The 144,179-nt window shown below is 39.1% G+C and overlaps 1 protein-coding gene across 1 annotated transcript; it reads right to left on the bottom strand.

Annotated features, from left to right (window-relative positions):
• Positions 1–33,051: 33,051 nt before the first annotated feature.
• On the bottom strand, positions 33,052–125,650 carry LOC149170158 (uncharacterized). Its single transcript, XM_089428920.1, is given in 20 exon segments — positions 33,052–33,617; positions 33,989–34,309; positions 34,592–35,247; positions 35,250–35,328; positions 35,330–35,436; positions 35,998–36,172; positions 36,300–36,490; positions 36,766–36,907; positions 37,101–37,152; positions 37,326–37,453; positions 37,588–37,721; positions 37,828–37,958; positions 52,681–52,769; positions 52,927–52,983; positions 53,109–53,192; positions 53,343–53,432; positions 53,620–53,669; positions 53,837–53,944; positions 54,024–54,333; positions 125,072–125,650. Coding segments are annotated over 20 exon segments (3,285 nt in total). The 5' UTR covers positions 125,140–125,650; the 3' UTR covers positions 33,052–33,304.
• Between the last annotated feature and the right edge of the window lie 18,529 nt (positions 125,651–144,179).

Raw genomic sequence — 144,179 nt, 5'->3', positions numbered from 1 at the left:
AACATTTTGTCAAAAATCTAGTGAGAAATTTCCTCACCCCACAGGCAAACCCTAACACAACTTTCCTTCAAAAAACTCGGCCCTCTGACCCTCTGTGTTAGCCTGTACGCTGCACTACGCAGTCTACTTGACGTCAAGCCTTCGTCTAGTATCTGATGAAGTCGTTTTGCCTTCTGTTGGTTGAAAAATGCTTCTCCGACACTCTGGGACTCCTTCTCAGCATCTGGAACTAAAGACATATTTCCCTCTCAAAAAATCGAATGTGCCTCTAGAAGCCACTGCGTAGTCCCTGCATCAACTTCTCTGTGGCTCTTCTGCCTTTGAAAATGCACTCGCTGGATCTGGAATACTTCTTACAACTTCATTGTCTCTGCCCCTCACACATTGCTTCGATATCTAGCTCTCGCTAGTAACTAATTGTTTCTACTCTGGAAATCAATCTGCCATGAAATCGAACTTCTAGTGCTCTCCAATATGTCTTCCCCATCACCACATCGACCTCCTCTTATAATCCTATATTGGAGCACCAACTCCCATGATTAAAACATAATCGATGGCCAGGATTATCTCTAAATCGACTTGTGTGAATTTCTGGACAATTCTCGCCTTATCTCAATTAATAACAATTAATTAACCATATTCCCTAAGTTTAGACTTAAGAAATATTTAAAAAATGGTTAATAATCTAATTGAGACACTTCTAGGAAGAATTTCCATAAACGATTTTTGGGTTTTGGAGATCTCATGTATTCTATCCTCTCCACCAAATTTCATGGCTAGAACACATCTAATGCTACAAAAACTAGCAGGATCATCATTTTTAAGTTGGTGATCGAGTTTTGTTAACCTATTTTTGTTGGTTAACAGGGGAAGGTAAGAAGCTCAAGCCAATCTGGTATGGCCCATTTACTATTTTGGAGAAGATTGGCAGTAATGCTTTCCGGTTAGATCTACCACTAGATATGCAAGCTTATTCAGTTGTGAACGCGTAGAATTTGAAATTGTATAAGCCACCAATGACCATAGATCAAGTTGAGAATGTCCAATTTCCTTCCATTGGTGATTTTTCTCCCAAGTATCTAGATAAGTCGCAGGAAGGTGTCATTCTAGATAGTAAGACGAGGACTTAACATTTTGGGTATGTGGAATATCTTCGAGTAGGTCTTAAGGGAATTCATTTGAGTAAGGCGTGTTGGATTGAGACAGGGAAAGTGAGGGAGTAATACCCTCACCTATTTATTGAGTAGTTTACATTTTGGTGGTCCAAAAGCTTCCTAGTGGGGAGGATTGATCCAGGAGGATTCAGGATGGCCTAGAATTAAAAGTCTTCAAAGTTTGATGGAAATACCGTCAACTCAAAGAGACCGATGAGACGATTCCAACGCAACTTGAATCGCGTCAAACTAATTATGTATGAAGAAGTTATCGCAGTTTGAGGTTTTGCAACAACAGGGAAAAAGTCAACCTACCATGACATGTGGCAGCCTCTCAGGTTGACATGTGGCAGGACCAATGGACGACATGGGCAGTGATTAAAGGTCAACACATGGCATCATATGACTGGGTGTCCGGGCACAATTTCCAAGTAAGTGAACGAATATGGTAATGACACATCGCCTAACTAGAAGGCACCATGTGGCACCACCAAATGGAAAAATATGGATTACCCCAACAGATTGGCATCGACGAGATTTGAAGCCATAACTTCCAACAAATCAACCAAGTGCTCCACCAATGGACCACAAAATGATCATTGAAAATGGACAGGGGGACCATCTATACAAATTTTATTATATCCACATACAAAATAAAAGATGGAAGTCGTGAGCCTAACCCCGCAACCTCCATGTGATCGCCAACAATGATTGGTTAACAAACAAGTCTTGCGTGGATGGATAAATGACAACGAGGATGTGGTTATAGATTGGTTTTACATAGTATATAATCCCACTAGTGGTTATGTTATGGTTAAAGTGTTAGATGGTTTATCGGCCAACATATGATTCAACCACATGTTGAGTTATGGCTTAGGGTGGTACATTAGACACCGTTGAATTTAGGATATGGATATGGTTGTCCGCCCAGGAATTAACAATATGCTAAATTTGGTTATAATATAGTCCACCACATTGTTATTTTTATTTATAACATGATTATAACAATGGACAATATATAGTGTATGGTTATAACCAAAATCTTTAATACATGTTATTAGTCCCTGCCTGGGACTAATAGCGATCGATTCAGCGTTGACCGTGTTAGTGTCGGTCTTGAAAGCCCTCCATCAGTGATCAAAGCTCTTTGCATTTGCATTAGTAGGTGTCTCATCAGTGTCAAAGTTTGCATCCCGTTAGGCATGCCATAACCCTGATGGAGGAGCTGGTCTATTCATACCCCTCTTGGCTTTGCTGGATCAGGTCATATCAGTCATTGAAGTTTGTCAAGCTGCTCTTGTTTGGTCTTAATGTCAAAATTCTAGGTCTAGGGTTCTTGGTCAATTGTCTTAGCAAGGTCATGTCTCTGAAAGTCCTTGAGTGACCAGCAAGCCAGAGGGAGGATGTTAAACATGTTCCTTTGAAATGTTCATCATGTACAGTTCATTTTTAACCTTGGATTTAAAAACCCTGTTTTTAAAGCCAAGTCATGATAATTTTTGTAAAAAGAATAAATTTCCAAAATGTTTTCAAAAAGGCAGCAACAACCCTGGTCCCCTTGCCACAGTCCTTCAGATGATCTACCTGCAAAAAGAATCAGGTCGAAGCACTCAAAAAGTCAACTTCAGGATAAAGGAAATTAAGAAAATCAGTGTTTTAAGAAAGTGTCAAAATAGACTTTATAAAGTGGGTTTTTGGATGAAATTTTTTTTCAAATGAGATTATAAAAGGTAAAGTTCCCTCCTTTCACTCTCATTGTGCATTTCAAGCTTGCAAGAGAGAGTGTGAGAGAGTGATAGGCGAAGGAGGCGAAATTGCACAGTTTCGGGCAATTTGCAGGTGCGCGACCCGTCCAGGCTGGTGCGCGACCTGTTGGGCGGTGCGCGACCCATCCAGCGCACTCTGGCAGTGTAAATTCATAATGGGCGCGACCCGTTGGGCTATGCGCAACCTGTTGGGGAGCGTGCGCGACCCGTTCACCTGTCTGCCACCAAACTTCAATCAAATTCCTTCATTCCTCTTCGAATTTTCTCAATCGGTCGAGGTAGGCTCTTAATGCATGGATGTTGATATTGGTAGTGAAAATATGGATGTATGCTATGATTTCATCTTCTAAATTTGCAAATGAATGGATTAATATGGCTGTTTGCTAATGTTTGTAAAATGCTAGGGTTTTGTGACTGTTTCAAGTGTTTTTGTCCCATTTGGTCCCTTCCCTCTTTTCCTCTTTCATGCATAGTCATGCTTGCATCTCTGTCCCACATTATTTGTATATAAAATGTTGACTTTTTCCCCCATCCCTAAGCTATAAACCCTACCCCTCTCAACAAGCACACAAAACCCTAATTCCCTCTACCATACACATGCAAAAAGATAAAACAAAAAGAAAAGATACATTTGTAAATAAAGAAAGAGTCATGTGAAAATAAATGCTCCTGTATATCTAGAGGCATGTACATAACCCATATATACCCTTGATATCCCCTTATACATGAAAACCTTCCCTCTATGTGAAAACAATGTGCATGTACTCCTTAAGAACAAAAAGAGCAAAAATTTGCTTTATGACACACATGAACTCCTATAAGCAAATTTGGTGTATGGTGTCCCTATGTCCCTATTGATACATATATGCCCCTTCCATGTTCATTATCATACATGTTTTTATCCCATATGAGATGTTCTTTGCAAATGATTTCCCAATGTTAAAATGTGTTCCTATATGCATGACAATTTGTAAAGTTTCCCTTGAAAATTCCCTGTTATTTTCATATATTCCCATTCCTCGTTAAGAAATTCCCTCCCCTAACATTCCCCTCATGTTTTTTCCCCTTGAAACAACATAGAGTTCAGTACTTTTGCAGGCAGAGGCAGCAGTTCAATTTGTCCTTCAGCTTGCCCACCTTGCTCCAAAACCATGTCAGATACCGAGACTTATGAGCAAGGTGATGACCATTCATCATCTACAGAAATTGAGGAACACAGGAGGCCTCGTAGAGGGGGTAAGGGAGGTCATCATAAGAGGGAGGAGCCTACTTCTTTGGCAGAGTTACAGGCTTGTCCTTTGGCACTGAATTGTTTCCGGTACATATCATGCTATCAGTTTTGTGAGAGGCTCTCTCAGATTCAGCATCATAGAGAGTTGGCCCGCTTGTTTGTCTTACACCTCCATGATGGACATGTCACTCTTGCAGGGGTGAATTTCATATTGACACCCGAGGTGATCTCAGAGGCTACAGGGATACCAAATGTGGGTGAGGTGTGGCCTAAGCGCAGATTACTTGATTTTGTTCACTTTGAGCCTTATGTCCGGCCATCATTTGTGAAACTGTTGACAGGTGTTTTCCCATTCAGATTTCTTCGGAGTGAGTATGCTCCCCTCATGAGACTTATCATGCATTATTTTACATGTGAGGGCAGATTTTCACAGGTGTATTCATATCACATTCGCCTGTTGATGCATTTCACCCGGGTGAGGATGATGAACCTCCCGATCTTCCTGTTTCAGAACATTCAGAGGATGGTACCCATGTTGCAGAGGAAGACCCCGGCCCAGCAGTACAGGAGCCTTTGTCACTATGGTTTGATCCAGCTTATAGTCTCTTATCAGTTGACTCAGCAGGGTATCTCATGGGAGGAGTTCATCTCCTGTGAGTTTTTCACAGTGCCACCTCAGCCACATCAGGAGGCTATTCATGAGGAGGGAGGACCATCTCAGCAGCCTGATGCTCCCATCACCCGACATGACAGCTCCACTCCTATGGTCACCTATCAGAAAGGCCCAAGGGCCTTATTTGCAGCAGCTAGGCGAGTACTATCTCCACAACAGGTGGAAGGGGTCTCGCCTTCATCTTCAGAGCAGCGAGTGTTATCTCCACAGCAGGTGGAAGGGGCCTCAATTTCTTCACCAGCACAGGTATTGCAGAGGGGCAAAGAGCCCATGGTTCATGAGGATCCGGTGATTGATCTTGAGGTCAGTTCTCCGAGCCAAGAGGCAAAGGAGATCATTCAGCAGCTCCGGGCCGAGAATGATGTTTTGCAGCGGAGACTTGAGGGTGCCATATGGACCATCACATATCTAGAGCAACGGAATACACAGCTGGAGGAGGAGAAGGCACTTGATGATATTTGGAGGATTCGTAGTGACCGAGTCCTAAACCGTAGGAGGCTCGGTGACCCATTGCTTGTTGACCGGGAGTCATTGCTTATTCATGAGAATACCCACTTGGAGAGGCTATTGGCTAAGGCCAACCAAGACAAAAGGCTGCTAAGGAACATGAAAAAGCATTATTGGGCTAGGATGCACGTTTGTAAAGCAAAGATGAAAATGTTCCAAAGAAGGTTGACCGAGGCTCTTAAGAGGAAGAAGAAGACCAATCCCCTCCGCATCTTGGCCGAGGCTTCTCTCACTCATCATGACACTCACTAGCATCTTCACAGCACCAAGCACAACAAATTTTGGGAGTTTTGGCTCATTTTTGGCATTTTTGGGCAATTTACAGGTTTTGGCTTCTCAACGGGTCTCACCCCCGGTGAGACCCTTTGTCATCGTAGCTCCGTTTTGCAAAAACTCAGCATTTTTGGATTTTTCATGCAAAGTTACATATTCCCATCCATTACCTTGAGTTTTCATGGAGTTTTGGGCCTCCAAAAGGTCAAAATACAGCCAAATTTTGACTTTCTACCCCTTTTTTGAGCTGCAAAAGTAGTCTTGGGATAATTGACTTTTGACTAGGAAAATGACCTCCAAATCCAAAAATTCTAGTTAGGTTGGAAAGTAGACTCAGAGACCTTTCCAACGAGCTATCCTGCACCTGATTCTGACACCGAGAAGGCCTCCAAACAGGGCTCCAAAGTGCGCGACCCGTTGAGGAATTTGTGCCAGATTTGACCAGTTCAGCCCAGAATTTGCAGTTTAGCTCCAGTTTGACTTGCTGAGGTCGATGGTGGTCCTTTTGACTGTACTTGTGGCACTTTTTGGATACTTTTACTCTTGTTTTACTCTTCTAGAAGTTTCTCTCATGTAAAGGGGTAAAATTGACTGTATGAACTGGTTTCCAAGTTTTTAGAGGCAAGTTGTTTTGACTGCCTATTTTGTAGTGCTTAGTTTAGAAGTTTTTCAAACAGCTCCTAGGATAGTGAGATCGACCCATGGAGGCAGGGAAAGCGGTTAGATCATCTATATTATGTACTTTCATGCTCATTTTCATGGTTGGACTCTTGAGGGAGGAGCTATCATTGTATATTTCACTTGTATCTCTGCAATTTTTGGCTAAGGAAGACCAGGGTTTTGCAGTCATCTTTGGGATTCATGTGGACTCAGGTGTTGATGGTGTGTTTCTTCATGTTATTGTAAGCTTTGTTATGTGATTCATTTCCTTTCTATACTGCTGCATATTAAACAAATGAAGTGATAAAGTCAGAATTCATGCTTGCCATGCTCTACTTTTAAATTTGTTTAATTTCTATGTTTTCTGCTGTCTAAAGAGAATTCAAATCCATTGTTTGCTCTCTTTAGCCTTCTTTTCTTCCTTCCTAATCATCCACTTCAGCTAAAGACATCAGTACAGGTTCCTACCTTGCCCCAAAGACCCCCCTGCAGAAACTATGTCCAATCCCCGCACCCTAAATTGCAGCTCCTCAATTTGCCACCAAAAACCCAAAAAACCCCCAAATCAACCTTCAAATCAGTTTACTAGCCTAATATCAGTGTTACCTTGATTGGTCATCTCTTCCTATTGAAAATTTACCGAGATTGACCGGAGAGAGCCTTCTCCTGCCCCGTAGGGCTAGCTACGAGGCTGAATGGTTTGATGTAGCTTTGAGATTTTCCTTTTCAGCCTGAGGTGAAATTTCAAGTGCTAACATACTGGCGACCATACTGGGGAGAACATCTAATCCTTTGCTCATTGAACGTGTTATTTCATAAGTCTTAGACGGAGCCTGAAGTTACGCCAGGTAGCCTTCGAAAACGCTCTTGTTTTACATCAGCGCAAGTAGATAAACGCTGCTTCAGTCAATCTCCGTGAGCTTGTGAGCATAGCGCTTCTTTGACATCTTATCCCCTTGTATTTGTTAACTCTTAGCCGTGGATGATAGGTTGAGAGTTTTCACAGGCTGAATGCTTTTTCTTTCCTGGTTATTCTGAGAAAACAAGCTGGCTACAGATTCTAGACCCATTTTCAGATCTCATTCATGCCCAGCTATTTTTTATTATCTTGAAGATTTGGATTTTGACGAAAGCTTTGAGTTGTCTCTGTTCAAAACTAAATCTGAAAGTGCACTTGCAACTCTAGTTCCTAATCCTGATTTTGCAGCTGCTATTGAATTTGAGAGGCATAACAAATTAGTTGAAAACTTCATTTTGAGGAATCTCCAGACACGTGTACAAGCTACTACTCTTGCTGATTTCCTTGAAAATATCTCTGGTCATATTGGTTCTTCTATCACGGCGCATGAACAGACAAATCCTCCTTTTATTGTTATCTCTCCCATAGTTACTCATCCTCCATCTACAGTTGTTTCGCCTTCAGCATCACATACTGCTTCTCCTCCTCTTACTCCTCATACCGCTACACCTACTCCGCCTGCTACTCCAAGACCTACCTTACCTAGAAAAATGGCAGCCCGGTTTGCCCCACTTGCATTGCCTGCTAATCTTCATGATATGCCTGCTGATTACCAAAGTAAAATCCCCATGTTTGATGGCACTCCACAAAGTATTACAGCTCAGCAACATATCGATAAAATGTCTACTTTCTTTGATCTATATGAGTTAGATGAAGAAGATGTTACCATGCGGTTGTTCGAGCAAACATTTGCCGGAGAAGTAAGAAAATGGTTCAGAGGGTTAACAGCTAACAGCATTGCTACCTTGGAAGCACTTCAGAATCAATTCTTAGATCGGTGGGAAATCAGAAAGGATCCGCTTCAAATCAATGCCGAATACAACAACCTCAAGCGTAATCCGGGTGAGTCTGTTCAAGATTATATAATCAGATTCAATACAGTTTATAATGCTATTCCCGATGATTTGAGGCCATCTAGAAAATCAGCACTTCTCAAATTCCCGGATGGTTTTGATCCGGAGATGGCTTATTCACTGAGAGACCGAGATCCCCCTACCTTGGAGGATATGCAGAAAATTGATGTCAGCGTTGAGGCAAATTTGAATGATAAAAGAGCACGAATGAAGGCAGAAAAGTGCGTCACCATCAAGGAGGAGGCATCCACATCAAATCAGGTTCTTCAGCAGGTTGAACAGGTGAAGAGGTTACTTGAAAGGGTCACAATTGACAAACCGGAACCGCAGATTCGTAACCCAAATTTCAGAGGTCAACAGCAACAATATAGGATCAAGCAGCGTGAAACAAAGGCACAAGACACAGCAGTTCAGCAGCAAATGAAACCACCTTTTCAGCAGAATTTTGTTAATCAAGAATCTGAAGATGAGGGTTATAATGTTGGCGAGGAAAATCATTTCTTTACCCCTGATGATATGCCTACATATATCACGGAAGAAGATGAGTTGGTGAGTAATTTCGTCTTTCCACAAGATGAGCATTATATTTTGTCAAATGATATGATACTTGAAGAAGAATCTGAAGAATATCAAAGAGGGTATTTGAATGCATTATCAGCTCAGCAAGGACAGCAAAGGAAATTAAGAAGCTGGGCTATTCCTATAAATCTCGTGCAGAAAAAGAAAGACATTGCAGCACAGAATGATTCGGTGTTTTCAAAAGGTAAAGATATAGCCGGTCCATCATCAACTCAAACATCATCGGCAGCTAAAGTAGATCAGCCATCGAATGCACCAAAGGATAAAGCTGAGAAGAGAGATAATCCGGCAAAGGAAGGTGAGAAGTTTCCAGTTTTCAGTTTGGAGAATGAAATTGCAAAGGTGAAGATACCTATTCCTTTAACGGAGGTTATGAAGAACGCTACTTACCGAGGCCAAATTTCCAAATTGCTGAATTTTGACCCAATGCTAGACATGGTGAATGTACAATATGATCAGCCGGAGTTAATCTTTGGGCCAGATTTGAATGGTGAGTCTCCCGAGAGTGACATTCCTCCATTTTATATTAGTTTGCTATTGCATGAGTTTGTGCTGCACAATGCTATGTTTGACTCGGGAGCTTCACATAATTTGATGCCGAAAACAATCATGAAGAAGCTGGGGCTTGACATCACAAGGAAGTACCATGATTTGTATTCGTTTGATTCTAGCCGGGTAAGATGCATTGGTTTGATCAAAGACTTAGTGGTGAGTCTAGATCAAATTCCAGCGAAGAATGTTTTAATGGATGTGGTGGTGGCGGACATTCCTCCACGATTTGGCATGTTGTTGTCGAGGTCATGGGGAGCCAAACTCAAAGGTACGATTCAGCTTGATTTTTCATATGCTTCAATTCCAGTTTTCGGTCAAATGAGGAAGTTATATCGGGAACAGAAGATGAAATACATGATCACTAGTAAGGAAAAGCCCGTGAATCATCCTGTAAATTATGTACAAACAGATTTAGAATCTTTTGTTTTGTTTGCGGAAAATTTCAATGAGGTAGATAGTCAGTTAGTTCAAGTAGAAGATATACCAGACATTTCAGAAAATTTCAGGGATGTTTTGAGAAAGGAAAGTGAAGAAAGTTCTGCTGTCATAAGGCCAATTGCAGAAATAAATGGGCAGCAAACAGAACATGAAACAAAATCAGACTTTCAGCACCTAGAAGAAGATGAAGAGGGTCTTTGGACAATGGATTTTGATGGTGCAATGGGAAGCGATGGTGCTGGTATAGGTGTGTGGATCCGAAGCCCATTCTCAGCCCAAGATCAAGTTCCAAGCAAGGTACGAGTATGTTCTTATAAATTGGCTTTTGATGTTTCGAATAATGAGGCAGAATATGAAGCTCTTATTGCTGGTTTGAAAATCCTTCTGAAGTTAAAGGCAAAGAAAATAGCAGTATATGGTGACTCCGAACTAGTTATCAAGCAAGTGAAAGGTGAATTTCAGGCCAAACATCCTCGCATGAGAGCTTATAGAAATGCTGTTTTAGATATCTTGAAAAGATTTTCTGAACATACTTTGACATGTGTGCCCCGGATTCAAAATGGTGTTGCGGATGCATTGGCTAAGGCGGCAAGTAATCTGAAAATACCCATGAATTCCAGCAATAAGTTTGAGATATATGTGAAGCATCGTCCTACAGTTCCAGATAACCAAAGGTGTTGGCAAGTGTTCCAAGATGACGAAGAAATTGAAGATTTTCTGCAAGTTAAGGGTAAGTTTGAAGACATCTCAATAGATACGGAAGCTGAAGGAGTGAATCAGATGGATGTATTGCAGCTCAAAGACAATCACATTCCAAAAGGATTGATTCCTTTAGAGGAATTGTTTGATCAGGATGATGTGGCCCGCAAGCCAACTTTGAGGCCAACAGACGAAGGAGTTGAAGATGTGAACCTTGGGACAGCTGCAAATCCAAAAATGGTGAAGCTTTCAAAAGCATTGTCGCCTAAGGTAAAGCAAGAGTATATCAGATTATTGTCTCTGTATTCTAATGTTTTTGCATGGGATTATTCAGATTTGAAAACTTATGACACAAGCATTATTCAACATACCATCCCCATAAAGCCAAATCAAAAGCCTTTCCGGCAAAAGTTGAGAAGAATTAATCCTAAATTGCTGCCATTAATTGAGAAGGAAGTCAACAGGTTGTATAAGTCCGGGATCATAGTGCCAATCCGGTTTTCCGATTGGATCTCAAACTTCGTGCCCGTGAGGAAGAAAACCGGTGAGATTCGCTTGTGTATAGACTTTAGAAATCTGAACAAAGTGTCATTAAAGGACAATTATCCGCTGCCCAAGATGGATCACATATTGCAGCGGGTTCTGAGGGCATCTAGAATGTCATTGCTTGATGGTTACTCCGGATATAATCAGATTTTAGTGCACGAAGATGACCGTGACAAGACAGCATTTACTACTCCATGGGGTACATTTCATTATGCCAAGATGTCGTTTGGATTGAAGAATGCGGGTGCCACATTTCAGCGGGCAATGGACATGGCCTTTGCAAATGAGAAGGATGTCTTTTTAGTAGTTTATCTTGATGATTTGACCGTGTTTTCGAAATCAGATGAAGAGCATTTGTTTCATTTGACTAAGGTGTTTGAAAAATGCAGAAAATATGGCATCTCATTGAATCCGAAGAAAAGTCTTTTTGCTATGAGTGAAGGCAAGCTGCTAGGCCATATCATTTCTAAAGATGGCATTCGTATAGACCCTGCACGAGTGGAAGCAATTCAGCAATTGGAGCAGCCTCGTAGCAAGAAATAAATTCAGTCCTTTAATGGTAAGTTGAATTTTCTGTGTCGTTTCATTCCCAATCTTGTTGAACATCTCAGAGAGATAACCAATATGCTCAAGAAGGACAGTGAACTAAGATGGACCGAAGAGGCGGTAAAATCTTTTAATTTGATAAAGGTAATCTTATCTTCAGCCCCAACTTTGATTAGCCCGGATTATACTCAGGATTTTATCTTGTTTTCATTCGCCTCTGAGCATACCTTGGCGGCCGTGTTAATGCAAAAGAGAGATGGAGTTGAGAGGCCCATAGCTTTTTTCAGCCGCATCATAAGAGACGGAGCGCTGAATTATAATATCATTGAGAAGCAAGCATTGGCCCTGATCAAAGCATTGAAAGATTTCCGAGTTTACATATTGAATTCTCATGTATTAGCATATGTCCCTAATGCAGCTGTGAAGGATGTTTTAGTACAAAAGGAACCGGAAGGAAGAAGGGGTAAGTGGATTGCTGCACTCTTAGAATATGATGTTGAAATTAAGCCTACCAAGTTGATTAAAGGCCAAGGCTTAGCTAAGTTGATGGCTGAAGCGAACCTTCATGTCCTTGATATAAATTTGATTGCTGCCTTGTCCGATGAAGATGAAGAAAATTCAGTTCTACAGGTGTCCGATATCTTTGTGTCTTCCCCTTGGTATGCTGATATAGTTTATGTGCTTCAAAACTTATCTGCACCTCCTAGAATGCCTAGAAACAAAGCTAGAACATTGAAGCTAAAGGCTGCCAAATTTTGCATTATCAAATCTGCACTTTATTGGAAGGATCCCGGTGGCATCTTGCTGAACTGTTTGGTCGAAGAGGAAGCAAAAACAACAGTAGATGACTTCCATAAAGGTGACTGTGGGGGTCACTTATTTTGGAAAACCACGGCTAATAAGATTTTGAGAGCCGGTTTCTATTGGCCTTCTTTATTTTCTGATGTGTATAAAGCGGTAAAGAGCTGTCATGAATGTCAAATTTTTCAAGGAAAACAGAAATTACAGCCCTTGCCTCTCAAACCGGTGGAAATCAGTGCACCATTTCAGCAATGGGGCTTGGATTTTATTGGCGAAATCCACCCTGCATCTTCCGGGCAGCATCGATGGATCTTGACAGCTACAGATTACTTCACAAAATGGATTGAAGCCATTCCCACCCGGCAGGCCACAGATTTGGTAATTATTTCCTTTCTTGAAAATAATATCTTGTCACGTTTTGGCTGTCCACGAAAGTTGATTACTGATAATGCAGATGCATTCAAATCAAAGAAGTTGGTTGATTTTTGCTTTAAATATAACATCAGTTTGGGGAATTCAACCGCTTATCATCCGCAAGGTAATGGGCTGGCCGAATCTTCGAACAAATCCCTTGTGAATATTATCAAGAAATTGCTGGAAATAAACAAGAAGAGCTGGCATAAGAAGTTAATAAATGCACTATGGGCTGATCGGGTAAGTCAAAAGAAGTCAATTGGTATGTCACCTTTTGAAATTGTTTACGGAGTAGATGCAGTGTTTCCTACTTCACTTAGTGTCCCAGTAGCCAAGTTGTTTCAAGAAGCTAGTGGTGAAGAGGATCCTATGCAACGACGGATCAGTCAAATGATTCATTTGCAGCAGACACGAGAAGAAGTTCACCAGAATTCCCTTAAGTTGCAGGAGCGCATAAAGAGAATCTATGACAAAAAGGCCAAGGCAGATGAGTTTCATATTGATGATGTTGTGTTACGGTGGGATGCCCGCAATGAGGATAAAGGGAAGCATGGAAAATTTGATAACTTATGGAAGGGTCCTTATAAAATTGCAGCATACCGTGGTCCAAATGCTTTCCTTCTCAAAGAAATGAACGGAGATGAATGTCTTAGAGGGTCGGTGAATGGCCGGCTGCTCAAAAGGTATCATGCTTGAGCATTTTCTGCTCTAATCACTCTCATTGTAAATACCATGTCATTTTCTTTCTGCAGCAAGTGTGAAGCTGATTTCCATCTTCAGTTTGGGGCCCGCGGTGAAGGCTATAATTCTGAAAATGGTAATTAGTTGGTGTGAGTTTTACAAGTTGTTTCATGTCAGTTCATTTTCTGTATAGAGTTAGTGAGTTAGTGTCCAAGATAGTTTTGAATTTCAGTCAATTGTCTAAGTCAAATAAAGTTGTTTTCAAGATTGGTCACATGTGAATAAGTTGACTCCATCGCCCAATGGTTGCAAGCACTGGTCTGCTCTCCCAGATGTCTAAGGTTCTTGGTACCTCCACGGAGCTACCATCCCCATTGGAGCCAATGTTAGTGTCGGTCTTGAAAGCCCTCCATCAGTGATCAAAGCTCTTTGCATTTGCATTAGTAGGTGTCTCATCAGTGTCAAAGTTTGCATCCCGTTAGGCATGCCATAACCCTGATGGAGGAGCTGGTCTATTCATACCCCTCTTGGCTTTGCTGGATCAGGTCATATCAGTCATTGAAGTTTGTCAAGCTGCTCTTGTTTGGTCTTAATGTCAAAATTCTAGGTCTAGGGTTCTTGGTTAGTTGTCTTAGCAAGGTCATGTCTCTGAAAGTCCTTGAGTGACCAGCAAGCCAGAGGGAGGATGTTAAACATGTTCCTTTGAAATTTTCATCATGTACAGTTCATTTTTAACCTTGGATTTAAAAACCCTGTTTTTAAAGCCAAGGTCATGATAATTTTTGTAAAAAGAATAAATTTCCAAAATGTTTTCAAAAAGGCAGCAACAACCCTGGTCCCCTTGCCACAGTCCTTCAGATGATCTACCTGCAAAAAGAATCAGGTCGAAGCACTCAAAAAGTCAACTTCAGGATAAAGGAAATCAAGAAAATCAGTGTTTTAAGAAAGTGTCAAAATAGACTTTATAAAGTGGGTTTTTGGATGAAATTTTTTTTCAAATGAGATTATAAAAGGTAAAGTTCCCTCCTTTCACTCTCATTGTGCATTTCAAGCTTGCAAGAGAGAGTGTGAGAGAGTGATAGGCGAAGGAGGCGAAATTGCACAGTTTCGGGCAGTTTTGCAGGTGCGCGACCTGTTGGGCGGTGCGCGACCCGTCCAGTGCACTCTGGCAGTGTAAATTCATAACGGGCGCAACCCGTTGGGCTGTGCGCGACCCGTTGGGGAGCGTGCGCGACCCGTTCACCTGTCTGCCACCAAACTTCAATCAAATTCCTTCATTCCTCTTCGAATTTTCTCAATCGGTCGAGGTAGGCTCTTAATGCATGGATGTTGATATTGGTAGTGAAAATATGGATGTATGCTATGATTTCATCTTCTAAATTTGCAAATGAATGGATTAATATGGCTGTTTGCTAATGTTTGTAAAATGCTAGGGTTTTGTGACTGTTTCAAGTGTTTTTGTCCCATTTGGTCCCTTCCCTCTTTTCCTCTTTCATGCATAGTCATGCTTGCATCTCTGTCCCACATTATTTGTATATAAAATGTTGACTTTTTCCCCCATCCCTAAGCTATAAACCCTACCCCTCTCAACAAGCACACAAAACCCTAATTCCCTCTACCATACACATGCAAAAAGATAAAACAAAAAGAAAAGATACATTTGTAAATAAAGAAACAGTCATGTGAAAATAAATGATGCTGTATATCTAGAGGCATGTACATAACCCCTATATACCCTTGATATCCCCTTATACATGAAAACCTTCCCTCTATGTGAAAACAATGTGCATGTACTCCTTAAGAACAAAAAGAGCAAAAATTTGCCTTATGACACACATGAACTCCTATAAGCAAATTTGGTGTATGGTGTCCCTATGTCCCTATTGATACATATATGCCCCTTCCATGTTCATTATCATACATGTTTTTATCCCATATGAGATGTTCTTTGCAAATGATTTCCCAATGTTAAAATGTGTTCCTACATGCATGACAATTTGTAAAGTTTCCCTTGAAAATTCCCTGTTATTTTCATATATTCCCATTCCTCGTTAAGAAATTCCCTCCCCTAACATTCCCCTCATGTTTTCTCCCCTTGAAACAGCATAGAGTTCAGTACTTTTGCAGGCAGAGGCAGCAGTTCAATTTGTCCTTCAGTTTGCCCACCTTGCTCCAAAACCATGTCAGATACCAAGACTTATGAGCAAGGTGATGACCATTCATCATCTACAGAAATTGAGGAACACAGGAGGCCTCGTAGAGGGGGTAAGGGAGGTCATCATAAGAGGGAGGAGCCTACTTCTTTGGCAGAGTTACAGGCTTGTCCTTTGGCACTGAATTGTTTCTGGTACATGTCATGCTATCAGTTTTGTGAGAGGCTCTCTCAGATTCAGCATCATAGAGAGCTGGCCCGCTTGTTTGTCTTACACCTCCATGATGGACATGTCACTCTTGCAGGGGTGAATTTCATATTGACACCCGAGGTGATCTCAGAGGCTACAGGGATACCAAATGTGGGTGAGGTGTGGCCTAAGCGCAGATTACTTGATTTTGTTCACTTTGAGCCTTATGTCCGGCCATCATTTGTGAAACTGTTGATAGGTGTTTTCCCATTCAGATTTCTTCGGAGTGAGTATGCTCCCCTCATGAGACTTATCATGCATTATTTTACATGTGAGGGCAGATTTTCACAGGTGTATTCATATCACATTCGCCTATTGATGCATTTCACCCGGGTGAGGATGATGAACCTCCCGATATTCCTGTTTCAAAACATTCAGAGGATGGTACCCATGTTGCAGAGGAAGACCCCGGCCCAGCAGTACAGGAGCCTTTGTCACTATGGTTTGATCCAGCTTATAGTCTCTTATCAATTGACTCAGCAGGGTATCTCATGGGAGGAGTTCATCCCCCGTGAGTTTTTCATAGTGCCACCTCAGCCACATCAGGAGGCTATTCATGAGGAGGGAGGACCATCTCAGCAGCCTGATGCTCCCATCACCCGACATGACAGCTCCACTCCTATGGTCACCTATCAGAAAGGCCCAAGGGCCTTATTTGCAGCAGTTAGGCGAGTACTATCTCCACAGCAGGTGGAAGGGGTCTCGCCTTCATCTTCAGAGCAGCGAGTGTTATCTCAACAGCAGGTGGAAGGGGCCTTGCTTTCTTCGCCAGCACAGGTATTGCAGAGGGGCAAAGAGCCCATGGTTCATGAGGATCCGGTGATTGATCTTGAGGTCAGTTCTCCGAGCCAAGAGGCAAAGGAGATCATTCAGCAGCTCCAGGCTGAGAATGATGTTTTGCAGCGGAGACTTGAGGGTGCCCAATGGACCATCACATATCTAGAGCAGCGGAATACACAGCTGGAGGAGGAGAAGGCACTTGATGAGATTTGGAGGATTCGTAGTGACCGAGTCCTAAACCGTAGGAGCCCCGGTGACCCATTGCCTGTTGACCGGGAGTCATTGCTTATTCAGGAGAATTCCCACTTGGAGAGGCTGTTGGCTAAGGCCAACCAAGACAAAAGGCTGCTAAGGAACATGAAAAACCATTATTGGGCTAGGATGCACATTTGTAAAGCAAAGATGAAAATGTTCCAAAGAAGGTTGACCGAGGCTCTTAAGAGGAAGAAGAAGACCAATCCCCTCCGCATCTTGGCCGAGGCTTCTCTCACTCATCATGACACTCACTAACCTCTTCACAGCACCAAGCACAACAAATTTTGGGAGTTTTGGCTCATTTTTGGCATTTTTGGGCAATTTACAGGTTTTGGCTTCTCAACGGGTCTCACCCCCGGTGAGACCCTTTGTCATCGTAGCTCCGTTTTGCAAAAACTCAGCATTTTTGGATTTTTCATGCAAAGTTACATATGCCCATCCATTACCTTGAGTTTTCATGGAGTTTTGGGCCTCCAAAAGGTCAAAATACAGCCAAATTTTGACTTTCTGCCCCTTTTTTGAGCTGCAGAAGTAGTCTTGGTATAATTGACTTTTGACTTGGAAAATGACCTCCAAATCCAAAACTTCTGGTTGGGTTGGAAAGTAGACTCAGAGACCTTTCCAACGAGATATTCTGCACCTGATTCTGACACCGGGAAGGCCTCCAAACAGGGCTCCAAAGTGCGCGACCCGTTGAGGATGATGTGCGCGACCCGTTGAGGAATTTGTGCCGGATTTGACCAGTTCAGCCCAGAATTTGCAGTTTAGCTCCAGTTTGACTTGCTGAGGTCGATGGTGGTCCTTTTGACTGTACTTGTGGCACTTTTTGGATACTTTTACTCTTGTTTTACTCTTCTAGAAGTTTCTCTCATGTAAAGGGGTAAAATTGACTGTATGAACTGGTTTCCAAGTTTTTAGAGGCAAGTTGTTTTGACTGTCTATTTTGTAGTGCTTAGTTTAGAAGTTGTTCAAACAGCTCCTAGGATAGTGAGCTCGACCCATGGAAGCAGGGAAAGAGGTTAGATCATCTATATTATGTACTTTCATGCTCATTTTCATGGTTGGACTCTTGAGGGAGGAGCTGTCATTGTATATTTCACTTGTATCTCTGCAATTTTTGGCTAAGGAAGACCAGGGTTTTGCAGTCATCTTTGGGATTCATGTGGACTCAGGTGTTGATGGTGTGTTTCTTCATGTTATTGTAAGCTTTTTTATGTGATTCATTTCCTTTCTATACTGCTGCATTTTAAACAAATGAAGTGATAAAGTCAGAATTCATGCTTGTCATGCTCTACTTTTAAATTTGTTTAATTTCTATGTTTTCTGTTGTCTAAAGAGAATTCAAATCCATTGTTTGCTCTCTTTAGCCTTCTTTTCTTCCTTCCTAATCATCCACTTCAGCTAAAGACATCAGTACAGGTTCCTACCTTGCCCCAAAGACCCCCCTGCAGAAACTGTGTCCAATCCCCGCACCCTAAATTGCAGCTCCTCAATTTGCCACCAAAAACCCAAAAAACCCCCAAATCAACCTTCAAATCAGTTTACTAGCCTAATATCAGTGTTACCTTGATTGGTCATCTCTTCCTATTGAAAATTTACCGAGATTGACCGGAGAGAGCCTTCTCCTGCCCCGTAGGGCTAGCTACGAGGCTGAATGGTTTGATGTAGCTTTGAGATTTGCCTTTTCAGCCTGAGGTGAAATTTCAAGTGCTAACAGACCGGGTATTAATCCTGTGTTTGACCAAGAATGTTGATGTGCATCACGATTTTAACCTAAGTTTTCTTATTAACAAATAATATAAAAGTTATTATCTAATTTCTGATTGGGCAACAAAGTTGAGGGTCTTATTGTCGGCTTCGCAGGTTTCAAGACATTCCGAGCTGAACATTTTAAGCACAGGTTAGTTTGTCCTAAGTTTTTGGTACGTGTTCTGAGTGTCCTGCATGCAGGACAGATGTTTGCATATGGTTCAACTGGGCCAGAGGTTTGGAGATTGTTGAGGTATGCAGGGGCGTCGACGGTGGTCTGGAAATGGTTTGTCTGAGTAAGTTTGAGGAGCAGAGGAGCAGAGCAGAGAGTGGCGAGCTGCAGCAGCACGATCTGTGAAGGGGGGAGCTTCAGGTTTACAGCTTGTAAGTCCCATTTTACAATGACGATTGCAGTTGTTTTTGTTCATGGGATTTCTTTGGTTTCGCTTCGGCCAGTTTTTGCGCAGCTAGTTCAATGTGCTTCACAGAGCCCTGCCGCAAAGCGCAGTTGATTCAGTTAACCATGAACCCCAATGAACTAGCTTATAGTATTCTCTCTTTCTTCCTATTCTTCCTTTCTTCCCTCCCGCTACGCCCGCATAGAAGGATGGCTGGTTGCCTAATCCTGACCGTGTACCCTTTCCCGTTCCTAGGGCATTTTCTTTAGGGGGGCGAACCAGAATATTGCCGTATGAATACGAAGGAATTAAAATAGATTTATACTAATTTATAATCTTAAACTACTAACAAATGCTAAATTTTTTACCCAAAATTCAGCATTGCAGCTCAAAGCATTCCGCGGACTTAGATTTACCCTCGAGCATCCTACAATGGCGTTATATTAGAGGAATTCGTTCCTTGCAACTCAAAGCATTCCCGGGACTTGAGATTTACCCTCGAGCCTTCTAAAATGGAGTTATATTAGAAGAATTTGTTTCAGTTCAACATAGAGCTATTGCCACCATGAAAGCATTCACCGGACTTAGATTTACCCTCGAGCTTCTAAAATGGCGTTATATTAGAGGAATTTGTTCCTTGCAACTCAAAGCATTCCCCCGACTTGAGATTTACCCTCGAGCCTTCAACATTGGAGTTATATTAGAGGAATTTGTTTCTACTCCTACATAGAGCTAATGCGCCCCATGAAATTCTATGGCCAAAGCCGCAAGGACAGACTTGAATGTTGTTACTTAATCTATGAAACGATTGAATCAAAAAAGCGCAGCCGCATTGAGGACCAAACCAGAGGGACATCGGGCTAATCGGTAGTAGTTGATCTATAGGTAGTCTATAGTGGGCCGATTTCTCTGGGTAAGACCCGAAGGAGAGAAAGGAGCCTGGCCGAAGGAAAGGAAGGAGCTTGGGTTTTGATCGGACCCAACGCTGACCCCAGCCGATCTTTATTAACCCCAGACCCCAGCTTAGCTTTATGAACTTCCTCTTCTATGGAGCCGATCTATGGAGCTGGCTTTATATCTCCCCCGCCCCAGCTTAGCTTTATGAACTTCCTCTTCTATGGAGCCGATCTATGGAGCTGGCTTTATATCTCCCCCAGAACTAAACTCTCCGGGGAAGGCCAAGGCGTTAAGGAGCGATGTGCCGAACGCGAGGGGGGAAATCCCAAACATGCCAGGCGTTGCAGCTCGAGAATCTTCAGCCGACTCCCTGCCGTCCCTACTGAGAAAGCGGGTGCGAATGACTGTCTTAACCAGACAGTGGAGGATTAACTAGTACTACGTGATTTCTTAACCTCAAAGAGCATATCCAACCCTTTTCCAGCAAGCAGGCAGGATGCACTCCCACGTCTGTCTTTCCTGCTTTACATACTGACAGCCGGGATGCATGCTTACTATTCAAAGTTCAGGTCAGGGCATCCTATTAGCCGATATTTCAGTGCTACCCATTTCATAGTGACTGACACGCATGCATTTTCGTGTCCAGACAGGCAGCTGTCTAAGAGCGAGTTAAGTTCAGGGTTAACCTGGGTTCAGGGTTAAGCCTTGTAATGTTGGACATTCAAAAGAGACAGAGGTAAAGACGTAAAGACGTTGGGTATGCATGAAGGACGATAGGCAGGCAGCTGGTAAAGTTGTGGGCTCCACGATAGTCTACATGTTTGAAATATGTTTTTGTATTATACCTTTATTTTTGCATGTGTGACAAGTGTCTATTTAAAAGCTTTGTATTTAACTTGTTTAAAAGTTGTGTCTTTACTTTGTTATGGTTTACCTTGTTACAATACAGTTTGTCTTTGCTTTTATACCTGCATTGGACAATTTCGATCTTTAGACAGTATTGTATCACCAGAATTATCCTGATTCTTTCATTCAGAAGACTTTGACCACCAACTCTACCGTAGGTAAGGAACCCAATGGCATCTTGTTATCTATCACTCTGTATGGTGTAGACAATGTCTTGGGCAACAAGTGACTTTTCTAGCTCTCTGAATCCATTTGTTGTGTTGGCTTAATTGTTATGGTAGCATAAGGTGGTTCCTTGTGTATTTATTTTCAATAACTTTCCCTCAAATCAACATTCTTTCATCCATTTTTTTTCATTGCTATACATGTCTTCGGTATTTGATTCCAACCAATTGAAAAATATTATTTGAACTCAAGCCACTTTCTTGATTGTTTATGAACAGTCTGAGAATGAGTGTTTTGTGTGCTAATCATCTTAGAATATGAATGCGTATGATAGCTGCGTTAGTGAATTCTATAGTTGTCACTCCTGTGCTTAAAGGGGTCAGTGAGTTTTTGAATATCCAATTCAGTCTCGCCTATCGTCTAAGATAAGAGGAGCTTTGTTGGCAAGAGAAAGGGGACCGTAATCCATTTATGAGCGATCGATTGCCCGCCGCAGCCGGCCATATGGAGAGTCTGATTGATGCTTCTCTCCAGGCTGAAGGAGGGAAGGAAGAACGAACTCTTCAATCGGCTCTTCCTTTTTTCATTAATACCTCTTCCTCTGCTTTAGGCCATCTGTAGGGGTCATTTCAACATCCATTCATAGCCTCACTAGCTATGCCATTTTCTCTATTTTATTTGTTTATATCATGCCTCAGCAGCCCATTTTATCTTTCAGAAACCCCGTTACTACCTTCAAGGAGTTCTTTTTTCAAATGTTATTTATATTACTGCCACCGAATTTCCATTCTCACTCTTCCTTGTGAAATATGTTTCAAATTTTCTAGTCATCATGATTTTATCTATGCCAATTACTACCTAACTACCTACCATTTCTGCTCATGTCTTGAAGGCTTTGGCCTGCTCTTTAATCTCTATTTCTGCCTCTTTCACCGGAAATGAGGCCTTCTTCGCCCATAAACCCTAACAGGGATTGTTCCTCTCATATGAGAGGGTGGCAGAGTCTCAACCTTCTTCACCCATAAACCCTGAATCACTTTGAAACCAAATAACATATTACCCTAGGATTTAATTTAAAAAATGAGTGTATCTCTTCATATATATATAGGTGAGAAATTTACTGTTCTGTCTGATGCCCTTGCCCAACGATAGTGTTCAAGGAGAATAATGATGAAACTCGGCACGAAGAAGCATTTGCTCATCTAAAATTTCATGATTTGGTTTCAAATTATGGCTATCTAGATTAGCAGAACAACTAATTATACATACAGTGACTCGCAATATCTCTGCTATGAAGAAATTGTAAAGATATTCATACAAAGTTGTGCACTAAAGATAATATAAAGACCAATGTCAATATACATAGAATATGAGGTCTGAATCCATTTGTTGTGTTGGTTTAATTGTTATGGTAGCATAAGGTGGTTCCTTGTGTATTTATTTTCAATAACTTTCCCTTAAATCAACATTCTTTCCTCCATTTTTTTCATTGTTATACATATCTTCGGTATTTGATTCCAACCAATTGAAAACTATTATTTGAACTCAAGCCACTTTCTTGATTGTTTATGAACAGTCTGAGAATGAGTGTTTTGTGTGCTAATCATCTTAGAATATGTGCACATTTGAAAATAGGTGGCAGCATACATCCACTAGCGACACACCCCTCACACTAGAATACTGCCACTCCAAATGGAGAGGGCTTCCAACTATGACCAGAGTCGGTTTTCCTATAGTTGTTAGGTAAATATTATTGTACAGGTTTGTCTATAAACCCCTTTGAGCTTCTTAATTTTCCTATGCTTCGTATTATTTTTGGCCTTATCTTGGCCATGTGTAGGGGTCATTTCAACATCCATTCATAGCCTCACTAGCTATGCCATTTTCTCTCTTTTATTCGTTTATATCATGCCTCAGCAGCCCATTTTATCTTTCAGAAACCCCGTTACTACCTTCAAGGAGTTCTTTTTTCAAATGTTATTAATATTACTGCCACCGAATTTTCATTCTCACTGGTTACCATGCCAAACCACCACTCTTATGATTACGACTGTGTGCTATTACTGTTACTGTGATTTCTATGTCCACAAGTATACAAAGGCATTCAATAAATCCATGGAAATAATTTTACAGCCATAGAAACATTAAGAATTCTTGTATAAGATTAGGATAGAGCTATAAATTATTCACTGCTATAGCTCCAATTGATAGGAACGGATTCAGATTTCAAGAATGAATCTGCTGGTGTACACAAACAGAGGAGAAATGTGGAGAAATTCTCAAGATCGCTTCTCCAGAGGAGAATATATATAGAGAGGGGGGTAAACATAACGAATGAATTAAGAGGGCTTCCAACTGTGACCAGAGTCGGTTTTCCTACAGTTGTTAGGTAAATATTCTTGTACAGGTTTGTCTATAAACCCCTTTGAGCTTCTTAATTGTCCTATGCTTCGTATTATTTTTGGCCTTATCTTGGCCATGTGTAGGGGTCATCTCAACATCCATTCATAGCCTCACTAGCTATGCCATTTTCTCTCTTTTATTTGTTTATATCATGCCTCAGCAGCCCATTTTATCTTTCAGGAACCCCGTTACTACCTTCAAGAAGTTCTTTTTTCAAATGTTATTTATATTACTACCACCGAATTTTCATTCTCACTCTTCCTTGTGAAATATGTTTCAAATTTTCTAGTCATCATGATTTTGTCCAACTATCAAGCTCCTTGTAAGTAGTATGATGCCCGATCAAGGGATCCTATGCGTCGTGCTGAAATCAGTGACTCACAAGAGAGGGTGGTTAGAGAAACTACCCTCCTGATGCTACTCTCGGCATCATTATGCAATTGCTGACATGGAAGGTTAGTTCTGCAACTTGCGTTAAGGTTTTGTATTCAAACACTTTCCTTCACTGTGAGTTCAACACTAGAGGTTGCCATTTAGTCGCTACACCACGATGAGTTTTGCTATTCCGAAATTTGTTCAACCCTTCAGTTCTTCCATGTTTATTGCTTGGACATTTAACGGAATTGAAGGCACTGACTGCAGGTCCATCAACCGCACAGGCTTTCTGGGGAATCTTACAGTCAAACTCCCTCAAGTTCTGTTGTTAATTCCAGGATGGTCTTTGCCTCTCCATGAGCGGACACACTACCTTCTTTTTAGTTAAAGTCTTCGGTGGTTGTGTTCAGGATGACTGCAGTACACTGACACCCTTTGCTACATGCAGACCAACACGGCGACGTGAGGTCCGACATAAGTAAGCGGGGCTTTTTGTTTACAAAACTAACTCTAGCAAATGTTTTTTTTAGTTGCATGCCTAGAACAAACTAACTGATTCCACCAATGTGGTGAATATTTTTCTGCTGGTAAATTTCCTGACTGGTTCTTAGGCAAGTTTTCTAATCTTCTCGAGGGCCTCTCATGCTTATACAAAGTGCTTGTTTCCTCCAGGTGCTACTTTCGACCTGTTTTCAGTAGTCCGAGAAATTTAGAGTTTAATAACTTATTCGAGGGTTGTTCAGACTCGTAAATTTCCATGATATCTTATTGTTGTTTTATGTCAGGACCTATGACGCTTCAAGTCGATTGATGTTTTTAAAAGGAGTTTTTGACAACATTGCCTTCTCTATATCATTTTCTGTATGTACTCAATAGTTCTTTTCTTGGCACTGCAATTTTCGGTGTGCTTTTATATGGTTTCATTTTATGACAATATTTTTGAATGTGTGTAGTTTGCCCTCACTCGTGAGTCATTACCAATAACAAAGGGTCCTAGCAATGCGGTTTATTCTGGCCCCACTTGCAAACAGGATGAACTTCTAACCGTAAATGTGGAATGACTGATAGGAATTGTTGTTGCTCATGCAACAGATGCAGCAAGAAGTGCTTCTGACACAGTCCAGTCAACAAACTGGCCCCATAGCTATTTTGTTACAATGTAATATTGACTTATATGAATTACTAATTTTCCAGTCAAGATTGAACAGAATGTTCCTAAATGATTTTGTGCATTTCTGTTAAGTTCATAATAATATTTGCATCCACTATTCCAAGTTTTGCAATTCGTTGCAGACCCCGGCAGGGACTACCGCCACCGCAGTGGCTCCTTGTTTCCATATAATATGCCAACGAACGAGGATGCAATCTCCGTGACTTTGACCCCGAGGTGCGGACACTCCTTGCCTATATGTAAAATAAATTGCCACTGCACCATACAAGTGTGGTTGTGTAGAAAGGCTAAGCTCTTATCATTTTGTAGCGTGATTACCATTGTTTATGTGACAAATCATAGAATTTTTCCCCTTTTGAAGAATTTAGAAAGAGAGTTGTTGCAAGGTTTCTTAGAGTCTTTTGTAAAACTGCATACTAGACAGCAAGCTTTTGGAAATTGGAAATTTGATATAATTTGAGTTATTTTGCATCATAATTGAAGAAGTCACTCCATTGATAGCAGCGTGGAGACATAGCCCACAGTAGGTGAACTCCATTATCAATCTCGTTTGTATTTTTTTATGTTATCTGCAGTTGTTTATTTGTGTTATCATATTTTTAATATGTTTTTTGTCAAGCATGGTATTTCACATTCCATTTAAGCCTCATAAATCATAGGCTTGCAATAAAAGATATTGATCAATCTTGGTCGATTGGAATGAAATCATCAATTTCTTTTCTACAACTGAAGTCAAATACATAACAACAACAAATTGTTGTACCCAAATTCTTTGGATGAAACAAAATTTACATGACATCAAAGTGGAATATAATCAGTGCATTGTTATTTTCTGCGAGAACATTAGTGCAACCAATATCTCAAAAAATCATGTCATGCACTCAAGAACAAAGCATATCCCAATCATGTATCAATTCCGCAAAGAAAAAACTCAAGGGGAGCGCAAACTCAACGGGAGCACCTTTTTCCATCGATGTCAAAGGCGGAGAGAATGCAAACATGGGGAGCGACTGACAAAAAGTATGAAGAGAATGCATATAGGAGGAGTCGAAAGAATCAAATTATTGTCATCAACAACAAAGGGAGGAGATTGTTGAAAATGGTTGTTATTAAATTGCATAGTCAAATAGCATATTCTAAGACCATTCCAATGATATATGGCACTCCCTTTAATTCCATAGCAATAAGGAGATATGAAATACTTTATCATTATGACCCAACTAAAATACAAGTAGGCCCCATTTGGATATTGTATATTTGAAGGAATTTTTACTCCAATTCCCTAGCTCAAAATGGGAGCATAAGATATATGGTTGGAAAGTTATTCTGAGACCCTTCCAATGGTATATGGTGTGTCTTCTAACTCCTCATGATTGAAGAGAAATGAATTTTTGAATATTCACTATACATTATGTTGGTTGCACTAGTCGACCTAGCCAATGGACAAGTCAACCAAATGCAACATCCAAATGCACCATAAATAGGCGTGAGAAGGAACATTTATAATCATTTGAATCAAACATTATGTTTTGTGTTTAGGAGAGAGGAAAAGGTTTGAATTTCATGCCTCATGAACCTAGAAGAAGTGAAGTCAACCTAAATTGAAATAACTTTCTATAAAATGGTTTTGACACATCTTTTAAGGGTTTTTGGCATTGTTCATGGGAAGGGTTTTTCGTTTGTTTGAGGTCTATTTTTCAAGGCAATGTATTTTTGTTTTGAGGCTGAGTTTCAGCGTTGAGTCCTACTATTTATAGATCTAGTCTAGGACTAGTTTGAAAGCCAAGTCATGCTGCCTTGAAGGCCAAGTTCAGGTCTAATTTGAAGTCCAAGTTTTGGTGTATTGAAAGCTAAGTTTGAGTTGGAACTTGCAATTAATGTAAGTTGCTTCTTACTAAGGATTGGTGTCCTCATCTTCTTGACAAGTTGGAGCCTGCGATTTTTGTAAGTTGGTGTTTACAAAGGATTAGTGTTCTCACAAAAGATTGTAATAAATTAAAGATTGTTCTTCAAAGTTTGATTTGCACTTTAATATTTTATGTTCGTACATTGTGGAATATTGATTCTGTGATGTGAATTGAGTTTCAAGATTAATTAAGTGAAAAAATTCAAAAGTAATGAAATATTGATTCATCCCTCCTCCCAGTATTTCGAACTAGATTCTACCCCACACATGAAGAATTCGAAAAAATAGATTAAAATGCAATTAAAAAATGAAGAATGTAAGAATTTGATGGATGCTATCATATTACAACTTCAAAAGTTGAAGGAAGACGAGATTCAAGAATATCAATAGGAAATAGTTGAAGAAGTTGAGCTCCAACTTGAGGATGTACATGCCAAATATGATGGCATTATCTCCACGTCTAAAGTAATCAAAGACCAAGCAAAAAGAATAGATGATTCCATTGTCTATAAAAAGAAGAATGAAGAAATGGTTATTCAAAATAAAGAAAAAATAATGAAGGTGAAATGATATCGACGGCCTCATTTCCAAGAAAACAAGAAGATCAACATCGAAATTACCAAGGAAGAACTTGGAATAATCAACAACATTTATAGAATGGGGCATCACAAAACCAACCATTATTTGATAAGATATTATTAGATACAAGAAATTACAACAATTTGGAAAGGTTATAACAACAACACATGGAATCAAAAGAAAGAAAATTATGCAACCACAAATTATCAAGGATTAAGACCCAAAAGAATTGAGTCTAAAGGGATTGATTATCAAGAGTGAAACAAAAAAGCAAAAATATAAGAAAATCCTATTACTTGATTTCATCACATGCAAAGCCCTTGATTGTGAAGCTTTGAGGACAACTTTCTAGAGGGTACTATGATATGGCCCAATGGGGGCATATATGGGTTGAAATGTATATATAAAAGTGAATAAAGTGACCACATGTGCAATTTATGAATACGCGTGTATATAGTTCATGTAGTCATTACGGAAAAAGTTAATTTGGATGCATAAATGTATTGAGATTTTTGGAGGAAGATTTATTTGAGTTACAAGATAACTTACTTATCTATTTGTGAATTGTGTTCCACAATCACATTTGGCATATATGGTATGCACTCTAGTTCTTGTGTTATCTTAAATATTTGTTACATAACAAAAAAACTAATATATTGTCAATGCATGAGATGCTTGGCAAGCCCTTTCCCTAAAATGTCAATGGGCAAAGCTTGCACACTACCCAACCATCGTTTTGTGACAAATAACACTAAATACACTAAATTAAAGTCTTAAACAAATAACTTCTTAAAATATTCCATGTTACATGTATCATTGACCAAAAATCCAAATTCATTATCAACTTATCATGAGTCAATAAAATCGACCAATTGAGAAAAACCAAAAATGGCAATATCATTCCAAATCATTGGCACTCTACGAAAATGTGTAAATTACCAAACAAATACTCTCCATTAACTAGTAAAAGCTCAAAATACTAATGAACTAGGCGTAAACTAAAACATGATTGTTTTATATAGAACCATAGTTGAATGAGTGGGAAGAGTCAGCTTTCAAACCCACATTCACTTTGGCCATTTAGGTTCAGAACGACATTCACTTTGTCCATTAACTTGTTGGATTGTTAAAATATATAACCCTGGAAAGACCTTCGTGCATATGACCATCTAAATAGGAAAATGTTGACGCAAGAAGCAGCAAGGGACTTTGTCAAATGAGAAAGGTATAAATTACAAAAATGTGATCCCATACTCACCCTTTCACAAAACCAACCATTTGTGAGACAATGATGAACTGAAAACAACCAATGACACATAAATTTCATTAAGTGTAGGTAAGGGCAGTGATGTATTGTATTGCATCCACACTCCAATCCTACATTGTTTAGAAGATGATAACCCAATGTCAAAAGTCTCGGATTAACCACAAGCCTCATGAAACTCCTCAGATCAATTGAAACAAGTAACTGCAGAACCACTCCGCCAAAAACGAATAAGGTTTGTACTATTAACTGAAGGAACACTTCTGTAGAAAACAAAACAATTTATATCGTCCCAAACAATGTTTTTAAAACCGGAACCAGTGACCGGACCAGTCCACCTAATGAACCGGTTTACCGACCGGAACCGGTCAAACCAGGACTGGTTAGGTCTAAACAAACCGGTTTTAGAAAAATACATTAAATAATTAATTTTTAATGAAACAAAACTATTTTTAAGATTTTAAACCGTGATTCCAAGCCAATGGAGACAATTTGTTTGGTTTTCAATTTTATTGCCATAAAAAAACCCGTTATCTTGCACTAAATCACCACGATGAAAAGATATGGTTGTTCATTAATAATGAAAAATGGTTCACCTGCCTCCACCATGTTTGGCTCTTTGAGATCATCAAAGATAGACCCTACAATGCTTTCTTTGTGCTTCATGAGATGGTCTTTGACGCTAATTGGAAATGGAGTAATTGAGTATGCCAGTTAGACATTTCTCTATTAAACTCTCAATATCCATGTCAGAGATAGGATCTCCACAAACAAACCAATAATACAAATGCCATCTATGCCTTACAAATTTGTACACATCATGTAAACTAAACCTCAAATCCACCTTTATATATGGACAAGTGGGTCAACATGTTTTTCTTTCAAGCTCTTCATGGTCTCAAGTTAAACTGCTTCTGGTTATATGGATAGGTTGGCTCAAATTTAAAACTCTATTTTAAATCAATTTAATCTTCAGTCTATATGTCTTCTCAATCATTCCCGCATCTTGTCTTAGGTCAGCCCTTAAACACGAAAGAAGGCTGGGAATATATATATCACCATAACCACAAAAATGTTCCAAAATCATGCACCCTCTCTAATTCCGCTGCCAGGAACAGGACTGAGCATACAGTATCTATACAAGGGTTGATTATTCCTTTTCCTTCAATATTGAGCTTACTTTTTACTGTAACCAAAGTGTGAGCAATAAGAGGTGAGGTGTTCCCTTAGACAGGCTCAAATTATTCCTTGTTACATTCTGAAGGGTGACTGCGACCATTGTTTCTAGTCTTTTGGCTGCTAGGCCCAAGGATGATCTAGACATGAAATCAGGTTCAACCAGTATTCTTTCTAAACTAGAGAACACATTCTGCTGGAGCGCTCTTTCTGCTGATACATTTTGCTACTTGACTGCTGTTACATGTTCACTGGAGATTATTTCTAGTCTTTTCGCTGTTTGGCCGAAGGATGATCTAAGCATGAAATCATGTTCAACCAGAATTCATTTATAATCTGAAAACAAACATTGTACTGGAGTGTTCTTTCTGTTGATACATTTGCTACTTGAATTTTGTTAAATGATTCCTGGAGATATACTTCACTACTGGAAACAGTGTTAAATCTGCAGGCTGTCTGAGATGTTGAAACAGGACCAGACACAGTGCACTTACAGCCCTTAAATTGTGAATTCTCCAAACTTACCATCCTCAACCGGTTGGAATTCAATGTGCCCTACAGGCTACCAATACCATAGTGGAACAACGGACATGAAATCAGTACATTGTCTATGTTTTTGTACAGTCCAACATGCCTTAAAAAAACTTGTAATGAAGAATCCTCTGCTACCGAGTAACATAACCATAATGCAAATTTCAACCATAGAGTGACACAATTTTAGTTTCCATAGCAAACTTTCTTCACACCACATGCCTTCACCTTGGTCAAGGATCTTCTTGTTAGTAAAATCTGTACTAGGTAGAATGACTGATAGCTGTGCTACATCTCAGAATGCCATGTATTAAGTTACAATCAAAAAAGTGTCAAAATCCTCATCCTCTTGGCCGTCATGCTCTTCATTACATGAGGGAACAATAACACCTAAAAGGTTTTCATCTTCAGGGTTCTTCTACAAAATATACCCTCTCTAAATCATCAAAAGAATCATTACTAAATTCAGAAACTTGGAAGGGAATATGATTTACCAAACCCTTGCCTTCATGCAAGTGTATCTCATCATCACAATGTGCTTCATTTGAGACATGATGACATGCATACTATTTAATAGAAACATGGGGTGCTACAACAAGGCCTTCGTCACACATTTCTTCCATGGATCTGAAATCTCATGCATATATGGTTCAAATGATGAGAGAGAATGCTGGTCATCCTCATACAATTCATTTCCAAGCTTCCAATCATGTCAGAGATAGGATCCCCACAAACAAACCAGCAATACAAATGGTGGAGGCTGGCATGGCAGGTAACCAGCCGCTTTAGGACTGAACCAGCCGGTTTGATTACAAACCGGTCAGTTCTGTCCTAAACCGGCTGGTTAGGACCGGTTAGGGCCAAAACTTCGCCACATTGCCTTCCTGGCCAGAGTTTTCAGCCGGTTCCAACTGGTGGCCTTGCTGACCGGCCGGTTAGACTAGTAACCGGTTAGTTAGGCCGGTTTCAAAAACACTGGTCCCAAGCATGACAGGTATACGTATGCAGATAGAGAATAAGATTTGTACAGTTATGCAGAAAAGAAACAGCTGCGAAAAATCAAAACTATTTATGTTGTGACCAGTTAACCATAACACGGCTATAATTGTGCTTCAAAATATCAAGCTGTCCTGTCAAACAAATGAAATTAGGTGATCGAACTTGTGTATTATAAACTCACTGCTTTGCAAAAACAATGGCATCTGACTAAAGAACGATAAGCAAACATTGAAACGAAAATCAGTCAACTTGTATGTCAATGTGTCTTTTATTGCAAGATGTAGAATCTACAAAGGCATTTCAGAGTCTTCCAGAGATTTTTGTGCACACTGAAGGCCACAAGTGAATATCGAGAAAAAAAAGGAGTAATGATAATATGTACAAGAGAAAGAGAAGGTAATCATTCTTGACGGGCAAAAAATAGAGATCTCTTTTTTAGGTAGTGGGTTTTTTGTCAAGTGGGTGTAGCTTGGGTGGTAGGGAGCAGCCCCTATTATTCTCCCTTCTCCCCAACCAGGTTCCAGTGCCACCGAGATTTACATGCTCACTCCTAGGAAGTAATTTCTACATGAAAGATAACAAGTTCACCTAGACACAGGTGGGTTTTCTGTGGATATAGCTAATATCGATCTCCGGTACAGTAAATGACATGAGTAAAAAAAAAAGTATTGGGCTTTAAAACTTGGAAAAAGAATTATAGGGGTGATTAAAGCTCTTTATTCTCTTCAGAGAAAGTGTAAGAAGATGCATTTATGGTTTTTGAAAATCCAAGAAGTTTTTGTTCTGGACTTGGGTAAAGCCGATATTTTTATACAGAAGCCTAATTTGAGGGCCAGGCAAGGACATTTTCAAGAGGATTGGGAAAAAATTGAATCAATCCATAAAAAATCGGCAGTGAGATTAGACACACCCTACCCAATCCTTTTAGACAAAACAGATATGCTTCCTTTGGAAGAAAAAACACTTTGTCACTGTATCCATATATAGGAAAAATGAAGACTAGGAATGGAGCAAAAATGCTTGTGCAAGCCCATATCTGGCTTTCAAAGGAAATTTATATGTAAGGTAAGGACAAATTCACATAACCTGGGACTCGAAACATGAAGATTGAAATGAAGGGGAAAAGGAGAACACAAAATTAACTGTGATAAACAAGCAATCAAAAACAAAACTCAATGCCTCAGATATAAACAAATCAGACTTGAGCATTCAATGCATCAATTTCATCCCAGGGAGTCGAATGCATTGCTGCAGATAAGAAATGGTTTACTAAATTGATCAACTTGTTAAAAAATACCATTAGTAGGCTTTGTTGAAAACAAATCTTTAATATGCAAAATTTGCATTTTGTATATTCTATACAATAAATATTGAATCATAATTTCTTTATCCTTTATGACATCCCATACTTCCTGTTTGGATCTTCAGAACACAATAACGAAAATTTCATTATTACAATTAATAGTAGCAGTGGTAGCATATTCAGCAGCAAATCCTGTGAGAGACATTCCCAAGCTCCATGTGAGGAGTTATATGATGTCACAAACAACTAAGATAACAATTTTTTAATAGGGTTCATTCATGTGTAAATGTTTATTGAATTTTATTCTATACTATTTAGTATTCACTTCTCCACATTGTATTTCCTTGAGCACAATGGCATCGTAGGATAATGGATATTTCAACCTCTTGCATGAAAGCTGTTTTGAGCTGGGAAACAATATATAAAATTAATTAGTTTTGATAGCCCAAAACAATAATAGAATGGAATAGACCAATATCTTCAGCCACAAAAAATACTAGTAGTAATTATTTGAAATGCAGAATGTAACCTATTCTGCAGAATGCAACTGATTCTACAAAATGCATTTCAAATCCATATATTGCCTAAAAGAAGTATGATGCAGATAGTATCTACATCCAACCAATGTTGTATGAGAAGTTTGTGGTGCAATTTCATGCATGTATGACAAACATCAAATCTCCAACAACCAATATCTCAGCAGGTTGTGGATTGGTATACACGTATGAAACTATTGAGTTGCATGTGCCTGCTGGCCTGTGAAGGCCCAATACAAGAATATTGTCATCTCGCAAAACATCTAAGAAGAGCTCCATGAATGTTCTCCCTGCATAACCTTTTGGAATTGGATGCTGGTCAAGTTTCTCCAGAAAAGATTGATTGTTTTCAGTACTCATTACATTTACTCCACCTGATAAGAACTTCTTCACTATGCTAAGTGTATTACGATTGAAAAATGTCGCATATCTGCAAAAAAATCAACACTTCCAAACACTCATAATCGATATTAACATGAAAAACTGCAAGGTCGTCTTTATAGAAGAAATATGTGGAAAAGAATAAACACTATATAAACACTGCACCAATTCACATTCAGCAAAATCTAGTGAGTTAATTATTGCTGCGGATGAATTCAAGGATCTCCATTTCCCACCAAAGAAAAATGACTAGCTTTCTTTGTAGGGATCAAACTAATCCAGTTTACTTCACAATGTATGTGATGAAGGATAGTGTTCAAAATAGAATAAAATCAGACTAACAAGCAACCAAAAGACTGCTGAGTATAGGTCGCCACAAAATTTTAATTATAAATATAAATTCAAGGTAATGAAACTTACAGTAAAAAGTTGAGTGCAGCAGGACTAAAACCCTTTCCTTCAATATATGAAGGTGAAAACATGTAGTCAGCATCCCGATTCCTAGCATATATCTCAGAATCAAACCTCCCCTTGCTCATATGAAATTTAGGCCTCAAGTTATGAATCTGAGCTTCCTGTTGTAGCTCAACAACAATTCGGTCCCTTGTTGGATGAAGTAGGCGTTCAACAGTTGCAGCTATGAGAATGTTGTTGATATCATAAGAAGCTACCGCTGTAGCAGATGATTCATTTGCATCAATAGTTTCTTCCCCTCGGCACCGTTGTGCCAATATGATCACTCTTTCTGCAGAAACAAAGTCAAACCAATTAAAACTGCAAAATGTCTGAGAAACAGTCATAAAGAAAATGTGAAAGTCAAATAGAAAGCTTCTCCCCTAAGCAGATATTAATACATACCAAAACAAAATACCTTCAAACAACTTCAAGACAACTTTTTAAAAAATATTTCTGATTTGCACAAATTGTAAGAACCTCTACTGGATCTCAGATAAATCAAATAAAGAAATACTAGATATTGAGTTATCAAATGTATAGCAAGAGCAGTAAAAGCAGAAAAGATACATGCCTGCTTGCATTACTCCAGCGCGTAACAGATCTAGCTCATACAAAGGTGATCCTTTTATAAAATAGACGTCTTCAAACATTCCAACACAACCCCAGTCAGAAGAACCTAGTTCATGAGGATGCAAAATAACTACTGGTGGATTTGGCAGACTTGGCATTCTAAGATGGCTTATGAGATAGAAAATATTAACCGGCCACTTTCCCTGGATGCATAACAAAATATGTGGTGCATTCAAATTGACTACTAACATAGTTCTGTTAGACAAATTTTCCATTATGACATTTGCATTTCTTTCCAACACTGGAGGTTCAGGTTTCTCCCACTTCTGTGGTGGCGGCCAGCTCATTGCAATATCTATCGCTTCCTCGAGTGAAAATATGTGCTTCTTTGTTCCAACAGGAATATCTGTGTCAATGAGAGAGCTATCCAATGACTGACTTTGATCATGACTGGCTGAAATAATGTTCTGTATTTTACTCTGATGTCCACTCCTGTATCCAGAACTTATAAGTGATCCAGAACCCCCAGAACTAGATTTCCCCGTAGAATGATCACTGGAGATGGAGAAATCAGTTTCGTTGGTGTCCAAGGATCTTGTAATTTGAATAAGTCTGCGTTTCTTAACTTCCTCTAACAGTTCACTATCTTGTATTAAGACGAAAGCTTCTGCATCGAGCAAAGGAAAGAAACTTGTCTACCAAATTTGGAAACCTCCTCTGCAGCCCAAAGATCTTAAACCAACATCCGAAGATGAAATCTGCCGCCCTCTTGACATATCCTCCTTTAAAATGTCAAGGCCAAAAAGAATAACTTGATGCTTTCGGTAAATGACCTCTGCAACCTTTACAAAAGAATAAACCAATTAGACGAATTTTAACTTTTTATTCATTGTATACCTAGAAAGCTAATTCCATCCCTTAATTCAGTACAACACAAGAGAGATCATGTAGACGACATTGAATTTAACATGTAAAACCCAATATATGAATGATGAGCATCAAAAGCTCAGTCCAGCTGTTTTGTTTTCTTACTGTTCAGTCATCTTTCTAAGATAACGGGGACCAAATAAGAACAATTACATCAACTACAGAGTTAGTGAGAATGAAAAAGGTCTGCTAGGTTCAAATCACACCCCAAACAATCATCCCTATCTTTTTCCAAAAATATGCATAATCTATTGAAAATGCAATCAAGAGAAAGGAATTAAATATACATCAATCATTTCAACCTAAATTACAAATGTGAAAAAGAACAGACAAATGTTTTCTTCGTCTAATTTACTCCACCACTATTGCATGGATCCAAATCTAGAACAACTGTCTTGCTTGATTGCTAAATATTTTATTTTCTTTGTGCTTCTAGCTATAAAACGGCATCTTGCAATCCAATACTGATCACTGACCTCTTCAAAAAGAAATCCTTCTGTGTAAAAGCAAGATGGTAATATCACTGGAAAGACTTCCTGCTTAAGCCCGCTGGAATATTGCTGCATCCAACGTTCAGATCCAAGACTAGTGACAGCCAGACCAGACTTGAACAAATTTGTCAAAAATGTTGGCAACCCTTTAACATGGCAGCTGAAACGAAGATACAGAAAGAACCCAAATTATAGATATACTTAATGTCCATGACCAGGAAAACTTAGCAACATTAAGATATGGTTGTAGAGACAAATTATCCTCACTATTGAAACAATGTACCAACCTGCAGGCGAGCAACTGGAAACGGATAGCTTCTGGGCAAATAATCTCAATTACATTTTCTGCATCATCTAAAATGGCACTGTCCTCGTTCTCAGGTTTCAACATTTCTACAATAACTCTCACCTTTGGACCACAATGTCGGTGAACAGTCAATGTGCGGACAAACTGTGCTGCATCTTCTGCATCAGGATTCTTCAAACTCGTGCTTATCAGATGAGATTTCACAGAATACAGCTTAGTTAATTTCAAGAATAAAGCTTCTATCATGACCATATTTGGTCCAAAAGGAAGGCATTAATTTAAGACTAGAGGATACATTTGGAATCTAGGATTTAAGATAAAAGAAATAAATTATAATATCATAAATATCATAATTAAGACTCGGTACAAACTTCAAGTAAACGCTTTCGAACAGTCTGTTAACAAAAATAAAAGTTAGACAACAAATAAAGAATATGGAAGCTCACCACAGCCTGTCGATCTGCCATTAAAAAGACAGCTGAAGCCACCTTAGCACCAACACGATCAAGGTCAGATTCTTTTAAAGGAGTGCCCTCAATAAACTCTACACGACCTTTGTAATTTGCTAGGAGTGTCTTCATTTCAAACCTAGACAGGAAGGAGCACCAATACACAGAGAATACAGATGATGTTTAAATTTTTTACAACTACCAAATAGAAATGTATATTAATATAACAGGTAGAATTTCTACTATAAACAACACATTTTCGAATGCATGAACAGAGTCTACGGAATCATGTAGCAAAAACTGGAATGTTTTATCTTAAAGCACACGCTTACGAGGGTTTATATGGGGCCATAATCACAACTCGAAGTGGAAATGCAGGCATATCTGCGATAGAAATAAAGTACAAAGAAAGAATTAATTGATACCTTCAAGTTTCAATTTTAATGATATTATATGCCTAAATGCACAAGGCATTGAAAGATTGCAAGGTATACATTTTGAAAACAAGTGATACATTCGAAAGGCTTAAGGACATGTATGTTTTTCAACTTGACAACCTTTGTCATGAGAAGGATGATAGAACTCTGAAAGAAAGTCCTGTACAGTCCGGTAGGATAAATTTCCGCTGACTATTACAAATCTTGAACCAACCACCTTTTGCACTGTAAATTTTCCTCCATATGGCCTGACAAAATATAATCATATTGATAGCTTGGGAAAAATATGATGCAATTGAACAAAACCTATGACCACCTAACATTTATGATCTAAGTAATAATTAATAATTATTAAGCAATTGTGTACAGTATTCATGTGCACCTTCGTGATGCAAGTTCCATAATATTATTTATCTGTACAGGTAATATTAACAGAGCTATCAATATGGTAAATAAAGTCACAGCGCGGCCCCAATCTGAATGCATTGTAATATCACCATAGCCCACGGTTGAGATCTGTTTCAGAAGGAGAAACCAGATGTCAGCTTTTCAGCGAATCCCTGGTCATAATTTTAAATTTGAGAATTATAGAGATACTAAGAACAGAGGATTTGCATCATACTGTAACAATTATGAAGTAGATGGCATGATAAAAGGTTAGACAGCCATGAGGACCACAATTGTTCTCTTTCTGGACATCAAGTGGGGTGGCCTTCCGCTCCACCCATTGCAGCAGACCAGCCATAATAAAAACTGCACAGGTGCATATTGTTTATTGCACACAAATTAGAAAAACTGTGTCTCGTGCATATCAATATTTCATGCTGCATTGCAGCATATTCAAATGCAACTGTCCCTCATGCTGATATAGAGGAGATAGGCAAATTAAAAGAAGCATAAAGACTGAAGATATTAATTTAAATACTGTAGTCAAACTCCAACCAAATCGTCTTTCATGCTTGATGTTGAATATGAATGCACCTGGATTTATGAGTTTAGAGTAAGGGAAATGAAACAATTAATGAAGAAACAACATGTGCACATAATGTAAATAGGAGAACAGAATAACACCCATTCATAAGAGCATGAAGAATACCATCATAGTCTTATTCAACTCAACAGTCTAGGTAGATATCTTTTTATGATCAAGAGATCAGGCATAAGGTATGGACACAATGATGGCTAAACTTGTGATGACAATTTCATTTGAAAATAGAGGCCTTCTTATATAGACTAGGTCCTTCAAATACGATAGTTACGGAAGACACCATTCACCCAACTAATTAGGGCTTTCTAATTATGACCTTTTGACTTATCTCACACAATGTTGCATGACTCGTACTCATATAAGACTCGTCACACTATTGACTCATCGACTCGTATAAGACTCTCGAACGACCTGTATAAGACTTATCAAAATACAAAAAAAAGAAGTTAAAATATGGTAAATTTTAAGCACAAAAAAAGAAACTAATGACAATTCCAATGCTTATAAGTTATAAAAACCACAATATATGCAATAATTCATAACATTGTCTCATATCTATAAAAGTACAACATAACATATTCTATTTTTGTAAGCAAAACATTTAGATACTGAATAAGAAAAGGACTAATGATTCCATAATTAAAATAAAAAATGTCAGCAAGTTCAAAATTCAAATACATGTCATAAATGATAAATGATTGTCTCATAACAATCTTTCCAGCATTTAGAATCACTAGCCATCTAAAAACTAGCAAACAAATAAATGTGAAAAGGGCCCAAAATGCTTTTGGAACACTCAAAATTGTTAGTATTGCCAAGAAAAATTATTAGATAGGTGCCCCCTACACATGAAACCTTGAAAATAAGTCAGCCAACCAAGATGAACATATAATTTAGGATTCCGAAGTATAAGAAAAAGAAATAGACTAATCAAATAACCAAATTTGAAGAGTCTATTTTCACTGGGTGACAACACCCCTTCAAAGGCCTATTACAACAATAATAAAGCATTCCTCATTTCCAAAAAAGAAAAAATTGCCTTTTGAGGGTTGACGGGTCTTATAAGGGTTCGATGCAGGTCTTATAAGGGTCCGATGCGGGTCTTTTGGCAAACCCGGAGGGCTTATATGGGTTGCCGAATTTAATAAAATACCCGTCGAGTCCAGGTCTTAAGCGCGGGTTCTATGCGAGTGACCTGGCTCGCTGTATAACCCGCCAAGACCCACGGGTACTTGCGGGATCTCACAGCCAGTGTTGCAGGAAACGTCCCCCCCCCCCCCCGGGATCAAAAACCTGATCCGTGATCCGTATGGATGCGCGGTGAACTACCCTCCGAAACGTGTTTCGGAAAAACTGAAATGCGGATCGGGCTGATAAATCCAATTCCTGCCATTTTCTGAATCGTACAACCGACTTGCATTTCGGTTTTTTCGAAACGCATTTCGTACAACAATTCAGTCGTACAAAGCGTGGTGCTTCTGGGTCCGATCCATACGGATCGCGACCGCTTCGCCCGAGCGTCTGCCATTTCCGCTGCGCAGGCCAAAAAAAGTCACTTTTTTTATTCTTTTTTTAATTTTTTTTTCCTTGGTTGGGGGTGGGTCCACCTTGAGTTAGGGAGAGAAGTGAAGGGATTTAACACCCTTTCATCTCTCATTTGCTCACTTTTATTTTATGAGAGCTTGGAGAAGAGAGAAGAAGAGAGGAGAGCTTGGAGGAGTGAAGGAGGACTTCCATTTACAAGAGCTAAAGAGGTAAGTGCAAACCCCAAACTCCCTCATTTTTTTACATTGTTTTTTGTATTTTTCTCCTCCCTCTCCTACTCTTCCCATTCTTTCTACTTGCTCCTTTAATTGCAGATTGTCCGCCACCATTATCCATATTCCAAGATGGTGTTCTTTTGGCTTCTATGTATCATTCTACTTTTGGTTTTAATGATGGCAAGGGGGAGTAGGAATAGAAGGGAAGAACAACAAGAGGATAGTGGTCCCAATATGAGTGACCCAATGTATGATGAGGAGGAAAGGTTTGAAGAGGAAGGGGATGAAGTTGAACCTGAAGGGAACACTAAAATACTAGAGGGGAAAGTTGCATTAACACCCTTGTGGAACTATGTGACCAAACTTGAAGGGGGAAAGGGTGGTGGAAGCTACAAATTTTTGTGCCCTCATGGTTGTCATAGAGGAAAACCATTTAGTAGTTCATATACCCGTGTGAGGAGGCATCTTTGTGGGGTGATGGACACTGATGAAAAAAAGGGTGTTGTGGGCATGCAAATTTGCCCAAACATTTCAGCTGAACAAAGAAGAAAATACATCCAAATAGAGGAGGTTGCACAACAAAAAAGCAAGAAACAAAAAACTCATTCTAAATCAAATGCAACCTCTAGATTTGGTAGCTCATCTCCTCATGGTACTTCTGGAAGATCTGGAGGTAAAAGAACAATAGGGGATTTCCTGAATGTTGCTGGGAGGGATGATGTGGATGGAAAGATAGTCCAATTTCTTTGTGCTTGCAGTGTACCATTCAATGTGCTTCACTCTCCCCATTGGCATGAAATGGTAAAGGCCATCAATGAAGCCCCAAAAGGATAAAAGTCCCCCAACTATGAGAAAGCTAGAACAGTGTTATTAGAAAGAGAAAAAGAAAAGGTTCAAAGAGCTTTGACATGTTTTACAAATGAGTGGGTAGATTTGGGGTATCCATTGTATCAGATGGGTGGAAAAATATTAGAAACCAACATTTGATAAATGTTCTTGGTGTTTCTGCTAGTGGTGCAGTATTTATTACATGTCATAACTCCTCCTCCATCAGTGCATCTTCCCAAAACATTGCAGATTTCCTATTACAATCAATCAGAGAGGTTGGTCCGAATAATGTGGTTCAAGTGGTCATAGATAATGCAGCAAATTGTAAGGCAGCAGGAAAAGTTATTGAGTGTACTCATCCACACATCCTTTGGTTTGGGTGCTTGGTTCACACATTGAACCTTTTGATGCATGATATTGTGAAGCATAAAGAATGTGGGTGGATTAATGAGTTTTACAAGAGAGGGAAGAAACTCATTAAATTCATCACAGGGCACACAAGGGTAAACGACTTCTATGGCACTTGCTCCAAGTTGCAATGCTTAAACTTGCAAAAAAAGAATTGCCAGTTATTACCTCAGCTTTAGGCGGCTAGTGAAGGTGAGACAAGATTTAACTAATATGGTGTGTGTTGAATCATGGGAGGAAATTAACACTGATACAGATGGTGCTAATGTAGCCAAGGACACTATTCTTGACAAGTACTTTTGGTCACAGGTTAAATATGTTTTGCAATTCACAAAACCAATTTATTACATGATCAAGTTTGGAGATTCATATCGACCAATAATTGGGGAGGTGTATGAGCAAATGGATAGCATGTTGGGGCAGATTAAAGACATTGTTGAGACTAGAGATCTCACCTTGTACAATTATATTCGTGTAGAGGTGGAAAACCGATGGGAAATGCTAAATGTTCCATGGCATGCATTAGCATATGTTTTGACACCTAATACTATCATCCATCATGGATTTCAACACCAGCACCTGGGGGGGAAGCAGGAGAAAACCACACCAAGATCAAGAGGCTCACAAAAAATATATGATTGCATTGAGTAAATTAGTCCTTGATGAGGAGGAGGCTACCATGGTACGAAGACAGTTGAGAAACTATACGCTTAAAACTGGTCCATTTGGGAGCATGCATGCAATTAGAGATCGAGAGACTTTTTCTTCTCATGAGTGGTGGAACATGCATGGAGGTGCTACTCCACTTCTATAGACTTTGGCATTGCGGGTGCTATCACAGGTGGTAAACACTTCTTCTGCGGAGGTGTTGGAGCTCTTATTCTTTCATCCACAGTGTTAAAAGGAACAGGTTGAGTTCAGACTAGGAAGAGAGCTTGGTTTATGTTCATTAACTTGCGATTATTGTCCCATTACTGCGATGATGCAAAGACTAATAAAGACCTTAATATTTGGGACAGGAATCTAGAGGAGCCCAATTTGGAGGATGGAGTGTTGTGATTAGAGCAATTAGAGGATGCTCTTATCTAGGTATATCCATTGTGGTATGAATTTTGCTTATAAAGCATTTCTCTAATTCCTATTTTTAATTTTTTTTGTTAACTAGTGGTTTTTTTTGGTATGAATTTTTTGAGCGATTCCAGGATGATGATGATTGAGTTGAGATGCCACCCCCATCTGGTCCCTTGGTTCCTAGGTTCCATGGTTCAACACCAACAGCAGGGGGTTCGTCTTCATCAGTTTCAGTGCCACAACTTCCACAGGCACCATCTTCTTCATTGCCACCACGTGGAGGCCCACTGCCACGTTCTCTTCGTGGTGGAAGGAGGAGAGATTAGTAGATATATTCACAATTTACTACTTTTGTCATATATTAATCATTAGACTTGTAGGCTTGTGAATTTGAACCTTTTTGACTTGGCGGTGACCAAGTGACCTATTTTGTAAACATTATTATTTGAATTTTGGACATGACAAATGTTGACAGTTGCTCACTTGCTAGATAAATCATAATATGCTCTATGTTTTATGTTTTATAATATGCTTAAATGTTTTATGTTTTATAATATGCTTAAAAATTTGATGTATGTTTGTAATTGCTAGAATATAGATGGTTGATGCTCGAATAATTAATCATTGATGTACATACTAGTAACTACAATGGAATCATGGATTCCATATCTATCTTGATTTATGTAAAAATATGCATGTTTTCATGTCTTCTAGAACTAATTTGGTATTTGGGATGTTTGTTTTGAATATAAATGCAAAGAAATATAAAAGAAAAAAAAATATATATATATAGCAGACACTTCGCTTCCTAGATTTTTGGAAAATGACGCTTCTGCGTCCCCGCTTCCAAAAAACGTCCCCGTTTCATCCCCGCTTTGTGCAACATTGCTCACAACCCACAAGTACCGAAGTAGTTACAATGTTGTCACATAATACATATGACCAAACACTCACATGTTTAAGTCACTAAAGGGCAAAATAGACTACAAGATAAAATATAACATAGTGATTGATTTGGAGATAAAATCTAGGCATTCCTTTGTGTTACCACACAAACTAGCACCTTTAACTTAAAGTCCAAACAATATAGTACTAGCCTTGCCAAATTAGGAGGTTGGCCACAATCAACTCAGCAACTCTCCTATGCACTCTAGGTTAGGGTAACTGGAATTCTAACCTAAGGGGGTTTCCCTGTGGGTTACTAAGCTTAATGTGTATGCAATATGTAATGGGAGCATGAAAATGGACTTAGATAGTTGGGGAGTGGTGGATAAAATGAAGACAATTTCCTAGAAATAACCATCTCCAAACAATAATATTACTTAGGAGAGTGAAATTCCAAGAAAACGAGCAGTTTTCCATGTGTAAAGTTTCATTTATAAAGGTATTCTTCTAGAAATGTATTCTAATGCCAAGTGCAATGCTTGAGTGTTCTTTCTAGAAGCCCTTTTACCAAGAATTATGCATTTTGTTCACATTTAAACCTTCACAATGCATGAATTTCCACTATAAGGATATACATTTGTGCCCACTTTGAACAAGTCAGCCTTGAAATCATCACCCTAGAAGGAATGCCCTTAACACTTGTGCAAATGAGTCGTCATCAAATCCATGAGATCTCAAAACGTGTGCATATAGACACCACCTAGGGATGTGTGCATGAGTGGATGAGGTGGATGGATGAGATGGGAGATCAAAACCCTAGGGCACATGGGCATTAGACTTCCTTATTCAACTTAATGTTCAACTAACACCTCAAACCTCGTGCTAATGGATAAGGATAAAGCATGAATGAGGTTTAGCGTGTGTGAACAAGGCTAAACTGAGGTTAGAGCGAATTGGCTTTTTGTCATGTTTTTTTCCTCAACATGTATGCGAAAGGGGGTAGTAACTTTTGTGTATCCCATCGATATAAAGTTTAATGAATAATTAGGAATTAGTGTATCACTTCTTCATGTGTCAAAAGGAGAAGTGCCTAATCTCATGTGTACCACATGAACTTTACATTAAAACTCCTAGTGACCAATTAAAAAGTCAAACTTATGGAAAAAGGCTTCAATAAAGGATTAGAACACTAAAGTACTAATAAAGTAATACTAGGCACTCAACTTAAGGTTAAGGATTTTAAATTTCAATTAAAATATCATAAACCAGTCAGGTGTGTGTTCACACTAGAAAAAGAGGAAATATGAGATTTTAAGGGTTAATATGATTTAAAAATTAGGGAATTCTAGTAAAAAGCTACCATGAACCTTCTAGGAGATGGAGTGAAGTGGTATGTGGGTATGAAAATGAATTTTACTTAGTTGAACTGTTAAGATATGCTACGATACACAAATCAACTAGGAGAATTTGGGGAAAGTGGTGATAACATGCAAGTGAAGTGGATTTCACTTAGGAAAAAGTGATGACATGCTTGCAATAGACAATTTGCCTAGGTAAAACTATGGAAATTACATGAATATGAATGGAACTAGGTAAATCATAAATGCATCATGTTAAACGACAACCATGCAAAATTACGTAACAATGACTAGGTTGTGACTAGGTAATTATCATGAAGAAGATCTATGAAGAAAAAGATACAACCATGAAGCAACCTCCCCCAACATTCCACCCTTTTGAAGAATAAAATGTACCATCAAGCTGCACAAGACCATTCTTATGCCAACACAATGCGTAACACTTAGTAATGCACCCATTAATTTTCCTTAAACATGAGATGTCAGATCTGATTTTTCCTTTTATGGTCGCTTCCTTAAGATCATATTCAGCAGTAAAATTCATCAAAAGCAGAAGTAAATCTCGTCATATCCTTCTTGACATGGTGGAAATCATTGGAAGCCCATATTGTTGACACATCTAAACATGCATGAATTGATAAGCAATGAACAATCAAATATCTCATCATTTACCACAGCATAAAATAAATACAGAAAGCTAAACCACAACAATCTCATAAATTTTACCCAACACAATACATAACTTTGCAAGAATCTATAACAACAATTCCTTGGGGATGATTTTTCACCCAATCATTGGTTCTCATCTAATAGAACCACCTTCAATTTGAGGATCAAAGCTTAACAAATGCATCTCTCAAACCCAAAGCCTATGGGTGGAGGCACAAGAATGCCCTAGGAAATTACTAATTAAAATGTAGCTATAATGCAAAAACCATGCTAGCCACTGCTAAATAAAGGAAAGGCTACGCTAGGAAAAGAACTCTATCGTGTCCAACCCAAACATATAGAAATCATGGCTCAAGCAATCCACAAGCAAGCATTCCTGCCCAAAGTATCCAACACTCTTTGTCAGCCTCACCCAAATCAATTTGTGAGACCTCTCTAGTAGGATGTTGCTACAACATATATAAGTATTAAGGACTAAAAGATGCTCTAGCAGTGAATTCTCTTACTTCTATTCCTCTCCATTCTCCTCCATGAGAATGGTAGGAACCAAGTTACCAACAACTTGCAAAACCATGGCTGAACCGTTACAAGCCTACTCTCTAAGAATGCTTATAGCAAAGCATAAGATCCCTCCAATCCATCTAAATGCATAAAATGGCTCCCTTGTAATATAAGTATATATTCCACATATCCAATGTATATTATGTATATTATGTATTCATTATTAATATGATATCAAAGCAATATCTCAGCACTTGGGCCTGTGTCTCTCATAAGTTTCTTGGAAATGCATTGTCATGTAAAGGAGAAAGGGGGCATATTCTAAAGATGATGAGAGACAATCAGACTAGAGTGGTCAGTAGCAGATCAGGGTCAGACAATCGCTAGGTCGTATGGCCGCTAGCTCACATAGTTGTCGTCAAAATGTGGATTCTATGGATGAGTCAACGCACGCAACAGGCAGATCCAAGCACCAGTGCAGACAGTCTAGTGTGCATGAGGGTCACTATAGATCAGAGCGGAGGAGGCAACCTGGAAATTCAAAGTGTCAAAAATCGTTGCCACTAAGCGCCAAGAAATCCGCCATGGCACAGTCGTCGAAATTTAATCGTCGAGGTGTCACGACAGCTGAAGGTAGGGCGCAACCCAAAAATTAAACACAATAGGGATGTTGAGAGTTATCAATTGTTAATCGAGCCTAGAGGAAGAAGTGGTTGCACAAGCAGAGATGGTTGGGGACAGCACAGTAAATTCGAAAACTTCAAATAGGGTTTGGCTGGGGCACGGGCCGTGTAACATAGGCAAGGCAGGCAGACTTAGTTTGGGTTGAACAGCTAGCAATTGTAGTTGCCAAAGACCGTTGGCACGAGGAGCAATGAATATGCCAGGGCCGACAGCTTGATAGGCAGGCCAGCATTGAAGAAACACTAAAAATTTCACTGCTATTTAACTACAGAAGCTTTGAGCAATGGGCAATAGTTTCAGGCAGTTAGGAGATGGCTCAAATAGTGGGCTCAGCCAATGTGCAATAGAGGGCTACATCAACAGCCTCAGGGAAAACATGGTCAACATGGCCATGCAAGATGCTCAGAAGCAGGAGGATTCTAGAAGCACGGTTCTCAGCTCAGGGTTCATATCTAGTAGTCGGATAAGCTTATGTGTCAGAGGGAGCAACTATAGTGGATGTGAGAAGCTTGAGGATAGATCTGAATTATGGAAATACCTTCCTCGCTTAAAGGGAGTGTTGGATTGTGTAGCGCAGTAGGTCCTCCACAATTTCTTTGTTTCTTAGCATGTGGAAGGTTGCCTCTCTAGATAAACTTTGTAAAGTGATTTTATAAAGTACCTTTTGTAGTTAATGATTAATAGTGACTTTACTATAACGTTGAGTCACTTAAGTGATCTCAACAAGAGATTAAGTCACAATTGTTGATCTTGAGATGGAAAGATCTGATCTTAGCCATTGAGATCTAAGGTTAGGGTTTTAGTCATTAATAAGTTATAAGAGGAGATCTGAGGGAGAGGTGAAGACACCATTGAGCAAAACTAGCCTCAGGAGGAGTGTGATACTCCAATGTGCTAGGTCAGGCAAGATCTAAGGAAGGTGCAAGAAGCAGCAAGGAGATCTAGATCACAACCAAGGAGGGCTTGATTAGCTAGATCAAATCCAGTTGTTTTATATGTAATTCCTCAGTTGGGCCATTATCCCTTGTATAGGAGCCCAAGTTCTTAATAGAACAACATTTTTGGTTTTTCCCCTTGTGGATTTTCTAGGGTAAATCGTGTGTCCAATGTGTGATGATTTCTGTGTGTTTCCGTTGTGCAATTTTGGTTAAGAACTTAGGCGTGCATAAATTAATAAATTGTTTAAGAGTTTGTTTGAGATTTATTGTCGGGTGCTAGGTTAGTGGAAATTTAACAACAAGCTACAATATACTCGGCCTCTGCAGTGCTAAGTGTGACAAACGTTTGCTCCCTATTCATCCAAGATATCATAGCAAAACTCAAAATGAAGCAACACCCAGATGTTCTCTTCATGTCTTCTGCACTCTCTACTCAATTTGAATATGTGTATCCACGCAATTGTACTTCATCATTTGAGACGTATCTCAATCCATATTCAATTATACCATGTTGGTACCTTAACACATGTTGTGCTACATTCCTCAACTCAACCATAATCTGACCAATTTCCTATATTGGATCCATCACCACAACTGTTTTCAGGTCACTCTGACTGGGTGCTCCCTCTGAAACTGAAACAAATCCTGTTGTGCAATCCTAGATGCTTCCTCCAACATTGTTGCTTCCTAGTCACTAAAGCATATATGTTGTCTGGCATGGTCCACTCATAGAAGGCATACTGCTCTTAGAGACCTCCTGTACCTGAGCATCTAATCTGAGAAACTCATGACATCCACTTGAATGGTTGGTCCTTTCTCTTTGCTTGGTTGTCTGTACATCGTGGGATCCACCAAATCTGAATCAAAGCCTCTCAATTTCTTGATATTGTTCACCATGGGAGTGTGCATGGACTTGTAGTCCATCATCCTAAATATCTGAAGAATCTCAATAGTATACTTTCCTTGACAAAGGAAGTAATGCATCAAATCTAGATCATTCATCTCGAACTCAGAGGTCAACTCCCCCTGACACTGAGGCAGGGTTTGACCGCTCCCTCTATCACGGAAGCAAATCCTCTTGCCACTGTTGCTCCTTTTGTCACATGAGTCCTTCTACTCCCATCCTAAATGTTGAGAAATCAATAGGGCTACAATTGAAGTGATTTCTCTTAAACTTGATAATTTCTTGTGATGCTCTTTTACTTTTCTTTATTATTAGCTTCTTCTTCTCTTATTATTATGTTGTTGTTATCATCAAACAGATACAAAAAACATGAAGATCAATAGTACACAAGGATACAAGATGTAGGTTGCTAGCTAGGGCCTAGACCTCTCCTAGAGAGGAAAACCCACAAAAATATCTTCTCTTCTTATAGATTCTTCAAATGACGAATTCCAAGACCTTTAGACCAAGGTTAAAACTCGTCCAAGGCCAAGCCAAAACTTCTAGAGGATGAGCTTCTTCTTACCAAGTCAAACCAAGTCAAATCTCTTCCAATTGCAAAACTTTGACCCCCAGCTTCAGATTTCGACCCTTACTGCAAGTTTGAAATTTTTGCCCCCTGCAACTAGCTGCAACTTCGCACGTGTGGGTGAATTAGTGCTTCTAAGGCTTCCTCCTTCCTTCACTTGGGTTGCTTCCTCTTCGAGGGCTTGTAGGTGACCAAATATACTTCTCTTCCAATTTTGACTCTCCTTTGATGACTTCAAGACTTTGGCCTTATAGTTACAAAAACCCTAGCCTTCTTCGCACGTGAGAGAGAGTGTAAAAATTAGAAATTTTGTCTTCCTTCTTCCTTCTAGTCCTTCGCTTGCCTTCTTGCTTCTTGTTCTTGCTTCCTTGATGAGTGAATGAATGATTCTCCAAATGAGGGAATGGTCTCTTATATATAGCCATTCCATGAGTACGAATTGCCCTAATTAGGTCAACTTCTCCACTGCCAGGCCGACTTGGCCTTGGAGGGGTAATTTGATACTTTTGACTCAAAAATAATTCTTTTGGCATGTTATAAGATGCCCATTGGGGTATTTTACATATGACAGCGACTCTTTGACTTCTTGACTCTATGACAAAACCTAGAAGCACTCAATGGGTGCTTTGGCCATGCTTTGACCTAAAACAAAAATAATCTTGAGCATGAAATCCATGCTAATAATAATATTTTTTCTTTTCTTTTACAATATACAAAAAGCAAGAGTACATTACATATTATGAAGACCGAACCTAGTTACATATTTCAAGACTCCTTAACTAAAGAGGTATTCATAATGGTACAAGGACATTCTCATACTAAAGATCTCATAAGAAGAGTCGGATTGGTATGTCATCTCATAAGCTATCTTTTCAGCTTATATCAATGCATCTCATCATATCTACCAGCATTGTCATATAGCAAGGCCTTGACTAACAAATCTATCTCTCCATAAAATTAGAGCACAATGTTGGGGAGACAATGACTTATAGACACCATCACATTGTTTCTCAAGGCACATACCCCATCCGGATGATCACAAGGTATGTCCTTTTAGGACCTTTCCTCTCTTGGATTAACACATCCTCAAGGAATTTCCTCCCCGACTACTCTTACCTATTGGATGTCCTACATCATCCTCAAAGAGTATCGGAATTCAAATGCTTACCCAATCCTCCATTCTTTCTTCATAATGTGAAGACAAGAATGATGTGTCTATCTCTCCCTCTCAACTAGGGACGAGATATCAACCAATCCAAGCTTGTTTCTCAGATACACAAGCTTCTTATTAGGAAGAGATTTGGTCAAAAAATCAGCTACCTACTCATCAGTGGACATATATTATAGCTGCACCAACCCCATCTTGCACCAATTTTTGTATGTAATGATACTTGTTTATGTGCTTCATCTTTGCATGGAATATGGGGTCTTCAGACAACCTTATGCAACTTGTGTTGTCACAATGTATAATTGTAGGGTCCATTGGTCCTTCAAAAAAATCAGATAACATCTTCCTCAACTAGACAACCTCTCTACTAACTTCACACGCTGCAATGTATTCAGCTTCAGCACTACTTAATGCAATTGATTCTTGCTTTCTACTCATCCATGAGATCATAGAGGATCCCAAGCTAAAACATCCTTTGGTAGTGCTTCTTCCATTTGACTCACTGCCTCCCCAATCTGAATCAGTATATCCCATTAGTTGGATATTGTTTTTTCCATCATACTTTAGGCAGTAATGTATTGTCCCTCGCAGATATCTCAATACATGTTTGGATGTTATCCGGTGGTAATGTCTAGGCTCCATCTGAAACTGGCTGAGAATATTCACTACAAAACAAATATCTAGACGTGTGTTCACAAGATACATCAAAGAGCAAACAAATTGTCTATAACTTGTAGGATCGACAAGGCTTGATTTTTAACTTCTTGACCTCTTCAAATTTGTGACCATGGGGGTTTTCATAGGTTTGCAATCCATCATGCCAAACTTTTGTAGCATCTTAATTACATACTTTCCTCGACCGAGATATACTTCGCCCGATTTTTGCCAAACTTCCAACCTGAACTAATAATGCATGAGCCCTAGATACTTCATATCGAATTTTATTGCCAATTGTTTCTTGCATTCTTGAATACCACTTTCCACACCTGTTATAAGAAGGTCATCCACATATAGAAGAATGATCACTAGTTCACTCTTCAGTGCTTCACTACTTTGATATAATGATTTGGATCTGCATAACTCTTTGAAAAACCCATTCTTTGTAGATATGTATCCATCCTAGCATACCAAGCCCTTAGGGCTTGTTTAAGACCATAAAATGCCTTCTTCAGCCTGTAGGGTTGTTCAATATATACTTCATCAATGGTGCCATTTAGGAAGGTTGTCTTCACATCCATTTGATGGATGTTCCATCCCATAGTTGCTGCCAAAGAGACTAACGATCTTATTGTTGTGTATCTTGTTGTAGGTGCAAATGTTTTTTCATAATCAATGCCTTCTTGTTGAGAGAAACCCCTAGCCACAAACCTTGCTTTGTACTTGTCAATGCTTCCATCTGCTGCATGCTTAATCTTGTAGAGCCATTTGGAAGTCACAACAGATTTGTCATTCGGCCTAGGAACGATTTCCCAAACTCCATTTTTCATTATAGACTGATATTCTTCTTTCATGGCATCTTTCCATTCTTGATGTTTGACAGATTCTTCAAAAGAGGATGCTTCTTCTTCAATCAACTTTTTCATATAGGTTGTATACCTTGAATATCTTTTAGGCTTTTTACTTTCCCTGAATGTTCCTTTAGTTGCAGCATGTCCTTCTGCTTCTTGAAGAGTTGATGTTAACCAGGTGGGTCTCTTACGAGTTTCAGGTATTATGACTTGCTGCACAAGTTCACTGGGACCTTCTTTTTCATGATTAGGTATAGTATCTTCTTCTTCCCTCAGACATTCTTCAAATATAGGTAGTTCTTCATCATTGGAATCAATCGGGAGATCCTTAGACTTCTTGTAGGCAATGTTTTCATCAAAAATCACATCTCTACTTACTTCAATTCAGTGACCTTCCTTGATGTAGATCCTATATGCCTTTGACGAGGTACTATAGCCAACAAATATGCCCTTCATGCTTGTAGCATCCAATTTCCTCCTTTTATCTTTTGGAATGTGAATGTAGACAGGGCAGCCAAATATTCAAAGATGATGTTCACAAGGTTTTCTTCCGGTAAACGCTTCTTCAGGAGTCATGTTGTCAAGTATCTTATGAGGACTTCGATTTTGAATATATACTGCAGTTTTCGATGCTTCACCCCACAGGAAATGAGGTAAGTCTTGAACTTGTAACATAGCTCTAATGCATTCTTCAATTGTACAATTCTTCCCTTCTACTACTCCATTTTGTTCGGGGTTGTACGGAACTATCAACTTTAAGTTAAACTGTAGAAAACAGAAGATACACACAAACTATAGAAAACATGTTTAAGTTACAATTGAGAATTGATGAATTTATGAGACATATCTCAGAATATGTATTCTCTTTTTATATTATCAATGAAAAGAAAGCATTTTTTCCTCTGCAAAAAAAGGTTTTGATAGGCATATCTAAGTTTTCAGATTCATTGGTCTATAATTTTAACTCATATAGGAAGTGCAGATCTGTGTATCATGTCAAGAAAATTTGTAACCTGTTGAAGCCCAGCTTTATTGTAAAAATAGCCCTGTATGATAAGTAAAATCTTTTTAACATATTTCAATTTAACAAAATAAAAAAGTAAGTAGAGAGAGAGAAACTTGACATTCGGAGGCATAAATAAAGCCAGTCCACCCACTTACGGAAAAGCCGAGACAAATGCTTCAGAATATCCACCATAGAATCAACAACTTGAAAATTTATGGGAAATATGCTTACCCACGCCAAATGTATACACAGTCAGCTGAAATATTTGCTGTCCAATGGTATTCCCCGCAAGCACCACAGATACCAGACGAGGGATGATTCTATTCATGCAGAATGCACAAGAAAACAGGAGAATGTCAGCATAGGCAAAAGTCAACTGCTCTTCCAGTTTTCATCTCTAGCAAAAGCACCGTTGCTATGCAATCTCATTATCGATTTATTGCCCAGGACTGAATAATATTCAGGATGCATCTGCACCTTAAGAAGCGTAAGAGCAATACAAGCTGTGGTATAGCATCGTCTTCTTTCCATGGACTGTAAAGTACAAAGAAATCCATGCATAAAGTCAATGACTCTATTTATTCTCATCAAGCAATCCATTCGAACAATGAAAGATACTAGCCAAACTTGGTATAAGGGACTGTAACAATAAATTGAACCTCAGTGTCAAGAAAAATGGAAAAGTGCTGATGAGGTCAACTATGCCTGTGAATGACACAAAATAGTAAAGTCGAACAGGTGCGCTGCCACAGAATGGGAAGGAGAAACCATCATTGCTGTTAAACTACAAACTTTCAAAAATATAAAAGGGATCTTCTGATAATGTAAATAAATTTTCCTCTTTCATGGACAAAAGGAAAAGTAGCACCAACAGTAACAATGCAGTTCTGCACCTATAAAGTTTCACCAAGTAGTCCACAACAAAGAAAATAGAACAGATGATCCTCAACACTTTAATAACATGATCATCCCCTGAACCATATCTGTCAGCAAACCACAGAAACCAACTCAGAATTAAAAAATCAATATCTCTAAAGAAAACACGCTGCTGAAGGTCCAATTATGTTTTTCCTGATATACTGGTAATGCCTTCATGGAACTAACGTATATTTATTGCATATAGTTGAAAACTTTAAACTTTAAAGTTCTTAGAAACTGAATAATGCTTACGTTGACCTCACATAAAGAGAAACCAAGATTAAAGCAGCCAGTGATTCTACCTGCAGAAGAATAACCCACATAGAATGTAAAAACTGCATTTGATGATTAACATTATGTCGATAGGTGTTTACCCACCATCGTAAACAAATAATCATTATCAATTCGAGAATAAGAAATAAAATGACAGTAGAAGGAAACCAGAATACATGTGACCCCAGATACTAACCCACATAAGCAGAGGACTCCATTTACCACCCCGAATGGCAGCTCGAACTTTAATTGACGGGACTATCTTTCCATATAGATAAGAGTCATGGTAACTGGACAGCACATCCTACATCCCGAAGCCAAAAAGTATCAAGAGCATGTTGTTGCGACAGAGATAAAGCACTGCTGGTTATTTGAATGTGTACCTCACTTGCATGTATAATCTTATCCTTTCTTCGATGTTTAAGCTGCAAAAACTCGTCCTGAATACTGAACTTTCCACTGTCAGATTCTCTCCTCTCCATTGGAGGCTCAAAGTAGGTCCCTTGTCCTGATTCATTTCCATTTTCATTCACTGGAATACATTGACCAGAAGGGGATATAAGTAACGTCCGGGAATGTGTAAGCTGCCTCCCTTGCAGGGAATTATATCGCTTGGTTTGTTCAACTTCCTGTTCACCTAGAGCATGAACATTCACTTCTAATGCAGTATCATCCTGAAGGCTTTCAATCCGGCTTGCACCACAAGAAAACCAAATCAGAGGAAACTAGGTCGCGTTGTTGCAAATAAACTTTTCTTCTAGCTAAATGAAACAATGAAAAATTACTTTGAGTCGTACTGAGACCACTTGGCCAGTGGGAGTTTATATGTACAAACCCTTTTAATGAACCAATGGAAGGCAAAGAGTAAAGACGGCAATAACGAACAAATGTGTTTAGATCAGATATGGCAATGAGACACATTTGCATGAATATTAGTAGTACAGAAGTTATTCAGCAATAGCAAAAAAGTCTATAGTAGGAGAAAATGAGATAGTTATTCAGCGAGAAGACTGACCTTTGAATTCATTATTTTGATACATGGTATTAAAGCCAATAAAAATGAGAACAGAATAGATGTAGTGAATAACATACTCAAACAAAAAGAGTAATCCACTTGTTACAGATAAGGAAAGAAAAACAGAAAAAATATGGGAAGTTAAAAAAAAAAATGCAATGTAACAATAGTTAAAAGGGAAAATCCTAATCAATCCTTGAAAATGCAAGAAAACTCAAAGGAACCACAAAGCCTCTAAAGATTGCATCGAATTATTCGCAAAAGTTTTGAATATATTCTCCATCGGTGACTGGGGTAGACTGAGCAGTTTGTTTTCTCATAAGCTTAGTAGGAAAGTTAAAAACGGTAATATATTCTCCATCGGTGACTTTGAGAGTAGCTAGAGCTGTTTGTCTTCTCATAAGGCTGCTAGGAAATCCTTTTTACTTTAATTTTGAGAAGATGAGAATATATTCTCCATCGGCGACTTTGAGGGTAGCTAGAGTTGTTTGTTTTCTCATAAGCTTACTATGAAAACTAAAACGGTATCATTTTTACAGTTTTACTTTAATCGTGAGAAGTTGATATTGTAATGTGGTGTTCCCTGGGCTGCATATTATAGAATAGGTAAACTTATCTCATGGTTTCAACCGGAAACTCAACCTCCTTTGTGATCTTGTCACTCTTTGTTATCTTCTTTTCTTTTAAGTGATTGTGCATCAAAAAATATTATTTTAATAAAATGATAAACCAACTTCGTGATCTTCTGTTTTTAAGTGATTGTGTAACAAAAAGATTATACTTTTTTTAATTATGAATAGTAGTGTACAAAGGCATTTTATAGAAAGAGAAAGCGGAGGGCAAGTGGAGGAACTTAAGCAGTCACCTCAAGCAAGATCAAAATTAGGTGAGTTTAACACCAAAATTGATCAGTACCAAAACATAGTTTTTTGGGACATTACAGATAATACGAGTTTTAAAAACATTTAAATGCAATAAATAAAGGCACTTTGCATCACAGTTATCTGAATTAGAACTGGATCAAAAATAGGAAAAAAACAAAATCTCAAAATTAATTAGAACAAGAGTGAAAAACGGTAGATGCAAAATATGTTTGAATTTTAATATATATATTGCAAACTTTAGATTGTATATAATATATAAAATATTTATAACAAAAAGATACCGAGTGTGATATATATCTCAACCAAAATAAATAAGCACTAAAGTTCTAAAAGACTTTTTAAGGTCCAGAAAAACTCATTATACACCAAATCATTACAACATATCAAACATCCTCTCCATCCAGTTGCCTGCCTTGAGTCATCACTAGTACCTAGAACCTTTGATGCAAAAAGAAGCTTTCAAATTATCAGTGAGAAAGTGTGAGGAAAATAGAGGGAAAAGACGTCATCAAATCACCTTGCATTGGGATTTAAACGTGCCATGCTTTTTAGGTATTTTTCTGTTTTGAAGGTGTTTTTGCTTAAAAAACACCAGGGGCATGACTTGTTTGGGTCAGAACTAGCCAGTTCAAATGGTGCAACCAAGATTCAAATAAAACCAGTCCCACTTCAGTTAAATTATGGCACCAGATTTTCACTATAACTGGTTCCAATAACATACTAATTTTTTTCATGTATAAACCCGTTAACCGCTAAATTTGCCCCTTTGCAAATTTGGAGGGTTAAAGGCTAGCACATTTTATAAGGCTGGAGGTTCAGAGACAAACAAATACAAATACAAGCTGTAATGTCCTCTTCTAATTAATTGCCCAATGGAGGATGAAGTACCCTATCCAACCCCGTAGGCTATAGTAAATTATAAAGGGGGAAACCCATTAATCATTGTTTTGGGGTAAAATTGAGTAAATTGGGGTAATTGGAGGAAAACTTGTGCAAGAAGCCAAAATTGGAGCAAAGTGGAGGGAAACTTGTTAGCCTCTCAAATTAGATTTAGGAAAGGAGACCCCAAAGAAAATCTTAAAATAAGGGAGAGGAGAATCATTTTCTCAACATGATTGTGGATCTTTCTGATTTGTGGGCTGAGGATCTGAGGATTTTAAAACATTTTTTCTTTGATTGATTTCGGTGGTGAAAGATCGCACCCTAACCAATCCCTTCTCTCTCTCTAATCTGTCTGGCTTAATTTCTGAGGCACTTTTCTTCTGATTTTCGCAAGCAAGGAAGGGTTTTTGTGGAGTGATTAATATGAGGAGCAATTTGGTGGCACCAAGGTCTGCCTAATACAATTTAGGGTAGCAAAACCCTGATTCGGGGCCACAGGCAGTCCTTTGGTTGCAGCATAAGCCTGTTAAGGCCAGTTCAGGGCAGCAGTGGAGCAGTACTTCGGCAAGGAGGTCTAGCTGAGGTGGATTTAGGGCAGTGAATTCTATCAGGGCAGCAAGTCTTTTCTATGGCTGTGAATTTATCCAAAGAAGAGATCTGAGCAGCAGCTTGTCCTTGAGGACATTTCTGAAGGTTAACATGTGGCAGTGTAACACTTCGAGGCTAAAACTGAGCTAGTGGACCCTCTTTTTTAGGGCTTGGTCTGTGGGAAGCATTCCTAAGGCAGCAAAGTTGTTTGTCTATGGTTCCAGCCTTCCAGGGCACTAAACCCCTCTGATTCTGCCCCCCCTATGGCAGCGTAGGGTTCCTGAAGCAGCAGCAAGGGTGACTGATTCACTTAGGGTAGAAAATCATCATCCAATGCCAGTCGCCCATCGACAATCACTTAACTATGACAATGAATAGGGTTGGAGACCATTGAGATAAGGATTCACTTTTGTGCAACTCAGCTTAAGGCAGTTTTGGGTAACGCCCTATTTTGGACACAATCGGTGGCAACATTGGAGGCCCTGTGGGTGGCAGCAACTCCCTATTAAAGGATTCATTGTGACAGCATACCCCTCTTGAAGTCTGATTTGAAAAACAGAGGGTTACTTGATATCAACATGCAGTTGGACAACAGCAAGGAATATGTGGCAGTGCATTGGAATTGGAGCTTGATCTATGCACCAAACCATCTCTGTGTAGTCCTGTAGCCTCACAAAGACAACAAGAAACAAAAATTACTAAGGCTGGTTACAAGGTCAGATTTAGGGTACTAGGGCATGTTGACCACTGAATTATACTTGAAGAATTGAAGACTCCGTGCTCAAGGATATGTCAGAGGATTCATGTACCATCAGAGTTCAGAGATCACTAGAGCTACTAAGCTCTATCTTCTTCTCATCTTCTTTTATGTTATACTCAGATTCATAACAGGCCTATGAGGATGATGTAAAGTAATGCTAATATGATGAATTGAGTCATGTAACAGGCCTACGTAACTTGGGACATTGTCATCAACTAAGTTTACTCTAGGGAGTTTTTTTTACTTGGTTAATTATAGGTACTTTTTCAGTACTTAATAATTAATTGAATTTTTTCTCCCAGTTATAACCCGAAAGTCAGAGTGCAGCTTGATTGCAAGGCCTTGGGTGAGTCCTAGTGTTTAGAGTCATTGTATATTACCATACTAGATCACTCGTAAGGTTTCATAGAATTTGATTAGATCTAAGGGTAAGTGTTTTTAATTTTTAAAATTTCCCGCAGGGCGGAAATGTCAATAAATTCTGAACGTAAATTGTAATAAGTGATGTCTAGAGAAGTTGTATGGAGTATGTGTACTCAAAATTACACCTCTACTCCTCAAACTTTCTACTAAAACACACTTTGAGGGGTAAAAAAATAAGTTACGGACCCTCAAAACCCATTTTTACTAAGTCTATGGGAAAATGTGGCAATAAATTAGCACATAAATAAATTAAATGGAGAAAAATAAGAGAAATCCATGTGACAAAATAACATGGAAATGAATTGGAAATTATCCCAAGTCAAAGAGCAAGTCAAGAGGCAGTTAAGCAGTGATTTGGCACATGACATCATCAAAGAGATTGAGCACATGGGAAATCGAATTTTTGGCTACATTTGGGGAATTCGATTTGGTGACATGGCATATGGGACCTTCTTGAGGATCAATGAAATATTACATGAGATATTTTGGAGATTTAAGTGGATTCTCCACTCCACTTCAACTCCACCTATCCCTCCACATGGTAGCTACACTCTACCTCAAGCACCACATATTTCTCCAAGGCAACCACACGCATTCCTTGATGACTCCTACACATGGCGAATTGGGCACAGTTTTGAGAGGTGTCAACTCTTGGATTGGTTGATGAGAATTGAATGGGAGTTAACTCCTTCATTCACCCACACCTTTTCCACTTGGCCACTTGAGCTCTTCACAAAGGAAAAACGCAGGGCAAGAGGAGAATTTCGACTTGCACAAGTGTCTCAAGCTCTCTCTCTTGGGATTCGATTTTCTCTTCTTGGGATCTTCTCTAATCACACTTGTCACATGGTGTCTCTCTTGGGATTTTCTCTCATTTCTCTATTTAAAGGAGCTTTGGGCTCTCACTTTGTAATCTGGATACGAGCTCTTATGCTTGTGGAAGCTCTGCTACTGTGTATTTTGTAATATCAATAAAAGACTTCGAGGTTACATTTGAGGTGTTGTTCTCACTGCGTAAGGTAATATCTTAATCATTTAATTTCATTTGTCTAATCATTTTATTATGCTAGTATTTCCATTATGCTTTTCAAGTTGTATTCATGTATAGCTATCTTACATTGGCACAAGGTTTATTTACTTGCCCTAGTTAGAGAACGCTTTAGTTGATGTCCAATATATCTCTAAAATTTTCTCATCATTACATGTGATTAAACCCATATGGACCTAATTACATGTCATTAAACCCATATGTGAAGTTGTGTAGAAGACTTTTCAATGGATCAAGCTTCAAGCGTGAGGGGAAGTTCTTGAAGGAACCAACCCATTCTTGAAAATATTTGAAGGAGAACCCACATTTGTTAATTCTCAAGGCCTCATCTTTCGATTTGTCTTGCAGGGACTTTTGGCCTTGGCTCATATTTCAAGCATAATCCACTTAAAATTTCTCTCTCAAAATCTTGTGCTTCATTGTTATAATTTTGCTATTCAAGAGCTTAATGATGGCTAAGCAAAGAGGAGAGTTTACTCATACTCTTTAGCTTAGCCCTTGTAGATTATATTGTATATATAGATTGCATTTTCTCTACTTTGTCTCGCAGCCATCATTACTTTGCTCTTTTGGCATCGTGCGGGAATTATTGTTTAAAACATTTAACAAGTTGTTTGCAAGACATTGGGCACACATTTTGAGGCTAATATTCAAGGAGGTTATGGGCATTGGAGGCTTCATTTCATGCGAGGTCGAGTTCCACCTTGAGGGTAGCATTATTCTCTCACTAGGTAGTGGGCTAGAGGAGGCCTAGCCTCTCTCCCTTGAGCTGATTACAACCCTGTTATGAAGGTGGCTTTGTCCCATTGTAGTAACGATAACACACATGATTTGTAAGGATTATGGGAAGGGTATCATTAATGATGCCTTGTGCCTCCTCAGCCCCTCTTCCTTGCAAGTCACCCCAATCTTTACCCCTTGGTAAGAACTTTATAGGGAAATTTCTCACCTTAGGATAGGCATATAGTTTAAAACTAACCAAGATAATTACATTCTACATTAGATAGATTGCACATCATTCAATTTAGTCATCTTGGAGCATTTTAAATTTACTTGCAATATTGTTTAGCTCATGTACTTGTTATTTTAATGACGAATTTCTTCATTAATTGATGTCATTATCTCTTGTTATTTGAGCATTTCCTTACAAGTACAATCTTCGTTCATATTTTTCAAGTGATATTTTGTTTTTCTCATATTTCATTATTGATCTAACATTGGTTTTGTAGGATTTCTTATCATTGTATTTTGAATTTCATTTAAGCAAGTACTTGTCATTTACTTTGAGCAATTAATAGTTTAAGAACTGCTCCATGTTCTTTATCTTGTGAATGAATCATTGAATATATTGTTCATATATATTTACTTGCTTGAGATCAAGTTATCTTTGATAAGCTTTCCATTAACCTTAGTCTCCCAGAAGCCTATAAAGAAAGGAGGATTGGATTCATTTTGAGCATCATTATGGATCATTTCATTATATTTTGAGCATTAGCTCTAAGCGTTTTAAGACCCCATTCTCTCTTGTCAATTTTGGTGGTGAAAGATTCCACCCTAGTTGACAACTTTCTTATTTTTTTTCTCTTTGTTTTGGGTACAAGGATTTATCATTGGGCAACAAATTCTAGGGTATTGGTTTTTGCACAGGAAACAATCTTGAAGCAACGAGGATCCTTGGCTCTAAGAAGATAGCAAAGACCTTTGTTTGACCATCCTTAGTAACATTGAAGCAACAGCAAGGTTCTATGTATTATTGATGTTCGCTGGCTAAGACCCAGATAGAAGACAAGTTCGTCTCAGGCCTTAGAAGTTGGGCAGATCGTTGAACTCTATGGGGTAAGACGTCAACCCTGCATGAGAAGAAAATTCCTAAGAGCCTATGTGGTGTAGAGTCTAAGGTCACGCGAGTTTAGGAACTGAGGGAATTGCCATCACAAGAATTAAGGAAGACCCGCAAGGGTTCCAAACTTAAGCATTTGTGACAGTCAAGATTTTGTAGCTGCCTATGACAATTCAGATAAAATCTTGTTTTCCCGAGCTCCTGTAGCGATTGGTCAATGTGCAGTTCTGATATCAGACGAGATAGGCACCCAAGAAAAGCAATAACATGATGGTTGAGTAAAATTGTGGTTGGAGTTGTGCAAATCTAAGGAGAAGTTCACGCATTTTTTTTAATCAAATAAGGGCTCGCATGGCGTCTAGAAATTGAAATAGAAAAAAACTTTGGTTAAAAGTAGATCATATTGCATTACTATTGTCTTATAATTATAACAATATGTGGCACTGTTGAATTTTTGGTTGAGTAAAGGATTGGGTCATGAAAATGCTACTTTGCTATGTTAGTAATTGTATTTATTTCTTGAAGAAGTATCCAAATGCATTGAATTAATTGTGTTAGAAAAAGAAGAAATTTTATTTTTGGATTCCTATGAAACCCTAATTAATTGTGTTAGAAAAAGAAGAAATTTTATTTTTGGATTCCTATGAAACCCTAATGCTAAAAATCACCCTAGCCTATTACAGTGGTATCAGAGCGCAAGAATCCTGCCAGCCTGTGAGTTTAGTGCATGTTTCCTGGAGATACAAGTAATGTTACAATCAAGAAGAAAAAGGGTAATCGCAAGGAAGCCATGGAGGGTAAGGAGGAACGAGGAGATCCAGGCACCAAGGATCTCTTACATGTATCGATACATGGATGCAACCAATAGATGGGTATCCAATACTCGCAATCGACTCACTGTATGCGGATCTGTCCTACATATGCCAACCATCACCACTAAGTCTTCCATTTGCCTCTCGATAATGTGCCAATACAATGTCTGGAGCCCAGACACATACTGGAAAATTGCCTAAGTCGTACATGGTATCTTTTGCTCATGCAAGATCCTGACACGTGCTACGAAAAGAGTGGCACATGTCTCCCTCGTGACCAGCTCCCCACGCGTAGGCTCAGTGATGAACAATATGCCACCCCTACAGGAAGTCACCTCATCCCCCACCCTGTGGCTGTCAACTCATGCACCGACCCTATGCCACCATTGAGAAGTCTCTCTCTTAGTGCGCTAAGTCCCATCCAAAAATCTCATGTGAGCTCCCCGCCTCCTATTGCTTGTGCCCAGAGTGTCAAAGGACAACATTCAAATCATCATTGTCTGCAAGCGATGTAGAAGAGGGACAGGCATGTGAGTCCCCATGGATGCCATCAAGTGTCGCTCATTTGTGTCCCCGTCAATCCTGGGTGAACTACACCCAAAGATATGCCTGGTGTATCCGTCCATAACTCTCTTGGGAGGCAAACACTCCAAGACCTTGTTGTGCAGCACCATATGCCCCTACATACCACCGAGCATCCCTGTACTCCTCTGCATGCCATTGTACATTGCAGCCCATCCATGTACACCATTGGATACCCTTTGATATTGTTGTAACATTTTGTTCCATCTCATGTCCTACCTGTGAGACTGTACCTGCCACTCCACGCATGTACTTACTGCAATGTGTGTCGCTCCTCCTACTCCATATCAAAATCCAACACACTATAGCACACCACCATGCATCTCCATGCCCACTTGCAAACCACTGCTCAACATTGGTTTCTCCTACACATTCCAGTATGTCATGGCCTAAAGTTGTGACAGTACGCATCGGCCTGCACCCAACTAGCATCATCACCTCCACCATCGCATCACCATACCCTCTAATGAATGCATCTCCCCTCCAAATCCTCCCTGAGGGACCCAAGAAATGAATCTCCCTAGGTACCAGTAGCGATGTCATCACTGCTTTCCTCCTTTGTGCCCCAGATAATTGTGGAGACTCCCCAGCCCCATACAAGGCACTGTCTAGTAGCCTACCAATGACACCTCCTCCAACAATCTCTTGCCAAAGTGTGTTGATCATCCCACGCACAACTAGAATAACCAAATGACCCATGGAGTCCCCTCACAAACTGACTGGCCACTGGTGCTGACTGAAACTTCCTTAGAAAATGTGTGCGCTCGACCATTGGGTCAACTATACCACCAACACCATAGTCAATCTGTGTATCTGGTAAATGGTAAGTAGTCCCACCTGGATCCCAATGCCAACCTGGGCCTCTAGTATCTTCGATGCCTGAATGCTGACTCTCACTTTGGCCTATGACTAACTCCATACGCCTAGCCCACTCCACTGGGTACCAACTCAAAATCTCTCAACATCCAACCCCAAGGGAACGATCGAAAGCACGAACCCTCGTACACGAAATTAGCCCTCCAACCTATGAATGTTGCACCCTACGCAGTTCATGTCATCCCATCTTGCTAGTTTGGTCAACACATATAATTTGTGTAGGTAGCTCAGTCTCTCTCTCACCAACATGCAGAGGCAAACTAGCATCACTGCAAGCCCTGTCTATGTATGTCTAAAGAGGGCTACTCAGACACTCCAATGTGCACTCCCCTAGCAGTATCGTTAGGGAGTCCAATCATTCCCCAACACGAGTCAGTTTGGCTACTGACTTGGCACAGACCGCTCTCGTGCCCTCTAGCTCAACATTCTGCGATAGAATTGTCTCTCTAAATGATCCAAAAATGAAATGAAGGTATTACTGAACGAATTGCAAGTTAGTTTATGTATTCTTATGCAACAGATCGAAATTGCGAAAACACATAAACTTGATAAAAATTGCAACAAAAGAAAAGAATGGAGACTGAAAATAGAAGCAAGAAAAAGAAGACAAGTTGATAATGAAGTTCACCCCTCCTAGGCTACGTCTCCGAGTCCGCTTCTAGTGTGACCGCTTTATTAAGATGCTCAAATGCTCAATACATCTGTTTACAAGCTCCAACTCATCAAAATAATGCTTCCATTGTGTTCAGAAAGCCTCAAAACCCATGTTTATGCCCTTCCCACACTCAAAAAGGTCTCCACATGGCCTCAAAAAGCCAAAAATACTCTTTCTCTACAATACAAAAGGGCTTGGCCCTGAAAATTATTCAACAAAACCCCATTGTGGCTCAACAGTTGGTTGCTCTGGTTATATAGCCCCAGGGCAAGGGTTGGATCCACAATTGGCGTTGTTCATTGAATCGTTTTTGGGTGGTTATATACAAATAGATCGTAAACATTTTAATTATGGGTTGGGTTTGTTGCATACGACATGACCATCGCACCCAAACCTTATATATAACCCGCCATGGTGATATATATTGACTCTCGTTGTGCTGTGTTGATGCCACCACCAACATATAACCTTGCGATATGGCAAAGCCGCCAGATATGGCTCCCACCATATCCCTTCCCCAAATCCTGGAGCCGATAAACAATAAATAGAGATATGTGCCCATCATATCACAAGAACTAATGTTGCCCGAACGGCGAGGCGGAGAAGTGTTAGCCGACAGGTCAGTAGGTCAAATTTGTCAGACCTCTAATCCAAAATTTTGACCCGTAAAACAAGGCCACTTGACCTCCTCGGATTGGGCTATATGGGCCCCTCTCATTGGCTCCATTCCATTAGTACACATCCACCAACTGCACAGTGGCACTTGTTGAGCTCTGAATGCGCCACATGTTAGCCGGAACCATGAACCTAGAACCCAGAGTTGGAACTACAAGCGTTGACCATTTACTTTGACCTGTTGACCTTTGACTTTCTACCTTGCCACCTGGTTGACCCTCTACTTTGACCTTGCATAACTTTTGCATACGATGTCTGTTTTCGCCCGTTCAAGTTGCGTTGGAATCAGAGCGACAAGCACTACGCATTGAGCCTAGTTTCAATTGCATCTGAGAACTTTGATTTTTGAGCATTTTCTGGAACTTTGAGCATCTTTTGGATCCTCTGGATCACTCCTCCCCACTAGAAGCTTTTGGACCACCAAAAGTTTGGTATACTCAAAAAATAAGTGAGGATAAAGCTCCCTCACCTTCCTGATCTTGATCCATCGTGCTTTGCTTGGATTGGTACCTTTGAGCCCCACATGAAGGTACTCCACATCACCCTTGCATGAAGTCCTTGTCTTCCTGTCAAGAATGGTGTCTTCCTGCAACTCATACATGTATTCAGGAGCAAAATCTTCTATGGAAGGTACCTGAATACTTTCCTCTTGATCCATGATCATAGGAGGCTCATACAATCTCAAGTTTTCAACATTTACAACAAAATAGATTTGCATATAAGGAGGCAAATCTAATTGAAAAGCATTATTACCAATCTTTTCTAAGATTTTGAATGGACCATATCAGATCAGTTTGAGCTTTTTACCTTCTCCTTGCAACCTTTCTTTGTTGATGTATAACCAAACTTGGTCTCCCACCTGAAAATTGTGATCAACACGATGCTTGTCATGTCTCGCCTTGTATTTGACTTAGCTCTTTTCTAATTGTTCATGTACCATCTGATGCACCAACTGAATCTGTTCAATGAAATGCTTGGCTTTCTCCACATCACTATGTCCATCCACTACAATATCTTTCCCAAAGATGAAATCTAAAGGAGATTTTGGTAAATAACCATAACATGCTTCGAATGGAGATGTCTGAGTCGATGAATGCTTGGCACGATTGTAGGCATGCTGAATGTAGTGTAAGTGCTCATCCCAAAGCTTAGGATGTTTGCCACAATATCCTCAGAGTAGATGTACCACTGTCCTGTTCACCACCTCTGTCTGGTCATCAGTTTGTGGATGAAATGTTGTGCTCTTCTTCAACTTGGTGTCCATCAATTCCCACAGACTTGACCAAAATTTCCCGAGAAATCGAGAATCTCGATCAGATACAATAGATGTGGGTAACCCAAAGTGAACCCATACATTTTGAAAGAACATTGTGTTGTTTGTTCAGCAATGACCTGTTTTTTACAAGGCATTAAGATACACATTTGTTGAACCTATCCACTACAACATACAAATAATCATGACCTTTCCTAGACATAGGTAATCCCCCCACAAAATCCATGGACACACTTTCCCAAGGACGCGAAGGAATAGGAAGTGGAGTATACAAACCCAATTTCTTGTTACTTGGCTTACTAGTAGCACACATAGAACACCCCTTTACATATCTTGATACAATTTCATTCATACGAGGCCAATAACAATACCTTTGCAATTGAGCAATTGTTTTGCCTACACCAAAATGACCAACAATAAGAGATGTATGTGCTTCCCTTATAAGATTAACTCTTTCACCTTGTGGAATGCATAACTTGCCAAGATGATATAATAGTTTGTCATGAACATGATAATCTAGTTCTTCAATTTGATTGCCTTTACTCAAAGTTGCATATAGATCTTTAAAATCTTCATCTTGAGCATATTGTTCAATGTAGCTTTCATGTGTGATTGAATTATGCTTAAGAATTGTAGAAGCATTGATTATAGGTCTTGATAACATATCTGCAACTTTGTTATATATGCCTTTCTTATATCTGATGACCAAGTGAAATTGCTGTAAAAATCCCATCCATTTGAAGTGTCTTGATTGTTGTAGCTTAGTTTGTGATTGAAGATATTGTAATGGTTGATGATCTGTATGTATGATTGTTTCTTTACCCATTAAATAGTGCTTCCATTTTTTCACACTTTGTACTAGAGCATACAATTCCTTATCATATGTTGGATAGTTAATTACTGCAGTTGTAAAAGTCTCAGAGTGAAAGCATATAGGCTTACCATGCTGCATCAATATTGCCCCCATGGCATAATCACTTGCATCTGTTTGGATTTCGAATGGCTTCTTGAGATCTGGAAGTGCTAGAACCAGTGTTGTACTGATCTTCTCTTTCAATGTATTGAAGGATTTTTGTTGTTTTCCTCCCCACTGAAAAACTTGTTTCACACTTGTCAAAGCATGTAGCGGTGTTGCAATAGATGAGAAGCCTGCAATGAACTTCCTCCAGTATTGGGATGCTCCCAGGAAGCTTCTGACTTCAATTACATTTTTGGGCTTAGGCCAATTTACAATAACCTCAACTTTAGAGGGATCAATTTTCAATTCACCACCCCCTACAATATGACCTAAGTACACCAAAGATGTCTTTCCAAATTCACATTTGGACATCTTTAAATACAATTTTTCCCTTTCTAAGACACCCAAGACTTGTTTTACATGCTCTTCACGAGTCTTACTGAAGATCAAAATATCATCTAAGTAGACTATGAAAAAATTATCAAGGAATGGTCGCAATACATCATTCATCACCCTCATAAATGTTGCAGGTGCATTACAAAGCCCAAAAGGCATTACTAACCATTCAAACAATCCATGTTTTGTCTTAAAAGCAGTTTTCCAAATATCACTTTCAACAATTCTAATTTGATGATAACTGCTTCTTAAATCTAACTTAGTGAAATAAACAACATGCTTTAATTGATCTAGCAAATCATCAATGTGAGGAAGAGGATAACGATTCTTTACCGTGATCTTGTTCAAAGCTCGAAAATCAACACACATTTGCCATGTGCCATCCTTCTTTGGCACCAAAACAATAGGAGACCCGCAAGGAGATGTACTTGGTCTGATGACCCCTTTGTCAAGCAACTCTTGCACCTGCTTCTTAATCTCCATGCTTTCCAAAACTGACATTTTGTACATGCCAATATTAGGAAGTGGAGCATCCTGTTGCAACTGAATCTCATGTTGAACTCCTCTTTTTGGAGGGAGTCCTTCAGGTTCCTGAAACATCTTGCCATAAGTATCAACAACTTCACTCAATTCATACTTAAGTTTAGGATCACATCCTTAGCTTTTACAATCAACAATACATAATTCTTGCTAGCATTAACAAGTCTTTTCATTTGTCCTACACTAACAAGAGATAAATTTGTCTTCTTATGATGTGCTCTTACAATGTATTCAATCCCTCCTTTGAAGAGATGATATTTTTTCTCCTCGCGATAGAATATGGATTTTCGATCATATAGATAGGGACTTCCCAAGACAATCCCGCAAATGTCAAGAGGTACAACATCAAGTACAACCTCATCTACAAAGTTAGCAATGATAGGGATTACAAGTTTACATATGCTCATGAGATACAAGTAAACTTGTGAGCATATTGCTGAATGAATTGCAAGTTAGTTTATTATTCTTGTGCAATGGATCGAAATTGCAAAAACACATAAAATTGATCAAAATTTGCAGCAAAAGAAAAGAATGGAGACTAAAAATAGAAGCAAGAAAAAAAAGACAAGTTGATAACGGAGTTCACCCCTCTTGGGCTACATCTCTGGCTTCGCTTGCAGTGTGACTAGTTTATTAAGATGCTCAAATGCTTAATACATTTGTTTACAAGCTCCAAATCATCAAAAAAATGCTTCCATTGCGTTCAGAAGGCCTCAAACCCCTATCTAGGATCTTCCCATGCTCAAAAAGGTCTCCATATGGCTTCAAAAAGCCAAAAATACTCTCTGTCTACAATACAAAAGGGCTTGGCCCTGAAAATTATTCAACAAAACCCCACTGTGGCTCAATGGTTGGATGCTCTAATTATATAGCCCCAGGGCGTGGGTTCAATTCACAATTGGCGATATTCATTGAATGATTTTTGGGCGATTATATACAAATATATACTAAATATTTTAATTTTAGGTGGGGTCCTTTGCATACAACGTGACCACCGCACCCAAACCTTATACATAACATGCCACAGTGATATATATTGACTCTCATTGCATTGTGTTGATGTCACTGCAAACATATAACTTTGGGATATGGAAGCGCTGCCAGATATGGTGGATTTTCGCCATAACCCTTCCCCCAATATGGAGTCGATAAACAATAAATAGAGATATGCGCCTATCATATCACAACAACTAATGTTGCCCGAACGGTAAGGCAAAGAAGTTTTAGTCGGCGGGTCAGGAGGTCGAATCCGTTGGACCTCTAATCCAAATTTTTGAGCCGTAGAACAAGGCCACTTAGCCTCCTTGGATTGGGCCACGTGGCGCCCTCTCATTGGGCCACGTGGCTCCATTCCATTAGTACACATCCACCAACTACACAGTGACACTTATCAAGCACCTCATCAATCAATTGTGGGCTACTTTCACCTAAAAACTTGGACACAACCTTAAGTAGCTCATAAACCGATGGCTTTAAGGGTGTATGCTCTACTCCCTCCACCAAGGTGTCAATTGTTGTTGCCAAAGAGGTCTCCGACAATGATGATTCCTGTGCCACACTGGGCATATCGATGTGCTCCTCACCATCCTACATGTCCTCATGCTCAACCTCCTCTTGACGCTTCTGATATCTATCGCCAGGTCTCCACCAACAGAAACGCCTCCTGACCTCACCCTCTAACTGACCCTGTCCTATCCACTCCCTCTGAGGCGGTCTGGTGCCCTTCTAGTCAAATTTCTCTATGAGCCTCCGTGTGAACTGTATGTAGGATGTGATACGTGCATGTCCCAAAGGGATAAGCCCTTGGTAGCACCACTCCATAGCATCTCCATCCAAGTGCAAAGTGGCATGTCTAATTGCATCCACCTCTCTCATGGGGTTTAGTCGAAAGTATGTGTCCAATTCCTGCACCAATTTTCTGACAAAACTCCTAGTTGAACCATCAAAGTGGGTAAGGGTTATTTTTCCCACCATCTTTTGTACGCCCTGCTTGGGTTGATCTCCCCTATGTGATATGGATGGCTTCACCCCCATGGCATGCTTATCTCTAAGGTCTGTGTCATAGAAATGGAGATGGATTTGGTTTATTCCCTCAATTCTACTCAACTGGGCCCATAATTCTTTTGGTTTCTCATTGTTTCAGTTGACTCCCTCCTAGAGTCCATGGATACTCACTCTCCCTTGAGCCTAATGTTGCACGAAGCGAGGACGTTTTTTGGAAGCGGATCTGTGGTAGCATCATTTCCCAAAAATCTAGGAAGCGAAGCGTCTACTGTGTGTGTATATATATATATATATATATATATATATATATATATGTATATATATGTACATATATATACATATGTATATATATGTACATATATATACATATGTATATATATATATATATACATATATATATATATATATGTACATATATATATATGTATATATATATATGTATACTTTTTCATTTATATTCAAAAAAAAAATCCAAAATACCAAATTAGTTGAAGACATGAAAACATGCATATTTTTACATAAATCAAGATAGATATGGCATCCATTGTACATCAATGATTAATTATTCCAACATCAACCATCTAGAATCTAGATTCCTCTTGTCTTGTCTAGCCTCTGCCTCTACTTCGATTCTCTAGGGATATTAATCAACATTGCCCAATTTTGATCAAACAACCTAATCCAAGCCTTATAATATGGTCAAGAAAGCTTAACATGCCTGATCAATGATTTTGACTTGAGTGAAAGGTACATTTTTGCTAACGCCATGACAAAGGAATTCAACAATCAACAACACCATCACTAGGGTACATATAAGGCTCGAAGCTCTTAATTAAATGTCAATCCCATTGATGCTGAAAATTGTTAAGTCTGTTGAATTTTGAATGGGATATGAAATTATGTTTTCTCCATATGAAGTCTGATGGGGTTGGAACCAGTCTCAAACATCCTGAGTCATTTCATCGTAATGTTAAAAATTTAAGCAAAAAGATGGAAATGAAAGATAAAGGAGAAAGTCACTTTTAATTTAAGAATTTAACATTACCATTAGTGAGCATCTAAAATGCGTCTAGGGAGCATCAAGGGGCACCCTTGGGAGTATTCGGAAAGCTTAGTTCATCACATAACAATTTGAATTTTCCAAAAACAAAAAAAAAAACCCGCGGAACAATGTGAATCGTCCACCTTTTCTTGGATTTGCGGCAAATACACGCTCGAACCTCCATGGATCCGCACCCGATCCTTTCTGGATCCGTAGATCAAGCAGCAAGAACCGCAAATCAGGCCCCCGCAGATCCGAATTTCTAGGAGTTGCCAAAAAATGGCGGAACTGCAGATCCAATTTTCGGATATGTGGTTCCGCCTAAGGATCGATGGCAGATCCATACGAGACGCATTCCGCCTCCTGATCTTTGTGGGTTGGGGGGGGGGGGGCATTCCCTGCAACAATGCTTGAGCCATGGATTTGTCTATGGTTTCACCCATTACAATGCATACATGCCCAAATCTTCCATGATCTTGCTGGCTACTCCCATAGTCGGCCAAGATCATGCTCTAATACCATTGTAATATTCCAAAATGAAATATACAACAAATATTAGATACATGAACTAGGTTATAGCAAATAAATTTTACTACGCATGCACCAGTCAATAAAACATAAGAAATAGGGCGAATATTTGAGCCATTTTATTAATGTGGAGAACTAAGTAGATCAAATGATAAGAAAGATAAAACATGGGCTTGCTACTACAAGCTATGCAAAAACCAGGTGAGAGTACAATGCTCGAGTGTCAAAGAGGTCCTCCACCAAAAACTGTGCCTTGCCCAGAACAATTTGTTGCTGGCTACAAAATGGAACTGGAATATATTCCCTGAAGAATGCTTAGAATGTGTTGCAACTCTATGGGAGACCTCCTCACTAGATACCCAGCAAAACCCAAAAATATCTCATGAACCCAAGTGGTGGAAATGCTCCCAAAGTGAGAAGCGCCCTCCAACAATTTATGGTGCTACGAGCTGGATGGAACTAGGATGTCTGCCATCAGAAGTGCTCAGAAAATTCTGCAAAATTAATCCTAGCCTCCTCTCACTAAACCCACAAAAACCCAAAAAGGATTTGGGTTGAATCCACCGCTCCTCGGTGACCCTCAATAAGTGTGAATTGGCCAATATAACCAGAAAATGCCCCAAAGTCTTGATACTGCTGAATTAAGTCCAAATCCACCACTAGAAATTTCTCCCAACTCTAGCTAAATTCTCATCCGAAGCTCGCCTCTTTCTCCTAGCCTAGACTTCCACTTTTCCTCTTACTTTTACCCCTGCGCAACGTCTCTCCCAGAACACCTGCACCCTATCTATAGGGGAGAAATTCATCCCCCAAAACTCACTTCACTTCATCACCCAAGAATGCTCCCAAACCACCCTCCAAATCAAAGAAATCTCCTGACAAAATCCTAATCCGAAGAACTCACTAAATTGGTTCCAATAAGCTCCACGAATTCTTCTTCTACGCCCTTTGTAGCACACACCAGCTGAAGTGTGCTCTGCAATTAAGCTTCTGCAAAAGTCCTGAATGGACTCCTTTCTGCTCTCCTAGGGTGACACTCGAAGTTCACCGAAGGTAGTGTGGAATTCTCACTCAAGAAATCCTTGTGCTAAACAACATGGGTTGTCTTTTCTTGGCTTAGCATCTCAAGAGAACTAGTGATGAAAGATAAAATGATCCAAGATGCCCCAAATGAGAGCCTCCTTGCTCTATTTATAATTGTTGGCCTCTCTCTCCCTTGGTGACCCCTGCACTCCACTAGTTCGCCCCCTTTCTTTTTCTCTCTCTTGCTCCCCAAGTGCACATTCCCTTTTTCTCTCTCTTCCTCCACAAGTGCGCACCCCTCTTGATTGAATTCTCTCGTGGCACCCACCTACCAATGGGCTTCAATCTTGCATTTTCCACCTAAGCTCCTCAAGCTGAAATCGTCTCCAAAACTCAAACTACAAAATCTTGCTATGACTAGCACCTTCCCCAATAAATTATGTTAATCTCCTCAAATGAAAAATCAAAATTGGGGATATTACACCAAGTTACGAAAAGACGCTAACAGGTATCAAGAAATTATATTTCTGGCCTGATCTAACAAAGGAGGTGGCATATTTCATCTCCAAGTGTATAAAGTGCCAACAAGCACCCAACTAGTTTATTGCAGCCCATTCCCATCTCGGAATGGAAGTGGGAAGTAATTTTCTATGGATTTTATCATAGGGCTACCAAAGACTTCTAAACAAAATGACGCAATCATGGTAATGATTGATAAGTTGAGCAAAGTGGCTCCCTTTGTGGTTGTTAAGTCTACAAATTCAACCAATGAGGTAACTCAAATCTTCATTAAGAATACTCTGAGATTGCATGGAGTTACCACGAAGATTATCTCAGATAGAGATGCCAAGCTCACTTCAAAGTTCTGGAGAGAACTATTTGCAGGATTGGGAACTGAGTGGGCATTTAGCATAGCATATCATCCTCAAACTGATGGGAAAATAGAGAGAACAAACAGAATTCTTGAGGACATACTAAGGATGTATGTAATGCACTAGTCAAAGAAGTGGGAACAATATCTTCCACATATGGAGTTTGCATACACTAATGGATATTAAGAATCACTGAGAATGAGCCCATTTGAAGCTCTTTATGGCAGTTGTAACACTCCTATCCAATGTTGCACTAAGCGGGGATAAAGCAGGGACATTTTTTTGGAAGCAGGGACGTTTTTTTGGAAGCGGGGACGTTTTTTGGAAGCGGGGACGCGAAAGTGTCATTTCCCAAAAATCTAGGAAGTGAAGCGTCTACCATATATATATATATATATATATATATATGTTTGCATTTATATTCAAAAAAAACATCCAAAATACCAAATTAGTTGTAGAAGACATGAAAACATGCAAATTTTTACATAAATCAAGATAGATATGGCATCTATGATTCCATTGTACATCAATGATTAATTATTCGAGCGTCAACCATCTAGATTCTAGAAATTACAGACATACATCAAAATTTTAAACATATCATAAAACATAAAACATTTAAAAGATAAAATCATCAAACATTCAAGTAACTTATCTAGCGAGTGATCAACTATCAACATGAGTCATGTCCAAAATTGAGATAATAATGTTTACAAAATAGGCCACTCACCACCAAGACTCAAGTACACACTGAACTAGGAAGAGTAAGACAAGAAAGTTCAAATTCACAACAAGACTACAAGTCTAATCTATGACAAAAGTAGCAAACTATGAATATATCTACAAATCTCCCCTCCTTCCACCATGAACAATACGTGAACTTCCATGTGGTGGCAATGAAGAAGATGGTGAAGATGGTGGCTCTAGAAGTTGTGACAGTGGAACGAATCAAGATGAAGCCTCTACTGTTGGTATTGAAGCATGGAACCTAGGAACCAAGGGACCGGATGCGGGTGGCATCTCAACTCAAACATCATCATCCTGGATAAGAGTATCTGCCAATTTCTCTAATCGCAACACTCCATCCTCCAAATTGGGATCCTATGGAATTTTGTCCCAAACCTTAAGGTCTTTATTAGTCTTTGCATCATCACAGTAATGGGACAACAATCGCAAGTTGTAGTGAACATAAACTAAGCTCCATGACCAGTCTAAATTTAACATGTTCCTTTTAACACTGCGGATGAAAGAATAAGAGCTCCAACACCTCTCTGCAAAAGAAGTGTTTACCACCTGTGATAGCACCTGCAATGCCAAAGTTTGTAAAAGTGGAGTAGCACCTCCATGCATGTTCCACCACTCAAGAGAAGATAAATTCTCTCGATCTTTATTTGCATGCATGCTCCCAAATGGACCAGTGCTAAGTGTATAGTTGCTCAAATGTTTCTGTACCATGGCAGACTCCTCATCAGGGACTAATTTATCCAATGCTTTCATATAACCAGATAGAACTTTGCATCTAGGTGTGGTTTTCTCTTGCTCCCCCCCAGGTATTGGTGTTGAAATCCATGATGGGTGATAGTACTTAGGTGTTAGAACATATGCTAAGGCATCAATGGAATGTTTAGCATATCCCATCATTTTTCCACCTCTGCACAAATATAATTGTACAAGGTGATATCTCTAGGCTTAACAATGTCTTTAATCTGCCCAACATGCTATCCATTTGCTCATACACCTCCGCAATTATGAGCCGATCTGAATCTGCAAACTTGATCATGTAATAAATTGGTTTGGTGAATTGGAAAACATATATAATTTGTGACCGAAAGTAACTGTCGAGAATAGTGTCCTTGGCTACATTAGCACCATCTCTATCAATGTTAATGTCATCCCATGATTCAGAGGTCACCATATTAGTTAAAGCTTGTCTCACCTTCACTAGCTGCCTAAAGTTGACGTAATAACTTGCAAATCTTGTTTTCGCAAGTTTAAGCAACTGCAACTTGGAGTAAGTGCCATAAAAGTAGTTTACCCTTGTATGCCTTGTGATAAATTTAATGAGTTGCTTCCCTCTCTTGTAAAGCTCATTAATCTATCCACATTCTTTATGCTTCACAATATCATGCATCAAAAAGTTCAATGTGTTTACCAAGCACCCAGACCAAAAGATGTGTGGATGAGTACGCTCAATAATTTTTCTTGCTGCCTTACAATTTGCTGCACTATCAGTGATCACTTGAACCACATTATCAGGACCAACATCTTTGATTGATTGCAATAGGAGATCTACAATGTTTTGGGAAGTTGCACAAATGGAGGAGGAGTCACGACATGCAATAAACACTACACCACTAGCAGAAACACCAAGAACATTTATCAAATGTTGGTTTCTAACATTTTTCCACCCATCTGATACAATGGATACCCCACAATCCACCCACTCATTTGTAAAACATGTCAAAGCTCTTTGAACCTTTGCTTTTTCTCTTTCTAATAACATTGTTCTAGCTTTCTCATACTTGGGGTTCGTGTATCCTTTTGGGGCTTCATTGATGCCCTTTAACATATCATGCCAATAGGGAGAGCGAAGCACATTGAATGGTACACTGCAAGCACAAAGAAATCGCACTATCTTTCCATCCACATCATCCCTCCCAGCAACATTCAGGAAATCCCCTATTGTTCTTCTACTCCCAGAGGTTGCAAAAGTACCATGAAGATATGAGCTACTAAATCTAGAGGTTGCACTTGATTCAGAACGATTTTTTGATTCTTGATTTTCTGTTGTGCAACCTCCTCTGTTTGGATGTATTTTCTTCTTTGTTAAGTTGAAACCATGGGGAAAATTGCTATCCCCCAACACATTTTTCGTCATCACTTTCCAACACCCCATAAAAATGCCTCCTCACACGAGTATATGAAACACTATATGGTTCTCCTCCATGACAACCATGATGGCACAAAAACTTGTAGCTTCCACCACCTTTTCCCCCTTCAAGTTTGGTCACATAATTCCACAAGGGTGTCAATGCAGTCCCCCTCTTGCATTTCAGTGTCTTCTCCATCCCCTTCCTCTTCAAACCCTTCCTCCTCATCATACATTGGGTCACTCATATGGGGACCACTATCCTCTTGTTCTTCTTCCCTTCTATTCCTACCCCCCGTTACCATCATGAAAACCAAAATTGGAATAATATATAGAAGCCAAAAGAACACCATTTTGGAACATGAATATTAATGGACAAATGACGAAGAAGAAAGAATGGGAAAGAGTAGGAGAGAGAGGAGAAAAAATACAAATAACAATGACAGAAAAACGAGGGAGTTTAGGGTTTGCACTTACCTATTTAGCTCTTGTAGATGGGAAAGAGTAGGAGAGAGAGGAGAAAAAAAACAAACAACAATGACATAAAAACGAGGGAATTTGGGGTTTGCACTTACCTATTTAGCTCTTGTAGATGGAAGCCCTTCTTTACTCCTCCAAGTTCCTCCTCCTTCACTGCTCCTACCTCCTCCTTATACACTCCTCCAAGGTCTCCTTAAGCCTCTTCTCTTCTCTTCTCTTCTCCAAGCACTCCAAAAATACAAGAGTGAGGAAATGAGAGGGGGAAATGAACTTTATCCCCATCTATTATATCCCTAACTCACCTTTAAACCCAACCCCAACTCAAGTTAAAGAAAAATAAAATAAAATAAAAAATGATTTATGGGTCGGCCAATATGGAACCATCTGTTAAGCTTTGGAACCGCTCGAGATCTGCCCAAATCCGTGCCAAATTTGCTACGGATCTGAGGCGGATCTGTCGATGGAACCGTATTTCAGAAATTTGGAACCACGAAATGGGTCGGCACTGTTCCGAATTTCTAGGAACCATCTTATTCCGCATAATCAGCGATTCCAGATTTCTGAATCGAGGTTCTGTCGGCAGATCCCTCACAGATCCGTATGGGACGTGGTTCCAGGACTAGAACCCTATGGGGGGACGTTTCGTGCAACATTGCTCATATCAACTAGAACGATCCACTAAACAGGGTCCTTAATGGGCTTGATATGCTAAAGGACATGGAGCAAGAAATGCAAACCATCAAAAGAAATTTAAAAGTGGCATTAGGCAAGCAAAAGAGTTATGCGAACCAGCATAGGGTTCACAAGGAATTTCAAGTTGGGCAACATGTTTTCCTGCGTGTTAGAACCAAAAAGAGCTCCTTGAAATTTGAGTCATGTGCCAAGTTGGCACCACGGGTTTGTAGGACATTTTAAGTGCTCGAAAGGATAGGGCTAGTGGCCTATCGACTGGCCCTGCCTCCAACAATTACAGTTCATGATCTCTTTCATGTTTCATTAACTAAAATATATGTGTAGGATGTTGATCATGTAATTGATTAGTCCGTGTTACAGGTAGAACTAGAGGGAAAATTCCAAACATAACTTCTATGCAAATTAGATCGGAGGTAGTTCACGCTCCAAAATGGAGTAATAAAACAAGTCAAGGTGTAGTGGAGGCACACTCAGCCTAAGGAAGCCACATGGGAAATGGTTGACCAGATGCAGGCAACATATCTTTTCTTATTTGTTGAGTAAAGCAAATGTAAATACGTTGTAAATGGTGTACAGGGTTGTGTATATAAAGCTCCACACTGGCAATGCTTGGTCTAAAGCATGTTTTCGTTGTATATGGTTATTGATCATCGAGGACAGTGTTCCACCCCGGGGGGGGAACTGTGACATCCCCTGGTTAACATATTGATCCATAAACTGCCATGGATATTCCACTGGACAGTTCGTCACAACATATCTAATAATATTATATTAAAACTCTTAAAATTCTACACTATTATAGTTTATTAAACTTCAAGATCTGTGGATTTAACTGTAATTAATGCATGCATGTGAATATAAATTATGCAGAAAAGTAGAGAACAAAAAAATAAGCTCACACACACATAAGACACAAGATCTGCTCTCTGGAAAACCCTTTTGGGAGAAAACCCAGCTGGAAGGTGAGGTCGCTTTGCTCTCTTTCTCTCTCTGGAAATATGGTTGCAGGTACAAAGAAGTAATGATTGTGGCCTATAGGCTGCTACAATGCATAGATCCTCTCTGTGTGCTCTACCTCCTATCTCTCTTGACTATCTTTGCTCAGCTATGGCATAAAACGCTCTCAAAATAATGGAATGCCTCTTCCTACTAGTGGCCCGATTATAACACAACCCGATAGCCTCTTAGTGATTAAGCTTGACCACATCAACTCTTAATTATAGTTACAAAATAGACTCTTCTAGAGTATTTTACATCACAAACATGTGGCTAGCCCCTTTTCCCTGAATAATGGGGGCGGATGCAGCATCCTCCCGAACTATAGGTGTGAAAACAGGAAAGTCAACTTTTGAGTGGCATAACTTTTGCATACATACTCCGATTGACGTGCCTCTTGCTCCATTGGAAAGGTCTTTGTGTGTAGAATAGAATGAAAAGGTGTTGCACTCATGCGCCAAAGTTTTACCCCCCAAAAACATCGTTTGATGCCTCAAAATGCTCCCAAAAGGTTTCAAACCTTGTTTCGCCAAGCTGGGTCCCGCTGGGAAAAACAGTCCGTGAGTTGATTCCTCCACTTTTTCCACTCCAAATGCATCGAGATGGATGAAAAACAATATAATGATCCAATTTGGATCACACCTCCCCATTTTGAGAGGCTTTTAGTCCTCAACAGCTTTTACTGAATGAGGTGAGGAGATTTTTCCTCCACCTTCTCTCTAGTGTACCATTTAGCTTTGCTTGGAAGTTGTCCCTTCAACCCAATTTGCAAAAGGTCATGCTGCCCCTATCTTGTAGTCATGGACCTCTTCTGCAAAACTATATCTTTTGTCAATTTTTCCAGAGCATCTGGTGCCAAATCCACCATAGAAGGTAGGACATGTTCCTCTCCCTGATCTAGCATGGAAGGCTCATAGAGTTTCAAATTCTCTATATTCACAACTAAGTAAATGCGCATATATGGTGGTAAATTGAGTCGATAGGCATTATCACCCACCTTTTCTAATGTCTCAAAGGGACCATACCTTAGAGCCTTGATTTTCTTACCAAGCCCCTGCAGCCTTCCCTTGTTCAACTATAGTCATATTTTGTCTCCCACCTTGAAGTATTTATTTGTTCTGTGCCGATCATACCTAGCCTTATACTTCTCCTGCGACTTCCGTAGTGTTTCCTGTACCTATAAATGGATCTGCCTGATCTTCTATATAAATTTTTCAGCGCTCAAAGCATCTCCTATAAGATCTTCCCTTACTCCTCCTTGTTGCCCATATGCAATATCCAAAGGTGAAGGTGGCAAATATCCAAAACAAGTCTCAAATGCAAACTTTCCTGTAGAAGTGTGGATTGCTCTATTATAAGAATGTTGTATATATACCAGATTTTCATCCCAGGCCTTCAGATGCTTTTGGTTGTATCCCCTCAGATGTTGCACCAAAGCCTTGTTGACTACTTCTGTCTACCCATCTATCTGTGGAAGGAATGTTGTAGATCTCTTTAACTTTGTTTCCATCTTCTCCCACAATGTAATGCACTAAGAAATTGTGCCCATCTAAAATGATGCTCCTTGGTATCCCAAAGTGCACCTAGACCTGTCTAAAGAACAAGTTTGTTGCTTCTTGTTCGTTGATGGTCTTTTTACAGGGCATCAGAACACACATCTTGTTGAATCATGTCCCTTCCTGGTCATCAGTAAACCTCCCACAAAGACCATGGAAATGCTTTCCCAAGGACAAGTAGGTACCAGTAAGGAATGATACAAACCCGGTTTCCTGTTGCTAGGCTTGCTGGTACAACAAAGCATGCATCCTCTTATGAACCTAGCTATCTGGTCTTGCATCTTGGGTCAATACACATACCTCTACAAGTTAGCCAAGGTCTTCCCTAGACCAAAGTGCCCTACAATCTTGGAGGTGTGAGCCTCTCTAATCAACTGCAAACTTTCACCTTTAGGAACACATAGCTTATCCAACCTGTATAGTAAGACATCCTGTAGATGTTAGTCAATGGTGTTGTTGCCATCGTGAACATGACTCTGACTCTGCAACTATTGATATACCTCCTTGAAGTCCTCATCTTCTAAATATGCCTCTTTGTATGCATCAATGGGTGAATGGCTCCATGTGCATAAGAATCACAAATGCTGTAATCTTTGATGTGGGTCGCCTTGAAAGCATATTGGCCAACTTGTTTGTGTTGCCATTCTTATACTTGATCACCAAATGAAACTGTTGTAAAAACCCCATCCACTTGTAATGCCTAGTATGTTGTAGCTTACTCTGTGTTGATTTGGGGTAGCATCGAATGTGTTCTAGCCATGAAAATTGGTGGAGAGGCTTAAGCACAGTGGAGAGGCTTAAGCACATGAGATATCCAACACTCAGAAATGGTTTTGGCAGATTCTACACGGTTAAAGAGATATTAAAATAATTAATATTTTTAATGGAGTTCCTAAGTCTAAACTTAGGAAAAATAAAATATTAATGGGTATTAATATAAAATTAGGTTATAAGGTTCTAAATGACATGGATCAAGCCAAATCTAATCTTAGCCATTGATTAGAAATGTAATCTCGGCCGTTGAAGGACCAACAGGAAAAATATAAGAAGAGGCTTGAGGATCAGTTGGAGAACACACTAGAGTGATCAGTCATTCGATTTTCTAGAGCGAGGTTTGCTAAGAGAAGTTGAATCAGTGATCAGTTTGCAGTGAGGGGCAATGAGTATCAAACAAAGAGGCAGATATATTGTCGGAAGACCAGCGCAGAGGCAGAGAGGCAGACGCAGAAACCAGAGGGAGCCACACAAAGGCTAACAGAGATAGCGCAAAGACCAGGAGGGCTTGCGTCATCCACGCAGAGGCTACTGGAGTGACGCAAAGAGCTAGAGAGGCTGGGCAGAGCCTCAAAGAGTTGACGCAGAGGCCAGGAGGGTTGACGCAGTGTTTCAGCAGTGCCGGAGAAGGTTTCGTGGGGCAGATTTTCTAAATATTTGCTTCCGAATAGAGAGGTATTGTTGTCGGATTATTTTCTCTGTCGAGTGAGCCGGTTTGGTACCCAGTTGTACTTAGATAGACTGCATAATAAAATAACCCTCATAATTGCTCCACCAGTTTTCCCAAGTTGGGTTTTTTCGGGGACAAGTTGTCCAAAAATAACGGTGTCACTTGCGTGTTTGTTATTTCTTTCAGCTATTGATCTATAGATAGTTGAGACTATATTGTGCTTATTTCGATATTTATATGTTTAAATAATTTTTTCGTAAATAACAAGTAGGAGAAATAAACCAGAGAATACAAATAAAATTTCTAACGGGTTAGACTTAGAAATTTCAACACGGTATCAAGGCGTGGTTGCAGATCACAAGAGAGTTGAAGGCACCAGCGGAATCAGAGCATTTGCAGCAGAAACAACTGTCCCGAGTGATCGAAGTTGTTCCTAGCAGAAAGCGGCAGAGAAGGGTTGACGCAGAGGGACTACGTCATTAGTTCGGGCCAGAGAGAGGCCAGCGCAGAGGTTGCGGAGGGTAGAAAAGGCTCACGAAGAGCCATGCAGAGACCAGGAAGGTTGACGCAATTGGCTAGAGAAGCATTTCAGCCAGTGTCGGGATTGCGCCAAGCTTAGAGGCTCAGTCCTTTGATTGCTGGGGCTTAGGAAGCTGTGGGCAGTTTGCGGGGAGTGACGCTGGTGGGATGTTGTTGCTCTCGAGACAAAACAATACCTAACAGGGCAAAACCAAGGTGGAGGGAGTCACTACCTAGGCGGGTTTCTAGCCAAGAAATCCAGATCAGTATTGCAGGTGCATAGGAGATCAAAGAGGTGCGACTCGACAGTTGGCAGGCAAATTTCCAGGAGGGAAATAGAGACTTGAAGGAGTCTAGGAGAGAACTTCCAGATGGAAAGTAGAGACTTAGGAGGAGTCGAAGAGAGAACTTCTAGAGGGCAGTAGAGACTCAGAGTAGTCGAAAGAAAGAGCAAAGAGATGGCCATGAATGGACTAAGAGATCAGGACAGGCTGGACAAGGCATCCAACTTTGTGGTCTGGAAGGCCAGGATCCTGTCCATTCTAAATAGACATCGCATCAAGGCCTTCGCCTTGAGAACAGTGGCTATCCCAGTTGACCCGACTGATAATGAAAAGTACGAGGAGGCAATGGCCAAGGCGAAATGCATCATCCTTGATGGGGTCAAGGATCACGTGGTCCAGCATATTGCCGAGAAGGAGACGGCAAAGGAAATGTGGGACACCTTGAAGACATTGTACCAGCATACTTCCTTGTAGAGGAAGATGCTACTTGAGAATTAGATGCAGTCATACCAGATGCAAAAGGGGGAGCACATAGATCACTTCCTCGGTAGATTGAAGGAGATCCGGGACCAACTGACTTCCATAGGGGCCACGCCGGGTCAAGAGTTGATGGTGAAAACCACTCTAAAGGCAGTCTCCGAGGAGTGGGAGGCATTCGTCCAGAGCCTTCTAGGCAGGGTGAATCTTCCAGATTAGGAAGAATTGTGCGCGGCTCTTCACCAAGAAGAGATCAGAAGGTTGTCGAAGATGGGAAGTAGGAGCAAAGGAGTCTGGATCAAGAAGGAAGAGGAAGAGGAAGAGGATGCAGCTCTAGCATCTACAGGGAAGCAGGAGAAGAGGAAGAAAAAGGACCTCTCCAAGATTAAGTGTTTCAACTGTGGGGAACTGGGTCATTACGCGAACCAGTGTCTGAGGAAGAAGAATAAGGGAGAGGCGTCTGACTCCAAGGCAGCGCCAGCGAAGCCGAAAAAGGAGGTAAAGGAGAATGATGATTGTACCATGAGTTCTCATGTACCTCTAGAGAAGAGGTGGGGAGACATCGAGCTGTAGTTAGGAGGACTATAGGCGATGAGGGGCAGAATCCTTGACGCACCCAAACTCTTGGATTATACCTTGCTACGGGAACCCCGAAGAGAGAGTAGTAGGACTGGCGGATGTCGGTAGAAAAGGATGCGGATGAAGCGACAGAGAGTGCTAATGTGCAATAGTCACAAGCAGCGCAGAGGGGGCTGCAGCAGTGCGAGAGGCACAGAGGAGGTGTTAAGGCTAAGAAAGAAGATGGTATAGCCTTATCTATTCTATTCTTACTAAATTATGAGCAGCCTACTCTGTGTTTGTTTTCACCTTCCATTCTACTACAAAATACTTTATTTCTCAAGAACAAGCCTATAAGTCCCCCTCTTTTGATGCCTTTTGTGATACTTTAATAAGAGAGGAAGAAAAACTCTTACATCTTGGTCTTTTTAATACTGGAAACTCTTCTAAGAAAGCCTTAGCAGCCCAGTAGCAACCAAGTTCAAAGAATCTTAAGAAATAGCATCCTAAAAAGAATGGTCCTTAACCAAACAAGGGTCCTAAGAAATTCCAGTCTCACAATGAAAAATCAACTCAAAAAAATGATAAGACAACTAAAAACAAAAGGAAGAAGACTGATAGACATTGCAACTCTTGTAATCATGATGGCCACTTAGAATCCAAATGCTTTAAGAAGATGGAAGCCTTGGAAGCAGCAATGAAGAAGCATAACATCCATTTGGAGCACTCTTCAACTTCAACTTCATCTTAAGGAATAGCATTTTTTGCATGTGGTTGTCAAGCATCTCGATTTGGTTATGCACTAAATGTATCTTCTTCTTCTCATTCTCATGAGTGGCTCATTGATTCTGGAGCTTCTTATCACATGGCCAAAAACAAAGCCATGTTTTCTTCTTTAAATGATTGTAACACCAAAAATATATATGTCAATGATGATAGATCTCTTAATGTTGTAGAGACTGGAACAATTGATCTAAACAATGGTCAATTTAATAATGTATTATGTATTCCTACCTTATCCTGCAACCTTCTATTTGTATATCAGATAACTCATTCAGGTGAAGGTAAAACCATTGAATTTTCACCTCATGATGTTGTAATTAAGTACCTAAGAGATCCTAGACAGATTTTAGCTATTGGCATTGTTGATGATTCTACAAGGTTATATAAGTTTAACAACTTTGGGTCATCAACTCTTCCCTCGGTATTTGTTGCTCATAATGATGAAGTGAGAAACTTTGGCATGAGCGATTTGGTCACTTAAACTATCGCTCCCTTCAAAATCTATGTAAAGAAAATATGGTGACAGGTCTTGCTATAGTATCTTGCAAAGATGGTGTTTGTTCCGGATGTGTACTCGGAAAACATCATCAGGATAGTTTTGAAAAACGTGCCTCTTGGCACGCCTCAACCCCTTTATAGCTTGTGCATAGTGATTTATGTGGTCCACTTCCAGTTGTTTCATTCTATGGCTACAAGTATTTCTTAACTTTCATTGATGATTTCTCCAAACACACGTGGGTATACTTCTTAAAACTCAAGAGTGAAGTCTTTAACATGTTCTTAGCCTTTAAGGCCTTTGTTGAGAAACAATCTCGACATCAAATTCTTAAGCTAAGATCTGATAATGGCGAAGAATATGTTAACAACAAATTCATCAAATTTTGTATTAAGCATGGAATTCAATTGCAACATACTATTCCATATACTCCACAACAAAATGGTGTCGTTGAAAGGAAGAATCGCACCTTCAAGGAAATGGCTAATTGTATGCTTCAATCTAAAGGACTTAGTCTTAATTTTTGGGCAGAAGCAATTAACTTTGCAAATTCCATAGTAAATCGCACTCCTACTAAGGTTTTAAAGAATATTACTCCAGAAGAAGCATGGAGCTCAATTAAACCAGATGTAAGTCACTTTCGTGTTTTTGGAAGCGAAGCATGGGCCCATATTACAGATGAGAAACATAAAGCCTTAGAACCTAAGAGTGAAAAATGTATTTTTGTTAGATATTCTAAAGATGTCAAAGGATATAGACTTCTTCAACCTAAATCCAAAAATGTCATCATTAGAAAAGATGTAAAGTTTGCTAAAAATATATCGACCTACGAGCCTAGTTCGGCAGATGTGCCACCTCTCTCTATCCCTTCTACTTCTAAAACTATTCCTTCTTCACATGATGACAGCACAGATGACAATCCTCCCCCACCTTCTCAGGATCCTCCTTCAGCTCCTCAGCTTCCAAAATGGGTTCGCACTACTCGGGATGCAACAGGTGCTCTTGCAGGTGATCCTATAGATCAACGTCGTACACGTTCTTAGTTCGATAGAGCCTCTTCTTTACTGGCTCAAGCTTCAACAAATTATGATCCTAACACCTTTGCAGAAGCTTCAGGCCATCCAGATTGGGATGCAGCTATGAATGAAGAATATCGTTCATTATTGGCAAATGATACATGGAACCTTGTTCCTCTTCCAAAGGGACGAAAACTTGTTAGATGAAAATGGGTTTGAAGGCATTGACTATACTGAAAACTTCTCCCATGTTGCCAAAATGAACTCTATCCACCTTGTTCTTTCCCTTGTTGCCTCTTTCAAACGGGAAGTCCAACATATGGATGTTAAATTTGCCTTCTTGCATGGGAACTTGCATGAAGAAATACATATGGAACAGCCTCGTAGCTTTATACAAAGACTCCAGCCTTGTATGTCAGCTTAAGAAATCCCTTTATGGTCTCAAGCAAGCCCCTCGGGCTTGGTATGCCAAAATGGATAGCTTTCTTTTAGATACTGGTTTTTCTAGGTGTCATTCTGACAATACAGTCTACACCAAAAAGTGGGTAAGTCTCTTATCATTCTTGTTCTTTATATGTTGATGATATTATCCTTACTGGTAATGAACCCAACCTTATAAACCATGTGAAGTCCAGCCTTAAAAAGCAATTTGAAATGATAGACTTAGGACACTTGCATTATTTTCTTGGTCTTCAAGTCTTGCAATCCAAAGAAGGTATTTCCCTTTCCTAGCCAAGTATGTATGTGATCTTCTACGCCACTTTCACATGAACGACTATAAGCTAGCCCCTTCTCCCTTTCAATCTGGAGCCAAACTTTCAGTCACTTGTACTTCCCCTTCAGTTGATGTTACCTTATACCATCAGCTTGTTTGAAAACTTTTGTATCTGACCCATACCCATCTTGTCCTTTCCTTTGTTGTTGGCCTTGTTGCTCGGTTTATGCAAAACCCACATGAAAGTCATTGGAAAGCAGCGAAAAGAATACTTCGTTATGTTCGAGGTACAGTTCAGTTTGGGATTCATTACAGCGCAGAACCATCTCCTCTATTGGTTGGTTCATTGATTCTGATTGGGCTGGTGACCCTGATGATCGGAAGTCTACTGCAGGTTATGTCTTCATTCTTGGTTCTGGACTATTACATGGGCTTGCAAGAAACAAAGTGTCATTTCTCTTTCTTCAATAGAAACAGAGTATCGTGGCGTCGTTGAAGCTAATAAGGAAGCCTTGTGGCTTCGTCAGATCCTGTCAGAGTTTGGTTTTCAGCAGCAACATCCGACTACACTTTGGTGTGATAATCAAAGTGCCATTCAACTATGAAAAGACCCAGTCCAACATCAGCGTAGCAAACATATTGAACTACAAATGCACTTCATTAGAAATCTCATTCATGACCATGTTCTTGAAGTGCAATATTGTTCAACTGATGATCAAGTTGTAGACATCTTTACAAAGGATCTCACAGAGGCAAAGTTTACTAAACTTCGATTTATGGTTGGAGTTCAAAAAGTTGTCACTAAGGGGGGATAGGCTCTAATGCCTCCTTCCTTCTCCTATTGTGTCAACTTTGTACATCCTTCAATCCTATCCCAAGTTGTTCTTAAGGGGGGTGTTAGGATATTCCGACACATAGGAAATAATTAAGTATAACTTGGTCTAGTTACGTAAAGTGTGTTTCTTTAGTATGTACTTCTTGTAACTTACAATCTGACAGTCACGATATGTTATAGACATGAAGTGATCTGACGATTCATTCTCTCCTCAGTATTACTAGCACTTGATACGTGGCTTAACACCCGATTGGTCCATGATCTCTATTTAAATAGCATGGAGGGTCATTTGTTAGGTGATTGTTCATGAGAGAAACTTATGTAAATTTTCTTTCTTTTACATTAATAAATTGCCTGAAGTGCATTGTTTCCCTCTTTGAAGGTTTTAACCACGTCAAGAATACTAGTGTACTGATTAGTGATCTATTTGTGAGCACCTCCTTTGTTGTTCTATCTAAGGAACTTACCTTGTAAATTCCTACAGAAGCTAGTGTAGCTGGTGGATGAAGGCAGAGCCGCATTGTGATATCCTGTTTCAGCTGTCCATATTAGCTAAAGTTTCCCCCTAAGTTGCAGGAAACGTGGGGGGAGGGGTCGTTTCAAGCAGGAAATGGAAACGAAACTGGGAAACGCGTAAACTGGAAACGCGTTTCCAGCCGTACTGCCACGTTTCCCGAAACGGAAACGTGGCAGTACGGCCGGAAACGCGTTTCCAGGCCGTACAAGCCACGTTTCCCAGTTGTAATGTGTTGTTTTTTAATTTTTTTTTTTATTTTTTTTTTAATTTTTTTTAGGTTTCCAGTAAATTCTAGAAGCCTATTCTAAAGTTATAAAAGAGCAGTTTGTCTCATTCTCTCATCACACTATTCAGCAAGTCGTTTCTCTTGGAGACTGGCAGTTGTTTCAGCTAGGGTGTTTTGAGCAGTGAGCAAAGTAGATTTCAGCAGCAGGAGAAAGAGATTTCAGCAGCAAGAGAAAGAGATTTCAGCAGGAGATTTAAGTAGCAGCAGATTTGGCTCAGCTACAGCCATATTTCTCTTCTCTTTTCTGGCATTTCGGGGTAGTTTCAGCCACGGAAAATTAATTTGGGTAAGCCACATTCATTTTTTTAGTTTCTTCTTACTATTTCTTCAATTTTTCTAGGGTTTAGGCAGCCAAAAATATGAAAAACGTTTTTTATTTATAGATTTGTTTTTTAAATTTATTTTTGCAGCAGATTTGGCTCAGCTACAGCCATATTTCTCCTCTTTTCTGGCATTTTAGGGTAGTTTCAGCCACAGAAAATTAATTTGGGTAAGCCACATTCATTTCTTAGTTTTTTCTTACTATTTCTTCAATTTTTCTAGGGTTTATACAGCCAAAAATATGAAAAACGTTTTTATTATTTAACTTTTTTATTTATAGATTTGTTTTTTTAATTTATTTTTGCAGCAATGGCTTCCAGCCAAAGTGCAGCTGCAAGTTCAAGCCCTAGGGCCAACCCAAAGGCTGAATATTATCCTCTTTGGAGGCATGTGACGAAGCTTCAAAGATGTGGAGGTGGTGGCTCATGGGAATGGCGATGCAATCTTTGCAATAATATGTACAAGGGCTCCTACCCAAGAGTGAAGGCGCATCTATTGCATGGAGGAGGACAGGGGATTTCAGGTTGCACAAAAACATCAGATCCGTTGGCAAGGAGGGCATATCAAAGAGAGCAAGATGAGGCAAATGGTACTAAGAGAAGGCATGATGAGCTTATTCAAGCTCCATCTAACATTGAGCCAAGGATTGTAGCTGAAGCAAGAAAGAGAAGAGTTGGTCACACTCAACAACATGAACAACCAGCACCCAAAAATACCAGAGGCCCAGGGGCATCCCCTTCAGTTCAGGATAGCAGAATTGCTAGATTGGTGAATGTGCAAGCAAGAGAAGAAACTGATTCCAAAGTGGCTAGGTGCATTTATGCATGTGGTATCCCATTCAATGTTGTTCGCTCTCCTTACTGGCAAGATATGATAAGGGCAGTTAACAAAGCTCCTCAAGGGTACAAGAGGCCCAACTGTGAGAAAGTCAGAACCCAGCTTCTCAAAAATGAGAAGGACCTTGTGGAGGACATTTTAGCTCCAATTCGTTCTTCCTGGAGTAGCTCTGGGGTTACCATAGTCTCAGATGGTTGGACAGATATGAGGCGCAGACCATTGATAAATATCATTGCCACTTCCCCCAAAGGAGCAATGTTTATCAAGGCAGAAGACTGCTCAGGAGAGGTGAAAGATGCACAGTACATTGCTGATGTTATTATAAAAGCTATTGAACAAATAGGGCCTAACAAGGTGGTGCAAGTTATCACGGATAATGCATCGGTTTGCAAAGCTGCAGGTTTAATTATTGAGGGGAGGTATGACCACATCTTTTGGACACCATGTATTGTCCATAATTTGAATCTGATCTTAGAGGAGATCGACAACAAAGTTTCCTGGATAAAGGAACTCACAGGGAAGCAAGGGAGATTATCAAATTCATCACCAACCACCACCAATCTCAGGCCATATTTCGAGAGTACTCCAAATTTGAGTTGTTAAAAGTTGCTGAGACAAGATATGCCTCAAACTTCGTGATGTTGCGCCGCCTTGTTGAGGTTAAGCATGCATTAGTTTCTATGGTGGTGAGTCAACTTTGGATTGAGTGGAGACAAGCAGATTCAGAGCGGGGATCTATGGTGCGTAGATTGTGCCTTGATGAGGATTGGTGGAGCAAGGTAGATTTCTTGCTAAAGTTCACAACCCCTGCATTTGAGCTTCTCCGGAGTGCTGACACTGACCAACCTTTCTTGGGAGAGGCATATGATGGCATGGATTCCATGGTTGAGAAAACTATGGAAATCATTTCGCAGGAGTCTCCACAACTTTTGTTTGTTGATGATCATTTTGCTGGTTTGATCAAGAAAATCATTGTTGATAGGTGGAACAATTTCAATACACCATTGCATACTTTAGCACATGCTTTGAACCCCAAATTTTATGATGAGGAGCTTATTGCTAAAAGCAATGGGAAGAGGAAGGCACCCCATAAGGATAGAGAGGTGGCTACTGGGGTGAAAAAAGCCCTTATGAGAATGTTTCCTTCTCATCTACATAGGGAGGTAAAGGAGAAATTTGCCAGTTTTGCTGCAGGAATAGATGATTATGCAGATATATCAGCTTTGGAGGAGAGAAGCACCATGAATCCAGTTAGGTGGTGGATTTGTCATGGAGAAAATGGTGTACATTTGCAAAACCTTGCCATTCGTATTCTTTCACAAGTGGCAAGCTCTTCATCAACAGAAAGGAATTGGAGCACTTATGGTTTTATTCATTCTGTGAAGCGCAATAGGTTGGGCTCACAGAAAGCAGAGGATCTTGTTTATGTGCACTCCAACCTTCGCCTTGCATCTCGTAGGGGTCCAGAATACAACAGTGGTCCTTCTAAAGAATGGGATGTGGATGCAGAAAATCCTAATTTGGATCTCTCTCTTGTTGCCCTGAATATTGAGGCCGAATCTGGAAGTGGAATTGGTGCATCATCTTCTTCAGCACTACCATCCACTGTTGAGCATTGTGCTGCTTCTATTTTTTATGAGGATTGTTATGATGAGGATTAGTCTTTTGTGACTTGTCTCTATAGTTCTTGCAGCCTTATAGTCTTTATTGTACTTGTAGCCTCATATACTAATATAAATAAAGGCTGATTTTGGATTTTCCTATATTTTTATTTTCATTATGTGATCATTCATGACTCATGAGTAAATGTGATGTAAATTTAATCTTAATGTTTAAATGTAATAAATTATAATCATATAATGTAAATGTATCATTAATGCTTTATGATTGCACATATATATAATAATAATTTTTAAATATTTTTAATATATATATATATATATATATATATATATATATATATATTATTATATATATTCGTGTTTCCCCGTTTCCAAAATTTGGGGAGGTCGTGTTTTGTATCGCTTCTCGTTTCGGAAACTCGTTTCCGTTTCCCCGTTTCGTGCAACTTAGGTTTCCCCTCAGATGCACTCTACCTCAAGCACTGGAACCTGGCTTGGGGGTAATAGTGGTTGTAGCTTGTCTTTGGTTGGGTGGAGAGCTAGAGTCTCACTCTCAGTTGCTAGATCTATTATAAGATAAGTATATTGTTATGTTTTGTGCTTGTGAGAATTACATATTTGTTTTATTGTGTAGAACCTTTGCCATGTTAATGTTGAGGAGTGTTGTTTCCTACATGAGCATGGAATGTTATTATCTTGTGTAAATATTTTAAGGAATGGTTCATCCCTGTGGATATTTTGAGCCTAAAAGTAACCTATTGTCGATGCTGGAACACCCTCAAAAAATTTGGCCTACACCCAAATTTCAGAGCCTACTTTGACTTTGCATACTGTCGTCGCAAGCATTAAGAGTTATTGCATGTGTTTTCTCTAATTTTCTTTGTCCCATTTGCAAGAATATCAAAGTGACATCTTTTAGCATGTCAAGTGTCGCACAATGCACAAAAGCTAGTTTTGGTGGTTTCAAGGGGTAATCTTTGCGTAAATGAGTTGGTCTTACCATGTAAACATGTGTCGCACTCATTTCCAAAGTTTCAAGCATTATCGCACAAACGTCGTCACAATCTTCATAAGGTGTATCTTTCGTGTCACACTTGGTGTAAGCTTGTCGCAAAGTTGTCGCATTGAGGACAGCGTATTTCTCATCTGTTTTGGATGATCTATGTTGTGTCATCGAGTGTTCTAAGTGTGTGGCCACAATCAAATCTTGTCACTATTCATATGAGCTTCATGGATCCCAAACTTAGTCAAAACTGGACAACTCCCTGACTGGGCAACCTAGCCTCATCCAGCGTTCTTGAATTGCGCATTACGTAGTCTCAGCCCTCAAGTAGCAACCCTGCCTCTTGGCACTACGCAATGCGCAGTTCTTGCCTCCTAGAACTGCACATTGTGCAATCTCATTGCTCAAGCCCAGCCCCTGAGCTCCAAAACTGCGCAATCCTTCCCTCCAGCCAGGACTGAACTACACATTACGCAGTCTCAATCCTCAAACCCAACCCTTGAGCTCCTGAACTGCGTAATTGCGCAATCATCTAACCTCCCTGCCCTTCTAGTAATGCGCAGTGGGCAATTTCAATCATCAAGCCCTCATCCTGGCTCCTCAGATCCCTCAATTGTGCAATCCTCAAGCACAGTCAAGCCTGAACTACGCATTGCACAGTCTCAGGGCTTAAACCTTACCCTTGACTACCTGAGATGCGCCATTGCGCAGTTACTGAGCCTCCCCCTCAGCCTGCCACCTAGTTCCAGCTCAACCAGTCGAACATCATGCAACGTCTTAGACTAGGGGTTTTATAAGACTCATGTCGTCTTGTCATGAGTGAATTGCAGATGCAGGTACTCTATTATGCTATGACAAAATGATGAAGAGGGAGATGGAGAAGGAGATTATGTTAGAAGACACCTCTGTGGCTGAAGATACAAGTTGATCAATCAGGAAAAAGCAAAGGGACATTGGTTTGTGACAACAACTCAAGACCCGATAACATTGAATACTTCTCATGTCTAAGCCATATGGAGGTGGAAAAGAGATCATTCTCAAGAAGACACAAAGCAAGCAGCAGTAAGAATGTCTTAACATTGCCATGTCATCATGCATTCCATGTCATTAGTGTCATGTCATGTCATGAGTCATCATACGCCACATTATTCTGTGGAATATTGTAGACTCTCATTTGAAATGTATTGTAAAGTGGAAGTCCAAAGGACATGTACAGAATGTAAAGAGTCATGTAAAAGTCGAAAAGTCATAGGAGAGTCAAACAATCATGAGGGTAGTCAAAGAGTCACAAGGGAGGTGAAGGATCACCCCATTTGTTATATATACACCCTCATTGTACAAAAACGAGACTTTTCACCTCGACTTCTCCCACAAGGAATTAGAGAGACAAGCTAGTTCTTTTGGGGAGTCAGTAGTGGCTCCAACGCTCCACTACTGGAGCTAGTGGTGTTCGATGTATACATGTGTCCTGGAACTTTTACTTAATATATGAAGCCTGATGGCCAGCACGTTCTTCATGAATGGATTATGAATATTTGTAATATTGTTCTATGAATGTTTATGATTCATGTTTGTTTTCACCTATACTAAAGTAGTTGAACTATTTCGGTTATTTTAGTGCTTATCATATTGAGAATGTGTTGTAATGGTTGCAATGACCGTCGCATCTTTATGGACTATTCCGCTAGATGTTAGACGAATCTTTCCTGTTTATGTGTGTCTCTGCTAGGGTGGTACTATTACCTCTCTCTTAGAGGCTCACTTTCTTTTCCCTCCGCAGTAGAAGAACCTTGACACACCTACAACCGAACACTCACCAGGCACACCTACTTGTTTTTCGAAGGCACATATGCATTCCTCTCTCTTGTTGACAGTTAAAGCCAAGGCAAACCTATAAGAAAATGATAACCAGGACGTATTCTGGATGGGGTTCCTATCCTGTGAGATCTAATTGGGACCACATATCGGGGAGACCCCTTTGAATGTTGGCAAGTCCAACACTGTTAACATAACCTAAGACTGCATGAACACAAAGAGATGGAAATCTTTGTTAATGAATAATCAATTGCTTGAACCTATTGGTATATCTGGTCACTATGTTAATAACTTGGTCATGCTCACAATAAGACATGTGAATTCCTATGTAGAAATGCTCTTGAATGTTTTTCTTCGAGAATGGTCCATTCTTGTATCTACCTTGAGTTTGCAAAGTGGTCTAAATGACCTGTGTATGAAGAGGTAGACACCCTCTATTAATTCGTTGAATGATTATATGAAAATAATGAGGCCACTAGGCCTTAGATTATAACCTATAAGCTTAGGAGGGATAACGACGGTTATAATCTAAGGCCTATATATATATATATATATATAACGAGTGCTAAGGGAAGAGTCCCTTAAAAACCATCGAGTTCAAGCTTTATGCATATCTATGCACATATGCATCAATCAGGGTTGAGTCTTGATAACCAAAGGAGTCGGGCACTAAGCCACCATAGGCCCAATGCAATAGAATCGTCGTCACCGAGTTTTGAGGGCGGAAAGGACCAAGCATTCTTATATTGCAAAGGTCGCAAGGCTAGAATATTAGGACCTGGAGGAGCCAAGAGGTCGAGCCCTAAGTTGCACAAAAGGGGGAAAAGGGTACGAGTTTCCGAAACGGGCACGGGTACGAAACGTGAACCCCCCGTCCAAATTTTGGAAACTAGGAAACGCAAAATATATATATGTTAGGACATTTAAGAAATATGTGCAATCATAAAGCATATATGATACATTCTAATTTATTACATTATGATTAAATTGTCAATTGTCAATGCATAAACTATAAGTCTCTAAATTTATATCACATTTACTCATGAATGATCACATAATGAAAATAGCAATATCCAAAATCAGCCACGAGAAATTTCTAATTTCTTGTCTCGTGCTTGATTGGGAATCTCCTCCTACATAGTCGAACAACCTTAGTGCTCTTGATTAAATACAAGTTCCATACCCTAGTATCCTACGTGCTCTTGATTATTGGGAGTCTCCCCTACAAAGAGGGTTTGGTTCTCTTGATTAAATACAAGTTCCATACCCTAGTACATGACAAAATCCAATGGAAACATTGCAATCCCCCCAATCTTGAAATCCTGAAAAACAAATAAGTCTGTTGGATTTTGAGTGAGATCTAAAATTCTACTTTCTCCATATGAAATCCAATGAGGGCAAAACCACTCTCAAACATCCTGAGTCATTTCATGATAATGTTAAAAAATTAAGTAAATGATAAAAATGAAAAATAAAAGAGAATGTCACTTTTACTTTAAGAATTTAACATTACCATGAACTGCATATCAACACTAGGGCCATAGGCTTGAAATTTAGGCTGCTCCACTCAAAAAAAATCCTCTTTTTTATAACTTGAGAGGCATCCAAAAGATATTTTAGTCGCCCAATAAAAAATTAGAAGCGAAAAAATTAGAAACAAATACAAGAAAAAGTCAAGTTAGAAGAGGAAACTCCGTTGTACGGCCTAGAAATGTGTTTCTCGCTGTACTGGCCACGTTTCCTCCTCGAGAAATGCGCCAGTACGTCCGGAAACACGTTTCCAGGCCGTATGGTACGAGTTTCCTCGATTCCGTTTTGTTTCCGGCCGGAAATGGACCCTTCTCCAACGTTTCCTGCAACTTAGATCAAGCCTAATAAATCAAGTGACTAGGATCAAGGACCAGGCGCGTAAGTAAGGGAGATCTGGGTCATTGATGGCAAATTGGATGGCCCTGGAGGTTCTTCATCAGAGGTCTTTCTGTGGGGCTTCCAAAATGAGCACAAGGAGAAGCTCATAAGACCAAGTCCCCGGGATGAGGTGGCATGGTGGGCCTCTATGTGGACGTGTGTGTTAATAAAGTGGAAAATCCCCAAATTGCATTTAACGAGAAGGCCATGAAAGGCGGGGGTTCGAAGATTGCGTGGGACCTAGTCCACGTGGAAGGTGTGACGCAAGATGACGCCACTCAAGCGCTTATGACCCATTGACCAGTGACGTCACCCCAGACCACATTTCCTGAAGATTTTAGACAACACACACGGTAGAATGTATGGGGTTTTGTGCAGCAGCATGACGTAGTGTGTGGGCCTATTTAAATGGGAACGCATGCGATGTCGAACAAATGTGTCTTTTCACAGGCCATGGGGAAGGCTAATCTTATAGCAAGGTGCACATTGCCACATAGCCCAGAGGGATGTCCCCAGTAGTTTCAATGGGGAGCGGTATGGAAACCCATCGAGGTTCTATGCAACAGGGTGACATGGCCATGGAGGAGCCCTCACCTACCTAACCTACCCTTGTCCATGTATGGGTGTTCATTCATTGGAAGGGCATGGAATATGAGTGGGTCAGCCGCTGCCACTTGGCATGATGAGGCTTGCGAGTTGACAGCCACGTGAGCGCCATGTGGCAAGCTTGATGACATGGCACTATTTAATAGGCCAAGAACTAAATCGCCCATACCTTTGATCTGGGAGTCGAATTAGAACAAAATTTATATCGTTGGAAGGTCTCAACAAGACAAATGCAATGATGTCGTTTGTTTCTCATTTTGAGATGTTCGAAAACAGTCAAAAAATTTAGACCCTATTTCCATAACGCGACAATGGGAGTTGGGTCATCACAGTGACTATCTCCTACCCTTAGTCGGGGTTGTGGATAGCAGGGGGTATGTTACAAGGTGGTATCACAACTTCTAGGTTCAAAACTTGGATTGGAAGGGTTCTATCACATAATTTACAAGCAAAGGTTCGACATTGGACCTTTGAAGATCCAATGAAGCCCTAAAGCCTCGTGTTGAGAATTAGAAACTTGGTTGTTTCTGTATTGATTATATGTGTTGGTTGGCATATTTTATTGTGATATCTACATGTAGTATAGTATGGTTGATTTGACATGTTTTCATTGAGATTAATGTACTAACCAAGGTGTAATGTTGCAGCTACCCTTACACCAACAGATTTCCAATAGCAAGCCAAGGTGATAATGTTTATCATGCAGTTGAATCTATTTAAATCTAACATTCATGTGTGTGTGTGACAGCACATGAAGTTCAAAGACTACATGAATAGAAAAGGATGGTACAGTATAGAACTAACAGACCAAGGAATGAATAGTAGAATGGTGCAGTATAGCTCTGATCAATCACAGCATGGATATGAAGAAGGGAGGACAAATGGAGAAGAAAGATCAGTTGGATAGCAAGGAAGGGTGGACTCTCCTAATTGGATGGACAAGTTTAGAAGCACACGACGAGTCTTGGCTATTTCAACTAGCCACAAGGACAAAAAGAAGAGTTGACCATTAGGGGAGGGCTTGCCCAATCAAATTGAATGGGACGCCAGCTCTCGTGAATCTCAATGTGCTTCCATTGGGAGCGTTGACCACTAGAAGTGCATTCAAAGATTTGTCAAAGACTCTATGATCAAAGTACACTTTAGAGCATTCCAGCACCATTATATCAGTGATATTTCCAAGCCTCATCAGGGCTTCTAAGCCCCTTTCTTCTTCTTCTCATCATTTTGTCTTTCAGATGCAGCAACCCTATGGGGGCATTGTAAAAATGATTCTAGTATGATGAAAAAGAGTCATGTAACAAGCCTAGGTAGCTTAGGACTTTACTAGCAAGTGAGTTCACTCTAAGGAGTTTTTTTTTCCTTGGCTAATTATTTGTGTTTTTCAACACTTATAATTAGTTGAGATTTTGTCCCAGATATACCGTAAAGCTAGAGTGTGACTTGTTGGTAGATTCTTAGGTGAGTCCTGTTGTCTAGAATTGATGTATATTATCATACTAGATCATCACTAAAGTTTCAAGGAGTTTGGTTAAGTCTAGGGATCAATTTTTAATTATTAAAAATTTCTTGCAGGATGGGATTTTTAATAAATTTTTGATATAAGATGTAATAAGTGTTGTCTAGAGAAGTTGTAGGGGGTATGAGTACTCAAAATTAGACCTATACACCTAAAATTTCTACTAAGACACACTTTTAGGGTCAAAAAATGATTATTTACCCCTTAAAACCCATTTTTCTAAGTTTTGGCAAAAACTAGCAAATAAATTAGCCAGAAATTAATAATTGGGAGAAAAAAAAAATCTCTCCAAGTGGAAAATACTCAAAAATGATATGGAAATTCCCAAGGGGTAAAAGTCAAGTCAAAAAGGTGATGTGGATCCCATTGATGAAGGAAATTAACCACACAAAAAAATTCAATGGTCCAAGGCCCAATGACCTCTCTAGCGAATTTGCATTTCTCGAGGAAGGAGGTTCGATTTAATTGATTTGACTAGGATAATTGATGGTATTCAAATGAGACTTCATCAAGATCGAAAAACAAAATTTTTCTAAAGTGGTCCAAACCACTCCACCCATTATTCCAGTTGCAAATGGCTAGCTCCATCAAGATCTGCGTATGGCCTCAAGAAGGGTTATGATTTGCTCAAAGGGATCAAGACATTTCTCATAAGATCTAGAGGTTTTACCTTGGATCACCACTTGGCATTTGGAGATGTGTGTTATCATCGAGATCTCCTCCTATATTTCTATTTAAGAGAGCCTTGAGCTCCTCATTTGTAATCATTATGCTCTATGCTTAGACGAGCTACTAGGCTAGCGGCTCTACCAAATTTTGTACTCTATTTTTCCAGATCTAATAAAGAAAAGACTTTGGGGTTTATTCTATGTGGTGTTATTCTTCTTCTTTTCAGGTATAATTGTTTCAATTTGTGCTTAATGCTCTACTTGTGCTAAATCGAATTGTTATTTCCATTTGTTAGGGTTTGGATCTATTGATGTAAGCTATCTTGTGTTAATATTTGAGTTAGAGGACCACTCTAGAGGAAGAAGCACTAGAGGGTTTTTGGTTGAACCCCTAGCCTTCTTTTTCATTGTGTAATCTATCTCCTTGTGGATCTAACATTTTTTTATCAAGTGTGTAGAAGATCTATTTTTTCTGAAGCAGATCTTGAGTGTGGGGTAAGTTTTTGGTTGAACAAACCCACTCCCAAACAAAAGGAGCAAGAACCCACATTGATTTACTTCTCTCAAAGGTTGATCTAAAGATTGAAGAGGGAGTCTCTACCCTAGCTCTCTATTTTTTATTAAATCGAAATTCAATTCTACTTATTGTATGTGTTTTTCAGTGACAGATCTGGCTTTTAGAGCTTAGTTAGAGAGTTAATTCCTCCTTGCTACCCAAGAGCAGAGGTGTCCTCATACTCTTGTGGCTAGCATTTGTATTTCTAAGTGTATATTCTCTCTATTTGTGATTCGATTTCTCTTGCATCAGATCTGATCTTCATCCCTATGCTTGTGCAGTTCCTTGTGGAGACTTGAGGCGAGGGTTTTTGGAAGACATCTTGAAGAGATCAATAGTTGGAGGCTTGAAAATCAAGAGATCTACATTTTTTGAAGCCTTTCATACCCTTAGCCGTAGATAAAAAAGAGGGTTTCTCTCCCTCTCTTGTGCATCACCCTCTTGAAAAGCTTGGACATCAAACCCTCACGTTAGATCTCTAGGAACGATAAGTGAGTTCCCTCTTGAGGAACTCTCTCATTGTAATTTTGCAAAAGCAGTGTAATATATTTTTCTCATTTTTTATTGTATTTTGAGGAGGGGTATTTGTTCTTCAGCTCCTTGTTGTAAACCCTCCTCAAGATCTAAAACCCTCATTTCTCTATAAGAGGGTTTCTCTTTAAATAATAATAAAAAAATATTCTTGAGGAAGCTTGGGGATTTCCCCTTGGCATCCTGATCTCCTCATTTTGTAGGAGGATCTATTGGTGATTGCTCTTGATTTCTCTTTCATTTTGCAAGTAGATCCTTCACTCATTTTGCTTCACTTTCACTAATAAGCATTTGCTTCATTGAGTAGTTTTACTTTCTTCATTGATCAACATAAGCTAACCGCACTTTGATATCATTATTTGTGCTCACTTTACTAATTGTTGATTTGATCATTGAATGTGGAATGTTATTTTCTATTGGATTATCTAAGACATTTCAAACTTGAAGCATCTCATTTTAATTGTCAAATCTACATCTCGTTTGAAGCACTTGTTCTAAGTTCTAACCTTACATCTCACTCACATTTGGTAAATTTTGTCTCCAAAATTTACCTCCAAGCATAAGCTTGTTGATAGACTTTTAGGAAATGTTCCTCAATTGTCATTCATTTCCCAAGATTTGAGTTTGGAGGAAAGGTAAAATTCATGACCTCACAATTCTCTTGCGTGGCTAAGTCCCTTGTAGGAACGAAGGTATGCGAGTTGTCTTGAGGAACTAAGTGGGTATCGTTAATGATGCCTTATCTTCCTCACTTAGCCTTCTTGCAACCACCTCGAGTCCTTACCAAGTTGAAGGAATTGAGGGGAAGTAACACCTTAGAATAGGCATTAATAAACTTAACTAAGACTGGTTTTCTTCACACACTCACCTACAACATTGGTTCACCTTGCATGTAATTGATTATCATTCAAGCTCTTTCTCAAATACATACAAGTTGGATTATGAGCGTCATTTACTTTACTTGCAAACATTTATTTCTTGTACTTTTCCATTTCATTTATATACTCATGTTATGTTTCCTTTGATGTCATTGTATCATATTTGAGCATTTCAATTTCAAGTACAAGCATGGTTTACTTGTAGGCTCTATTTCTATTTAGTTGCTCGTCTTGAAAGTTGTATATAATTTTTTGCTATTGTTTTTGTCTTGATCCACCAACACTTGTTTTTCGCAGCTTCCCATTCTTGCAACTTATCGTAACTTGAAAGTTATATTTTACTACAAGTATTGTGATTTTATTTTGAGCATATATTTCTTGCAAGTTTATTATTGGCACTGGCCTACTTACAATTTGTCTTGCAGGATATCTTGTTAAAATCTATTTGATCTATTTACATTGTTGATGTTTATATGCTCATAAATATTTATATTTGCTAAACCAATTTCATTGCTTTCAAGTTATATTTCAATTTATTTGAGTGGTGAATGCTTAATTGCTTTAACTAATATCATAATCCCCTAGAACTTGTTATCTTTAGCAAGATTTACTTTTAGAATCTTCCTTAGGGTCTACCCCCTTGGTTTAGCTAGGAGAGAGCATAGACAGAAAGAGTTGGGATTAGATGACAACCCTTCTCTAAGCATTGCCACTAAGCACACACCTTGTGGGGTTGAGGATTTTTCCCACATTTCCTCGGTGTGCAATTCATGGTGTCAACAATTTTTTTAGTGTCCTTGTCAGGGATAAGTCCTCTTTAACATAGAGTACAACTAACTTTTGGTTTTGCGTTTTGGATTTTTAGAGTTAGATTCTTGTTCAAGTGGCGACTCCACTTGATTCATTTTTTGCAAGAGTTTCTACTAGAAGGAATCCAAGTAGCTTGGTTAGCCCCACTCTTGATCCTGAAAGGGTCTTTAGAGTGAGATTAAACAAGCTCTCTTCTTGTAGACTTCTTGCTAATCTTGGGCAGGAGGCTATTTCTAATATCCATTTGCTTTTTCAAGGTCAGGTTGAGCAAGACATCATGGATGACTTGTTTCTCCCTTGTAACTTTGCTAACATTAATGGCTATCCGAATATATTCCAGACAAAGCCATCAAAAAGTTGCCTTCATTCCAAGGTAACAATGCTATTAGTGACAAGACTCATCTTAGGAACTTCAACCTGTGTGAGCAAATGGTGTGATAATGCTAATCATGAGGATGTTAAGATGAGGCTTTTCATCCTCTCTTTAGATGAGGATGCTCTTGATTGGTTCATTGAGTTTCTTGATAGCATTGTTGATTCTTTAAGATCTATCATTAATGCCTTTAATGAGAAATATGGAGATAAGAGAGAAAACATGCATTTGCTTAGTGCTATTAGCCATATTAAGAAGAATGAGAACGAGATAGTGGAGGAGTTTAATAAGAAATTTAATGATATTGTGAAAAGTTTGCCTCAAGATGTTAAACCTCCAGAAAAATCTCTTTTGATCTATTATGTTGATGCATATGGAGTTGATACTTCTTATGAGCTAAGAAGTGTTGAGCATAATGATTTAAAGGTTGCTCAAATTTTGGCTGAAAATTTGGAGAAATGTAGAAAGGCGTATGGGAAGTCGGAAATTCCAAGATTTACTAGGGCTCATCATAAGAACGAATCCAAGGGAAAGGAAGTTAAAGACATTGAAAATGATCCCATTAAGGAGTTGACACAACTCATAAAGACCATGGAGGTTAATCATTCTAATCAAATGGCTGCCATTCAAAATTGTTTAGTTGCCATGGAGAGGTCTCAAGGAAATAAGTTTCAGAATAATATTAGTAATGATAAATGGCAGAAGAGAGGCCCTCCTAATGAGCATAGGCTACCAAACCCACTTGAGTTTGCAAACCTTGTTGATCGGGCTCCACCATATTGTAGACCTTGTGATGATCTTCATGATGAGGTTACCTGCCACGTTGTGAAGAGGATCATTGAAAGTGCATTTCTGGAATGGCAAGGACAAGTGATCATATTAATGTTGTTGGTAAGGAGCATCACTTGTCTATGGAGGATTGGATGGAGGTTATGGAGAAAATTCAAAGTGTGAAGAAACTTCAATCTTCTGTTAGTGTGAATAATTTTAATGATGAAAGAGACATGGTCATTGACTTGTATGGTGAAAATCCTTCTCCAAAACAAATTTTGGAGATTGCAAAGGATAAGGGATTGACTTATCAAAGGAGTAAAGAACAAAGTGAGGCTCAAAGTGCCCCTAGGACTTTTAATTTTGGTCTTAATGTTGACTTGGGAGGATGGATAAATAATGCAAAGATATTGGTTCCTATAATAGATATTTTGAAGATCCCCTCTCAGAAGTCGAAATTATTGAAATCCATTGATGCCCCTCTCGGAAAGGAGCCTGAAGGATGCTCCGGTGATTCTTCAGAGTATGGATCGGGGTAAAGGTAATAAGGATCATCAGTCATTCTTCATCACCTTGCTAGTCAATGGTTTTCGCCTATATAATTGCATGTTGGATTCAGGTGCATCAGCTAGTGTCATGACCAAGAGGGTCATGGAACAACTTAATTTGAGAATATCTAGGCCATATCACAACATTTGTGCCATGGATTCCAAGAGGATTGAGGTTCATGGTTTGATTAAGGATTTACAAGTTCATTTATCTGCTCAACCAGATATCATGATTGTTATGCACATTATTGTGATCGATGTGCTTGATGCTTGGGGTATGTTGCTATCAAGGAAATGGGCCACGAACCTAGGAGGGAGTATTCAGATGGATTTGCCTTATGCTACTATTCCCTCACCTAGGGGTAGTGGTTTTGTTAGACTTGTTAGGGAGCTTGAAAGGAGATTTCATGTTAAGGACCCCAAGATGCCCAAAAATGGAATTGCATGACCAAGAAGGTCTCAAGAACTATGCTATCTTGTCCAATTCAATAGTTCCTTTGGATGAAAGGCTGAGGGTTTGAATAATGGAATATGGCATATGTATTGTGATGTTGCATACTCTAAGCATGGTAAGGGTGCTAGAGTTGTGCTCAAATCTCCTCTTGGTCATGTTTTTAGATTTGCCCATAGGTTGGAGTTTGAAGCAACCAACAATGTGGTGGAGTACGAAGCCCTTTTGTTGGGTCTTGAGTTGGAAAAAGATTTGAAGCTAAAGTTGCTTGGTATTAAGGGGGGTTTTGATATTGTCATTCTGCAAGTCAAAAACGAATTTGCTTGTAAGAATGATAGGCTCAGGAAGTATCGAAACGCAGTTTGGGACACCATGGAAATTTTCCATGCACTTAATATCAAGATTGTCCCTAGAGAGAAGAATAGCCATGCTCATGAGCTTGCAGTAGCAACATCCACTTTGCAGTTTTCTAATGGACTGGTTCAAGATAAAGTTAAAATCGAAGTGATCTTTAGGCCATCGGTTCCGAATAATGTAGAGCATTGGCAAGTTTTTAACAATGAAAGTCAGGTGATTCATTTCCTAAATAATATGGAGGAATTTGAGGATTTCAAAATTGGTCACAAGGACAAAGGATGCAATTATACAGAGTGTAAATATGTGACAAATCCCACTCCCATGGGTATTGTAGCCTTGGAACGACTCTTTGATAGGCATGATACTACAAAGAGGAAAGAAGAAAAGAAGATTGATCCAGGGGAATTCATAGAAGTAAATATTGGTACCTCCCATGATCCAAAGATTATTGATATTGGTAAAGGTACTAGTGAAGAAGGAAGAAATTTGTTAACTTACTTCTTGAATATAGAGATGTGTTAGCATTTTCATATGATGAGTTAAAAGGTTATAGGGAGGATGTTATGGAACATACTATCCCTTTGAAGGATGAAAATGCTAAACCTTTTCGTCAAAAACTTAGGCAGATTAATCCTAAGTTGGCCCCCTTGGTTCAGAAGGAGCTTCAAAAGATGCTTGCAGCTAGGATTATTGTGCATACTTGTCATTGTACATGGTGTTCAAATTTGGTGATAGTAAGGAAGAAGAATGGATCAATAAGACTATATGTTTACTTTAGGAACCTAAACTTAGCCTATAAGAAAGATAACTATACTTTGCCTAATATGGAAACTTTGTTGTAAAGGATAACTGGATCAAGCATGATGTCATTGTTAGATGGTTTCTCAGGGTACAACCAAGTCTTGGTTCAGAGAGAAGATAGATATGAGACAAATTTCACCACACCATGGGGAACTTTTGAGGATCCCTTTTGGGTTGACCAATGCTGGGCTATGGATTATGCCTTTAAGGGCTTAAATGAAAAATCATTGAAAGATATTAGGATGATCTCACGATGTTTTTTAAGGATGGAATTGCTCATATTGATCATGTAAGGCAAATTGTTGATAGGTGCAGGGAGTATGGGATCTCCTTGAATCCTGCTAAGTTTGTGTTTGGAGTAACTAAGGGAAAGTTACTTGGTCACATCATTTCTCACGATGGGATCAAGATTGATCCTAAGAGAGTTGAGGCAATTCAAAAGATTTTATTGCCTCACAATATCAAATCCCTCCTAAAATTCCATACCCAGTCCGGTGCACTCTTTAGAGTATTAAATTGAGAGGCAGTCATAGTATGAGCTCGAGCCCTCCTCGAGCCCGGGACATATAGCTCAGCGGTTAGAGCCTTTATCGGGTCGCAGGGTTTGAGTCCCATTATGTCCATTAGGAAAGATTAATTTTCTTAGGAGGTTTATTCCAAATTATGTGGACATTCTGAAGCCTATCCAGAGTCTTTTGAAGTAAGATGCTAAATTTGCATGGGGAGATGATGGTAGGAGAGCTTTTCAAGAGATTAATGGTTCTATTGTGAAGGCTCTTATTCTTGTTAGCTCGGATTATTCGAAGGAATTTATGATCTTTTCTTTCGCTTCGGAGGATACTATTGCAGGTGTGCTACTCTAGAAAAATAATGAAGGATATGAGAAGTCGATTGCTTTTATGTGTAGGTCGCTTCAAGGTTTTGAATTCAAGTATAGTACCATGGAAAAGCAAGCTTATGCCTTGGTCAAATCTCTTCAGCATTTTAGAACTTATGTGGGATATTCTAGAATAATTGCTTTTGTCCCACATTCTGCGATAAAAGATATATTAACTCAAACTGATTGCTTAGGTGCTAGAGATAGATGTGTCACGAAGATATAGGAGTATGATTTGGACATCAGACCCACTAAGCTAGTTAAGGGCTAGTGGTTGGCTCAAATTTTGACTGAAGAGAATGAGAAGGCTTTAGGTACGATTCATCAAAATGATTTATTGAAGGTCTCAACTTCACCTAAGCTTCAAAGATTAGGAGAACTTGAGTGGTATAGTGATATTATTTATTATTTGCAAAATCCTTCATGTCCTAGTTGGGAAATCTAGGGCATTAGGATTAGGAGATTTCTCTTGTAATGATGACTGCTTTTGAATGATTTTTACTTCTTTAGATTAGGTTCTTCTCTTTTGTTTAGATTATTATAGTGTTCTTCTTCATCAAACAGTTACCAAAGCATAAAAAATATAGAGACAAGAGACAGAATGTAGGCAATCAGCCAAGGCCAAAACCTCTCCAACTTGAGAGGAAAACCCAAAACGAAATATTCTTCTTATAAAGACTCCAATTGATGAATACCAACACCAAGACCCTTGACACAACAACCTCTCCAAGACCAAGTCACAAGCCTTCTTAGTTTAACTCCTCCTCCTTCGAGTCAACAATGGTCAAACTTCCTCCTCCCACTATCTTGGCTATCCTTCAGATTTTGGTCCCTTGGTTCAGATCTACAACTCTCAGCCCTTCTTCAGAAACCCTGGTTGCAACATGTGAGAGAAATTGTTACCTTGATTCCCTTCACTAGGATGTAGTCTTTCCCTTCTAAAATTCGGCTTAAATTATTGACTAGACTTTCTCCTTAATTTAGTCTTCTATGTTGACTGTAATGACTTCGACTTCCTATAGCATATGACAACTATTTTCCTCGCACATGTGAAGGATTTCTTGCCCAAAAGCAGGTCAATATACTTTGGTTCCTAGACTTCCTTTTCCTCTCTTGATGTGTGGCTTCTTCTCCTAGGTTTCTCGCATATTTTCTTCTATTTCAAATTGTTAATTTTAGTTATGCTCTATGCTTAGAGCAATTTATTTCAATTTTCACAGTTAGCTCCATATCTTTTCCAGATTAGCAATCACATTAGCATTAAAGTAAACTGCAGATAGGACATAAACATAAATCGCAGAAGACAAGACAAGACAAGAGGACACAAGATGTGGCGCTAGCCAAGGAAAAATCATAGTTTTAAAAACCGTTTTGAAAAACCGGTAACCGGTCAAACCGGCCGGTTAGCTAGCTGGCCGGTCGGAACCGGCCTAAAAACCCGGTTTAACCCATCACTTGCCCGATTTTTTGACCTAACCGGTAAAAACCGGCCGGTTTTGTCCTAAACCGGCCGGTTTTAGGCACAACTTGTGACCTGTGATCAGAGTCGGTACTACATTCAGTGTGCTCATGCCCATGATGAAAATTTACAAATATGGTAGATAAATACACAGATATGTGGCACCAACAAATACCCAAGTTCTACAAAACAAGTGACAGGATGAGAAATGTGGATATAGTAAACTGTAGCACTTATCTAAACATAGACCAACTGGAGTGAAAGAGACCTAATCTTTAGGCTCTGATGCCAAAATAGGTATAAGCTAAAGGTGGGAGCAAGATGGGAAGCAAAAGCACTTCAATTTTATTAACTTGGAGAACATAGCTTATCCATTAAAAGTGAAGCGAGGGTCCTTAGATAGAAAAGGAACCCTATCATAAATTTGACACCTTATGTAACTCCCCAACATACCAATTTAATATATAAATAGAAGTCATGCATACAGCTGGAGAATCTAAATGATAAACACTATACTAGACGACAAATTGTACTAGAAGTTACAACTTACAATGTCACAACAAGACAAAGTCACAAAGAAATATTATAATATTACAAAATGTGATGAGCACAAGTGATTCATGATAGGATTGTATGGCTTGACTCATGACAGTGACTTCACAAACAGTGCAACAGTGATGACTGCAGCATGACAGAGAGGTATGGCTATGATCTATGGACAGTGAAAGTGGCAATGACACAGTAATCCTCTTGATGGCAGTAACCTGGTATTACGAGTAAGCAAGTGACAGCAGTGTTAGTGGACAGTTGGATCAGTGGGAGCAGTGAAAAGTTGCATAGAGGGAGCAGGAAGTGCAAAAGGAAGATGCAGTGAGAATAGCAGTAGGCAGCAGTCATAGAGCAGCAATGAATGTGTGAATTGATTGATTGTAAAGGAAACTGAAGACCCCTGCAGACTTAGTCTGCATATCTTTAGACTTGGGGAGTCTTGTACTACCTTCCAGGTTTACCTGCTAAATGTTGGATGTACATCATACATAACTGAGCTTATTGTTGAGCAAATTCTTGTGTACTCTCCTTGATGTCATTGGTGGCATTGATACTGAGGTTGCAGATCAGGCTGAGGCATCCTCAGACTCTGAACCAGATGATGTCTATGTAGCTCCTGATGATGATCTTGTGTCTAGTAGTGGTGATGGACTTGATGATTGATCATGTGTACACTGTAGACTTGTAGTAGGCCAATGGCCTCATAGCTTGCAGCATTGTTTTTGGACTTTATAGGCCATTTAGAGCCTCATTTCTTATGTATTTTGCTATTTTGTCGATGATATGTATTGCACTCGGTGCCATTTTGATATAATCACCTTTGCATGGTATATAAATGAGCAAACTTTGTATATTTTGTCTCTATTGGCTTGGAATCATGGTTTTACATCTTAAAAATAGTTTTGTTTCATTAAAAATTAATTATTTAATGTATTTTTTTAAAATCGGTTCGTTTAGACCAAACCAGTCCCGGTTAGACCGGTTCCGGTCGGTAAACCGGTTCATTAGGTGGACCGGTCCGGTCACCGGTTCCGGTTTTAAAAACACTGGGACAAACCCCAATGGGGGAAACGCTTGATCAATTCTTCTTATATGTTCTTCAATAGTTTAGCAGAGAGAGAGAGAGAGATAGTACATTTACAACAGAAGTCAACACGTTGACTTATCTAGATAAGAGCATAGATCATCTCTAAGAAGATGATACATGAGATCAATTGAAGACATGCTGCTTCAACTGATTCTCCAAGGTGACTCCTTCACCTATCGTTGTGCTGCATTTTGTCATCATGCTACACCTAACTGCACTGCACCATGCTGCACCCATCATCACTATGCTACGCTTCATTAATCATGATTATACCCATCACTGTACTGCATTATGTGCCATTGTTGCACCATGTTGCCATCCTGACCTATGTGTTGGCTGCACCTTGCTTGCTTATTGTCCCTAGCATGCTTGTTGTCCTTAGCATGATTGTTGTTGCATGCTAGTTGTCCCTTGCATGCTAGCTGTAACATTGCATGCTTGGTGTATTTGCTGCTAAGTACCATACAATTGTCCCAATGTTAGTTAGTTGTCCCTTGCATGTTGCTCTCCTTCAGAGATAGATGCTCCGGCTATTTCGGCAGTTCCCGACAGTTCTGGCAGTTCCGGCTGTTCCCGACAGTTTCGGTTGCTCCCGGCAGTTCCGATAGTCTCTGCAGTTCCGAAAGTCCCAGCAATTTCGACTTTTCCGGCAATTTTGGCTTTTCCGGCAATTTCGAAATTTCTGGCATTTCCGGCTTTTCCGGCTTTTCTAGCAGTTCTAGCTTTTCCGACTTTTCTAGCAGTTCCAACTTTTCTGGCGGTTCTGGCTTTTCCGGATTTTCCGGTAGTTCCGTCTTTTCCAGCAGTTCTGGCTTTTCCAGCAATTCCGGCTTTTTCAGCAGTTCCGGCTTTTCTGACTTTTCTAGCAGTTCTAGCTTTTCCGGCATTTCCATCTTTTCCAGCTTTTCCTGCAATTCCGGCTTTTCCGGCAGTTCCGTCTTTTCTCATAGTTCTGGCTTTTTAGGAAGTTCTGGCATTTCCGGCTTTTCCAGCTTTTTGAGCAACGTATAGCTTATTCTCCCATGACTGCATTTAGATCTAGGGCATGTTATCTAGGGCAGCGTATACCCTAAGGCACTCCCTCTAGCTCTCATCTTCATTAAACCCAAAACAGGATGAAGTGAGATCACAAGAGTGATTGTGTGTGTGACAAATGACTTCAAGGCCTCTTCTATTTATACTAAAACGTAGAGGTTGAATAGACATGACTGTTGGGCTTCTCAGCCTACATAAGTTTATGGCCGACTTGACAATTTGTCCATAATCAAAATAAATTCATATCTTCATAAATACTTATCGAAATCGGATGATCTTTAGATCAATCCTACACCTCTCGATGAGAGGGATCCAAGAAAAATATCAGTTGCCATAAATAAGATGACCCACATGGAGTTTGGACCTAGTTGTCAATTTTAACACTCCCTCTCAACTAGGGAGAACTCCATCAGCTAATCCATATGTCCGACTATACTATCTCTACCATCAGTGCCCTGCACTGCTCTAATCTGCTCTGTTATGCTCTGCTAAACCATGAAGAAGAAGAATTGATCGATAATGTCTCATACCATTCTCTACTGACCCGAAGTCAGTTTCATCTGAAGAGAGTGTGTCACATCACTCTTACTGACCCGAAGTCAGTTTTATTGATCCCAGATCAATATCACAAGAGAGTGTCTCAAACCACTCATATTGATCCCAAGTCAGTTTCATTGATCCTAGATCAATACCACAAGAGAGTGTCTCAAACCACTCATACTAATCCCAGATTAATGGAGGTCATCCTAGCATAGGGAGTATGGTAGATACAACGATGTTTCCATCGATAGAACTACTATGGTCCCTATCCTCATTTCCCTGCTCATTGATCAGATGAGAGGTACTTTCCATGAGTCCCAGACTGCATGGGTAGGATGCCTCGACAGGAGAATGAATCATCCTATCAGTGGATGCCACGGAGAACGAATCATCTTGGCCCACAGGAGAACGATTCATCCTGTTCCACAGTCGCCATGGAGAATGAATCATCCTGGCCCACAGGAGAACGAATCATCCTGTTCCAAAGTCACCACGGAGAACGAATCATCCTGGCCCACAGGAGAACAAATCATCCTGTTCCATAGCGCACCACCAAGGGAGGGTGAGTCGCCCTATGGTCGTATGTTGCTCTAGTAAGTACCCCAAGCCCCCCAGAGCTCCCAGAGCTCAATGCATGCAACATGCAGGACCCTTATAAGAAGGTCTCTCAACGACTCCAAGTCATTCGAGAAAGTTACAGATTTGACCTTTCCCTGGGGTTTTGACAAAAAATGTCTGCAACCTGTACATCAGTCTCAATGTGATGGAGCCTCCTCGCTCATCAACTTACCATATCCCAGATAAGGCAATATCTGATGTCTATCTGCTGGAGCAATCATCGAATACGGGATTCATCAATAATCGAATCCCCCCTCTGGTTGTCACAGAGAATCGTAGTGGTATTCATCATGTGTACAAATAGCTCACTTAAGAGCTTCTGCAACCATGCAACTTCACACAAGATCTACTCGTAGTTGTGTATTCAGTCTCGGCGGTGTTTATAGCAACTGATTTCTGCTTCTTGCTCATCCATGATATCAAAGCAGAATCCAAAGAGAACCAACACTAAGAAGTGCTCTAGTGATCCTCCACACTGCCTGCCCACTCAGCATTCGAATAATCATGCAGTTTCATATTTCCAGCAATGTATCTCAATCCATGAGAGATTGTGCCCCGAAGATATCGCAGAAGACTCTTGGCACCAATCCAGTGAGACTCAACCAAATATGAGCTCACCATGCTAACTGCAAAACATATGTCTGGACGGAAGTTCACCAAGAACATCAACACAAATGAGTTTATAAAACTCAGAGGCATTTCCCAAATCTGGTCCGACATCACTACCATATAACTTCTGAAAGTTAATATCCTCGAGGTAGTCACAGGCTTGCAATTTATCATCCCACATTCAAAATCCAACTCCCTCTTACTTCTGCAAATGAGAGGGTCTACACCTGTCAGAAATAGGTCGTCCTCATAAGGTGCCAGTATGAGAGGTCTATCATCCATAACCTTTGGGTAATGGTTTGGATCGGTTTCACTCCTAGTGAATCTCAACTTCATCTAACAACTATCAATCCTCTCATACTATGCCCAGGGAGTTTTGCTTCAAGCCATAGAGGGCTTTCTTCCACCTGTATACATGAGATTCCCGATCATGAATCTCAAACTCCTCAGGTTGTTCCAAACCTGTGGACCTGCTACATGAGGGGAATGGTCCCCTTGTAAGATTTTCCTTTGGTACATCTCAGACATGTATTTTCATGCTCTTTTTGAATTCAGGCATCCCTGTCACCATCTGACTCACAGACCTTTAGTGCTATGTGTCAATGGACATGGTCCCCAGCAGACTTCCTGCAACTTGATACAACCCTGAACTCAAAAACATCTTTGAAAATTCTATTTTCAAACACGTACCTTTCCATCGATGAGTGCCACCCTGAAACCTTTGACTTCCATTGCTGAAATGGACACCGGGTTCTTCTTGCGATCAGGTACATAAAAGAGATTCTATAAATGAATTGAGTTACCCTCATTTAACTGAGGGATAACATTCCCTACACCCTTTCCTGGATAGGTGGCATCAGCTCCAAGTATAATCCCATGTTTGTTTCCATCTCTACCAAATTAGAGAGTGCACCCATCTATCTGATGAAGTGCCTTGAAGCACTACAATCAATAGGCCAAATTCCCAAAGAATCTGATGGAGAGGGCCAATACAAGATAGCGCTTCTTAATCTTATCAAAAACAACATTTGATTCTTCATACCTGGGGTTCCTTGCTTTCTTTGAAGAGTTGACCATTTCCTTGATGACCTGCATTACCTGTCATTCCTTTGATCATTGACGATGTCCCTGGAATGATTTTTATCTTCAGCAAAAAATGTGTCTCTTCCATTCGGACACTCCTTTGCATAATGGTCGAACTTATAGCAACCATGGCATTCGCCTTTCCTTCCACCCTTAGATCCGAACTTCCCAATGAAGTGATCTTTAGGTAGGCCATCAGAAACTTTCGCTGCACCATTCTGATAATATTCTCTGCTTCGACTTCACCCTCGATGAATTTGAAGAGGGATGAGGAATCCACTGATCCTTTTGTCCTTTCCCAACTATCTTCGGTGATTGCTCTTTCACTCTTGCTTGGGCATTGTCTTCACCTCAGCTCTGATACCATGTTAATTTTAGGTATGTTCTATGCTTAGAGCAATTTATTTCAATTTTCACAGTTAGCTCCATATCTTTTCCAGATTAGCAATCACATCAGCATTAAAGTAAACTGCAGATAGAACATAAACATAAATCGCAGAAGACAAGCCAAGACAAGAGGACACAAGATGTGGCGCTAGCCAGGGACAAACCCCAATGTGGGGAAACCCTTGATCAATTCTTCTTATATGTTCTTCAATAGTTCAGCAGAGAGAGAGAGAGAGAGAGAGAGAGAGAGATAGTACGTTTACAATAGAAGTCAACACTTTGACTTATCTAGATAAGAGCATAGATCATCTCTAAGAAGATGATACATGAGATCAGTTGAAGACATGTTGCTTCAACTAATTCTCCAAGGTGACTCCACCTATCGTTGTGTTGCATTTCGTGATCATGTTGCACCTGACCGCGTTGCACCATGCTGCACCCATCATCACTATTAATCATGACTGTACCCATCATTGTATTGCATTATGTGCCATTGTTGCACCATGTTGCCATCCTGACCTATGTGTTGGTTGCACCTTGCTTGCTTGTTGTCCCTTGCTTGTTTGTTGTCCCTAGCATGTTTGTTGTCCTTAGCATGCTTGTTGTTGCATGCTTGTTGTCTCTTGCATGCTAGCTGTAACATTGCATGCTTGGTGTATCTGCTGCTAAGTACCATACAATTGTCCCAATGTTAGTTAGTTGTCCCTTGCATGCTGCTCTCCTTCGGAGACAGATGCTCCGGCTGTTTCGGTAGTTCCCAACAGTTCTGGCAATTCCGGCTGTTCCCGACAGTTCAGGTTGTTCCCGGCGATTCCGACAATCCCAACAGTTTCGGATTTTCTAGCAATTCCGACTTTTCCGGCATTTTCAGCTTTTCCGACTTTTCCGGTTTCTCTAGCAGTTCCGGCGGTTCCGTCTTTTCCGGCAACTCTAGCTTTTCCAGCAGTTCCAAATTTTCCGGCAGTTCCAGCTTTTCTGGCTTTTCTAGCAGTTCTGGCTTTTTCGACATTTCCAACTTTTCCGGCTTTTCCGACAGTTCCAGCTTTTTCGGTAGTTCCGGTAGTTGCGACTTCTCTAACAGTTCTGGCTTTTCTGGCAGTTCCAGCTTTTCTGGCTTTTCTAGCAGTTCCGCCTTTTCCGGCAGTTCCCGCTTTTCCGACTTTTCCGGCTTTCCGACTTTTCTAGATTTTTCGGCTTTTTGAGCAACATATAGCTTATTCTCCCATGACTGCATTTAGATCTAGGGCATATTATCTAGTGCGGCGTATACCCTAGGGCACTCCCTCTAGCGCTCATCTTCATCAAACCCAAAACAGGATGAAGTGAGATCACGTGAGTGATTGTGTGTGTGACAAATGACTTCAAGGCCTCTTCTATTTATACTAAAACATAGAGGTTGAATAGACATGACTGTTGGGCTTCTCAGCCTACATAAGTTGCTGGCCGACTTGACAATTTGTCCATAATCAAAATAAATTCACATCTTCATAAATACTTATCAAAATCGAATGATCTTTAGATCAATCCTACACCTTTCGATGAGAGGGATCCAAGAAAAATATCAGCTGCCATAAATAAGATGACCCACATGGAGTTTGGCCCTAGTTTCCAATTTTAACACAGATCCTTGATCGAGTTCTTCTCTAAGTGAGGACGCTTTCCCTATATATAGTGATTTGTCCATCAAAATAAGTCGACTTCTACTTGTGACAAGGCTGACATGCCTTCTAGAATCATCCATAGGCCGACTTCATGGAAAGCTTGTGACATGGTCTTGGAGGGTTAACAAAATTTATCTTGCAATGAATTACATGCCCAAATGGATCTTCAATCTTTGACATTAACTCAATAGACATCATGATGATCAACCCTAAAAGCTCTCAATGGGAGATTTAACTATAAAAATAAAATTCCTTGATCATGAAACCCATGATTCAAGTATTACAAAAATAAAAATAAAAATTCTTCTTTACGTCAATTACATAAAAACATAATTACACATGTCATTATGAAGACTCATGATAGCCATATCATACAACAGAAAACTCAAAAACAAAAACTTGAAAAGAACTAGGTGAGGAAGACTATCTCAGTGATAGTAGAGATCTTTTACTTCCTCTTTCTTAGACTTCTTCTTTTCAGCTTCCTCCACTTCTTCGGTGACATGGGCTTCTTCTCTTCCCCATTTGTTATTGTCCTTCTTTAGCTTACGACAATCTCTCTAGTAATGCCCATATTCTTGACATCCATAGCAATTAATCTTGGCCATGTTCTTCTTCCTTTTCAAAGGACCAAACTTTCCAAATTTTCCCTTTCTTTTTGTCATTGTAGCATATGCTTGATTTTGTTCACTTGATCCCACATTAGTGTTTGCCTTCGGTCTAGTTTCTTCAATCTTGCATAGAGACCATAGATCCTTGAATGGAGTAGCTCCTTTCTTCCCATAAATGCTTGAAGTGAAGTTACCCCATTCTTCTGATCGTGCATTTAGTACTACTGTAGTCATCTCTTTGTGAGACATTATTTCTCCCAGATCTTGAACAGATCCCTGATTTCAAATATACTCATAAAGTATTAGGCTATTCCTTCTTCTTTTGATATCCTTAGCTTGTAGAGTTCTTGCCTTAGAGAGATAACTTCTCTTGCAATGCTTACAGAAAACAACTCTACCAATTTGTCATATGTTTCTTTTGAAGTTTCAAGTTTAGATACATATGGAATGAGGGGATCCTTGATGGATTCTATGAGAATCCTTTGAGCCCTTACTTCCCCTTTCATAAACCTCGCAAGTGCTTGAGCATCTTCTTTTGGAGGTTTGGTGGTTAAGCCCTTAACATGTTCCATGACCTCATTCTCAACGACATTTAGATCTGTCCTCTTCTTCCATGCAAGAAAGTTTGAAGCCCCAACCAGTTTGTTGCTTTCCTTGCAAAAAGACATTTTGACATATTCAGATGTAGACATAAATATACTTACTTGGGATGATGCTTCTTCCACTTGTTGCTTCCTTGAATTTGATAATGATATAGATAATAGAGAATTTCTCCCTGATGAAGATAATTCTCTTCAAGGGCGATCCTTGCCTCCACAGAGAGGGAGATCACTCTAGAGCCTTTGATGATGACACGATGATGATGTCCTTGTTGATGATGATTGAAGACGACTTCTTGATGATGTCTTGATGTTTCTTGGATGATCTTCTTCAAGGATAAGGATTTGGTTTTGAGATGAAATCCTTACTTCAACGAGAGGGAGGTTGTCTTAGAACCTTTTGATGATGATGACAACGTCCTTGATCTTGCTTCACTTGGATCAATAAACTTCAAGTTAATTTGATTTGTAGATCTCTTCAACTTGAGTAGGATCTTTGTGGTCTTTTCAATCTAGGGTTTTGACGTTTCTCTGTAGATCTTGACTTCAAGATGATCTTCTAGATTTGCTTTGATGCCCTCCTTGAAATTTGGTCCTTGAATGCTTGAGTGTCCCTTGATGAGATGCTCTTTCCTTAATTTTGTCACCTTAGCTCTGATACCATGTTGAGAAATCTAGGGCATTACGATTAGGAGATTTCTCTTGTAATGATAACTGCTTGTGAATATTTTTTACTTCTTTAGATTAGGTTCTTCTCTTTTGTTTAGATTATTATAGTGTTCTTCTTCATCAAACAGCTAACAAAGCATAAGCAATATAGAGACGAGACACAAAATGTAGGTGATCAACCAAGGCCAAAACCCCTTCAACTTGAAAGGAAAATCCAAAACGAATTCTTCTTCTTATAGAGACTCCAATTGACGAATACCAAGACCAAGACCCTTGACACAACAACCTCTCCAAGACCAAGTCATAAGCCTTCTTAGTTTAACTCCTTTGAGTCAACAATGGTCAAAGTTCCTCCTCCCACTATCTCAGCTAGCCTTCAGATTTCGGTCCCGTTACCCACCATTTTGTGGGTGATATCCCTAAGAGAAAAAATTTCTCTAAGACGGTCCTCAACCAGCAGCCAACAGCCCCTTGCAGCCACCAACTAGCTCGCTGTGCCACTTCTCTGCCACCTAAGCCAGCTATGTGGTCCCTCACCCATCTGCCATGATCGTATGTTTGAAGGTGGGCCTCTCGAACCTAAAGGTATGCCTTGTCATTTGGTAATTGAGTACTGTAGTTTGCTTAGCATGGACACTGATGGGCATGGATTAATGGGGGGATTCGGCAGAATGAATGGGCTAGGTTTGTGCTCTTATCCCCTAGACCCTTTTTGGATGTTAACATTGGATTCTAGTCCTGTGGGATCTCTTTTACTGACCATTTCGCTTTAGGGATGGTACTTCATGGGAAACCCTGATTTTGGTTTTGTGGTCTCGCTCCCTCATCTACATATATTGTCCCCTTTCCACTCATTATAATCCCATTCATCATTTCCCCACCTGGGTCCACATAAGGTTGGCCTACCCCCTCCGCTTGCCAACACCTTGGGTCAAGCCTGGAATGATGCCCCGAAGATTGATGCAGCTGAAAAGAAAAGTAAAAGCATAATTGGCCAATTCAACATGAAAATGTACCATAAAATGCAAAAGATAGTTGGGACAAACACATTTAGCACGAACACATTTAGCACGTGGGCAAAAGCCAATACATGAGCTCTACCCCATCATCATGGCCAACACCCTGGTTCCTACATGCTCTATGAGCCTCCTTCATCATATAGGAACCCATGATTATCCCAAGCCCTGGTGCACAATGAACCGCCCTACCTTAAAAGGGGGTATCCATCGCTATATCTCACACATCATGCTCTTACCCCTTGAGCCCCGAGCAATATATTAAAGAAAAATCACAAAAGGCAAAAGGAATATAAATAAGGGAGGAAAAATCAAGGTCATGGCACCTCGTGTACCACGATTGCTCCGTCCTAAACATTATATACCCAAGTGTGGGCTACCCCTTTCACTGGCTACCCTTATACCCCAGCATGTGGCCCAGGGATACCCCTTTTCATTCCCTTCTCCATTCATCTCTTTACCGCATGCCACCACCTTTTAAAGGATGTACCTTGGACATATTATCCCCTTTAGAAGTGAAAACCACCTAATGGGATACTTGGTTAATCCCATTTGGAGCTTGGAGACACTAGCACATGCCAAAGCCCATTATGGAAGGGCATGCCATTATGAAGTCCCCACCTGTTGTCCATGGTTTGTAATATCTTTTACTCAATTTCCTTGATGACTTGTTGTACTGGAAGGCTAGGGGATGCATAGGATCTTATGCAATATTGCAAGTGGTCTCCATCTTGAGTTTGGTCTCCCTATATAGAGTCCTAACCCTCTAGAGGGCTACATTGGCACATGTAGGGGTGTGTTGAGAGCCATGGGCCTCCACAGCACTAGACAACACTCCATGGATCCCCAGAGATGTTCAAAGATTGCTCGAGACTCACCTATTGGACAAGGAAGATGCACCTGGTTCACCTTTGCCCAGGCTGCCCCACAGTTGTACCATGCACTTGGAAAATGACCCAGGACTTGTATGTTGATATGGCATCACTTACACTGTCATCTGACCCCTTACAGATGGTCGACAGGAATCTTCGACTTACTTGGAGACCCATGAGGTCACTTGTGTGCCCTCACAACCATTGGGAGCACCATAGGTTTATTATGTGGACAGCAAGGGGCCAACCCCTTGTCCATTACTTTTGGAAGTCCAACTAATCATTTTGGCACTTGTGGACTTCATTATGCCTCTTAGAGAGCCCAACGACATGCATTATTGATCATTCGACTAAGTCTTGGGAGGCTTATTATTTTATTTATGAGCTAGCTTGGTGGGCTTGTCACCAATAGATAGTTATTTGTAAATTATTTTAGTTTATGGGCTAATGTAGGCTCAAATTAGGTAATTTGAACTCCTAATGAGTGTATAAATAGGAGAGACATGAATTCAATTGTATCATCACTTTGGATTGGATCATTCTTCTCTCTTGAGAACTTCGCACGTCTTTCTTGGAGAATGCATTGGAGCATTTATGAATTTTGATGTTTGGATTGGATTAGCTTATCTTGGAGCTTCTTTATTGTCAAATTGTAGATTGTTGGATATGTTCTCTTACATGTAAGTACACATTTAATGTTATTCTTGTTTTACTTTGTCACATGCATTGGAATGGGATTTTCGCTATACTAGGGCTAATTGTTGCATTGCATAATTGCGAAATTGTGGAATTATTGTTTCTATATAGCATCTCTTAATGTATGGGCCATGTATGTTGAATGAAATCTCCTAGGGATAATTCTACCATTGACTTTATCTTTATAAGCCATCTTTTTTTGCAAAGCGAAGTATAAATCTTTGAGGTCACTTCTTCTTGTCCTAAAGGCCAAGCGAAGTAGTCCTTGAGGCCTCCTTGACCGAGAAACAAAGTCCTTTCTCATCATTCTCCTAGATTCCATTCTCCCCAAGGGATCAGGCCTTGGTCTACCAATAGGTGGTCACTCAAAGAACCATTTTTCTTCACCTTCCCCTTCTCTTCTAGGTCTAGCCAAGTTGGGTCACCTAGGGCATCACTTTCCCGACAAAGTAGCATAGAAAAAGTTCGATCTCCTAACCTCTACTTCGATGGTGTGTCCTCAAGGCCCCCTCCAAATTTGAATCCATTCCAACCGTGGGATCATGAGATATCCCAAGCCCTAGCTCTAAGATCAAACTTTGCCCTGGTGTTCCCTAGGCTAGTACCTCATAGGATCATTTTGATACCTTTAAGTGGAAATTCTTGTTTTGATCCTTTCCCCTTCCTTGTCTAGGTTAAGATCATCATTGGTTGCTAGACTCACCCCCTTAATGTAGGCTGGGTCCACTTGGTCCCGTGTGGTCCCATACCTTTGAAAAATTAATTCTTCAAGAACCACTTGGGAAGTCAAGTTCAATAAAGATTTTACGGATTGGGAAACTCCTTTACAAGGCATATTCCTCTGACCTAGCCCTTAAATCCTCACCTCATTATCCTAGAAAGCTTTGTACCTTGCTTGAAGAGCAAGCAAGCTCCACTCTTAAACCTCCTTCTAGGAACAGGGTCATTAAGGTCACTTCACATCCATTTGTTCACTCATCCTTCACAAGTGAATTTCCATATACCAGGTATCCTCCCATCAGTGAAAGTCCATAAAGAGTAGGGAGTCTTAGCTAAGGTGATAGTAGGCTAATTCTCCATTGTTTCCCTTGACCTAGCAGTTGTCCCTTTAGGAGTCCCTTTTAGGCTCCTTGCTAGTTTGAGAAGTAACAGGTCCCTTGGTTCAGATCTACAACTCTCAGTCGTTCTTCAAAAACCATAGTTGCAGCATGTCAAGGAAATTGTTACTTTGGTTTCCTTCGCTGGGATGTAGTCTTTCCCTTCTAAAATTCGGCTTGATTATTGACTAGACTTTCTCCTTAATTCGGTCTCCTATGTTGACTGTAATGACTTCAACTTCCTGCAGCAGATGACACCTATTTTCCTCACATGTGTGAAGGATTTCTTGCCCAAAAACAGGTCAATATACTTCAGCTCCCAAATTTCCTTTTCCTCGCTTGATGTATGGCTTCTTCTCCTAGGTTTCTCACATCTTTTCTTCTATTTCAGATCCTTGATTGAGTCCTTCCCTAAGTGAGGTCAAGCTGACCTATATATAGTGGTTTGTCCATCAAAATAAGTCAACTTCTACTTGTGACAAGGCCGACATGCCTTTCTAGAATCATCCATAGGCCGACTTCAAGGAGAGCTTGTGACATGGTCTTGGAGGGTTAACAAATTTTCTCTTACAACGAATTACATGCCCAAATGGGTCTTCAATCTTTAACATTGACTGAATAGACTTTATGATGATCAACCCTAAAAGCTCTCAATGGGAGCTACAGCGATAAAAATAGAATTCCATGAAACCCATGATTCAAGTATTACAAAATAATTTTATTTTCTTCTTTATATCAATTACATAAAATCATAATTACATGTGTCATTATGAAGATTGAACCTAGTTATGCTTTTCAACACTAGCCAATTAGTTGGTCATAAGAGAAGAGCTTTGAGATTGAAAGCAACTAAGTATTGCATTATGCAAGATGGACTTGGATGAAGAAATGCGGAGGGAGTAATACTTAGATGCGTGGATGAATTTGAAGCGAAAAGACTTCTTTATGAGTTTCATACAAGATTTTGTGGTGGACATTATGTCGCGAATACAACAACCCACAACATCTTAAGAGTTGGTTATTATTGGCTTCTATTTTTTCTGATATGCACAAATATGTTAGAACGAGCCAAGCATGTCAATTGTTCATTGGGAAGCAAAAGTTAGCTTCTTTTCCCTTACAGAGAGTGGTCATGGAGGCTCCTTTTCAACATTGGGGTTTTGATTTCATACAGAAATTTAGGGAGAATTCTAGTAATGAATACTCCTGGATTTTAACCGATTACTTTATTAAGTGGGTAGAAGCCATTCCTACAAAAAACGCCACTAAGAAAGTTGTTATGGACTTCATTGAAGATAAGATTATTAATCGATCTGGGGTCACTAGCATTTGACCAAAAGTTTGACTTGCTTTTACTAGCGTTTATTGAGGATTTTTTGGGTTGTTTGACCTACGTTGACCGAACCTTCTATTGCTTTGTTTGACCATAGTTTGATCGTTGTAGTTGACCGAAATTCTGAGGCAGTTGACCGAAATCTCTGACGCAGTTGCAGGGGTTGAAATTCGGCCTATTTGACCAGATTTCATTGCTTGTTGCAGAAGTCTAAAATTCTCTCTTTTGACCAGGTTTGACCTATATGATTTGTTTGGTCAGTTTGACCAAGTTTGACTAGGATATTCAAATTGTACATTTGTTGAATTGGACAATTTCTCCTAAGAAAATATTGTTGGGTTTTTCCCAAGGTTGGGTTTTCCCAGGGTAAAAGTTTGTCTCTTGTGCATGCTTATTCTACTGTGATCTCTATTGCTCTATTGCATTTATGGTTGAAATTTTCTAAAGTATAATTACTTAATGATCTGGAATGTGCTAAAGTAAGAACAATATCATTGGAAGTAATTATCTGTAGCAGAAAATTGTGCTTGTTTTTATCACACTTGAAAAACCAATATGGGATCAAGGCTTTGGTGAAGAAAAGGGCATTGTGATCACTCTTGCAGACACCTACTTCTGCAATCTAATCTGTGACCATATCTTTGACCATGGGTTCATCTACTAAGGCAAAGAATAAGTTGGAAGGTGCTACAAATTTTAGGCTTGGAAGTCAAGGATTGATCTCATTCTTGAGGAGAATGGTGTTGTGGATTATGTGAAAGGCAAGGTTACTGAACCATAGGATAATGAAGGAAAAGCAAGGTACAAAAAGTATGCAATCACAGCTAAGAGAACTCTTCTTGAATCCATTAGAGACCACTTGATTCCATATGTTTCAACACTTCAAAATTCAAAGAAAATGTATGATGCCCTAGTAGGATTGTATACCATCAACAACATTGGTCAGAAAATGAGCTTAAGGAACCAACTTCGATGCTAAAATGGCTAGAGATGATACAGTGGCTTCCTACTTCATGAGGGTCTCTCAATTGAGAGATCAGCTTCAGGCTATTGGAAAAAGCATTGAAGAAACAGAACTTGTAACTATAGCTCTTAATGGTCTACCTGATTCATGAGATTCATTTGCATCTAGCATTTGTGGTAGAATAGAAATTCGAAGTTTTGACCAGCTATGGACCTCATGTACTCAAGAGAAATCTAAACTAGTATCGAAAGGGAAGATTCATAGACCTCAAGATGGTGATTCTCAAGCATTTGCAGACCATTCTAAAAATGAAAGAGGAAGAAGAAATTATGTTGATTCTCAAGCAATTGCATATCATTCTAAAAATGGCAGAGGAACAAAAATTGATGGGTAGTGATCGGGAGCCATGCAATGTGGCTAGGGAGATTGGCCCAAATAGCATCAAGGCCCGAAGTGCTCCCTCAGTCAGGGGTTAACTGACCATATTGCCAATAGTTACTTGGCTAGTTAGTAGTGGGTTAACTGAATGCCTCATAGCATTGGACAAGTATTTTTACCATTCAAGAGCATGTGACGACATGTGGGAATGGTAAATGGGCCCAGGGTTTCACCATTTGTCATGGGGTACCTAACATGGTTCCAAGTGACGACTTGGTGGGTTGGTGAAACAAGGACTAGTCTTGTGTCAGGGGGTACCTGACCAGCCAATGGGTAATTGGCTTGTGGGTGACTAGATCCTTTGCAAAGGAGATGTGACTAGTGGGTAACTCCCTTTGCATGATGCTAATGCGAGATTCTTTGCACATGCAATGGATGGATACATCATCACAACTAGCTCATTGAATCTTTTCTTGGAATGGAGAAGTTTTTCAACAAATGTACATCTAAGGAAGTCAAGGTGAATACCTCCCTAGCTAAGAGGGACTGTTGAATTTTTGTAGTTGAGGTCAGTATTCAAGTCAACAAAGTCAAAGGAAATTAAATTATCATTTTAAGGTCATGTAGACCCTAGACAGTCAGGTCGGCCCCACCAATTGAATGGGTTTGACCCTTGGTCAAAACCCTCCTACTCTGACCACTATAAATACACCAATCAACCACCTACATTTGGCATCAGTTTGGATCATAAAATCTTCTGTTTTTTGTCCACATGTGCGAAGGGGAGAGAAAGAGACAAGAACAGCAAAGTTGATCAGAAGTTTGACTTGCTTTGACAAATGATTTTCTAGGTTGTTTTACCTGCGCTGAATGAACCTTTTGTTGCTCTGTTTGACCACAATTTGACTGAGGCAGTTGAACCAAAATTCCCGAGGTTGTTGCAGGGGCCAAAATTTGGCCTGTTTCACCAGATTTGACTGGTTGTTGCAGAAGAATAAAATTCTCTCTTTTGACCAAGTTTGACCTGTATGATTTGTTTGGTTAATTTGACTGGCATATTCAGATTCTACATGTGTTGAATTGGACAATTTATCCTAAAAAAAGATTGTTGGGTTTTTCCCAACATAAAAAAATTTGTCTCTTGTACATGCTTATTCTGTTGTGATCTCTGCTGCTCTATTGCATTTATGGTTGAACTTTTTTGAAGTATAATTACTTAACGATCGAGAAGTGCTAAAGTAAGAACAATATCATTGAAAGTAATTATCTGTAGCAGAAAATTGTGTTTGTCTTTATCACACTTGAAAAAGCAACACAATAATGGAAAATTCAACTTATTCTCTTGACCACAAATTCAAAAGGAAAAAACCTATATCTGTGGGTGGAAGGCCAACCTCCCAAATAAAACTGTCTTGAGCAAGAGCAAGCAGCCATACTTTCTTCTCCCCATATTTTTTCTCTCTCTTTCCTAACCCTCATTGCTTTGTGTCTCGGACCTGGGTATCATTGTATTCAAGTTCTATGATAATCATCTAGGTGCAGCCAACATTTTGGCTCTCGTGGAATAAAATTTTGTTCTGATCCACTATTAATTTGGGTAATTAGCCACTTAGGTACACTTTCTTCTCACACTATTTTTCCATATAAAGAGTTGATTTGCAAAGGACTATTTCACACTTTAAACTTGAGGATTTTTACTGACTTTTTTGGCCAATAACTCACTGGTAAAACAGCCTTTATCTGCTGTTTTTTACTGTTTATTTGCATATTTACAGGTTAAAACAGCAGGTATAAAGACTAGGGACACTGTTTATTTGCATATTTACAGGTTAGAACAGCAGGTACAAAGACTAGGGACACCCCCCTTGAGGCTGGCACTCACCAAATGTTATGGAAGATTTGTTGGCGACACTTAGGGCAGATTTTCCTATATGTTTGCTGATTTTTACTGCTGAATTCTAAAGTTTATACCAGTTCACACAGTGTAAAATTAGTGCTAACAAGACCACATTGTGTCCTCTGTAATAAAAAAATAAAAATAAAACCATTATTAGAATAAGACTGTCAAAAAATGGTAAGGAAGCACCAAAAGAACATGATAAATTTAGTCAATGTTGGTCAAATTATATATTTAAATATTGCAGTCTGAAGCTACTTCAGAACTAATATTTACTTGTCTGCCAGTATGTAAGAAACATCCCAAAGAAGATCAGTTTTAGGTAAAATGAACTAACATTAAACAATGAAACCTTCCTTAAAATACCTCAACACCTCCTTCAAGAACAGAAGAAAAAAACCAAGAAAATTGTAATCCTAGTCACATTCATCGTGAGAGAATCGCTTAGCAGAACCCATGTCAATCAGCAAAATTTTAACATTCAAATTCAATTCAAGTTATTTTATTGAACAACCTGAAGTGATCCTCATAAATCAAAAGATCGCAAAGATTGAATTAAAAGATGATGTCAACATAAAAGCATAAAGATCAATGATCAAATTTTTAAGTATGTGATCCGAGAAGCCAAACTGATCTGAATGGATCTTAAAATATTACTAAATGAAATTCCAAATTACATATCTTCATCGTTTGCTGATTTAAGGATCTTATCACATACAAAATTCTTGGTTCCTAATCTGTTTTATGAGCAACCCCATTCAATTCAAACTGCGATGCAAGTAAATCTACAAAATGGGAATAATAAGGTATAAGAAAAACCTTAAATGGCGATGCTTTTGCATGGAGGTATACTGCCTTGACAACGGCCGCATTGGCACGGAAGCCATGTCTAAGGGTTCGGACGTCCTTCGATTCTATCAACACTCCATTCTATATGAATTTTGTATATGAATTTCAATGGAGGAACCTCTAAATACCAGCTTAACCCCTGCAATGTTGTGTCTGGTGGAGAAAATCTCAAATCCCTCGACCTCCGCAACACTTGGAGAGCCACCTTATCTCCATCCTCCATCCTCGCAGCCCGCAATCATTATCTAGTATTTTCTTTTTCCCCGACCATACCCGTGCATTCGCATTAATATGCTCCCAGATTTTTTCCAATTTGAATTTGAGTGACAAAGTCGCAACGAGCTGTGTGAATCGTTCGTCTAGATTCTTGACGGCCACGGTCTGGATTCCACGATATCGTGCATTCGCATTCATATACTCCCAGATTTTTGCCAATTTGAATTTGAGTGGCAACAAGCTGTGTGAATCCTTCGCCTGGATTTTTTATGATCACGGCCTTGATCCCAAGATATCGCTGTCGACTCCGAATTAGCGTTTGGGTTGATGTAGATAAAGTTTGGGTTATTAACCGTACAACTACGATGTCGTTGATATATTTGATGGCATATCAATGATATGCATAATTAACGCTGAAAAATGTTAATGGTATAGATTTAATATTAATTTTTCAAAAATGTTAATGGTATAGATTTAATATTAATATTAGTATTAGTATTTATATAGATAAGTAAATTTTTAAAAGAATAATATTAAATTTTATGAAAATAAATTTATAGATTAATAGAACAAAGAGATTAACACTATAAATTTTTAAAAAAAATTAATAAAACAAAGAGATTGACACTATAAATTCAAGAAAATAATAAATTCAAGAGACTAATACTATAAATTTAAGGGATGAATAAACTTAAGAGATTAATATTGTAAACTTAATGGATTATAAATCTAAGGGAATAATATTGAACCCCAAAGGATTATGAACCCAATGTATTGATATTATAAACCCAAGGCATATAAACCCTTTGATAACTATTATAAACCCAAATATAAACATGGTTTACCATGATCGATTTTCATATTGAGACAATCCTTGTCACAATGGGATGTTGGATCATGCTTTACCATGCTAGACCATGATTCATTTTCAAATGGAAACCATCTTTGTGACAATGTGACGTTGGACCATGGTTCACCATCATTGATTTTCATATCAATACAATCATTTGCACAATGCAACATTGGATCTTGGTTGACCATGATTGGTGATGCTTGACCATGATTTATTTTCATATGGAAATATTTTTTGTCATAATGTGATGTATGAATATGGTTTACCATGGTTGATTTTCATATTGAGACAATCTTTGTCACAACACGACGTTGGATTGTTATTGACCATGAATGGCCATAGTTGACCATGATTGATTTTCTAAAACATGGTTGACCATGGTACACGCCATGCAACGTCATGATTGATATTATAAACCTAACATAATAATAAACCCTAGGGATTAATACTAAAAACCCAAGGGAATAATATTACACCCTTCAAATTTAAACCTTTTGATTAATAAACCGAAGGGATTCATATTAAAAACCCAAGGGAATAATAAACCCAATGGAACAATATTAAACGTTATGAATATGAACCCATAGATTAATAAACCAGAGGGATTGATATTATAAGCCCAAGGTATTAATACTATAAACCCAAAGTATTATAACTATAAATCTAAAGGAAGAATAAACTCCAAGCGATTAATATTATAAACCCAATGGATTATAAATCAAGGGGAATAACATTAAATCCCAAGGGATTATGAACCTAACGTATTGATATTATAAACCCAAGGCATATAAACCCTTAAATAAATATTACAAACCGATAAAGTATATTTGTCTTTATCACACTTGAAAAAACAATACAATAATGGGAAATTCAACTTGTCATTTTTTTGACCACAAATTCCAAAAGAAAAACCTATATATGTGGGTGGAAAGCCAACCTCCCAAGTAAAACTGCCTTAAGCAAGAGCAAGCAGCCATACTTTCTGTTCTCTCCATATTTTTTTTCTCTCTTTTCTAACCCTCATTGCTTTGTGTCTGGCACCTGGGTATCATTGTATTCAAGTTCTATGATAATCATCTAGGTGCAGCCAACATTTTGGCTCTTGTGAAATAAAATTTTGGTTTGATCCACTCACTTAGTTTGTTTGATTCAAATTTCAAAGTTATATGATGCTAAATTACTAAAAGTTCTCAGCCATTAATTTGGGTGATTAGCCACTCAGGTACACTTTCTTCTTACATTATTTTTCCATATAAAAAGTTGATTTGCAAAGGACGATTTCACACTTTAAACTTGAGGATTTTTTGGCCAATAACTCACTGGTAAAACAGCCTTTATCTGTTGTTTTTTATTGTTTATTTGCACATTTACAGGTTAAAACAGCAGGTATAAATACTAGGGACACTGTTTATTTGCAGATTTACAGGTTAGAACAGCAGGTACAAAGACTAGGACACCCCCTTGAGGCTGGCACTCACCAAATGTTATGGAAGATTTGTTGGCGACACTTTGGGCAGATTTTCCTATGTTTGCTGTTTTTTACTGCTGAATTCTAAAGTTTATACCAGTTAACACACTGTAAAGTTAGTGCTGACAAGACCACATTGTGTCCCCTGTAATAAAAATAAATAAAAATAAAACCATTATTAGAATAGAACTGTCAAAAAATGGTAAAGAAGCACCAAAAGAACATGATAAATTTAGTCAACGTTGGCCAATTTTATATTTAAATATTGCAGTCTGAAGCTACTTCAGAACTAATATTTACTTATCTGCCCGTATGTAAGAAAATCCCAAAGAAGATCTGCGTAGTTTTAGGTAAAATGAACTAACATTAAACAATGAAACCTTCCTTAAAATACCTCAACACCTCCTTCAAGAACAGAAGAAAAAAGACCAAGAAAATTGTAATCCTAGTCACATTCATCGTGAGAGAATCGCTTAGCAGAACCCACGTCAAACAGCAAACTTTTAACATTCAAATTCAATTCAAGTTATTTTATTGAACAACCTGAAGCGATCCTCATAAATTGAAAGATCGCAAAGATTGAATTAAAAGATGATGTCAACGTATAAGCATAGAGATCAATGATCAAATTTTTGAGTATGTGATCCGACAAGCCAAACTGATCTGAATGGATCTTGAAATATTACTAAATGAAATTCCAAATTACATATCTTCATCGTTTGCTGATTTAAGGATCTTATCACATACAAAATGCTTGGTTGCTAATCTGTTTAATGAGCAACCCCATTCAATTGAAACTGCGATGCAAGTAAACCTACAAAATGGGAATAATAAAGTATAAGAAAAACCTCACATGGCGATGCTTTTGAATGGAGGTATATTGCCTTGACAACGGCTGCATTGGCACGGAAGCCATGTCTAAGGGTTCGAAGGACCTTCGACTCTATCAAGACTCCATTGCATATGAATTTCAATGGAGGAACCTCTAAATACCAGCTTAACCCCTGCAATGTTGTATCTGGAGTAGAAAATCTCAAATCCCTCGACCTCCGCAACCCTTGGAGAGCCACCTCATCTCCATCCTCCATCGTCGCAGCCCGCAATCATTCTCTAGTATTTTCCTTTTCCCCGACCATACCCGTGCATTCGCATTAATATGCTCCCAGATTTTTTCCAATTTGAATTTGAGTGACAAAGTCGCAACGAGCTGTGTGAATCGTTCGTCTAGATTCTTGATGATCACGGTCTGGATTCCACGATATCGTGCATCTGCATTCATATACTCCCAGATTTTTGCCAATTTGAATTTAAGTGACAACAAGTTGTGTGAATCCTTCGTCTATATCTTTTATGATCACGGTCTTGATCCCAAGATATCGTTGTCGATTCCGAATTAGCGTTTGGGTTGATGTAGATACTAAGTTTGGGTTATTAACCGTACAACTACCTTGTGGTTGATATATTTGATGGCATATCAATGATACGTATAATTACGGTTAAAAAAATGTTAATGGTATAGATTTAAGGTTAATTTTAACATTAATATTTATATAGATAAATAAATTTAAGGGAATAATATTAAATTTTATGAACATGAATTTATAGATTAATAAAACAAAGGGATTGATACTATAAACCCAAAAAAATTGATCAATAAAACAAAGAGATTGACACTATAAACCCAAGAAAATAGTAAACCTGAGAGATTAATACTACAAATTTAAGGGATGAATAAACCTAAGGGATTAATATTGTAAACTTAATGAATTATAAATCTAAGGGAATAATATTAAACCCCAAAGGATTATAAACCTAATGTATTGATATTATAAACCCAAGGTATATAAACCCTTTGATAAATATTATAAACCCAAATATAAACATGGTTTACCATGATTGATTTTCATATTGAGACAATCCTTGTCACAATGGGATGTTGGATCATGCTTTACCATGCTAGACCATGATTCATTTTCAAATGGAAACAATCTTTGTGACAATGTGACGTTGGACCATGGTTCACCATGGTTGATTTTCATATCGATACAATCATTTGCACAATACAACATTGGATCTTGGTTGACCATGATAGCTGATGCTTAACCATGATTTATTTTTATATGGAAATATTTTTTTTCGTAATGTGATGTATGAATATGGTTGACAATGGTTGATTTTCATATTGAGACAATCTTTGTCACAACACAACGTTGGATCGTTGTTGACCATGAATGGCCATGGTTGACCATGATTGATTTTCTAAAACATGGTTGACCATGGTACACACCATGCATCATTATGATTGATATTATAAACCCTGGGGATTAATACCAAAAACCCAAGGGAATAATATTAAACCCTTCGAATTTAAACCTTTTGATTAATAAACCTAAAGGATTCATATTACAAACCCAAGGGAATAATAAACCCAATGGAACAATATTAAACGTTATGAATATGAACCCATAGATTAATAAACCAAAGGGATTGATTTTATAAACCCAAGGTATTAATACTTTAAACCCAAGGTATTATAACTATAAATATAAGGGAAGAATAAACCCCAAGAGATTAATATTATAAACCCAATGGATTATAAACCAAGGGGAATAACATTAAACCCCAAGGGATTATGAACTCAGCGTATTGATATCATAAACCTAGGATATATAAACCCTTAGATAAATATTACAAACCGAAAAATAAACATGGTTGACCATGGTCGACGATGATTGATTTTCATATTGAGACAATCCTTGTCACAATACAACGTTGGATCATGCTTAACCATGGTAGACCATGATTCATTTTCAAATAGAAACAATCTTTCTGACAATGCGATGTTGGACCATGGTTCACCATGGTTGATTGTCATATCGAGACAATCATTGGCATAATGTGATGTTGCACTTGGTTGACCATTGTCGATGCTTGACCATGATTCATTTTATAAAACATGGTCGACCATCGTTCAAATTCGTTAACCATGATTGACCTTGGTTGACCATCATTTGCAATGGTTGACCATGATTGATATAATAAACTGAAGGGATTAATACTATAAACCTATGGGATTATAAAGCCTATGGAATAACATTAAACCCTGGGAATTTGAACCTTTAGATTAATAAACCTGAAGAATTGACATTTTTTTTTCTCAATTGGTCTACTCCTATTGTTTATACAAAAAGTTACAGCGAGGCAGGCCTCGAGATTTCTTGCCAAGAGGTTAGCATGTAGCAAAAACTTGACATTCTGACTATAGAAACTTCAAAATGACTTACAATAGTGAGCATAATATCCGGAGACATTGAATCATACCAGACAGACACAAAATCTGACCCAAACAGCGTTATCGAACTGGGTGAAGCATTGTTGTTCCAAGGATCGATTTTTACATAGAGATAGGCAAAAAGACCGTGACCTTAGACATGAACAAAATCCTGAGATAGACATGAGCTTTAACTTTGGAGACAAAACCTTGGAACCAGAGGCGCTGACTGTCAATCTTCATCTGAAGTGGTTGGTTGTTCCTCTATGACCCTGCACCCAAAGTGACCGGAGTCCATGGAGTCAAAGGAGCAGTTTGCAGAGCTGGAAGGCTCGCCTCTTGTGCTTGGGCCGACATTGGCCTCAAGGTGCGTGGTGGGCAAGCTTCCAGTGTCTTGGCGCGGGGTGGCAGTTTGACTTGCCACCTTCTGCTCCTCCGTAGGCCCCTGATGAACAGCACCCGAACCCGTGTTGTGCTCACATCTTTCGATGGTGACAGAGACGATAAAAGAGGCATTCGCTAGCGAACAGGGAATACGATAGCGAGCAGTGGGATGCACATGGTGCTGACAGGCTTCTCCTCTATCCCGTCCACGACCTCGACCTCTGCCGCTTCTTGTTGCTGGGTAGGCCGGCACTTCTTCAGGGGGATCCAGGGAGGACGAGATATGCTGGGCGGTGGCTCGACCACGTGAACCTCCGCGCCGGCTAATCATACGCATCCTTTCTTTCGGCATGCTTGCGGGATTGAAGCAATTAAAGGGAGGAGGGCAAGCAGAAGATCTGTCGCGGGACGAAATCGACGAGGGGGCAGGAAACTGAACTTGAGGAAAGCAGAAGGCTTTAGGAGGAGGAGCTGAAGGGAGGCCGAAGCAGTCTAAAGCGTGAAAAACTCTGCAGAGCGAGACCAAACCTGAGGAAATCTCGTCATTTACCAGAGCCGCTAGGGAGCTTACAAGCAGTCGCTTGCTAGGAGAGAAGCCCAAGACCGCGACCTGGACTGAGCCGAGAGCATACCAGAGAACTGTTACAATGAAAAAGAGACAGGGTGCCATCGTTCCTATGACCAAACAGAGGGTGGGCAAAGTAAATGCTGCCTTAAATGCAATTGCGCGAGGCCTGTCGTCCTTGCCACAGGTCATGTGCTTCACGCAGGTGGGCTGCCACCTGCCCATCTCGCGCGCCACCAACAAACCTTTGTGACTAACAAACACCCGCATCTGATAGAAGAATTGACATTAAAAACCCAAGCGAATAATATTAAACCCAAGTTATAGAAACCCTAAGATAAATATTATAAGCCTAAAATAAATATGGTTGGTCATGGATGACCATGGTTGATTTTCATATTGATACAATCTTTGTCACAATGTGATGTCAAGCTGTGCTCGACCATCATTGACCATGATTGATTTTCATATCAAGACAATCGTTCTCACAATTAGACGTTGGACCATGCTTGAGCATGGTTGACTATGGTTGGCACAATGTTATGCTGGATCATAGTTATTGACCAAGGTTGAGCATAATCTACCACATTTATAAATATCGTTGACCATGCTTGACCACGATAATTGACCATGATGTTGTTAGAACTGCAACAACCTCCTTTTTATTTTTATTGGTATAAAAGAAATAAAATAAAAATGACCATATATATATATATATATGTGTGTGTGTGTGTGTGTGTGTGTGTGTGTGTGTGTATATCTTTTTCTTTTTTTGTTCTTTTTGTTAATAGTTACTTATTTTCAAAAAATCTAAAAAAAATTAATCACATAAAAAGTCCCAAAAAAAATTAATAAAATATGAAAGTCAAAGGTCAGACCTATGTATTTCGCCAAAGAAAAATTCATCTTCTCGACCTTCTAACTTCCGACTATAGTAAGGTCAAGCTTCATACTCCAACATAATAAAATAACTTTGTTGACACTCGACCTTCTGACTTCCGACTTTCGTCTTTCCCCAACTACATTGCAGGTCAGAGTTGAGTTCACCCATCCTACTAAGTTTTATGTAATATCATCCCGACTTCCAATTGGATTCTGCTCTGACTAGGGAAAAAAATATTAATTTTATTGGTTTGCGTGCCAAACATCATTTTTTTAAATAAGTCACAAATTGCAATCGCTTATGTTTCAATAAAACCTTCCCTGACCTCTAATCATTCTACCTCACCTCGATTTTCACATAAAAACGATTGAAACATCTCGTCACTTTTATGAAAAAATAATACCTATCATGCGAATTTATTGTTGTTGGTCCTGAGGGTTTAAGAAAAATTTAGCTAGTTTCCTCCTTTGTGCTTTCTATTTTGCAGTTTGTTCTTCACAACCTATTTACACTACTTGTCTGAAAATTCTTTGTGATTACAAACAAAGAAGTTCAAATTCACTCTAAGGCTTGTAATTTTTGGTAAACATGCACTCCAATAAAGAATTTGATTAGTAAATTCAATATTTGTTATAGAAAACTGAATTGTTTTTAATTGTTTTCTTAGGGCGTAAGATGGGAAAGAAAGCTAAATCTACCGCGTCAAAGCAGGTTGTTCAAAAGATTAAGGAATGGCTAAAGGGAGTAGAAAATCCAGAACCAAAAGATCACAATCTCAACCCATCTCTGATTTCTGACACCACCTTCAAAACTAAGTTGGTAGGTATGATGAAGTGGGAAGAAATTTATAATTTCTTTGAAAATAAAAGTTGGTTAAATTCAAAAACTTTGACTAAGGAGAAAAACACAGTTTGAAAGAATTAGAGGTACATAACTCCACAGAGTTGCTGCTAGAGGCAAAAAATTTCCTTATTATGACATGATTGCATGGGTTTTGGCACATGTGCATATTCCTACCCGCACTATAGTAGATTGTACTAAAAATGATATAGCCTCTTGGAAACCGGAAATACTTTCAGTAATTTATAAGCTTAGTCCTCCCGAAGTTTTCTTTACTACTCAGTTTCTAGATGATTTCAACAACACAGTATTCAAGAAATATGAAAGGAATTATGATAAAGTTGTTGAAGATTAGCTACGAGAAGATAGAGAAGGGTTCAAACTAACATCACCAAAGGAATATCATGTTGTCATTTCCAAAAGACCCATTAGGTTTGTCATCAAAATGTTGTCCTGATTATGTAGAGAGAAAGACCTTGAGCATTACAAAATGCAATGGATGGCTTTAATACATAGCCTACTCAATGATTCAAAGTTTTTGAATTGGGTTAATATTCTTTCTCATAATTTAACATATGCCCTAAATTTATCCTTTTTATCTCCTCCAGGATATGAACATATGTTTTACAAGTCGGCCTATATTATGGATATTAAAATTGCTTATGTTATGTTTCCTTTAATGAAATGGAATTACCTAGTTGATCAGCAACTGCCTATTCAGAATTATGCCCCTATTTTGTGGGAAAGTAACTTCAAATTCCATTTTTATGAGATTTGTAATTATGTGATGATCCCTTTTCATGAGATTTTGTTTGGAAAAAACCCTCCTAGGGTTAGTCAAGGCCTTAAGGAGGCGTTAAAAGAAATAGGACACTGGTTTGTGGAAGAATTATTCACATGTATCAAATTCTATGGAAGTGAAGTTGGCCCTCATCTTCTTCCTAGATATATTCCAGAGAGGATTGCTTTAAGAGGTAGCCAATTAAACTGCCTTGAATGGTCAAGCTCAGAAGATGAGAAAACTTCAGAAGAAAATTTGGCCAAACTTCCCAATTAACTTTGGAAAAATTTTCCTCAAGGATTGAGGACATGCATTTAAGGAGGCTGAAGAACTTCTGCATGTTTGGTTTTATTCATTACCGCTTTATGATTATGATCCTCTAGGAATCATTAATGAACATTATAAGTTTGTGAACTACATCAAAACCTTCACATATCATAAGCCTCTTTTTTATGAGATTTTCATTGGCATTGATAATTCTGAACAAGCTTGTGAAAGAGGAGAGTTGTTCAGTAGGGAGGATAGGACTAACTACAAGAGTTTAGAGAAAATATTTATGAGGACTTCATTACACAAAAGGGTCTTCATACTAATATTCCAATTCAAGAGATGAAATCTCTTGAGATTCTGAAATATAATTTCAATCAAATTATTTCAGACCTTATTTCCTCTTCTGATAAATAAAAGAATCTGAAGTTGAAAATGTTGTTAATGTTTCTTTTACAACTCTAGAGACAACTACAAGTAAAGTAAATACTATTAAAGAAAAAGATTCAAATAGTCAAATAGACCAGCAGGGTTTAAGGATCATAGAAGTTAAAGATCAGAAACAACATAAAGCATAGAAAGAATGGGTAACAAAAAAATAGACTTCCTCTGCCAAGAGTATCATTGTTAATGATGCTCCAAATGACACCACTCAGGCAGGTACACAATCTAAGAAAATTGATGAGCAAGTCAAAGATATGGAGAACGATACAAATAAAGATGAGAAAATTACTAGCACCTCTCAGACAACATTGATTGATTTCTCTGCCAGAGATAGAGAGTTAGTTGAGCAACAAGAGAAATCTACTGAAATTTCTATTCAGAAGACTTCTCATAAGACTTCTATGACTCTTATTTCTACCAAAATTCCTCTGGATTATTTTTAATTTAAGCATGTGGTTGCAGCTTAAGATGTTCCTCAAACGGTTCCATCCTTTACTGAGTATTACTTTAATGCTCAAACTAAGTCAGTTGTGAGAATAATTTTTGATAGTTTTGAAACCATTTCAGAATTCAATTGGAAAGCAACAAGAAATGTTGATGAAAAAGTTGAAGCATCCTTTGTGTGAATGATTTTTTTTGTCTTCATGTTGTCTTTTTTATCTATCATAACTCATTTGTCAAATCAAAGATGAAGGCAATCATCACTTGTTGTTATCCAAAAATGCAGTTTGACTCATCACCATTATTCAAAGCAAGTAACGCCATTTGGAATTACCCTATTGGTGGTCCCCTAAGGGGGCATGCTTTCACTCCTGCCACATGCCTTTGGGCCTTGTGGGTCATTAACTCATTTCCTTACGTCCGATGAAAAAGAGCTCCAAGCATAACCGGTTTTGGGGCATACTCGAGGCCCATTCATGTTGTATTTTATCAAGTGGTCATTTATTATAGTATATATTCACTTTATGTGTGTGTATGTGTGTGCTCGCAGAAGATCAACCCGATTAAAGATAGATTATAAAGTTTTGCTTTTTCAAAACTTTAACTAATTAGAAATATGGAGTTTGAAAGTTAATACCAAAAATAATATATATATATATATATATATATATATATATATATATATTGTAAGGATAAATGAGGTTTTAAAGCAACAATAACCATGAGATGTAGAGGGGTTGAGGATAGAAGCCATTTTTGGGGAATTAAAACTATCCCAAGGGGCATCCAAGCTTCACACAATCATGGTGATGAACATCCCTTTGTGGGTGGATAATTCTTTTTCCATCCAATAAGCATGCTAGCCCCAACCTAGGCTTAGTCTATTCACAAAAAAAAGTGTAGCAAGAATAATAAATTTTCAATTAAAAGGCAAAGACTAGAGAAATCAAATTAATAATGATTTTTTTTACTTACAAAATTTTACAATGGAGTATTTTGTTTACAATGGAAAGTGGTTTTTTTTGTAAATTAATATGAGTTAAAAGGCTCAATAAACTTTAAGAAAAGTAGTAAATGACTTAGGGATTTTTGCAGGGACTGAATTTGTCATTGCGCAAAAGTAATTTCCTTTGTGTTGTTGTTGCATTGGTCTAGCACTTAACCCATCTAGTGTAACATGAGAGCAACCATGGAAAGCACCTCGAGAGGGGGTTCCAAACCCCTCCATCAAGGATGCGGTCACAAGGGATGGAGGTTCTGGTTCAAGCTGTCAGGTGCAAGCACACCATCAATTGACTTTGGACCCAAGTTGTGCATACATAAATAAAGATGATCCTCCACTAAGGGTGAATTGGCAAAACCATATGCAAGGGAGATGTCTCCCTAAGGTAATCAAGGATCTAAAATATGAAATAAAATCAGACAAAATTGAGAGCTACATCTAGAATATGAAGGATCACACCTTAATATGCAAGTTCATTGACATTGGCCAATGGAGAGAAATTGGTTGGATGGATAATAAAAAAATGGCAATTGAAGGGACATATTGATCTTGAGCTGGGAGAAAAGGGTTTATTTATGGTTATTTTTAAAAATCTGGAAGATAGAAATAAGATACTCGAGAACGGCCAATATTTTTTCAATAATATGGGGTTATTCATGAAATTATGGCAAGAAAGGTACAACCCGGAAAAGGAAAAATTCTTGATGGCACCAATTTGGGTTCGCCTATTTTCTCAGCCAAAAGAATTTTGTGAGGATGAAATCTTAGAAGGTATTGGAAATGTGATTGGAGATTTTGTTAAAATATTCAAAGTAACCAAGCAAGGATGCTACAACACATGTGCAAGGATATGTGTGCGTATGAATATCTCCCAGCCATAGTCGGAATCAATCAAAATCTCCTACCATGATGAAGTTTGGAAACAACCTCTAGATTATGAGCATGTGTCATTCATATGTTGTAATTGCCATGAATACATCCATTTATTCAGGGACTGTCCCTTAAATCTCACGAAGGAAACAAAATAAAATCAAGAGAAATTGGATCATGAGGGTTTTCAAAAATTCCAACCTTGTTAGAAAAACCCTCGAGCACAAAATGTAACAACACTAGAGGAGCCCCTTCAATCCAAAAACCATTATGATGCATTTAGTAGAGAGGCATAGGAAATGTCAGATCAAGTACAACCTCAAGAAACAGATTGAAAGAAGGACAACAGAAAAACCAAAGGCAAAAGCTCATAAGAGAAAAGTGCCAAAGAAATCCACGAAGAATGCACCAATAGAGGAAGTAGATATGCTTGACATATAGGAAACAAGGAATGCTAATGGGTAGGAGGACATGGATATGGATGAAATCACACTCCTAAACCTCATTGAAGAATGGAAAGATAAGGACCTAGGAAAGATATTAGATTAGCAAAAAAAGTTGTTTAGACAAACATATATGTAGTTGAAAAATAAAAGGATGTGACTACGAAGAGAGCAAGCTTATCCCTAACACGTATTGGCATCAAAACACAAATATTCAAAGATACCCTCAAGCAAGCAAAGGAAGACAAAAAGAGAGGAAGGAAAAGAAAAAAGAGTTAATACAGGAGATGGGGGATGCGTTTGTCAATTCCAGACAAGTGGCTTTCTTAACATAGGTGTTTTCCTTTACCCAACATCCTTCCTAATGAAGATAATTTTGTGTAATATAATATGCCTTAACTGTCGAGGAAAACAAAGGCTTCGCAAAAATAGAATCAGTAGGGAACTCCCTACAATAGTAATGTTATAGGAGGCTAAATGTGACAGTGATAAAGTCAACTTAATAGCCTCTCATTGTTGCAAAGGATGACAAACCATAGCACGACATGTTGCAGGGAATTAGGGGGACTGTTATCTTATGGAATCCAAACAAAGTGGAATTTACGTATTGGATGGCTACCCCCGAGGATAATCTATAATAGCTTCCACTACCTAGGATCAAAAGAAACGAGATGCATAACAACAATTCATGGGCCAAAAAGGGTGAACAAAAAGGGTGAACTTTCTTAGAAATTTGGCTAGCATTAAAGAGCTTCACCAAGATAAGTTATGGATTCTAGGAGGAGACTTTAACAAGGTGACATCACTAAAGGGAAAAAATGGAGGTATTCACTACTTGGACACAAACTCCCAACAATTAAAACAATAGATGTAGCAAACGAAGCTAGTTGACAAGGAAACATTTAATGGAATAGTCACCTAGAACAATTGTCGCAACAGTAAGAACTAAATAGCCTCACACTTGGATATATTCTTAGTCTTATATCTCTCTTTGAAGTGCATGTCTTCCTAGAAGCATCATTCTTCCTTGTACAAGTTTGCATCATTGACCAATCTGTTTAGATATAGATATCAAAGTTGCCCCTAAAAAAAAGCCTTTCAAATTTGAAATTTTATCTTAAGAATCCATCCTTCCTTGAAAAGGAAAATGCATGGTGAAAAGAGATTCAAGTCCAAGGTCCCTCCAATATGGCCAAGCTTCAACAAAAGCTCAAGATTCTTTAGTCAAAAATAAAAAATAAAAATGCAACAAAGAGGATTTTGGAAATATTTTCCAAGAAAAACAAGAGTTTGGGATACTAATGCAAGAAATTCAACAATAAATAATTATGGAGGGAAGAACTAAGGATTTTGTTGCAAAAGAAGGAGAACTTCTCACAAAAATAAGGGAAAGAAGGCAATAAGAGGAAATATTATGGAGGCAAAATTCAACAATCCACTCACTTCGGGGAGGGGAGAAGAACATAAAGTTTTTTCACCAATCGATGGTCAAACACTGACATTATAACAAGATATTTTCACTCAAAGATGAGGTAGGGCAAAAAAATCACAGATCACAAAGAGATGGAGCAAGAATTGGTTAGATATTATGGATCGCTTTTAGTTGAACCAAATCAAAATCAATGGAGACGAATTCAACAAATCATGGAAAACATCCCAGGTTCAACCAACCCATAATGTTGCCTTAATGCGAGAGGTATCCTATGTTGAAGTCGAAGAGGTGGTGATGTCCATGCCAAAAAACAAATCATTAGGTCCAAAAAGGTTCACCGCACATTTTTTTCCAAGCCTGTTTTCTCTTCCTTGGTGAGGAAATCCATTATTTATTTCCAGTCTTGAATGCCACACTATTTACACTAGTGCCCAAGTCTAATAAGGCCCAAGTCACATGGGTTTTGGTCTCAAATTTTTAGGTTTATAAAAGAGAAGTGTGAGGCATATAGAAATTGGGGAATTTTGAGGTTTAAAATGAAAATAATAAAATAAGAGTTATGCTTTTTTAAAGGAAATGAAGGAAAACTATTACTTTTATTGTAATTTCAACTTCTCTCCTTATTTATAAGTTTACTTCTATGTTACATTGATTTCTAGGATGAGGGGATGCATCCCTAGCTACAGTGCACCCCCAAAATTTTCAAGGGATGGCGAGTTGGGAACAACAATGTGTATATAAACGAAAAACATATTTCTAAAACCCAAATTTTTGAAATTTAATCAGAGAACCTAAAATTTGACAATCAACATCAATTCTAATGCCATATTTTTTTACAATTTAACTAGAGAACCTAAATTTAGCAATTCACTTGCAAGTACTACCTGAAAATCTCATTCGAAGTCGTTTCTAGTATGTTGTTGCTCCCGCTCCTGCTACTAAACCAACCCTTTTCCTATCAACCTATATGGGATTAACCTATCTAGTTCCCAGACCTAGAAAACTTCGAAATAGAGGTCGTTTGGCTCCTCTGCCCAAAGCTCCAATAATAATTAAGGCTCAATCTTCCTCTTTGTTTGTGGTTTTCTCGGATTTTTCTTCTTTGTTTGTGAAAGCCTCCAAAAACCTCCCCCTTTTATGCCATCTTTGTCTTCCTTATAACCCCAAAGCGTCACTGCCTTCCCCTCCACCGTCTTCGTGTTCTGTTTTAAAAAGGGTTTTTCAGGTTTTCTGTCAATCATAGGTGGAGCAAACCCCAACCTCCATAATGCTCTTTCATTTAGAGGTGGTCACCTTTATTATTAGTGATGGTCTAAGTTGAAATTCATGAGACAAAAAGTCTTATGAGTGATGGTCACTTTTATTCAAGTTGATTTAAATATTATTTATTGTATTTAATTTATCAATTAATTAAATTACTTTATTTATAAATTAAATATATCACTTTATTTATTTTAATTAAATTATCAATTAAATAAATCTAATTCATAAACCATTGTATTTATTTTATATATATATATATATATATAATGGTGGTATACATATCAAGTACCAAACTCGATATATTCATTATATTCTAGTGAGTTAGAAATTTGCTTCAATAGTCAATTCATTACCCTAAACTTAAACATTTTTATGTATACTAGTGCAGTACATGTGTTGCATGCATATGTAGCTATCATACGCATCCCTTGTATGCATGCTAGTATTATTATGCTCCCTTAAATTCAAGATGGGTCATTACAATATTAGAAAGTTACAATTCACAATTAACAATTACAGTTGCTTCAAGCTTGTAAGAAAATCAAGTAAGCATGTAAGTTTGTTTCATGCACAACCCTTGCACTTGCGAATTTTAAGAAATCTCGAACAATTTAGAAAGGCACTGAGTAACATTCCATTTTTGGTCACTAGACATTAGCAAAATGCAGTTTAACTTTAGGAAACTTAAGTGTAACCATTTTCAATTTGCAATAAGGTTCATGAAAGGTCTTTGAGATAGATAATCGTTTCTATAGCAGTTTGTCTTCCTCATATTTATTGTAAATGATGATTATGTTAAAATGTAAAAGATTTTTCTTTGCCAATAGTTTTTGTAAACTTTTACAACCATGTGGAAAACCAATGTAAAATACGTTGCTTCTGTGAAGAGATTAGATTAATATTTTAGAATAATAAGGTGATTAAATAAGAACTTATTCAAACATTTGTACCCAATCCAAGTCACTACTATCTGATTGTTTTAACTTTTCACATTGCTCGAGGTCGAGATGGTGGAAACACTATACTTGAATGGCTCCTAAAAAACTATGTACAATATTTGAAAGCTGAAATGACCGAAAAATGAGAAGGACAAGGGTAATAACCACAAGGATCAACCCTTTGCGATGTTTTATTTTTTTGTTTTCTTGACATGGAGGCTTTACTTGTAGTTTGTTTTTGAAAATATAATATTTAAATCACCAAAAGTTCTAATTGAAACCCATCATACAAATCTCATGATTTGAGTTGCAACTTGTATCAAATATTTACATTCAATACAATACAAAAAATAACAGATAGGGAAAATGACTATTCTCCAATCATCAATGTTTATGTTTGTCAAAACTAAAGATATACATCCAGATTATCCTTGAAAATTGCTCAAAACATCCTTAAACTCTATCCAAAACAACTTAAAATCCCCAATAGTTTGGAGATGTTTCCTAATGGTCCGAAACATCTTAAAATCCCCAATAATTTAAAGATGTTTCCTAATGATCCATAAAATCCCCAATAATTTAAATATTTTTCCTAATGATCCATTATTCCTTGAAACACATGGTAGGTGAGTTTTCTTTTTGGGGATGGGTACTTGTGTAACATGGATTAGAGTTTTCTTTTTGGGGATAGGTACTTGTGTAACATGGATTATAGTTTTCTTTTTGGGAACAGGTACTTGTGTAACATGGATTTAGTCAAATTTCATGTGTCTCATTTGATATGAAATCTAATTCCACATTGAAAATTTAAAAAATAGTTTCTTACTAAGGTTGATTTTAGGATGATTTTGTTACCTCAAAATTTGATTTGCAAAAGTCACCCCATATTAAGATCATAGAAAAGAACATGCTATTTTGAGCATTTTAATGTTACGGAGTCGTTTTTTATTTAAAAAGGGGCACAGGCTTGTTCAAGTTGGAACTGGCCAATTCAATTGTAGGGACCATGAACCAAACCAGTCACAATTAGGTTAAACTCTGAATTGGAATTTCAATCAAACCAATTTGAACCAACAGTTTCCAATAACAAACTGTTATTTTCATGTATAGGCCACATTATGTTCGCTGTCATTAAAAAAACAATTAAAATATATATTATTAGAGTAGGATTGTTGAAGAAGTTAAAGAAACTTGATGAAAATAAACCTTTGGGTGACTATATGTTTATGGACAATGAAAATATGAAAGCTCCCGAATAAGAAGGGAAGGTCCACGTGCGGTTTGTCTAAGAGTTTGCGATCCAGAGTGCACCTACGAGCTGCTCCATCGCCATGGCCCCAAGAGGAGGCTCTGAGGTAACTCCTCCTCTTCCTCCCGAGCTGACGGCGTTTAGGAAGCTTGTAGCAACATGCAACAAATGCCCAACAAGCGAACATCAACAAAAGTTTGTCAAAAGGTTGGAAACCATTCCCATGGTTTCCCTGTCGACCAAAGAACCTTGTAGATCGACTCTGAATCTAGCAGAACGAGGGCTTATAGGGCAGTTCACCGGGCTTTGGCCCTCGCCCAAAGCCGTTGATGCCTGGGTGCAAAGGAACTGGAGATCTCTGGTCAAAGAAGGAATCATAAGTTACTTAGTCGGTAAGGGTTTCTTCGTTTTTGTCTTTGATTCGGTAGAGGATAGGAATCTTATCTTCAGAAATGGCTCGTATTTCATGGGCCCTCAGGGTCTGTACTTGAACCAATGGACCCTAGACTTCGATCTGTCTCAGGATGTTCCCTCAGTTGTTCCCGTTTGGGTATGCCTACCTCACTTACCTCTGCACTGCTGGAACCCCAAATCTCTAGAAACCATAGGCAATAAGCTCAAAAAATATATAGATCGTGCAGAAAGGAGGGACCAATACTCCTGCACGAGAATTTGTGTAGAAGTCGACTTGGAGGAAGGCCTCCGTGAAGCTATAAATCTCACGGTGGCTGATTAGTCCTACATTCGAGTGTTAGACTACAAGCAACTCGCGTTTAGATGTCGGCATTACCATGGCTATGGACACTTTGCTAGGCATTGCAAAAAGAAAGTAGAGGAGGAGGCCGAGAACTCGAAGGGAGAACAATGGACTCAGGTCCAGAAATCAGCTCCAGCTAAACAGAATAACAGAACCAAAGGGAAAGGAGCGCCCTCGGGGAGCGGAGCACCTCCCATGGTACAGCTACAAGGGGAGGGGAGCTCAGCCCCTCCAAGAGCAGAGACATCCAACAACCCCTTTGAAATACTCAGCACCCTAGAAGAACCCCTAGCTCCAGCAGCTGAAGAGGCCGAAAAATAGCCCATTACTATGGTAGAAGATAAAAGCCTGGAAGAAACAACCCCTCTACAAGCCGGATCACCAAGAGGAGCCTCTAGCCCCCCATCCTATGTAAAGATGAAAAGGAAGAAGTCTCCAGAGATCTCTAGATCCTCAGAAGATGAGACATTTGAGAGGCCTTCGAAAAGAGTTGGGAGGAAATCTCACAGAGAAGCAAGGGAAGAAGACGCTGAGAGACAAAAAATGCAAGGTAGAAAGCCCACGATTGAGATGTCCATCGACAGAAATACTAGAACCAGACCTCCCAAGGGAGCATCTGCCCCCCCCCTGCAGGTAAGTAATGCGATTAGTCTCTTGGAATTGCAGAGGCTTGGGGAATCCCTTAAACGTTGAAGCTATGAAGAACCTTT

The sequence above is a fragment of the Pinus tabuliformis genome, chromosome 4_2 (genome assembly GCF_031772625.1).
Source record: "Pinus tabuliformis cultivar Carrire ecotype Pingquan chromosome 4_2, CPIR1, whole genome shotgun sequence".
Lineage (NCBI taxonomy): Eukaryota > Viridiplantae > Streptophyta > Pinopsida > Pinales > Pinaceae > Pinus > Pinus tabuliformis.
The sequence above is the reverse complement of the archived record's forward strand: the minus strand, read 5'-3'. Positions and strand labels throughout refer to the sequence as shown.